The 115652-nt window shown below is 37.1% G+C and overlaps 6 protein-coding genes and 1 long non-coding RNA gene across 22 annotated transcripts; 4 read left to right on the top strand and 3 right to left on the bottom strand.

Annotated features, from left to right (window-relative positions):
- Nucleotides 1-1766: 1766 nt before the first annotated feature.
- Nucleotides 1767-3952, top strand: LOC138402871 (uncharacterized). Its single transcript, XR_011237206.1, has 3 exons — nt 1767-1953; nt 2232-2363; nt 2622-3952. It is a non-coding gene; the product is annotated as an uncharacterized lncRNA (long non-coding RNA).
- A 1191-nt stretch (nt 3953-5143) lies between these two features.
- On the top strand, nt 5144-24781 carry Gdh (glutamate dehydrogenase, mitochondrial). Its single transcript, XM_034972820.2, has 9 exons — nt 5144-5725; nt 12062-12262; nt 15295-15434; nt 15639-15732; nt 16068-16225; nt 20733-20894; nt 23280-23484; nt 23975-24129; nt 24446-24781. Exons 1-9 carry the CDS (start codon nt 5293-5295, stop codon nt 24560-24562), a joined length of 1665 nt encoding a protein of 554 aa, XP_034828711.1. The 5' UTR covers nt 5144-5292; the 3' UTR covers nt 24563-24781.
- Nucleotides 24782-25845: 1064 nt separating this feature from the next.
- On the top strand, nt 25846-28861 carry p24-1 (transmembrane emp24 domain-containing protein). Its single transcript, XM_034972824.2, has 4 exons — nt 25846-26100; nt 26335-26452; nt 28081-28208; nt 28582-28861. Exons 1-4 carry the CDS (start codon nt 25945-25947, stop codon nt 28810-28812), a joined length of 633 nt encoding a protein of 210 aa, XP_034828715.1. The 5' UTR covers nt 25846-25944; the 3' UTR covers nt 28813-28861.
- Nucleotides 28399-30637, bottom strand: Yip1d1 (Yip1 domain-containing 1). The gene is made up of 2 exons (XM_034972823.2): nt 30347-30637; nt 28399-30256 (listed from the first exon to the last, which is right to left on the bottom strand). The coding sequence occupies exons 1-2, from the start codon at nt 30441-30443 to the stop codon at nt 29574-29576; spliced, it is 780 nt and encodes a 259-aa protein (XP_034828714.1). The 5' UTR covers nt 30444-30637; the 3' UTR covers nt 28399-29573.
- A 900-nt stretch (nt 30638-31537) lies between these two features.
- On the bottom strand, nt 31538-49600 carry LOC117986015 (histone-lysine N-methyltransferase SETD1B-like). Of its 3 annotated transcripts, none has more exons than XM_034972819.2 (11): nt 48861-49600; nt 48169-48261; nt 45389-45504; nt 43981-44068; nt 43107-43186; nt 40872-41012; nt 40089-40190; nt 38468-38624; nt 37569-37627; nt 36749-37048; nt 31538-36090 (listed from the first exon to the last, which is right to left on the bottom strand). In XM_034972819.2, the coding sequence occupies exons 1-11, from the start codon at nt 48959-48961 to the stop codon at nt 34853-34855; spliced, it is 2475 nt and encodes an 824-aa protein (XP_034828710.1). In that variant the 5' UTR covers nt 48962-49600; the 3' UTR covers nt 31538-34852. The 3 variants fall into 3 exon arrangements, with proteins under 3 accessions (XP_034828710.1, XP_069357282.1, XP_069357283.1); XM_069501181.1 differs by having other exon boundaries at nt 40872-41015; nt 48861-49599; XM_069501182.1 differs by lacking the exon at nt 48169-48261 and having other exon boundaries at nt 40872-41015; nt 48861-49598.
- A 952-nt stretch (nt 49601-50552) lies between these two features.
- Nucleotides 50553-52577, top strand: LOC117985921 (nucleoporin NDC1-like). Its single transcript, XM_034972716.2, has one exon. The coding sequence runs from the start codon at nt 50824-50826 to the stop codon at nt 52519-52521; it is 1698 nt and encodes a 565-aa protein (XP_034828607.1). The 5' UTR covers nt 50553-50823; the 3' UTR covers nt 52522-52577.
- A 1487-nt stretch (nt 52578-54064) lies between these two features.
- On the bottom strand, nt 54065-115287 carry unc80 (unc80, NALCN channel complex subunit). 14 transcript variants are annotated; one of them, XM_034972976.2, is made up of 68 exons: nt 115097-115287; nt 114793-114946; nt 114456-114482; nt 113958-113978; nt 113573-113718; nt 112599-112764; nt 111897-112113; nt 111187-111374; nt 110576-110736; nt 110400-110502; nt 110034-110137; nt 109593-109953; nt 109359-109498; nt 107402-107431; nt 106252-106396; nt 105147-105344; nt 104254-104442; nt 103630-103763; nt 102906-103144; nt 102440-102633; nt 101485-101639; nt 100569-100698; nt 100248-100440; nt 99535-99712; nt 98821-98915; nt 97953-98143; nt 91207-91324; nt 91055-91122; nt 90131-90266; nt 88917-89091; nt 88759-88797; nt 88648-88683; nt 87249-87405; nt 86777-86933; nt 86610-86702; nt 85801-85949; nt 85384-85503; nt 85161-85273; nt 84648-84807; nt 84087-84316; nt 83247-83472; nt 82482-82668; nt 82055-82224; nt 81295-81543; nt 80141-80270; nt 79265-79405; nt 78505-78698; nt 69161-69306; nt 68883-69077; nt 68182-68377; nt 67358-67576; nt 66695-66840; nt 65912-66098; nt 65195-65356; nt 64558-64761; nt 64151-64267; nt 63534-63668; nt 62824-62947; nt 61788-61997; nt 61065-61249; nt 60093-60258; nt 59313-59489; nt 59109-59228; nt 58895-59011; nt 57999-58174; nt 57003-57166; nt 56189-56286; nt 54065-55011 (listed from the first exon to the last, which is right to left on the bottom strand). In XM_034972976.2, exons 2-68 carry the CDS (start codon nt 114928-114930, stop codon nt 54893-54895), a joined length of 10254 nt encoding a protein of 3417 aa, XP_034828867.1. In that variant the 5' UTR covers nt 114931-114946; nt 115097-115287; the 3' UTR covers nt 54065-54892. The 14 variants fall into 14 exon arrangements, with proteins under 14 accessions (XP_034828867.1, XP_069357294.1, XP_069357303.1 ...); XM_069501193.1 differs by having other exon boundaries at nt 109578-109953; XM_069501202.1 differs by having other exon boundaries at nt 56178-56286; nt 109578-109953.
- Between the last annotated feature and the right edge of the window lie 365 nt (nt 115288-115652).

Here is a 115652-nt window from a genome sequence, read left to right on the forward strand (position 1 = left end):
TTAGCCATTAAAATGAACATTGCAGTATTGTTTATCTCATTGTATGTTCTCAGAGCTTTTTGATAAGAATCAAAAACTTCTGCTGATGCTGTGCTATCCGGTTCCTTTGGTTTGTTTAGATTGCCATTTATCGCATCTAAGCATCCGCCAGTACCTCTTAGCATTAACAGTACCTTGCAGCGCCATGTTGTCCAATTTTCCTTTCCTTCTAAACGACCAATATCAATTTTGAAGCTCGTGGATGAATTCCATGAAGACGACATTTTGATAAATCTTGTTAGAATTTTTAAAGAAAATAGAAATTATAGCTTATCTCTGCTCTAAAATAATTCTTGAATTTATTTTCGATCTGCTACCATATTAGAGTCCGTTTTAGGATCGATAAAATTCAATTAAATAAATAATATACTTTGAGAAAACATATTTTTATTATAGGACATGTTAGAGTGACATTTCAAATTTTTAAAAAGAATTAGAATAAAATAGACAGCCAGTGTGACACATAAATTAATACAAAACCTTCTTTAACACTCATTGTTGCAACAAGAATCGCACAAATTCAGCCAATCAGAACAATTGAGATTGTAATAATGATTGATGCAGGTTTTAGACAATTGCCCCGCTGCTCTTTGATACATACCACAGATGACAGACCACTATATACTAGTCTACTAGTCTCTAGAGCACAGATGTCAGATCTGCAACTAGCGTGGGCCCCTCAGTCCCTCTCGCTCAAGCAGTGGCCCTACCGCAGTTGTTTGACAGCTACAATGTCACGATCGCAATCATCTCTGATTGGTTTATGCTCGCTCACTATTGGCCACAATGCATTGTTGCAACAAGAATCGCACAAATTCAGCCAATCAGAACAATTGAGATTGTAATAATGATTGATGCAGGTTTTAGACAATCGCCCTACAGATTTTCATACAATTTTGAAATGTCATTCCTTCTATAGGTACTTCACGTTTGCCAAATACTCACGTACAAAATATACATTATGGCAAACAAAAAAAAGTGGCCACGGTGATAAGGACAAAACATAATCATTTTATCACGTTCTAATAAGAGCTTAAATGTATTTAGCTATCTCGCTCTAATAGTAAGTGTCACAATAGGGCTACTTCCAAAGAAGTTGGAAGTACTACTACGTAGTACATAGAGATATTATACATAGAGGTAACCATAACGTGTTGCCGCTCTTGTACATCTATGTGTCAAAGAGGTATTGTTATCTCCGTCTTTTTCAGGGAACCTCCATTCGTGTAAAAGCGATAGCTCATATAAGTCTGGCAACGTCGCTCTATCGGTGAAAAAAGTGACCAGTATAGTTGACAGATGCCCCCTTAAGCAGACAAAACATTGGGGTGTGATGCAACATTTTTACCAAATATTTAAAAATCAGATAAATCAGGCTCAAAATTACATTAAAAAGTGGAAACAAAATGTGTGAAGCTGTATTTTGTGCATCCAGATCTACGAAAGTAGTCGTAAAAGTTCCAGAATTGTATTTTCACGGGTTAGTCTTTAATAATTATTTCATCGCTACCAACCGCGATTTTTACTCCGAAAATCGCTGAAAATTAAAGATTTGCATATTATAAGTGTAATCATCTCGTGACAAAATCACGTTTCATAGCGTAATTTAATATTTATTTAATGCATTCTTTTAGGCCTCATTTGTAGTGATGTGTGTACATACTTTATCGATAAAATCAAATTTATCGTTTTAATAATATTTGCATATTTTTGTAGATTTCCAAAATGTCCTGAAATTAGAAATGCCACACATTTCTAAATAATCAGGGCCATAAAATGAAAAAACTGGGAGCCAAAGAAATATTCTCTCCTATGTTCAAAACATTTCGAAAATCCTGTTAACTATATTTTTGGTTTAAAATAAAGAAATAAGAATTAGATCCAGTACATTTGAAGGATATCCTAAATAGTTAGGTACGTACTATCAACCAGTATGGACTAAGTACTTTCAAATTGTATGTAGGTAGCCGGTAGGTGTCTACTACTAGATAAGTAGCACATTGCAATTTTCTTGATTTGACCATAGTTAAACAAAAAGAGACCAACTATTAATTTTCTGTTTTGAGGAAGTAAATTATTTCTTATGTTTTACAGTTTTTTTTTAAAATTTTAGTTTAAAATGCAAAAATCCCTATGACGACCATAAGAATTTTTGCATTTTTAAAAGCATGACAAATAAAATTTAATTTCAGGTTATAAAGAAACTAAAACCACGTCAAGAGCTGGCTAATAGTGAAACCAAAACGAGTCGAACTTTATTTACCTTAGAAGCCTTGGGTCTGCTGATTGTAAATAGATACTAGGCTACCCAGGCTGGCTGCCAGGTAGGTATAAACTTTGTAACAACTAATCACTAATCCAACTCCTCAATGTCATGTTGCAAGAGTAGGTAAGTAGTTAGGTAAAAACTGAGGATAATTTTTTATTCAATTATAAACTTAGAAGTTCTTACTTTTGAATCGTGAAATGCATCTATTTTTGGTCAGTAATAAGGAAAATAGAACTTACCAGGGCCACTGTAATTCATCGTGAGTCTTATAGCTTTTTAATTTTATTAAGTACCTACTTGTTTTTTTTAACAGATTGTAAAGAGAGTCGCAGGGAGTCGGATGGTGTTGGGGCAAGACCGTGGCGTGTGGAAATCCTATCCTAGAGAGTATCGAGCAGCTATAATATGCCAGCTGATCTCAACTTAGATCTGATTTGTTTCACGTATAAAGACGATCCTAAAACAAGTCACATTTCTTATCTACCTACATTTGAAGCGGTGGGAAGTAGAATCAACAAACTGTTTGCCTATCTTCTTTTTACTCAATAAATTGATTTGAATTAATTAAAATGTGTTTCCACTAAGTACTAGCTGATGCCCGCGACTTCGTCCGCGAGGATTAGTACCTTTCCTTTGTTACTTCTCCGTCCTTTCAAATATATCTATGCCAAAAATCAAGTCGATTGGTTGTTTAGTTAGGGCGTGAAGGAAGGACAAACACACTTTCGCATTTATAAATAAAAAATATTCGAAGAGATTTACTGTTTTTTAATGAAAGTGTTCCGTCATCTGAACATAGAGAATTAATTTAGCTGTAATATCGATATCCTTATAAAATTCGTCGTCCCAACCGTAGATGGGTGCACACAGTGACAAGATGACGCACGCACACATAAATGAATTGACACGCATTTGGAGCTTAGTATCCATCTAGGTAATCATTCATCTAAGACGTAGTACCTGCCTACTTCGATTTTTTTTAATTTTTTTTCTAGAGATACCACAGAGATACATACATAGTCGGGCCATAGAGCATGTACAAAGATATATGTAGGCGTGTTGATGTCAAAAGAGTTCCGTAAAACGGGGTGAATAGGTACGAAATCTAACTTCGCATTGAAATTTACGGATGTTTTGGTACAAATTATGATGCTTTAACTGTTTGTAAGCATCTCCGGTTGTAAGAATTCTAAGGAAACATCCAAAAAATATAAAATAATGATAAATTACTGGTATATTTTAATCAAAATATATGCTGTCCCTATTTATACTTGATCCGGGGTGTAACGGAATGGCAAAGGGGTGAATAGGGAAAAAAGGTTAGGGTTGTCAAACACAAGTTAGTCTATCCTCTAATATTACAAAACTAGCTTATGCTCGCGACTTCGTCCGACACAAATTTCAAACCCCTATTTCAACCCCTTAGGGGTTGAGTTTTCAAAAATCCTTTCTTAGCGGATGCCTATGTCTTAATACTTATCTTCATACCAAATTTCAGCCCGATCTGTCCAGTAGTTTGAGCTGTACGTTGATAGATCAGTCAGTCAGTCACCTTTTCCTTTTATATATTTAGATTAGGAAAGTGAAGACTTGTTTGTTTGTAATCGATAAACTCTGAAATTACTGGACTGATTTTGAGAATTCTTTCACCATATTCTATAGCTATTTTATTCAGAAGAAACATAGTAGTATTGTTATTATACATGGCATAGTAGGTATCAAATCTTTAAAAAAAAGCAACCGCCGAGTTTCTTGCTGGTTGCTGCCATTCCGAATCAGTGGTTTGACGATTCAAAAATAAATAAATAAAAATATTTTTTATTTAATTAAACTGTTACAAGTAGTGTAGTTACCTATACTTGTAAAAGTTTAATTGAATTAAAAATATTTTTATTTATTTATTTATTTATCAATATTAAACAGTAAAATGTCATTTAACTAAATTTTACTAGTCGACTACACAAGAAGGAAGAATTTTTTTGAACAATTTAATTAAATATTTAAAGTGACAGCCCTGTCCCTATATAAACCTTACTGTTCCTATTTAACCTTGATTCGTTCCAATTCAGTAAGTATAGCGTTCCTATCCACCCCTTTCCCGTACCTATAATCCCCATGGCAAAGCCAAAACCACTTGGTTTCCAATTTTTTCTTTTTTACAGAAAAATATGTAACATTTAGACAAATCTGCTTTTGTGACGCCTCTTAGATAAATGTTTAATGATTTCTAATAGTTTTTGTACTGTTTTATTCTCGTACTGCGTCAAAGTAAACAAAGTTTTGAGACCTACGGCTTAGCGTGTTTTGAACAACGTTTTTGCAATGCCGCTTTCGTTATTTTAATGTCAATTTGTCTCTGGTTCAGTGCTGCCAAATAAAAGATCAAATATTCTACTATAGGGAAAAACAATGCTACCAAAATTCTAAGCTGTTTTGGGTATTATTTTTACGTTCAAATCTCATTCCCAGTTTTGTCCCTATTCACACCCCGGTTCCTATTCACCCCGTTTTACGGTTCTCACTGTCATGGATTTCATGAAATGTATACTATCTCTATGATGAAATGTTTTATGGTATGAATATTGTACGAATCTGTTTGTTGGAGAACAAAGGTAATCATTCATGCAAGAGAACAAAGGCTTAGAAAAGTCCTTGACGGCTTGACGGCAACGTTAGTTAGGATCACAGAGTACATTGGTTAGGATTTTCACCACGCGCCAAGATAGCCTTGTCGCACTGTAGGTATATTGTCTGTATGATAGCGATCCCTATTAATCTGTGGAGTTGGCAGCACTGCGCACCTTAGAGTATTTACGTGCTGCGCGCACAGTCCAGCTCCTGCAGTCGCTGCTCTGCTCGTCACTTTTTATCGGGGCGGGTCGTCTCTGCAGTTAACTTTTTAATCGTTAGTTCGTGTATTTTACTTTTAAAGTGTAGGACGACCCGATACCTTACCCGAATTGTACTTAAATAAATCAGTCACAATGTTACACCTAAAGAATATCGCCAAAGCTGTTGTGCCGCCTCTCAAAAACAGCCTCCAAAATGAAGGAGTGAATAATATGTTAAGAGCTATCCCTGTTGCAGTAAATGTATGTTGCCGTTCATATGCAAGCCATGAAATTCCAGACAGGCTTAAGGATATACCCACAAGTGCGAATCCAAGATTCTTTGATATGGTGGAATACTTTTTCCACCGCGCGTGTCAAGTGATTGAAGACAAATTAGTCGAGGATATGAAATCTAGAGTTTCCATCGAAGAGAGGAAGAAAAGGGTCGCCGGTATCCTCAAACTAATGCAGCCATGTGACCACATCATTGAAATACAATTTCCACTGCGACGCGATTCTGGTGATTATGAAATGATTCTTGGGTATCGAGCTCAGCATTCTTCTCACAGAACCCCAACCAAAGGAGGTAAGTACCTTCAATGTACACTTTTTGCTTACATCACCTATGCAGATCCATCTGTCGCAGTTATTGTCACTAAAGATTTTTATTTATAGCTCGTCCGACACGTGATGCCGACCGTAATGTTACGTAGGTATAATCAAAATCTGCGTGAACATAACCTCTTTCCAATCCAATATTTCAAGATACTTAGGTACCTTCCCACCCCAGCTCAGACTACAGAGTTTAATTCAATTCTATGTAAAAATCAGTAGTCTGTTATCATTGTTATGTAGGAGAGTTCTCTTCATTTGCCAGTCACTTTTCATTTTCAAAATCTATTAAAAATATGCTCCTGAAAAAAGCATATTACACAATTGAAGATTATCTAAATGATAAAAGAGCGTGGATTTGACCTGCAGCTCGTTCCAGCAACGCACAAGACTGCAAATTCTATTTTATACATGGCATAATCTTGTACCTATATCAAATATTTGAAAAGAGCAACCGCCGAGTTTCTTGCTGGTTCTTTTTGGCAAGAAAGGCATTCCAAACCAGTGGTAGATGCATCCGACTATTCGTAAGCACTTGTAAAAGTTTATACGAATAAAAAAGATTTTCATTTCATTTTTCATTTTTTTCATTAAGGAATCATGATGGTTCCACTTAAAGGCAGTAAATGAGTACTTAATAGGTACTCTTACAAAACAGTTTTCGTCAAAAATTGTAATGTTTATAAGGATATTATCATACTTGTTTGAACTATTATGGAATTTACATTATTCCATAGCATTTTTTTTAAATACTGCATACCTATATTTAATTTTAAAAGGGGAAAATCACCGACTGACATACCAAGTGTGGAGCTTCCAATGGGTTTAGAAATTGATTGAAAAGTAGCATTCAATTTCAGTGCTCCAATCCAGCACTGGATACTTTCTGGAATTAGAGGTAGATACCTATATTATACTCAAATATTGTTCAGATGGGTCTATATTTATTAAAATTGCATCCATGCCACCTATTGTGGAGCAGAAAATGTGTCTGCTAAAAAAGGTGCTGTCTGTCATATTATGCAGGAAACAAAAAGGTCATTAAATTACTAAAAAATTAAATCTCTTGTTGTGCTTCACTTCATACTACTAAATAGATAGATTAATAAGCTAATGCACAAGTACAAGGTTTTATTAAGTAAAAAAAATGTACCAATCACATCCAAATTTTCTCATTAGATTATACCTTGTCTTTAACACCTCGTATTACTTTGTTGCTAGAGTAGTCTTTATCAGTCTTTAAGCTGTAACTTGAAGGCTACAGCTCTAACGACCGCATGTGGCATCATAGCAAGAGAGGTTGCACACCTTGCCACCTCAAGGGCAACATGGCCACAACTTCCTGTGAGGAGTCAAATTTTTAAAAATCGCATGGGAAGTCCTTTATTTTCTGGGATAAAAAGTAGCTTTCCAGGTCTTTAATTATATCCATGCAATAAATCACATTGATCCGTTTGTGTTACTCCGTTGCGGCGTCATTGAAGGACAAACCATCAAACACATTTTGCATTTATAATATTAGTATTGATTATTTTAGCCCCAAAATCTCATTGTCTTAGCCCCATATACTAATAATAAGAGGGGTTATTATTAGTATGATTGAACCATTAAAATTCTAAGTCTGAGAATACTGTAGTACAAATTTTTATAGTTGAAGATATCATTGAAGTTAAATGTGTCACTCCATGCAAAATAAAACATTGTTATAATTTAAATGGAACAATTGCTGACATCCGTTACTGTAATTATGTAAACTCACACACACTAAACAAATTGAATTTTACGTTTCCTTGTTCAGAATAATATAACCTGTCCAGTAGCATAGTTAATTATTTAAAAAAAAAATCGTTTTAACACAAAGATAACACAAAAGATGCAAAATGAATTTTGCCTAACCTGGGTGGCCAAAATTCACTGTACATCTTTTGAGTTGCTTTTGTGTGAAAACAAATTTTGTCAAAGAAAACTTGGAAATCATTTTCCAAAATCTCTCATGATATTATTATCTAAATTCAAAACCTCGTCCAAATCATATGAGGGACTTCCGATAAACCACATAAGTAATATATATTAAGCAAGTACATACTTAATATATATTAGCTGTAATAACTTTGCATGTACACGCTTTGGTTAAGACTGTTAGTGTATATTGTTTGTAATGTAATAATAAATAAATAATAAATAAATAAATACTAGCTTTTTCTCTCGCGTTATATTTTGGAGCCTAGGAATAGCACTGGAGGATAGGGAGCTATCTATCGCTGAAAGAATTTTTAGAATCAGAACATTGGTTTTGGAGATTGCCCTCTACATCCAAACTTTACCTCTATAGATTAATATGTAATAAAAATATGCTTCAAGTAAGATTATATAGCTAAAGTTAGCCTGTATAAACAATTAAGAATAACTTAATAAAAACTAAACAAAAAAAATAAAAAACATGTCAGCAAAATGTTTGATTGTGTGGAAAAGTTTTTCCTTTCAAGTATAATCTTATTTAATTGCAACATCTATCTGCCATTCGCGGATAAGTTCTGACAAAATATTATCGTAAGTAATATTATATACAAATCATATTAAACCCTAAGATTTGATAAGTTATGTTTTGCTTTAACATATCAATCAAGGTTGGTAGGTATTTTAGGTATGTACCAAAAGTTTGTAACAAGAATAACTAAGGTGCTGATTGGCTCAAATTAAAGAGATAAAAACAGAATTCCACGACGTATTCACGGCGGCAACAGGGAGGCGCGGCTGTGACGCGTTTTCAGCATCAACGTGTTATGTAACGAAAAATACCTAAGTAATTTGAAATATCAATATTTGCTAACTCGCTTAGTGCCGTAGATCACGAAATGGGACAGTAGATAATTTATTTGTACTCTATAAGTCACGCATCGCCGATATGGGATAATCCTCTGGGGGGAGAGTACCAACGCACAGGATATCTTCATCCTGCAGAAAAAATGTATCCGTATCCTAGTCAACATAAAACCACGCGAAAGCTGTAGACCGCACTTCCTAAACAAAAAAATTCTAACCGTACCCTCAATATATATAATGGAGACGGCTATGTTTGTCAGAAAGCATAACAGTTTATACAAAACTACCGAAAACACAAAGAAACACGGAAGAAGCACACGTTTGCAAAATAAACTAGTATACCCCACCTATAAATTACAAATCTCTAGTCGCGGCCCGTTATACAGAACAACTCACATATATAACAAAATTCCTAAATATATTACAGACGAAAATAACGATAGGACCTTTAAGCGTAAACTCAAACAATGGCTCATACAGAATAGTTTCTATGAGATAGACGAATTACTGCAAAACTAATCATACCTACCTATTTAATACATGACCTCAATTGCACGACCGACACTATATTTGCATATCCTATTTGTATGTTTAGACTTTAGACCAAAGAATTTTTAAATACCTACTAATACTTATGTAAGTTATAAGAATTATTACTTCTAAATCCATGCTTCAGACTATGTTGTACTTACTATAACCTGTTAATTTAAGTTTAATATGACATTCTTACTGATAATCGAAACTATTTTATATTAACATACTTGTACCTACTTAATATTACTAAATTATTAACAAAGAAGAAACTAATTGACATTATAACAAACTTAATTAATTAGTGCGATCAATAAATAAAAATAATTTCGATTCAAATGAATGCCCTATATAATTACATGATAAAATCTATTATAAAATAATGTAACACGTAGTTTGCATGTAATTGTATAATAATTATATATTTAGCATGTATGTATTGTTAATGTACCTAACTTTGCAATGCCCTAACGGGGCTTCATGTAACCATGAAAGCAAATGAATAAATAAATCATAAATCAAATCATTTATAGGTAATCGGTATGCTTAAATAAAGACCAAAAAAATTTAGTAGGTATGCTGAACTAATCGAAATAAATATTTTTAACTAGATGGACCTACAACAAATTAAATAGGACTAGGAAAGGTCGTGAGTAGCGTCCACGTCACTTCTCCAAAAAACCAAAAGGCCGATAAGAAAGCGAGTTAATAAAAATGAGTTAAAAAAATATTACGACTGCAGATGGACTGCAGACAAGATAAATTACTTATTTGTATACTAAGTTGAAATGTTGTACAAACTGAAATCCTTACGTGACCAACGTTATAGAACTTATAACAAGGAAGTTAAGTAGGTACCTATAGGTATATCTGCCTCCTTTTGTGTTCAAGTTGACTGCCCCCAAAATAATTAAAATGATGAAGGCTGTTGCTCTACTACTTATTGTTGCGCAGAGTTACAGATTATAGCGTAATACTAACCATCAAAACAGCTTTTGGCAGCAATTTCAGCAATTGGCATGAAATAGAACATTAGTTTCAATTATCCTAATTGATGTTATATTAAATATTTGCTTAAGTTTTCTTTTTAAATCGCGTGAGAACTTTATTTTTTCGGGGTAAAAAGGATCCAGAATGCTAAAGCTAAATCTGTTCGAAATTTGTCAAGATCGAAACAGCATCTCATGAAATATTAAAAACAGACAGACAGTCAGACACTTTCGCATTTATAATATCAGTATGGATTATATGGCACCTTATTTAGCGTTATAATTGTGATCACTGATCAGTAGTGATAGGTTCTGGCTTTGATTGCTGGATTTTCTGGTAAGGTAATATGGAATTTTTTAATTTATATGTTGGCTCTGGTATGTTCTGCTGGAAAGTTTCGGCCGTGGCTAGTTATCCTACCGGCAAGTAGCGTTTCCAGGCGTCCGGATAAAGCTGGACACAGTCAGACTTTTTGGTTACATGTGCGGCCAAATTAGACGGTGTCCGGCCTCTGGCTTTTTAGGCCACCTGTTGTTAATTTAACAATTTTTTACATTTTGCAATACTGTTAAGTATAGTAAAGAATGATTATTATTATTATTCGGCATTTTGCACGATAAATCAAAAACTATTATGCATAAAAATCTGTTTTATAATGGACAGGTAACCCTTTCATATGATACCCGACTTGGTATAGTTATCTTACTTTGAAAATTGAAAATACTAATTACCTATTTGTTCATAAACACATTTTAATATTTTTTGTGATATAACCACAAATTCACGGTTTTCGGATTTTTCCCTTTAGTTGTGCTATAAAACCTACCTATGCCCAATTTCATGATTCTAAGTCAACGGGAAGTACCCTATAGGTTTTACAACGAAGACAGATCCTATACCTAACAGTTTCTTTTTTCCTTTTGAGGTACGGAACCATAAAAATCCTTTAAATGGCCAAAATTCTATTATATTGCTAGTATTCTACATTTTGCTGTTAATATTACAAACAAAATTCGCAAAGTCGAATCATTATATTATCGGTCATTCATCTATAGAAGAAGGTGGGGTGAGTGAATAAAGTGATAAAAAATAATATCCAATGGATCACGCTATTGATTGCGTGGTTTTGTTTTTTCGCCTAGTGCCAGGTCCGTATAAAATGACTCCTCATGCGCCATTTTAACTCTATGAGGACTAAAATCGTACTTTTGACATGAAATTTGACACAAAATGTTAAAATGGCGCGTGAGGAGTTAAATTTTACGCGTTATACGTACATGTTTTTACACTGATATTAAGTAGTATTATTTCAAAAAATTTAACCGGTTTGTAGCTTGTAGCTAACTAACCATGATTTTATTCCCGTTCATTTGAGATTGATTCTTATTCTAATAAGAAGATTAGGTCTTTATTCCCTCCCTCCTATACTCCCTCGCCGACATCAGTACAGTACGCAGCAGAAAGTACATAATTAAGAAACATCGGCCTTTAGAACGCCATTTCGGCTTAGTATAGCGTTGTCTCTGTCACTCATACCTATATGACGTTTTGTTGGTCTTAATGACAGGGACAACACTCTACAAATCTGCTATCTCCTTCTAAATGTCGAAGTACATTATTTTCTGCCGCGTACTATATTAAATTTATGTTTAAATTCAAAACTGTTGTTCATAGTTGTCAAATTAGGTACACAGTTTTGTCAGAGAACTGTTATCATTATTTATGGGTGATACAAATGGGTGATTTATCTATCTAACGTGACCCGTAAATACGGATACAGATGTCCCACCGCACGACTGATTCGTCAGTCAACCTTTTGCATCTCACGCTGTAAGAAACCATACACTGTATACAACCATATACACAGTAGGTAGAGGTGCCCAAGCACTGAGACTCCAATGTCAAAAGCTCTTTTTACCTGACACCAATTATTGTAACACTTGAATGTATTTTATTTTGTCTACAGGTATACGATTCTCATCTGACGTAACAAGAGATGAAGTTAAGGCCCTGTCAGCGCTGATGACCTTTAAGTGTGCGTGCGTTGACGTACCCTTCGGCGGCGCCAAGGCCGGTATCAAGATTAACCCCAAGGAGTACTCCGAGCATGAGTTGGAGAAGATCACTCGGCGATTCACGCTTGAGCTCGCCAAGAAGGGCTTTATCGGTAAGAAACAGTTCCTTCAAGGCCTGTACAAAACGAATTGCAGATACAGAGCGTAACGGCGCGGGCGTAAAAGATCGTAACACTGACTTTTTTCGAATTTGTATGAAGCTCGTAACCTGCCTCGAACGCCGAGCCGTGCCTCGAACGTGGCACGGCTCGGGCCCGGCACGGTCTAGCATAAATCATCCCTAACTCCGCTCCTCGGAACAAGTCGTGCTCTTATGATTATTTTATTTGTTTACTTCGATGGCGTCACTAGTCATGACCAGCTTCATTCGCATATCATTCTGTAATACACCTTTATGCCTAGGTTACAAGCAAATATTTACAAAACTATGTAAATATGTAATTTTGCAAGTAGGACAAGATAAACGCAACAATTTGTTGCTATAATAAAACGAATCATAATAATTTATCGAAAAACGACGTAGAAACCAACGTATTCCAACATGGTCTTAAATCTTAATTGATATCCATGTCGAGAGACAATACGACATTCGTCGTTTATGAGTTCTTTGCTTTGTTCGATACAAATACGTATCAAATCTATTTTTATAGGTATGAGCGCTAACCATAATTTTCATAAGAGCTATTCACGAGTACAGACTGAACGCCTAAAGGTCATGCCATGGTCGCCTAATGTCAATAACCGCTCGCCCACGCCGGATTGAATGAAATTGCTCTTGCATGCTGTAAATTGCCTATCAACAAGTTCTCTGATTTTTTTACACCTAGTCGTGATAACTATCGGGAGATCTACATAATATCCATATTAATTATATTAAGGTTCCTCATAAGGTTCCTAAATAGACCTTCCTAAACAAGCCAGTACTACTGTTCTTAACATCTGATGTAGGTATGTATTCAGTTCAAGGTCAGTACCTTAAATTAGTAAGTAGGTACAAACAGGATCTGCAAAAAAATACTTGTAATTACTTAAGTAATCAGTGTATGAATAGTTTCATAGCCAGAGTAGATATGACAGCGTATCGAGATTATCAATCAACTGAGGTAATAAGGTTTTCATATTAAACTGGATAGGAAATGGATTTTCAAATAACAACGCGATAGAATATAAAGCTGCAGATTGACTTGTACCGTTTGTTTGTAATGTACCGTTCGAGGTGATCTTGTTACAATCCAGCGACACAGACTAACTCAAACCAAAGGTACTTGTAATGTAACGTTAGTTTGTAATGTATCATTCGCGGCGCGTGCTCCGCTCGACTGTTGGTTTTTTCGCGAATTCACTTTGAGTGTTACACTGCAAGTCAGTGCAAGTCGCGAGAGCAAATTGCAAGCGCAAGCCTTAATATTTTTGTTAAAGAATCTTAGCCAAGTTCACTAGGATGACTAATATTTCCCTTTAGTGCAATGGGTGGGGTTTGAACCGGCGACCTTTCAGGTTTCAGTCCGCTCCTTTAACCGTTGAGCTATTGAGGCTGTATGGCTGAGGCTAAATGGAGCACACTTGAGCCAAGAGCTCGACTGATACATTAAAAACACACGTTACAAGTCAGTCTGTGTCGCCTGTATTGTAACAAGATCGCCTCGAACGCTACATTACAAACAAACGGCACAAGTCAATCTCCAGCTTTCGGCTTGAGTCACAAAATCTCGATACATTACACCAAAATGTTATAAGTCAATCTCCAGCTTAAGAAGCAATCAAAAACAACGACTAGTCGAGAACATAGACTTATTGTCGAGAATAAGCACAACTTTATTGATAATAATCGAATTCACACTCATGAGTCATGACTTCTCTATGTTCCTAAAATAACTCAATATTGTTTGGATTGTATTTGTATGTTAGTTTGTTGACAAAATAAGACCATTGTTTTAGAAAACGTTTCATTATATTATTTTACTAAGACATATTTATCTTTAGAGAAATTATCTTCAGAAGAATATATTGCAATCTCTCAACTACGTTATCTTAAGTTATTATTAAGTGTATTTTTTGCAATAATTAATATTGTAGACGATCTGTAGACAAAACAAGATTATAGTGTCTACATCTGGCTATGGTCTGCGTGATCATGTAGTTAAGTATGCCGTTCAATATTCTGTTCGACTATTTTGGCAGAGTGACAAGGAAAGACTGACTTATTATTACCAACGTCGAACAACGCACTATTAATTGCTATGACTGGAGTTAGGAAATTCATTTTTTTTTTACATCAGTAGTACTATAGAACTATAAAAAAGGAATTGCTAGGATAGCGGTGTAGGATTTTTACCTATTTTATTATTATATTATAGTCAAGTGCACTAAGAAGTTACAGCGTTTAATTTAGCCACAGAATAGACAATGGTACTGATTCTAAGCACAGCAACTAAATTTTAGAGTATTTACATATTTTTCTTAGCAATGTTATAAGAAAAAGACACAAACTCAATTTAATTTAGAACTGTTATACCTCATGACTTTAGTGATTATATACTCTTTGGTGCCAGTCGTCAGCTATTGTGTAAAGTAGAGTGCACTGTAATTTAGTCTTTAAATTTAAAATTCATTTTCCATCCTTATTTATTAATATTAAAAGAAAAAAATATGCAGTTACATACTCTAAATTTAGTTTATAGAAAAATATCAGAATCGATACCAATGTGTTGTAAATAATCTCTAAACTAAATTGATAACTCTAAAAATGTATTGACTACTATCCCTTTCATAATGCTCCTTGCGGAAAATGATAGCACTAGGGTGAGATCTGTTAATTTAGTTTAGATATTGCGTACAACAGAATTAACCACAGTGTAACAAACTTTAAAAACACCCTAACTCAATTGAAAGCCAAACAAATTCTTAAGTGGTAATGGGTGGGGCACATATTTCGAAGAAAAATCGATATAATATTATATAAGGTGCTGAAATAGCGACCTCGCACCGGAAAGCAATTTTAGGAGTAGAGGTATATCGGTTAATGAAGACCGTATGTTAAACTCTTACCTCTTATATTAATTGGGCTCAAATTCAAAAGTTTTTGGGTTGTATGTTTGTTAGGTAAATAGCGTCACATTTTCAGGGCCCGGTGTGGACGTACCCGCCCCTGACATGGGCACGGGCGAGCGTGAGATGTCGTGGATCGCCGATACCTACGCCAAGACCATCGGTTTCCAGGACATCAACGCCCACGCCTGTGTCACGGGCAAACCAATCAACCAGGTATGTAAAGAAATAGAAGATTTTTTATCCAAATAAACTTTTACAAGCGCTATTGAAATGTGAGGTTAATGCTCCATTGGTTCTGAATGGCCTTCTTACCGGGAAAAACCAGCAAGAAACTCAGCTGTTGCTTTTTTTCAAATATGTATTCAATTTACAAAAATAATATAAAGTAATAATTTACAAAAGACTGTTTTTCTATAGGGTGGTATCCACGGCAGAGTGTCGGCCACTGGCAGAGGTGTATTCCACGGTCTAGAGAACTTTATCAATGAAGCTAACTACATGAGCATGATTGGTAAGTGATATTCCAATATGAATAATAATTGATTGTCAATAAACCGATCAATGTCATAAAAAAGCAAGATTTGCATGAATATAAAATAATGACGAGATAAACGGCGTTTATTATTGAAATAATCTATTCGTATAAGTTAGTAAGAATCGTTAGTTAAAAGAATTTCAGTTCCAATTCAACGCTTTAGTTTCAAGCTATAAAAAAATTAGTTTATAAATCAGAAGTGGGATATTTTTATTAAGTACTTGATTCAAAAAATAAGCTTTATCCATACAACTCTTTCAGTCCAGTCTTGGCCACGTAGGTGGGTATTAACAGGTTGCTTCGTATGACAGGTACGACCCCCGGCTGGGGCGGCAAAACGTTCATCGTACAGGGCTTCGGCAACGTGGGGCTGCACACGTGCCGCTACCTAGTGCGTGCTGGCGCCACGTGCATTGGAGTCATCGAGCACGACGGCTCCATCCAGAACCCCGACGGCATTGACCCTAAGGTAAGTTCATGATTTAAATAAAAATAGCGAGCGAACGAGCCCATGAACATTTGCAGTACCAGAGGAACCGCTAATGCGTTGCCGACTTTTAAATAATTTGACGAATGGTGCAGCAACGGTGGTCTCTAGGCTAACGGACCCAATGGCCACAGGTATTACACCATTCAGGAGAATAGGAAAGCGGGAACTGGCTCTTCAGCTCGCAGCCGGAACACTTGGGATGCTTTGCGACTGGTTACGACCGCTAGCCAGGCAGATTGGGGATAGAATCCTACCATGAAGCAGACATGACATAACTTTTAAATTATGCCGTGCGGTATTAAACACAGCGACCTATAAATGAGACTGGGAGTATCAGAGCCTCGTTACAAACGATACGATTTTTGTGGTGAAACAGAAACTGCAGGTGCAGATGTTTATGTAATCGGGGCATAACGCCGCGCCACATAATTATTCTTATGACATACAAATTGAACGTAATGTCTGGTCTTTAGACTATAATACAATATAAAATAAATTTCCGAAGCACTAGAAACCTGTCAATGTAGGTCACTCTAATGCAATAGACCCTGGCACAGGCTGAACCGAAGCTATAATCTGTTCAAAGTTACGCCATAGTCAATACCCTTACTTCGAATCGCAAAGAATAAATTTAATTTCTATGCCTTCATTCCTCTAGAGCTCCCTTTGTCTAGACTCCATTGGATGGCTTCATTATTTGATATCGCTTGTTTGTAATGCCTTCCACAGTCCACTGTTTTCATTTTTAGGGTTCCGTAGTAAAACAAGGAATCCTTATAGTTTCGTCATGTTTTTCTGACTGTCTGTGTGTCACATCCATTTTAAAAATAAACTATTAGAGACTAGAGTTGTACAGTTGAAATTTTGTATAAAAACCTGTAACCGCTACACCGACGTATATTTTAATTTTGAAAAAAAAATCCGGATATCTTTAAAACAAGAGTGAATAAGCACCTTCTAGGCAAACGCGTCCCATCTTAGGCCATATCAACACTTCCTATCAGGTGTGATCGTGGTCAAGCGTGCGCCTATAACGAATAAAAAAAATCCGAACAGGCCTCTTAACATGCAAGCGACAGTCGAAAAAAAATTGTTTAGTTACTAACCTATAGTAGATAAAGATAACGCTGTTGGTATAGTATCGAATTTACAGCTATAGTGAGTGAAATAATTCACAACAAGAATGGCTTTGTTTCTTATAATTATATAAATAATTATCTTTAGACGAAAACTCACATTATGCGTCTTCGGACACTCGCTTGTTATTAATCATAATGTTTTTTTTACATATTTAATTTACAAGAAAATATTAAAAGACCTAACACAGAGTGAGAAATGCTGGTTTAAATAAAAAACAGGTCAAGTGCTAGTCGGACTCGCACAGGAAGGGTTCCACCCTATTGTACAAGAAATCCGCCAACTTGATGTGATTTAGTAAACTAATTATTTCGGAAGGCTTTTTAAGGCTTCCTTTTTTCCTTTTGAGGTACAGAACCCTAATAAAATATCATCGTTTTAATCTGGGTATCTTTATTTATATCTTTGCCACACATAAATAACCCTTCCATTATTGTTCTAAAAAGTCACCTATTTAATAAAAAAAATGTTTAAACTCGCGCTCTAGCTAATCTGTAAACGTCACCAATATTGCTGATAATGATAACAATTATTGATGGGATTCACAAGTGGTACTTCAGAAGCCTCTTAACCGCTTATAGTAATAACATACATACAGTTTATCTTTTTCGCTGTTTAATTGATTTCACATAATAATATAATGTTGTAGTAATAATTTAGTTATTGATATTTGGTGAGGCGAAAATTGATTTTTCTCTAAGTTGAAGACATTGTTTCTAATTCCTCTATAATAATAAATAAAATAGCCTTTTATTTCCCAACTTAACCTAACTGATACAGTAGTCCTTAAACATAGATAATTTGTACATTATAACTAAGGTAGATATATTTATAAGTAGGCTTGAGAATTATTGTTTACGAAATAATGTGTCTTAATTCGATGTGCCTGGTGACATAAGCCTCCTCCAACTTTCGCCATTGGACTCTGTCTGCTGCAATCTTTGTCCAAAAGGAACCCAATGTCGGACGGATGTTGTCTTCCCATCTTCTGGTTGGTCGTCTCTGTCTCCTGGTACCATCCCTTGGATACCATAGAGTGACTTGTTTGCTCCATTTGTTTAAATTACAACGTAGCATATGACCTGTCCAGCTCCATTTTTAATGGTCAATACGAGAAAGTATGTCCACAACTTTAGTTTTCTTTCTTATCTCTGAACTCTTGATTCTTTCTCTAAGTTTTATTCCCAACATACTCCTCTCCATTACATGTTGACATCTTGCAAGTTTCTCGCTTTGTTTTTCCGTTAGGGACCGTTCATCTATATATCTAATAGTTAAAATTTTAGTTGCATTGATTGCTCCCAATAAAACTCCAAGTCTTTATCCATGCAAAAAATCACGTCAATCCGTTGCACCGTTGCGACGTGATTGAAGGACAAACCAATAAACCAACAAACAAACACACTTTCGCATTTATAATAAGGGTAGATATAGATTATAATCTGTCATACGCCCCCCCTTTATACAGATAAAGTTAATAGTAATACGGTTTTATAATAGTTACGTAGTTTCCAAGCGATGATAAAGAATTTGGCATCGAGATAGTGTTTAATTTCTTGTCACAAGATAAGATAAGTTTGTTTCAGTAGGTATGTACTATAAAATGTAGTATCTTGACTAGAGATAGATCTAGTCACTACCTATCGTTTCCGAGTTGAGTTTGATGACTACCATGCACTCATACTTAAAAGCTACAATTGTTACCATGACGTAGAAACATTGTGATTTATACTGATCGCACATTACATTCTGGCCAAGCCGCACGCGGCGAATTACACGTACTAAAATTTTGCCAAAGTAAAAAACGATGAATTTAACAGAGGTTCGAGTTAAACTTTCAACTTTATTTGCGTACGGGGAAACTTCGTAAGACATTTCATACTAAGCACCACGGAAGTAATTAACATATAAATTTGTTCTGTGCTAAACACAAATTTTTAGCAGGATTCTGTAATTTGAGCGCACTTCTGCATCGTGACCTGTTTATCTAAATTATGATTTAACATTGGCACAACATTGTAAGGAAATTCTGTTATTTATTTTTATTTAAAAGGACAAATTCAACAGGGTTCAAATACTTAAACTTAAAAAAATTATTTGATGATGTTGACCGAAAGAAAATTGTATTATTTAGAAGAGGATTAATAAAAAACCGGCCAAGTGCGAGTCAGGCTCGCGCAATGAGGGTTCCGTACTACAGTCGTATTTTTTCGACATTTTGCAGGATAATTCAAAAACTATGATACATAAAAATCTGTTTTAGAATGCACAGGTGAAGACCTTTCATATGATTCCCCCACTTGACATAGTTATCTTACTTAGAAAATTGAAAATACTAATTATTAGTTCATGACCACAATTTAATTATTTTTTGTGATCTAACCCTAAATTCACGGTTTTCAGATTTTTCCCCAAATGTCAGCTATAAGATCTACCTACCTGCCAAATTTCATGATTCTAGGTCAACGGCAAGTACTCTGTAGGTTTCTTGACAGACAGACAGACGGACAGACCGACAGACAGACAGACAACAAAGTGATCCTATAAGGGTTCCGTTTTTCCTTTTGAGGTACGGAACCCTAAAAATGGTGACGTTCAAATTCTTGAATTAAAATAGGTGTACTATGTTTTGTATTAAATAAAATTGTTGGTAAACAGGAAAATAACAGGAATAATGTGGTTTTAGTCTACCATTGATTTTCCTTCCTCGCTAGTGAAGTTAATTTTGGGCAACAAAAGGCGTCAAATAGAACTATACCATAGTTACTATCGCTAAAGAAATAGCCAGCTGGTCGATTACGGCAAAGCTGCATTAATCTCATTCTACAGTCTCATTGTGATTGACTGAATATATGGTATTTATGCTGCAACAATGCATTCTAGCCAATACCGCGAAAGTGTCGGCCAATCAGAAGTGATCGTCACACTGTAGCTGTCATTTTACCGTAATCGAGCCCCAATCGTAAAATCGCAATCAGCTTTATCTTTTGCGATGTGACGTCATTTTACCGTAATCACCCAGCTGTATACTTACAGTTTTTCATAATATCTCCATTTTGATTTGGTTGTGAATTCCAACGTTTTTCAGGAAATATTTCCAAGTAGGTTCCGGTAATGGGTTGATCATCATCATCATCAAGGTTATTTCGAGTTAAGCGTATAGTTGTTCTGTTTCATGAAGACCGCTCAGCCTTGGTTGTAGTAGTGAGTGTATCGATATAAGCGTTAACGCATTTGGCCGTAACGTAATCCGCATCGCGGTCGAGATCGTATACCAATGTGTACGTGTGCACTCACACAAATCGTGAAATAGAACAACTGTGAATGTTAAGGTTAATTTGGTCCACAGGCTCTGGAGGACTACAGGATCGAGAACGGCACGATCGTGGGCTTCCCCGGCGCCAAGGCGTACGAGGGCGACGGCTTGCTGTACGAGAAGTGTGACATCCTCGTGCCCGCCGCCATCGAGCAGGTCATCCACAAGGAGAACGCGCACAAGATACAGGCTAAGGTATTCTTTTTCTCATACAGTGGCTAAGCCCAAATGGAAGGTTATGTGTTTGACCTGTATGTTTGTGTGATGTAGCTATGTTCTATGACATAATTCCTTTTTCCATTACTACTCAACGCCTCAACCGATTTTGATAAACAATAGATTCGTTTTGATAGCTGATTTTATGCGCTTTAACGTGCGGGCTGAAAAGATGCAGTGCAAACCGCAGTCGAGGAGGAAAAAGGAGGGGGTTCTAAATTCTACTGTTTTTTTGAATACTTCGTCAATTATGAACCGATTTTGATGATTCTTTTTTGTTTTGTGGAACATACTTCAAAGGTGGTCCCATTTCAATTTGGTAAAGATCTGATGAACATTTTCGGAGATAGGGAACGGAACTTCTCATTGGATAAGAGTAAATTGCTCGCGATCAGCCTAGTAAACAGTAGGTTTCTAACCAGGCATATTTTTAACCTACTTCAAAAAACGGAGGAGGTTCTCAATTCAACTGTATGTTTTTTTGTATATTTGTTACGCGATTTCTCCGCCAAATATGAACCGATTTTTATGTTTATTTTTTTGTTTGGTAGGTCATACTTTATTTGGTTCCATTTTAGTTTGGTGAAAATCTGATGAATATCTTCGGAGCCCAAAGCTACCATGATGCAAACAAACGTTCCTCCTAGTGTCGGGGACAATATACAGAGAAACTTTCAGCTTTTATAAAATAAAGAAGGTCTGGCACTCGCTGGCTCTCTCTGTATAGGGATCTAGGATATATCTTAGAAACAAAAACCTTTACTAAAACTTTGACAACAAACTACAAAGGACTGAATATTAGTACAAACATCGTGATTCCATCACGAGGTCTTCAGACAACTCTAATTACGAGAAAGCTATTCTTGAAATCTGCTCAGCGCTACCATTCGGAATAGGCGTGTTGCTGGCCTTTGTCCAAAAATAAAAATCCTATTTTAAATGGGCCGTTCACCTGATTTTTGGGATCACTTGTGATTAGGTAATATACGCAATGCGGTACTTTGACGCTTCGAATGAGTGTTTTATTTGTTTTTTGAGTTTGCATCAAAAATATTAAACATGTAAATATTTGACAGTAAATAAGTGAAGAATCTCCTCGCGTTGCAGAAAATCGGATAAATTCTTTGATAGATTTCAAAATAGATGTGAATGGTCAAACAAGTTCCTCTTCAACAAATTTTATAATTATGACAATGCATTAACAAAGAACAAGTTTTCAACGTGTTTTATGTAAATATTTCGTCACTGCAAACTCATACCTCTAATTTGGCGTTTTTCCACTCACCGGCCCGGCACCGGCACCAAAGCCCGTGCCGGTGCCGGGGAAGCATAAATGTGTGAAAATGTATGGCTCGTTTTTTCACTTACTGGCGCCGGTGACGGCCCGGCGTTGACTCCCGGTGTTAGACTAGCCACGGCCGAACCCTCGCACTAGACCTGTTCTAAGCCAATTAGAAATTACAAATTCTTAAATTGACCCAGCCGAAAATTGTATCTGACACTTACATAACAACATTGATTAGCTAATAGTAGGTACCTTCCAGGTACAGAAGGATCCTTTTTCGTATGTCACCGGGAGCATCTCGGTGAAGTCAGACATGTCAATAGGTTGTTGACATCCATCAGTATTTCTTCCTACCTTAAAGGATCACTCCGCAAAGTCCTCCTATCTCTCTCTCTCTCTCTCTCTCTAAAGTGAGCTCGTTCTGCTTTACACTATAATATAACACACACAGGTGGTTTTGAAGTAGCTTTCAAGGTCGCGTTAGTTAAACAGTTTTGTTTTCACAATCTGATATGTCTTCAACTGTACCAATATTAGTCTTTCACATCACTTATCAAGTTAGGGGCAAGAATGCTCTATTTGGTAGTCAAATAATTACGTTTCACCTGGACGCTTCAAGTGTATAGATTTATGTGAGCTCTGTAATGGCAACTTAAATTGCGGTGCCTTGCATTGTTGTTGTGTTATATGTTGTCATATCATTAATAACAGGCAGATTTTTCTATTTTTCGTATATACTATTATTGTTTTCGTTTTTCCTTGCACTGTAATATGTAATGGAACGTGAAATATACATTTTCTATAGTGTCCATAGACTGATAATTAACTCAGAACAGTTTTTAAAAACCTGTCAAATACCCTAATCATAATGTACCTACATAACTTTGAGATGGTGATGTAGCACACCGGAAAGGCAAAAAGTACAACACAAATGAACTAATGCTCTACTCATATGAGCTGTTGTCATATGAGCGAGTGAGATATATAGACAAGACAGAGATTAACTTCTGTCAGGTGTTTCACGCGTCACAATACTTCACGATCTTTCTCATTTAAATATATTTTTATGTCCGTTTCAGATAATCGCGGAGGCGGCCAACGGGCCCACGACGCCGGCGGCCGACAAGATCCTCATCGACCGCAACATCCTCGTGATCCCGGACCTGTACATCAACGCGGGCGGTGTCACCGTCTCCTTCTTCGAGTGGCTCAAGAACCTCAACCACGTCTCGTACGGCCGGCTCACGTTCAAATACGAGCGGCAATCTAACTACCACTTATTGGGTACATAATATTTTTAGACTAAATCTAATCTACACTTATTGTACACTTGATAAGTCGTATAAAACCGAATGTGCACAAATGAAATACAAACCTTATTGCTTAATGTTACATTTTGAACACAAGAACAACAGAGTCTCGCGCTATATCACTCATAATTCGCGCGTACACAACAACCAATAGCGGACGGATGCGCGCTATTATTAGCTGAGATATTTTCGCGCCATTCAGAAATGAGATTTCTGCGCAAGTTCATCGGCGTAACTTATAAAAGTGTAGTATGTACTGTATAAACAGCCATAGGGTAGGTATCCGTACCCATACTATATACATTATACATGTGTGACATACAGAAGCTAGTGTTATATAAAGAAGCTGCAATAACTTTGTCATAAATACCAGAATTTTTGTGATGATTCTACAGTATTTTTAATAAATTTAAAAATAATTCTACGTACAGTAACAAAAAAATATAAATACGTATTTTTTCCAGAATCTGTACAAGAGTCCCTGGAGAGACGGTTCGGGCGCGTCGGCGGACGTATCCCCGTCACTCCGTCAGAATCCTTCCAGAAGCGCATCTCCGGTGCCTCCGAGAAGGACATCGTGCACTCCGGCCTCGACTACACCATGGAGCGCTCGGCCAGGGTCAGTTCAACTCTCATGTATTACATCAAATTCTGCCAATTCTAACGCTGACAAAAATCGGTCTAAGGGCCGACACAGACGGAATGCGGTCTACTTGATTTCTTTACCTTAACAGCTTTATAAACTATGACATTCTGTTCAAATTGGTAAACAAAACAAAATACTGTTTTTCCTGGTTTAGAAGCTGCCAAATTAGAAATTAGCTGTTTTTTGTCTTTCCTCAAATGTAGCAAAATATCACTTGTGCGAGGATATGGGAATTCAGTATATACTTTTGCCGCAAGGTTTGAATAATAACCAGCGTTTCTTTTTACAGGCCATCATGAAGACTGCCATGAAATTCGATTTGGGTCTTGACTTGCGAACAGCCGCGTACGCCAACTCCATAGAAAAGATCGTCACGACGTACGCAGACGCTGGCCTCGCCTTCTAAATTACTCACTTTACGAATTTAAGTATTGTCTGCATTTTCGAGACTCCATATAGTCCCTTTGCACTTAAGTATAACTTTTAAGATATAATCACAGTATTTTATTTCTTTGTTAAATCATGGCTTTTTACTTTTAAAGTTAAGCGAAAATTGTTACATCTTTTAAGTGGTCAATTGTATTGTATCGTCTTTAATTTTCGAAATAAAATGTTTTACTGTTTCCTTGTAGCATAATTTATTACAATTTTTTTCTATTTACGCTCAAAATTATTCAAAATCCAAACACCCCATTCCATTTATAGTCTGTCCGGGCGGATTCAAAACGGCCGAACGGATTTCAACTGGTAATGCTGATAACCATACACTGTCAAGTATGCATGACATCATGCACAACTTGGTTGATATATTATTATGTAGTTATAGAGATGTGGGTAATTATTTTTCATCCAACGTATATATTATTATGTAGTTATAGAGATGTGGGTAATTATTTTTCATCCAACGTTGCCGCCTATCTCTTCGTGTCAATGGGGAGGGGAAGCGCTGACGTCACGAACACAGTCAACCAACACCGGACGTGAAAACGCGGTGTTGCCAACATTTACTTATGAATGGCTTCGACTATAGTAGCCTAGTATACTGCACTCAGTGATATGATTTATAATATGTCTATGACTGCAAGTTGCGACCCACCGTAACTTCAAAAACAAAAATAAAACAGATCAATAATTAGTTATTTCTTTAAGATACTTGAGTCCACATAACCTCACTACACGTTTAACTCAGGCTATTAGACTATTAAGCCTCATCTGGTGACTGGTGGCAGGTTAATTTTTTTACGCAACGTATCAGCTTGGCTGTCTAGCGCTGGCGGCGCGCAGCCAGTATTCTTGGCACTATTCCACGCGGGCATAATAACTAATAAGTATAGTAATTAGATAAGGCTACCGTTAAGCTTTATTGTTCACATTCAAAATTAAAAACTTCACGTTGTTTGTCAAGATCTCACGTACAAATACATTTTGAAAACAAAAAAGGGCCATGGTGATAAGGATTAAAATAATCATTTTGTCACGTTCTAATAAGAGCTTTTATGCATTTAGCTATCTCGCTTTAACAGCAAGTCACATTAGGGCTACTTCTACTGGTATTTATTCTGAGGTTTCATCATAGATATTTTGTATATTGTCTCTTATAAGGTTTTATCCTTTTTTGTAAGCCTATGAGGCTCAAAAGGGCTAGAACCCAGAGCCGTAAGCCTATGGTTTCGTCCATAGAGTAAAGTAAAGGTTTTTATCAGTGATGTGTTCATGTGTTGGTCTGGTTATTTTAATTACAATTATATTTGTCTAAAATTCCTGTTTTATTAAATTTTAAAAACCAAAATGTATATTGCACCACTTGTTACTATAGTACTAGTCACTCTAATTAGTGGTATATTTTCCAAAAGTGTAGAACTTACTTTCGAATTGCCAGATAGTGCCGTCGAATGTTTTTATCAGGAAATTGAGCAAAATACATCTGCCTCCTTGGAATATCAGGTAAAATACGCTGGGTATTTTACCTATTATGACTTCACTGTAGATAGGATAGAACCCATTTGATTTAGGCTACTTGTAATCAGTAGGTAAATTCTAATGTTTCAGAACAAGTCATAAGTTTGTTTTCACACAGCCTATGCTATTCAGTAGGTACCATGTTGTGTAATCACTTAATATTATTTAAATAGCCAATAATATAATACTTAAATTAAAATTGTAATCACTAATTTGTAGGTTATAACTGGAGGCCAGTATGATGTGGATGTAAAAGTTGAAGGCCCCAACAAACAAATAATATATCAGCAACAGAAAATGCAATATGATTCTCATCAATTTACAGCACAACATACAGGTATTTTTAAAGTTTTAAAGTATAACCACAGAACACTAACAGTTAAAATTTATAATCAATCCTGTCTATAATCAGTTGATAGATTACATTTTATTAGCATTATCAACATTTTTGTTAATTATCAAAAATTGTATGTGTATACATTTTAAGAACTCACTCACCACATGTGAACTCTCATGTCAAAAGTATGATTTTGTTCCTGAATATACCCACAATAGTAGGTTGAACTCGTTGCGATTCCGTCACCTGTGGACATGGTGCCTAAGTAACTTATCAACAGATTACAGATATTGATTATTAATTTTGGAAGTATTTAATATTAGCAGTTGCCAGTGACTGTGTAAAATTTCTGGTCTCTCTCATAAGAAATTTTCCTGCTGTAAAAAGCCTCACTAAACCTACTCACTCAGTCTCACCTTAAGGTGGGGAACCCAAAACCTATATACCTAAATGCAGATTTTTATATCAATACTTATAATAAAACTGTAACAGGTCAAATTCTGTACATTGAAGATATTTTGAAATTTTTTTTTCGAGGGCACTCTATAATCAATACTGAACCCAAAACTGTAATTTTTTTCATTTTTGTCTGTCTGTCTGTATCACGGCCGCGCATCACGCTGAAACTACTGAATGGATTCCAATGAAACTGGGTACGACTTGAGGTCATACTATGAGGAAGAATATAGGATACATTTTATCCCGAAATTCAGCATGGTTCCCGTAGGAGAGGGGATGAAAGTTAAAATGTATACTGAGTTGTAATTCATTAACGCGTTGTCCAATTTCATTCATTATTTTTTTGTTAGAAAGGGGATATTTTAAAGATTGTTCCGTAAATATTTCAAGGTCATCGGTTTTTAACCGACTGTCAAAAAGGAGGTGGTTCTTTTTTCTACATCGATTTTTTCGAGGTTTCTGGACCGATTTGCAATTTTTTTTTTAAATCAACAAAAAAAGGTTTTCGTGGTGGTCACATGAAAAATTCTGGATTCAACTCCTTAATCCTGATGCTGCTGGGTTACTGCCCGCCTGAGTTATCAAGATTCAGGAAGTGTTCATAGTGAATTCATATTGTAGGTACCAAGCAACGACTTTAATCTCAGACTTCAAGTCCCAACTCCTCAACCCTGATGATGTAGGGTACAGCACTCCTAAACTATAATTTTTCAGGAACTGCGGAAGATGCAAAATTATTTGAGGTACCAAGCATAGGCTACATCATTGAACTTCGGATCCTAACTCCTCAATACTGATGCTGCAAAGTACTAAAGTCCTAAATCGTGGGGATTTTAGAATTTCTGATAGTGAATTGATATTTTAGGTATCAAGCAACGGCTTCACGATGACACTCCCAGTCCGAAATACTCGACCCGAGCGAAGCCGGGGCGGGTCAGCTATCTTATATATATCTTTCATATATTTTCTAACTTCAAAAACATGGATTTACATATAACCTTCCAACCTCCATTTCACCCCTTTAGCCCACCCCCTTAAAATAACCTACTTTCCCAAGTTAACAATAACAATAATTAAAACTTTCCCTTACAAACTTTCATCCCCTATTTCACCACCCTTAAGGGGGATATAGCTTATGCAGGTTTTTTAATTTAAAATATCTTTTTCAGGAGTGTATAAAGTGTGCTTCAGCAATGAATTCAGCACATTTTCACACAAACTTGTATATATGGAGCTAAATGTGGGGCCGGAGCAGCCACTTCCGGGTATTGGTGAACATGCCACTGTACTAACACAGGTATTGACCAAGTTATCTTTGCTGTATCAAGCGGACATGAAGTTTCCAGATCAGATAATATAGATAGTTCATTTATAATGCATTCATGAAAATGCTCTTGAATATTTCTGGAAGTCTGATTGGTTATTTATTAATTACCTGTGAGGATCACATTTTTTCCCTTTGTATAATTTAAATGAAAGACTATGGATGGTATTAAACCCTTTTATTGAAATGTGCTTATTCTTCAGTGACTTCACTTTGTCAGCTTTGTTAAAAAGAAAAGGATGCAGATACTCTTTTAGTTTAGAGAAAGACAACGGAATCGGTGCCATTATGCTATGAAAAATTGGAGAATCTAAATCTAAATTGTGTATGTATTATTATTTTTCAGCTCGAGACTTCAGCAGATGAAATCCATTCAGCCCTAAATAGGATTATTGATCATCAAACTCATCACAGATTGAGAGAGGCTCAAGGGCGCAAAGCGGCTGAATATCTCAACGAGAGAGTGTTCTGGTGGTCCATGTGTGAAACTGTAGCTATTGTTTGTGTTGCATTTGCACAAGTTATGGTCTTAAAGAACTTCTTTAGTGACAGACCAACATTATATAATAAAATGTAATAGTGAATGTGAAATAGTATAATTATTAATATATTCCATGGGCTAAATAGTGTATTGGTTTTATTTGTCTACCTTATTTGAATTTATTTTCTAGTTTATTTGAAAGCGACTAGAATGGTCATCAGTCAGTCAGTCAGCAGTCAGTCAGTCAGCAGTCATCAGTTTGTATTATAATAGATGTCTAAAGCTACAGCTACAGGTAATAATCAAATTATATGTCACTAATCCCAGCCTGCGTTGCAATGTGACTCGTATGTCGCCTATTGCATGTTAATGATACTATCAGAAACGACTCCTATGTCACCTATTGCATGTTGATGATACTATCTGAAACCATCACGCAAGAGCCAACAAGTAAAGTGTACAAACTTTCAACTCAGATAAACATTATTTGCAAACACAGTAAAAAACAAACACACACAAATAGTAAGTCCATTTGTGGCCATCAAATAGAACTGCTATTATTTTGTTGCTGAGTATCAGCTAAGTATAATATTCTCTGTATGTAAATGTGTAAGTACAATGAAAAAGATTGAAAGATTGCAAGTAATTTAATTTGAACCAGTTCATTTGAACTTAAATTTGGCATATATTATATTTTGTATCCACATCAACAATAAAAACATATAATTAAAACACATTTTATTTACTATTGTTACCTGGTTAAATCCTCCATTTGGTTACAACATAGGTTACATGATATAAAATATTTAGTAGGTATAAAAATATATCTCTATCTAAATTAGTTTAATGTTAGTGTGTTAGAACAATACAAGAAGTGCAAATACACCATTAACTAAAGCACATGGGTATGCAATAAGAGGTCTTTGTTCAAAATCTCCTGACATAGTGACAAAAAGGCGACTTGCTGACAGAGCAGACCAAATCACTGCTGCAGCTGACAGACTAAGACCTATAGTACCTTCAAGAGATAAAAAGATACCCAGGCAAGCCAACACAACCATTGGCAGCATGCAATACCCCAATACACTGGCCACACTCAATAAAGTAAAAACTCCTTCTGTATGACTCATTAAAGATAGTAAACAGTACATTAAAATAACAGACATTACAGATAATCCATAAACATATCCAAAATGAGCTTTATTCCCAGAAAGAAACAGACAGACTGCCAGCGCTAAACAAAATGCGATAGGACCAGCAATATCTGTATCTCTTAGTAGGAAATTAGCATCATCAGCTTTAGATTGACCATGAAATGGATTGAGCACAGCTAAAGTTTTCTCTAATATTCTATCTGGGTAAATTTCTAATTCATCTAGTAATGGTGGTTCATCAAATTCTGATGCTTCAGTAGGTTGATCGCCTGGTAGTGGTGCTGGCGTGTATAAACTTGGATTGTAGTATTGGTTATTGTTGACAGGAATGCTTTGTCCTTGGTCAAAGGAAAAGTTTTGTTGGTCTGCTGTGAAGTTCTGAAAGTCTAAACAAATATTTTTGGTTACTATAATAATTTAACACTATCAACAATACAATACAATAACACTATCACTGAAGAGTCACAGCTGTTTACCTAGTGTTTGAGAGTCGCCGAATGTATTTGAATTATTAAAATGTGCACTGTTTTGAGTTTGCCAAGAATAATCATTTGAATTCGGAAAACCAGCCATTATTATTATGGTTCATTAACCAGTGAGAGAAAATGAAAAAAAAACTTTCCTGAATGTACACGTTAGAAAAAACAATCAAGAAAATCTCACTATAATAGTGCTCACTTTTTACATACACAATAAATTTTTAGAAATTTTTATTCAATTTTTATTTTCACTCTGTGGCACACCTTTGTGAATTGTGAAGCAAATTGAAACACATTTTTTTTTAATTTATTTTACGGCCCTGGATAGTACTTTGTAATATATGAAACTATATAGGTACTAGTCTAAACGTCAACCACCGACCAAGAAAAAGTCAACAGTCAACACGCCGTCAACCTTGGATGTACTATCTCTATGCCGTCAACCATAGACAGAGTAAAAAATCTAGACAAAGGAACGTTTGCTTTCTCATTCACACTCAAAAGAGAGCACAGATAAAGTTACTAATGTGATAAACAGAGACGCAGCTAACCTATTTTTTGTCCCCTATCGTGTAGGTAACTGATTTTTTTCAAGGAATACAACTTTAGTTGCAAAACAAACTTTGAGAATTCGTGGCATCATTGTATTTCTCATTAGTTATTTACTTGTTTTCACATAAAAAACGTTTAATACAAATATTGTAGAGCGGTTTATACAAATAATTGACTACTAAACAATGGTATGTAGTGTTATTCATCGTTACGTGGTGCTATCGCTATCTCACACGCGGTTACAACTTATACAGTACTTTAGTCTAGCTTTTTAGACAGTCTACAATCCCTTTCAGTTGATACCCCCTATCTTACTTCGAAAATACTAATTTTTAGTTCATGAAAATTTAATTTTTTTTTGTGTAATATACCTAACCACAAATTCACGGTTTTTAGATTTTTCCCCTAATGTCTGCTATAAGACCTATCTACCTGCCAAATTTCATGATTCTAGGTCAACGGGAAGTACACTAGGTTTCTTGACAGAGCGGCAGACAGACAACAAAGTGATCCTATAAGGGTTCCGTTTTTCCTTTTGATGTACGAAACCCTAAAAAGCGGGTGGTAGTCTGTGCTGCATGGCTGCAACGCATGCCGCGCGTTAGCTAGTACCTACTAAATAAAAAACTTTCAAAATAAGTAGGTATGGCATTTCTTTTAATAAATATTCATCATATAACCATGGAATGACAAAATGTTATATTAATATATTATTATAAAAGTACAAGTACCTGCTATATTATTTGATTGATAATAATATGTTATAGTTCAAAGCCGAAATACCAGCATATCGCGATTGGCCTAAGCAATTATAATCCTCAGGAATGCTAAGAGCGCTTAGTTAGTCCAAACTCCAAAGCCAAACTCGGCTTCTACTTGGTGAGTTTTCGGTCTATTCGCGGTATACAGAAGAATTACTCGTCTTACTATTCGCAGAGTGCCTGAATTCTTAGGCTAAGATCTATAGCTTACTTTGACTTTGCTCAGACTCACCCTGAGAGTTAAGAACGAGCCTAAAGACGTTAGACTTTTAACTGTCTAACGTCTTAAGGCGAAAACAAACTATCGGACATGTCTGTAAACCGCGGCTGACAGCCGCGACAGAGGTGTGCAGTCGTTTACTCAGACTATTCAAAAAAGACCGTTTGGGACGCGGCTTGCCTAAATTCTATCGGACGTTCGAGCGCTCAAGGACCGGCAAAGTTACGCCCGATTGTTTGCAGTTATGTGTACGTACATTTTATTATCACGGCGGTTAAGTCGCGGCGGTCAGCCGCGTCCGATAAATTTGTTAGGTATCATGTGTAACTTCAACCAACTCAATTTTCATTTAAAATACGAACTTTCCAGGTATAGTCTTAATCTAGGTATGTTTATTCTTTCAAAGAACATACGCGTGTTTAGATCATAACCGCCGCTTCAGCAAAGTAAGAGTAAACGGGACATTTAAGGCTATAAAATGAACACGCTAAATTATGATATTTTATCATCAGTAAACATTGTTACAAATTGTTTTATTCTTAGTCACACAAAATATTCAAATACATAATCCAGAATTGAGTTTTGGCTTTGGACTAAGCGTTCTTTGCATTTCTGAGGATTGTCTCGGCTGATCGCGATGTGCCGGCATTTCGGCTTTGGACTATTTACAGGAAAAATATTATAGATATGCACTGTAGTAAGCAGATAAATTACATAGTGGATTACACATTCTCATACTAGATATATTATAATATAAATATTAATTAACCATATACATAAAAGGTAGCGCGTTCCAAAACATTTGTAGCTAGAGACACAGCATTATATCATAAGGAGTTGGTGGCGTTTTCAGTATATTATAATTAGTCAGTTATTGGTGTAATTCAATTTGGTACCTGTACACAATATCTATATACATAATCGCCAGAACTAATAATAATGATATCAATGCGGTGAAGGACATCATTACTTTAAGACCTGTTAATTTAAATATTATATACGACGAATCATATACCTATAAGACTGAGCCTGCGCTGCGGAGCAGTTCTGTAAATAAAATATTTATAAAAACATAAGTACCTACGTAAATAAAAATCTTAACATATTCAACTGAACTTTAAAATACTTTATACAAAATTATAAGTAAAAACAAAAGATTCAGGTACCACTTTATAAGTCACCTTATAAATATTTCATGAAACATTCGCATCGAGATACATAATCATTAACTAATAAATTAACATCATTTGTATTATATTAACAAAATACACTACTATAAACATAATACTAATATTACACATTATTATTTAAAATATATTAGAATATCAATATACTACATTTAAAATGCTCCTTTTAAAGTAAGTCGTTAAAATGCCCACTACACTTTCTAAATTTACTTCATGAACCAAATCATTACAATGCAAGCTAACAAAATAACTATTTCACACCACTTGCTTTAGAATGCCTTATTACAGACCTGTCAGCTAAGGGTAAATAAAGTACCTACGTCATAACATTCCTATGAGTAAGTCAGGTTTTATTGTTGTACTAAAATCCATTACACCTTAAGGGATGTAATGTACTGAAATCCATTACGTCCTAAGGGATGTAATGTAATTTGAATTTAGAACACCGTGCACCCGAAGCAAATTCTGTTCCTTACAAGTAGTTTTTCGTTCAAGCTGCTACTGCTGTCTCGCTTCGACGTATGATCGCGTCCAGGGCTCACTACCCATGGCTTCATAGATAATTGAAAACTAGGGAGTTTTCAATAATCTATGAGGCTATGGTGAGTGAGACCAAAACTATCTCCGAAACGTTGTATTGTGGTATTATTTATTTAATTTGAAATAAAAATGTCGAGTAATGAAGATAGCAGCAGTCATTTAACTCAGGAAACTATTAATGCTCAAAGTGTAATAAACGATTTGCTCACAGAAACTTGTAAAGACAGATAGGTAAGTAGTAGGTACCTATTTAAGCATACGAAGATTTTGATTTTATTTTCTTGCGAGGTGTGAAAAGTAGAGTATTGAACTTGGGGGTAATACTGTCTTAGTTTTGGGCGCCCCTAAGCCCCGTGCTTCACGCAGGATTCTAGATACAACGCCCTCGCTACGCTCAGGAGTTACTCTGAAATCCCTCATTACGCTTGGAATTTATCCCGGCGCCCGTGACGTAAGAGTATGTTGAGTACCCCCCATATTGAGTAGTCTATTATTACACACTTAGAGCCATTTGCAGACCCGTTAAATGGACTTTATTGTAGCATGGACACCTCAGCTTAGCTAGCCAGCTTTATTCACATTAGCTATTATTGTGAATCACTTGAATTCCTAAATGGTTGCTCGCTAATAAATTATTATTTATAATTAGACGTTTACAGCATGACTGTGTCGTGAAGAATTGAATCATATTGGAATGTTTAAACTCAACTTGTACTTCAAGTTGCAATTTTATGAATGTGAATTTAGATATTAAAATGGAGTTATTTGAAGTGATTTTATCTCATGCATAAACATCCAGTTTCAAGAGTATAATAGCTATTGTAAAAAATATCTTACCTACAATGTGTATTTTATGTACTATATACACTTTGTACATGCGGTAGGTGTATAAATTACATGTATAAATAACTCGTTTATAAAAATATGAACACGTCAATAAATGGAGATTACAAACACTTTAAATTCCGTCCGTTTAAAAAATAAAACGTTACCGACACGGGAATAAAAAACTTAATCGAGTAAAACAATATTCACAATCATAATATATATCACAGATACCTAAGGAAGATATTACATTAAATTTATCTTTGAGGTACTACACATAGCGTTATTGTAAAAATGTAAATAAATAAAAAGCACAAAATCTCAGTGATTCCTATTTCCTAGGTATGTCGTCGAAACACTGACAATATTCACGACGTCATCGGAGGACCAAAATAAATAAATAGTCTTACATCAAAAATTAAACCTGGAAATAATCACTCACAGTGCAATCCGCACCATTTTTAATACTGTTTTTTGTATCCTTTGCTACGTTGATTTTTTCATAACCCGCGGAGGAGTCCGAACGATCAACACCGCCTTCACTCTCCCCAGAATTTACTTTCTCGTAGGGCGGCTCTCGCTTCGACAATTCGAAATATTTAACACTTTCATAGTTCGGATCCTTTTTAGACCGCACCGAGTCGTACTTAGAGTCCTTCGACCGCACAGATTCGTACTTCGGGTCTTTACATCTTAACGATTCGTAGTTGGGATCGTGAGCGTTCACGCTCTCGTAATTAGGATCTTTGGGGCGAACCGACTCGTAGTTCGGATCGGATTCGCTGCCCGTGGTATAGAGCGGATCGTTGGACATGGATTCGTAGTTCGGTTCCATTAGCGATTCGTCATTATTGTTCGTCGGCCAGTTGTACTTCCCTGGCCTCTTGTTCACAGTGGAGTACGTGGGTTGGACTCTGTAGTTGGGCGCGATCGTGGCATAGGGCGGGGTGGAAGGTTGGTTTCGCAGCACTTCATAGTTGGGATCGGAGTCGGAAGCGTTAGCATCACCTTTGGAAATGTGTTCGTAGCCGGGGTCGCTGCTGATGATGCTATCGGGGCCGCTATCTGAATGATTCAACTTCAGTAAATTATTGTTTGTGTAGTTCGAAGGCTGGTTTTTGCTTATATCTTTGACAGTCTCGTAGCCGGGGTCCTGATTGGAGGTCTTTCGTTCCTTGCGGGCGATGGTCTCGTAGCCGTGATTGGCAAAAAGCTTTCGGTCGATCGTTTCGTACCCTGGATCGTCGCTACGGTACTTCAAGCTTTTGGGATCGACGTCAGTAGACTTCCTCAGCGATTCTTCTTTGGCCTTCGCCTTCTTGATGACTTTGGCGTACATTTCTTCGACGTTGCGCGACGGGCTCTCCGTGGCTCGCTGGTCGGAGATGAGGCTGGTGTTGGGTTCAGTGGAGTAGTCGCTGCTGGCCGGGCCGTCGATGGAGTTGTACAGGTTGTCGGCGGGCGGGTCCTTGCTGTCGATGTCGAAGTGGAGTTCGCGCGCGACCAGCGGCCGCGCAAGGTCGCCGGAACTAAAACGATGCTTCTCCACGGGGTAGTTACAGCCGTAGAAGTCCGACGAGCTGACGCAGCTGTTGTTCCGCTGGTGCTTCTCGTTAAGACTGCGCCGCAGCTTGTCGTGGTTAAAGTGGAGATCACCTGGCAAGGAGAGAAGTTGAGATCTTGGAACTAATGGCGGGAATTGCTGCAGATAAAATTGCTGACAAAAGGCATTACGTACGTAGCGTTGTGTGCAAGATCTCCTCTGCCGACTGTCTTCATTGCTGGGGGTCGTGACCCTTTTGCAATATAATAATAATAAATTGCGATAGTAGTGTGGTGGTTATAAATATTTGGTACTTTAAAACGCCTCGATAAAAGATGGCGGCCTTAAAACATCTGTTCTGATTGACGCCCTTGATACTTATTGGCGATACTTTGCTTACTCGTACAATGATATGAAAATCTAAGACTCGCTGAATAATGCGGAAATATAAAAGTTTATCATCGTCACTACTGCGTACGGGTCTTCTCTCAGAATGAGAAGGGTTTGGGACATAGTCAAACACGCTGGCCAAGTACGTATTGCTTAACACACCTTTGAGAACATTATAGAGAACTCTCAGCCATACAGGTTTCCTCACGATGTTTTCCTTTATCGTTAAAACAAGTGATATATAATCGCAACGCTTGTAACTCCGAAAAGATAGAGGTGCGTGGCCAGGATCGAACACCCACTAGGAGGTCTAAGAGGCCCCCCGACCAGGCGGCCGAGCGACGTTTTAACCGCTACATAAAATTGAAAACTAAATATTACCGGTGCTGGATATCCTCTGGTGTCGTTGTGCGAGCGGGTCGGCGGAGCGCGGAGCAGGCGGGTGTGCTGGATGCGGGGGGTGAGAATGGTGTGGTGGGTGAGCTGGGAGTGGTGGGTGAGATGGGAGTGGTGGGTGTGCTGGGAGTGGTGGGTGAGCTGGGAGTGGTGGGTGAGCTGGGTGTGGTGGGTGTGCTGGGTGAGTGGTATGCGGCGGCGGCGGCAGCGGTGAGTTGGCCTGTCGCTTCTCTGGCTTGGGCGAGCCAAGCGCACCCGTTGAGTTCGAACACGACGACATCGATGCTGAAACCAAATTACATTACATATTATACAGATGTTATAATATTATTATTGCATACGTTTTAAGTTATACTTACGCGCATCTCTATACAAACTTATATTGCTGATATTTTTTTTTGTATTGTTCAGATTTAAAACTGGCAGATATCTATGAACAACAATACTGAAGAAAGGTAAATCTAGTTTAAAAACGGCAGCATGTACAACTTATCGCGCTAAGCGGAGCTTCAAAATTTAACCACGTAGCGCCGACAGTTCGCCCTGCTATGCCAATTATTTTTTTAATTTATAGACTAGTGCTTGGCTGCAAGATGGAGTGCGCTTGAACTCTTTGATTTTTCTAATAAAATCGGAAATACCCATGCAAAAAATCACGTCGATTGCGTTGCTCCATTATAACGTGATCGAAGGTCAAACCAACAAACCAGCAAACCAACAAACAAACACACCTTCACATTTATAATATGGGTAGTGATTTGCCTGACAGGAAAGAACATGGTAAATTAAGTATAATGAACATTACCTTGACGTGAATGTGTGGCATTTGAGGTTGACGCCCCGATTTCAGGTGGAGCACTTCTCCTATAATTACAAATAAAGAAAATGAAAACAATCAAAGTGATACAAAAAATACACATCAAGTACGGTTTTAACGAAGTTTGGCAGCATGCCTTCTGGAGGTACGACAATTTCTCTAATCTGGAGTAAACACGACTGCTTCAAAACCGCTCTTCAGTTTGGCAACCATTGTTAACGGAAGTGTTGTTTGAAAGTTACTTCTAAAGTAAAGATCTGATATTTTACGCTCAAGTCAGATCTAAAGATTTACTTTTTTTTATCACATTTTGTATTACATTATAATTTTTTTGCACAATGTCAATTATTACCAGTGTTTCCATATGTAAATCGAGAATTACCGTGTTCAAGGGTTAAAATTACGGTGTTTCTAGATTAAATTACGGTGGATTAGCTAAAAGAATACCGTGTAAATTACCGTGTCATTTTGAAAAGAAAAAACGTCACGAATTTGCTTTTTAATCAATTATTAATATTATTCTGAATCTGACTCTCCTAGAATAGCAATATCTTTTTCATATACGGATTTATTCATATTAATATTTTGTTAAATCTCATTAGTTTTACATTTCATTCCTTCCTAATTGCTTGAATAAGGACGAAAATAGATTGCTGAGATTCGATGCTTAAACCGAGAGCAAGAGAAATGTTGCCATTACGAAATATGCTAACGTGACTGAGATTCGTACTCGTATTACGCAGTATACTATGAATTTTTAACGTGATTTTTGTATTACGGTGACACGGTCAAGGTAATGGCCATATTACCTTGACGGTAGATTAGGGCTGAATTACGGTGCATCTACGGTAATTACCGTGTACATGGAAACACTGATTATTACTCACCTAGCATGGTGCGTGGCATCCGGTTGCAAAACGGGCGCAGCCGCAAGTGCGGCCTCGCTCGTGGGCGGATTGCGGCGACGTGGCTCGGGCGCGATTTGCGCGTATGTGTCCGAACCTTCGCCCACGCTCGCGCCCTCTATCGCCTCGTACATTTCATCTGTGTGCCGAATGGTTAACATTAAGCCTTGTTCACACAAACGCTTTTCTAACGCGCGAAAAAAAAGCGTTTATTATATATGAGGTCAGTGTTGAATTTCCAATTATTCAGCACATATTTTTTTTACAAAACATTCATTGGTACAACAACATTGCTAGGATCCACGTAACAATCAATTTCTACAGTTAGCTACATAATGACTTATAAATATACTTATTTATATATCGTTAAATATACACTCTCTACATCTCTTTAGGGAAGGCCTATATCCAACAGTGGACGTCCACAGGCTGATGATGATGATATATATATATATATATATATATATATATATATATATATATATATATATATATATATATATATATCTATATATATATATATATATATATATATATTGTATTTACCTTATACCGATTCTTATATTTGTGACACGCATACGTGTGTATTGTATCAATAAAATGTTACAATTTAGTACAGATTTATATAGGGTAAGTAGTTTATTGTATACTTATCAGTCAATCAATAAAACCAGAGTCAAGACAAAATTACATTTCAAAATAAATAACACGTTTATTGCAATGATAAGCATAATAGCATATCCTTTTTCCGGCAAGTTCGATAATATGTAAACACAAAACGGTACATGTATGTTTTGTATGTACCTACCAAAAATGGTTTTGCTATGAGTTATGAGTTATGACTGATTGCATTTCTTTTGATTTTGATATGAGCCAGAGGTCGTTAAGTTAATGAAAATTCCTCTATAATGGATGGAATAGAAACGATTTACAATAATATTATGCCACATATAAAAGTAGTTGCAGTCCACACATTGCTGGAACGAGCTGTAAGTCAAATCCACACTCTTTTAACATTTACATAATCTTGCATTGTGTAATATGCTTTTTACATATTGTGTGCAAACTGTTGGTTAGAAATGTTGATTAGAAGGTTGTAATAGTTAGATAATGGTTGTTTTGGGATCGATGTAGGGGCGGAGGAGCCGATCTAGGTAGGGGTTAGGTTCGGTTAACCTTGCCTAAGTTATTTATTATTATATTAACAGTTTTACTAGTCGGTGATACATATTAGATCTAGTTATGGAGTCTCGTGCCATTCTTTGAATTCATAACACTTGCGTAAGGGCAAATCTAAAATTTATTGCAGGATTTTGTTAGAAAAAATTACACTCATTCCCACAAACGATTTTCGGATTTTGTTGAGGCGGGGCGCAAGAGTCGCAAGCCTATTCCGATTTCAAGTTTGGCTATCATGTAGATCACCAATTTTCTTGTAACTAAGAATATTTCACAAGAATACAGTTTAACCTATAGAATTGCAACAGAAGAGTTATAGTTAAGAGTTTTTCTAATGAACTTGGACCGAAAAAGGCGGATAGAAGCTAATGAAATAAGACTAAAGAAGTAGGTAGTAGATAGATAAGGAATAGGTAGAACTAACCGGAGTCATCAGAGACGGTAGCATAGTGTGGTTGCAAAGGCTTAACGTTTTGTGCGCGTATGTTGCTTAGCGGTTCTCGGACTGATATGCTGGTGTAACCCTCTGAAAAAAAAACATGAATAAGAGCATATGCAGACGACGGACTACTTTCCGCGGATGACAAAAATTTATCTTCTTTATCGCAACACTCTTGGAAGAGCGGCCGTAGTCATCATGAAGTGACGTCTTTGAGGGCAGATGTTATACGCCTCACGAGCATTCGCCATGTACACTCGTGCAAATCTTGGTACATCCACAGCAGACTTAATTTGGGCGCATGGTGACCTTCCTCGCCCTCTAGTGCCCTCTACTTTGCCCTGAACGTCAAGGCGCTCAATGGAGAATGGATGGAAAAATTGATCACCTAACTCAACAAGTTCAAACGGGATTTTCCGGGATAAAAAGTAGCTTATCGACCGTGAACTGGCAACCTGAACTAACGCAATTTTATTAACATTACAGGATGAAGGAAATATCCTTCAGCTAAATGGTGATTGTATACAAGTGCCAGTGTAGGTGAAATCCCGGTAGTATCTGTTTTTCAAAGTTTTGTTCCAAACTACCCGTCATGAAATGTGGCACAGCAAAGTATGAAATAGTATAAAGTAAAATCGTCACCAAATTTGAGATAGGACATGCCAGTTCACAGTCGTTACTTTCGTCTCCGGAATGCAATAGTTATCTTTGTGAAACAGATGATATCCGCGACTTCATCCACGTGGTTGGCATTCAAAAGATACTTACTGGCAGAGTCGGTTGAGTCGCCGCTGAAGTGCGTGTCGGGCGGCAGAGGCGCGCGCGGCGACGGCGGCGTGATATATGGCAGCTCCTGGCTCGACGGCAGCTGCCCGCTGATCGCCACCGACGCAGAGATCAGCACCGCCTCTGCTGAACGTTCTTCACCGTCATACTCTCCTCAGACCTCGTTGACACGGCATTAACACCACACGTTTTTTTTTTGTTTTTTTTTTGCAAGATAAGTCTAACCGAACACGTAGTGGCGCATACAATAGAACCTTGTACACGTTTACAACTATGTACAAGTACTGACAGTAAATATTGCACATCGAACTTTAGAAAGAGATTTCTGCTTCACTCATAATTATGTGACGTTAAGTCGCTTTGACGTACAGACGACGACAGAGACAAAGCTCTGCGAAATCGTTATCCTTTCTAAAGTTCGAAGTGCAATAGGTATTTTTAGCCGGATACTGTACGGTGTACCTCTGTTTGTAGTACAAACGTGTGAATCGTTCTATACGCAATGTATGCGTCACTACCATTTGGTAAGCACCACACATTTTTTTGCAGGATAAACGCAAAAACGTGCGGTACAAATGCCGTGTGAAAGGGGTCCTTCTGAACATAAAAAGCAAGTCGCAAAATTTTTGGTTTAGGTACCCTTTTGAGTGGGTACCTTGTCGAATAAATAGGAATTTAAAATCTTTATGAGGCTTTTTAGACAATTTTTGGAAAAAAGCTACCATTCAAAAAATAATGACTGCCAATTTTTTTTAACTAGCATGGCTATACGGCCAAACTTAGGCCCGGTAGGAGGAGTCCTCTCCTCTCCGCTTAGGTGGAGGTTTTTGGCCCGGTGCCTCCATTTTTGCAAAAATCTCCACTTTTTTAAAAATCGGATTAGTTTACTGTACACATCTCCTCTCCGCTCCGCTTAGGTGGATACCGGGTCTTATGCGTATTCTGAGTCGTAATTAATGGTCTAAATAAGTTTGTTACCTTTATTAATTTTAAAATCAATTATTTTGTAAATGCATACATTGGGATTAGGATTACAACAATAGCAATTGAATAATTCCAATTTACATTATCAACATCGCAACACCACTTGAAATTGAAGTGTTAGTGATAACGTTTATCTAAGCCAATATTTATATTATTGGAATAAAGTATCAATAAATGACGATTGTCGAACTCTGTGCTATGACAACAAAGCTAGCTTTGAAGATTTTGGCTCACCTAGTTAGGCCATTTTACTTTTTTTTTTTCAAAAATAAAGTAAAATGGTATCAGTACCCTTATTACAAATGCGAAAGTGTGTTTGTTTGTTGTTTTGTTGATTTATTGGTTTGTCCTTCAATCACGTCGCAACGGTGCAACGGATTGACGTCGCGGGCATCAGCTAGTATTATATAAAATGTACTAAAAAGTTTATATCTCGGAAACGTGACATTCTGGAAGATTTTGTCTTATATAATACTTGTTTGCAAAATGCCAGCTATTTATTAATGCAGATATTACGCGTGTCCGCTATTTAAAAAAAAATGGCGGCATTTAGGTAGGCCAACTAAAATATTCAAACCCCTTTAGACAATTAGTAATTCCAAGTTCAATTATACGGTAATTTTACGTAAATAAAAATTCAAAACTGTATGAAGTCACGGTTTTTTTCAAGATTACAGAAAAGAGAAAGTAGAATTTCCAAAAAAGGAAGTTTTCAAAATTGGCCCATCTTAGAAAACTTAAGATGGTTTATCTTATCGATTCTAACCTTACACATAGATACGTTAATTAAGGTAGAAAAGAATGCCTGCGACTTCGTCCGCGCGAATTTTAGGTTTTTAAAATTCCGTGAAAACTCTTGTTTTACCTAATAAAATCCGCAGTAAAGAGAAGTCTGTGTGACTCTAGATCTTTAACTATGTCCTTGCAAAAAATTACGGGAATCCGTTGACCTGACAAAGGCGTGAATAATGGCATGCCATCCCGCAGGAATCGTTTGTTTTCCCGGAATAAGAAGTAAATATCACTCTTCTCTTTCTTCTTAAATATAACCATGCAAGAAATCACGTTAATCCATTGATTCGTTACGACGTAATTTAAGAACAAACAAACACACTTTCGTTTCGCATTTATAAAATGGGTAGTAATGGATCTGTTAACAGCAAATATTATCACGACGATAAAAATCTTACACAAATTAACAATTAAATGATAATTATCTCATTATTATGATACCTGCTGCCGAAGAAGCTGTTTCCCGTTCTTCGATTTGAATATCATTATCGGAGCTTTGATCGGGTGTTATTTCCACCGTTCTGAAACAAGTGTCCTTCATTACATAATGAATATACCAAAATCTATACCTGTAACCTTTATTCTCATTGTTGTCAAGTTTTTAGGTCTTAACTTAAAACGATTGCGACAAACATTAAAATCTTATTTTTAGGGTTCCGTATCTCTAAAGGAAAAAAGGAACCCTTATAGGATCACTTCGTTGTCTGTCTGTCTGACTATCTGTCTATCGTGTCTGTCAAGAAATCTACAGGGTACTTCCTTATGACCTAGAATCATGAAAGGCAGGTAGGTAGGTCTTACAGCACACGTAAGGGGAAAAATCCGAAAACCGTGAATTTTTGTTCCATCATTTAAAAAATTTTAAATGTGTTGTGAACTAATAAATTAGTATTTTCAACTTTCAAATTAAGATTACTATACCAAATGGGGTATCATATGAAAGGGCTTTACCTGTACATTCTAAAACAGATTTTATATATTTTTATGCTTAGGTATTAGTTTTTGATTTATCGTGCAAAATGTCCAAAAAATACGACTGTAGTACGAAACCCTCGGTGCGCGAGTCTGACTCGCACTTGGCCGGTTTTTTAACAAACGTTTAGCTTGATAGTAAACACGAACAGTAGAATGAAGACTGTCTATATTTTACTAGCTTTAGAAAAACTAAAGATTCACGTGATTTAACGTGATAGGTAAAAGCGTATGGGAAAATTTCTCCTCAGGATTGCGAACGAATGCGTTTTTAATAGGGTATTTAAATGCTACTGTAATTGTTTATTGGCTACTAAAATGCATTCCATTAAAAGCAACTTACATGTTATGACTTTCATTCTGTAGCTTAGCGTACGCGTGTTCGTAAGGGTGATCTCTGCTAGTGGACGCTGTGACTACGGCCTTACTTCCTGAAAGATAACATTATAATCTTCCTGGAACATTTCATTGAGGAGAACATTATTATTATCGAGTTAGATGTTCAGGAGGTCCAGGGTTGATCCGGGACACGCACCTCTAATTAATCCATCGTCGGCCCACTAGTGAGCATGGGTCTCTACTCAGAATGAAAAGGATTTAGGCCATAGTCTACCACGCTAGCCAAGTGTAGATTGGCAGACTTCATACACTTTTGCGAAGATGATGGAGAACTCTCAGGCATGCAGGTTTCCTCACGATGTTTTTCTTCACTGTTAAAGCTAGTGATATTTACCTAATTTTTTGAAATGCGCATAACTTGAAAATTGGAGGTGCGTGCACAGAATCAAACCCGGACCCCCCGAATAGGAGGTCGACGTCTTAACCACTAGGCTATAGCTGCTTACGATAACGTAGTAGTTACTGTTAAAAATAAACTAATCAATGAAGATGTGGGTACGCGCAAAACATTTCCTAGTAGCGGCCCTTTAATGTATAATTTATGTAATGTCTAAAGATAAAGGCATCGTGATCATCGATTAGATTTAAATCAATCAAAATCCATTCAGTAGCAAGACAATGCTATTATTTAATTGCATCTAAGTTTTCTTTTCCGCTCGCGAGAGATAAATGGATAGTGGTTTTTGTATCTCTCTTATTAAATAGCTGCATTAGTCTGATCAATTCAGATGATTCATTGCTATGTTGTTTCGATGTTGCGTTTTTGCTATTCTAGGAAAAGAATAGTTTCTCACAGTAAAAACACAGTTGTAACTTAGGTATATTCATTGTGACACGCAATTTTATACGAGTTTCTCTAGATATGTATAGTACGCGACAGCCCGAGCTGACATTCGGGGTATGAGACGGGGGGACGCCCCGTACACCCGCTATCACCCGTGATATCCCGCACCGGGTTAGCGCGAGGGCTGTACGGGTGTGCGGGGAGTCCCCACCCCGACTGCCATCTCGACCTGTCGCGTGCCAGACCTTCCTTATTTTATAAAAGCTGAAAGTTTCTCTGTGTAATAAAGATGTAAAAGATCTTACGTCAAAGTAGGTATAATGTCTAATTTATTTATATTTTCTTCGGAGTAGGAGAGGGGTTGCCACCATACTAAGTGTCTGGCAATTCAAGACGTGATTTCTAATACTATTCTGAATAAAACATTAAAAAATTTGACTTCATTCTTTGATGTAAGATTTTTTAACACTCTCAGCTCTAGTAGGCTCTGGACATATCAAAAGTGGCACATGCTGTCCTACGTGAAATAATTAAATTCATTTCAATTCAAAAAGATATATTTATTCACCTTCGTCTAAATTAGTAACTGTAGCATATATTTCCGATGCCGTGTCGCCGCTGTCGTGCCTTCCGACGGGATGCGGAATTTCCGGCAGACTCCGTTGACTGTTTTGCGTCGACGCCCTATATAAAATTTATTTTTTGATTAAGAGTTGTCAAGGAAATGTTGAATTTTTTATCAATATATCGCAAAGAAAAATAATAAATATACTTTATTAAATGTGACTAATCCTGTATCCTCTAAAATAAAATAAGAGCCCTTTTTAACGGACTTAAAAAAAGGAGGAGGTTCTCAACTTGTCGGAATCTTTTATATTAAGTTATCTTTTTCGTTATGCTCCCTGCCGAAAAGGATAACACTAGATTTAGAACTGTCAATTTAGTTTAAAGTGCAACAGAATTATCCATACTGAATAGGTATTACGACTGTTTAAAAAACCTAAAGAAAACGAAATTCCATATTTTCCATTAATTTTATCTTAAGTGATTTTTCATTAGATGTATTTAATCCACTATCCAACAAAATAAACATTCGCTAGTATCGACGCGGACGTGTCAAAAAGTGCAGTTTACACTTATGGCGAAACATTTTCTGTCCATATCCATAGCATAGTAAACGACAGATTTACACACAGTTGACAACTTGAATGTGTAACACAGAGCCTCAGAATAACGAACCAAATTTATCTATCCATACTAATATTAAAAAGAGGTAATGTCGTTAAGTTTGTTTGTAGGGGGTAATCTCTGGAACTACAGAACCGATTTTGAAAATTCTTTCACCAATAGAAAGCTACATTATTCTTGAGTGACATAGGCTATATTATATACACGCGGGCGAAGCCGCGGGGATCAGCTAGTCAATAATAAATAAACTGTAAAACATGATCCATTTGAAACAAGGTAGATTTTAAGTTTGAGAGTTTACGAAATAATTATCAATTTGTAATAGGTATTTTAACAACTATAACAGCTATTTACACTTAACATTCCAATTTAAAAAAATGTATATATTACATGCAATAGTAATTAGCAGCAGACATTATAAAATAAAATAAGCTGTATTTAGCTCATAGCTTGTTAGTAAATAAATAATAATATAACGAATAGAAGGTGTTACATAATGGCTTACTAAATTAATGTATTTAACACTTGTTACCAATTATATTGCTATGCTTGTCTGCTGTGTCAGGTATAAGTATGTTTACTATCTTAAGATACATAAATTATTCGTAATATGATACCCATTTTATTTCGTAAATAGACTCAAACTAAAACCTAGTTTAGTTTAAATACATTAAACAGTCTGTCACAGCAGCAGTATTAACACCAAAAGTATTGAAAAACTTTTACTAAACATTCCATTGAATTACTTTGAAGATAGAAAAGTAGGCATTAAACTAGCAAATATGCATGCAAACTTTTCATAAGGTATAAAATGTTACAAGAAGTTAAAATGTTTTTAATAATCACAGCCCATATTATAAAATGTGTAAGCGTGTTTCTTGAGCAATTGACAGACGTGATTTTTTGCAGGGATAAATTACTTTTTATCCCAGAATCTTAAAGAATTCCCACACGATTTTTGAAAACCTTAATCCACATGGACAAAGTCACGGGCATCATCAAATAGCAACTTTGACAATCTAAATAGCTTGTTTTGTGCTATGCACACTTCTACGCCGGGCAGGCAAGTTCAATAAGTTGCCGTATGCAGAGGCAATTAATTCATCTATACTATATAATATTATAAAGAGGTAATGTCGTTAAGTTTGTTTTTAGAGGGTAATCTCTGGAACTACGGAACCGATTTTGAAAATTCTTTCACCAATAGAAAGCTACATTATTCCTGAGTGACATAGGCTATATTATATACACGCGGGCGAAGCCGTGGGGATCAGCTAGTATTTTATATTATCAGATACTTAATGCCAAAGGCACATCCACAGATGCCTAGCAGGCATGCTAATAGTATCTAATGTTGCTGGACCTATGAACTGAAAAGCCTCTGGCATGTGTTGATCTTGGATAAATACTATTAAATTAACACATAACATAAATAGATTTAAGTAAAGTTGGTTTACCTACTGCAAGAACTCATTAATTGCAAAATCATCAAGTACAGTTTCCAACTATGAACTCAAGAGCAGTTGACGAGTCATGATTATGACATCAGACAATACCTGCACTATTCCAGGGTTGTTGCGGATGCCAATATTTTGACATCCGCAGATGCGTATGCGGATTATTAGAAGTTCACATCTGCAGATGCGGATGCAAATGCGATGCCGTAACACCTCTGTTAGGTATAATTGTACACTTTTCGATTGCTTAGTTAGCGCGAACGAAGATATCAACTAGCAAACATGTGCGAGACACGAGCCACTAGGGCCCGCTTACTTTATTTACAGGTTGTTAGGTACTTGTTGTAAATATGAATCCGCATCTGTAAAAGATCCGCTTTAATTAATGCACATGCAGATCTCTGAATTAATGCAGATGTTCTGCATTTGCGGATGGGGATATCCGTAACACCCCTGCATTATACAATAGTTAGATGCCTTTACGAGTTCATATTCATTGTTCTATAATGTCAAACTCAGAATTGTTGTGAGTAAGCTGTTTATAATGTTTAGCAATTAATGAGTTCTTGCAGTTCGTCAATATTATATTATTATTAGTGATACACATAAATATATTATGAAGTTAATAAATTTATGAGATTAGATTTAACATCTATGTTAGCCCCATTAATTTAATGTCTAGGGCATGCTTTAATGAACAAACCGCTTGACTGAGGCAGGAGTGGTGGGGGCCGGGGAAGGTACCTCCTCATCCAATCGGATTTTGACCACACCGGCCGTCCCAACCAACTCACTTCTGTTAAATACAAAATCTCTTGAAACAGGATATTCTATAGAACATATTTAAATTTTATATTTCTAAGCAACTTATATGCTACCTATTGTAAATTGATGGAACTATTTTATTTTATTTATTTTATTTTTATTTATTTTATATCTAATTAGAACGGCAGAAGCCTTCCTGAAAGTTCCAACTACAACTGTAGAAAGTTTCAACTCGATCAGACGAACAATGAAAGAAAACATAGGTAACAAAGAGACCCAGTAACCCACAGCATTTGATTTGTTGTGTTAACAATTATTCATTTTCTACATCACAGTTGAATTTAAACAATCTGGATTATCTAAAAATATCATTTAACCTATTATTTATCCAAGTAAGTGTTTGAGTATGACACCAAAGTAATGACTTGAAATTTCTAATGGGTATAATATGCATTGTAAAATTATTTTCTTGCTTTATGAATTAATATGAATTTAATATTTATTTGAATACGTGCAAGTGCAGTTTGATATCAGTATGAAATGAAATGAGTACCTAATATTAATTATGATTTATGGAAACTATTATAACTGAAATAAGAATGAAACTGGTAATTGGTTAAGAATACTTACTTCTGGTTGGAGTTCTTGCAGCCACATACACATGCAGATATAATAGTAACGAGAGTGGCTAGCACTCCTACACTTAGAGCTATCTCTATTAAAGTATACATAACAACAGTTGTTTTAATCGATGCTTAAACACCCGAAAGTCCCGAAATTGTGAGTACTTTCCATTACAAACGTTTTTCAGGTGACTTCTTTAGAAAATACCACTCCAAATTCATGATTTTCTTCCATTTGAGAAAAAGTATTAAATGTAGGGCACTTGTTTACGCGACTATCGCTTTGCTGGGATGGGTCGAAACTCGAAACTTTCTGGCACTGGGTCGTAATGGTCGTATTAATTCACTTGACAGAAAAATCTGTAACATCGCTACGATACCTACGAAGAATTTATTGTTAGCTATTTCATTTATTATGTGATTTTTGTTAACGCAACAGCACCTCTATCACGCTCTAGCACCTCCTCTAAAAACCACGAACCACTTATAATACAAAAAATCCTTTTAAGTTTCGACGAAATAAACACAAAAATCCGGATTACTGGTCTGTGACAAAAATCACAGACTAATAACATACCTTCAAAAGTCACAGACAAAACCAAAAATAAGTACATGTTCTGAGGCGTAGACTGAGTAAAAATCTAGACCAAAGGAACGTTTGCTTTCTCATTCACACTAAAAAGAGAGCACAGATAGAGTTACTAATGTGATAAACAGAGACGCAGCTAACCTATTTTTTGTCCCTTATCATGTAACCGATTTTTTTCAAGGAATACAACTTTAATTGCAAAACAAACTTTGAGAATTCGTGGCATCATTGTATTTTTCATAGGTTATTTACTTGTTTTCACATAAAAAATGTTTAATACAAATATTTTTGAGCGGTTTATACAAATATTGACTACTAAACAATGGCAATTGTCGTGTTATTCATTGTTACGTCGTGCTATCGCTATCTCACACGCGGTTACACAGCTGTTACTTTAGTCTAGCTTTTTTAATCAGTCTACGTTCTGAGGTACAACCCGTAGCCTAGAATAAGAGGGGGATTCCAACATCAATGACCCGTAGATTTAGTAGTACTTCCTTTATTTACCTTTATTACTCTATCTACGTTGTATTCCTATGTCAATGGCGTCGATGGGTACAACACAATGTCGAACAGACAAAACAAAGTTGCCAACACAGCAATTTGGGTTTATCCATTTATAGGTTTGAGTTGGTTTGAGTTTGTATAGCTGTGCTAGCTAACTAACTACAGTGCAACCGCTTAGAGTTGAAATTAAATATTTTGGAACTAGGTACATAAAATTTTTTATATAGAACAACCCCAAAACCAATGTCAGTGCTGTCAAAGTTAAAAAAAATATATTTGGTTGATTTAGATGGGGATTAGCAATTCACTAGTTTATTTGTACGTAAAATACCAAATAACAGTCACATAATACCAACTAGACGATTCTGAAAAGTGCTCGTGAATTAAATTGTACAAAGTTTTAATAAATACATGGGTCAGTGTTACCATAAGAGTGAAAGTGGCGCTCTCATTTAATTTCTGCTCTTTTCGGTCGATCTATACTCGTGATTCTTGTTTGGATTAACTGGAGGCTGCTGAAGCATTTGATTGCTGTCTGTGCATTTGACATTGACATTTAATTGAAGAAAGGTAGGTAGGTACCTACCTAATATCTTTATCTGTGAAGTGCACGATAAAAGGGTGAAGTGCTCGTGAAGTGTAGTGTAAAGTGGTGTAAAGGAAATTTTAAAATTTTAAATTCAACGACAACGATACCTATTTGATTTCGCCGAGATAAATACAAACAATATTTATTTTTGCTTTATATCAGTGCTGCTAATATATAATTCCTGCTCAGATAACTGATACATGTGATTTGCGATTTACTAGGTGCAGTATGGTGTTTTCGATTGCGGTATTTTAAAATTATACGAATATATAACCTAAAACCAGAATGGAAACTAAAAGCGAAATATTTGCCCAACGTTTGATAAAAGCAGTAATATGGAATATTTTTCTGCAAACTATTATCGCTATACTTCTGGTATTTTTTATTCAAGTCGATTTAGTTCATCCGGTAACGTGGGTATCTTCTACATTGGATGATATATTCAGCTGGAAGATGAGTCTTAACATCGTACTTCTGGGATTAGTGTCCTTTTTTCAAGCTTACATTTACGGAAGTCAGTACTCGATGCCCGTGCCAAAATACTTCACCAGAATATCAATGTTTTTGAACATGTTCTCCATACAAAACATAATATTTAGTATACTGTATGCTCTAAATGGATACTTTACAATGAGCTTGTATTCATCGTTGGCGAAAAGTAACTTTAATGTTTTCAAGAAGAAATGTGAAAACTATGACGGACAATGCTTGCTGGAACAAAGTTTATTTTTGCAAATTGGTGGTATGTGGATGGGCTTATATTATTTTACTAGGTCTCATTTATTGGGTGCAACTGTTTTAACATTCCCTCATATTTATCAAGAGAAATTTCAACAGATCAAACTAGTCATCAGCAATATTTTATCTATGGGGTTCCAGCATTCAATGACACCAGTTGCTTACTATTGTGTTTTTTACTGCATATGGGGCAGCAAGCCCAGAAGTGTTATATCCGATGTTTACAGTTTGTACTTGGAAGATCCACCATTAGACAATATTATTAATTTAATAAGCTCTGGAATATGGATTGGACTTTGGTTTTACACAAGCCTGTTTTTTATATCTATTTATACTATGAAAACAGTTTTTAACATAGTACTTACAGAACCAATGAAGTTTCCGATCGAGTCTAATACACACATGACATTGAATACGGCTCTCTCTCAAAGATTGCAGTTCACTAGTTACTTGGGAGCACTGGACTTGAAGAATATGTCTAAAACAGATCCTGTAAGGAGAAGTCAAATTTTTACACTTTCCCAGCCAGGTGGACATCCAAAGAATTGGAACAGTTTGTTAGAGAAATGCTTGTATATTATAACTGAATTTAATAAGGAGTTGGACAGTATTAATGGAGACTCTAATGCAGTCGAAGGAAACTCAAAAGGTAGAAATGTGTTTAATAGAGTACTACCACCAGCTAGTCCACCACTGCAATATACTGGCACACTACGGAATATGGCTCAGTCTCCCAAACTGTTAGAATTGAAACACCATAATAAGCATTCTGTTGATGATACATTTGCTGCTGCTGTGAAAGAAGAGTTTAATGGTTTTCTTCAGAAGTTATGCCAGAAACCAGGAATTAGTTACTTCTTTGGAGAGCTTGTTGATACTAAGCTGAAATTCATTCTTATCCAAGCGCAGCCAGTCCTGTGGACATGTGAAGGTCTGGCCTGCATTGTATCATCATCATTAAAAGAAGATAAATATGGTGTGGTACAGCATGACTTGCCCACTGTATTATCAGCATTTGTAACTCTTAAGCAAAACCTAGATAAACTAACTAAACCTGGCCTTGTGCCCAGAAAGCATATTCTTAATGATGTACTTGCAATAAAAATAAGATCTGCTCTTTTGTCTTCGGTTAAAAGAAGTTTATATAAAATTGTGCTTACATTTTCAAAATACATTCATGAGATACCACTAGATCCCGATGTTCAAACTGCTATTCAATCATTTATATTATGTAAAGAACCATGAATGTGATATTTTGTACCTACCTACTTAGTTTAATAAATAACTTTTGTATTAACTATTCCATGTTTTTATTATTGAATCATTTAAATACTTAGTTTTATAAGAAAAAAATTATAACTTCTACAATTAATTAGTACTTTGTATATTAGTAGATTGACTTCAATACCGCTGGTTCAATCGTGCTGAATAATTCGACCATACCGTTCAGTGCGACTGTCAAGAACCTCTGCTTGTTTATTGACTCCTCATTCTCCTGGATCCCGCAAACTAATTATGTAAGCAGACGCCTCTTCGCTGCTGTCGGCTCTCTTAAAAGATGGAAGAATCTCCTCCCAATCAAAACAAAAATATCTTTGGCTGAAACTCTGCTCTTACCCATATTGGACTATGCCGACAGCAGCTACACAGATCTGAATGAGGAGCTACTAAACAAGTTGGAGCGGTTGCAAAACCTTTGCATTCGATTTATTTATGGACTAAGGAAATTTGACCACATCACCGAATACCGTACGCGTCTTAAGTGGTTGATAATTAGACGGCGTCGGGATTTCCACGCACTCACCTTACTCTTCTCTATCCTCTATGCTCCCCACACTCCTTCGTACCTTAAAGATCGCTTCATTTTTCTTGGAGCTGCCGATCGCGACAGGAAGTTGCGCTCATCCACAGATAACAAACTCCAAACCCCACGTAACTGCACAAAATTCTACGGGAAATCTTTTACAGTATATTATGTTGTACAACTGTGGAATGCTCTGCCCAAAAATATCCGGGATTCGAAATCCTTGCCCATATTCAAAAATCGTCTTAAAGAACTATACTTATCGATGCCATAATAGTTAATTTATTCGATCATAGGTATAATATGTAGGTCTATTATAATAATATATGTAGGTATGTAGGTATATATATATATATATATATATATATATATATATATATTTCTATTATGGATTTTGTATATATATTAATATTTATAATAGTTATGTATATGTATGATAGTTATGTATGTATTACTGAAATAGTTTATTATATTATATAATATTATACTACTTCATTTTTCTGTATTGCGTGTAAGTACTATCCAACACACCTAGTTTCTCCTTTCACCAAAGGTTGCCTGGAAGAGATTGCTGTGAGCAATAAGGCCGCCTTTGCATACAATAATTTTGTTAGTTTAAGTTTCTGTAAAAGTTATGTAATATTTTTTGTGTGCAATAAAGTATTTCTATCTATCTATCTATCTACTTACCTCCTGAGACCTAAGTTGAATTGTCAGTCAAAGTGTAGCAACTTTTTTATAATTAAGTGAATTAAGTAAAGTGAAGTTGTAAGAATCATAATAATATGTAAATTAACGACTCATGATTGGAGGAGCTATGCTATACCTATGTAAAATTTTGGATTGTCAATTCATTTCAATTTTAAAAACGAGTTTAAAACCCAGTTTTAAATCAATGGATTTCGAGGGATTCTAGTGTCTATAGTTTCATCAAATTTTACTGATCAGTGGACAGTCAATAACTCAGAAAGAAAACACAACCCATCAACATAAACTTCTACGAAAACTTTATTAAATAAAACAAAATTTACACAATATAATATACTATTATCTTGTACCATTTATAATAATCACAGCTACAAACACTTCAATTGCATTTCTATAACCACGAGAAATTTATAGATTTCTAAAAAAATCTTCAAATTCAAATAGGTTCATATTGGGGCCAATTCTCTTGTACACAATTTCTAAACCTAAACTAAATTAACAGGTCTAAATTTAGTCTATCCTTTTCTGCAAGCAACATTATGAAAGGGATAGCTATAGACTTAGACGTATCATTTTAGTTTAGAGATTAGCCACAATGTGGCTAATTCCGTTGTACACAATCTCTATATATTTAATTGGTTTATTTCGTGATTTCATGTAGTGTCCTATATTATGAACTATGAAGAATAGCTTACAAATTGTCAAAAAAATGTAGGAATACATTCCTTAAATGGATAATGTGGCTAATTCCATTGTACACAATCTCTAAACTAAACTAAAATGTCACGCCTAAATCTATTGCTATCCCTTTCATAATGTTGCTTGTGGAAAAGGATGGCACTAGATTTAGACCTGTTAATTTAGTTTAGTTTAGAGATTGTGTACAAGAGAATCGGCCCCATTATACAAATAAATATTTCTTGGAAATAATTTGCCCTTACAGATTAGACTAAAAATTACCTGTTTATGAATTGAGTTGAACATGAATTTGGCTGATTCTATTAAGAAACCAATCTATCAATCCAGAAAAAACTAAGAACTCTTAAGACTGACAAACAATAGGTACTGAAGGTACAATCGCTATGGAGAAGGTAAAATATTGTTTTATAGTAGAGTATCTTCATCCCGAAGTTCACTGCTCAATAGAAGGGAGCGTTGGCTGGCAGCACCAAGTAAAGCAGTTCTTTCTGCCGAGGATGTTGCTGATTCACAGCTCAGAGATGCTGCAAAAGGATTGGAATTAAATGAATTAAGATAATATTATCAATGTATACTTAGTTTCAATTTAAAAGATAGGAGTATTATTATTTGATTAATAAATGTCCATTTCATTTTATTATGAACAATTTATTATTGGACATATCCATATATATATAAATGGAAACGCTGACTGACTAACTGACTGATCTATGAACATACAGCTTCAAATTACAAGATGGATTGGACTGAAATTTGGCATGCAGATCGCTATTATGACAGACATCCGATAATTTTTTGAAAATTCAATCCCCAAAGGGATAACACGAGTTTGAAAGTGTAGTCCACACGGACGAAGTCGCAGGCATTAGCTAGTTTTCTATACATATAAAAATATCACATAATAAGAACAAGCCAAACACAGACAATAAAAGCAAAGCATTTAGCAATGTAGGGATATCGAAACTAAAGAGCTAAATTATTTGACCAAAAGCAGCTTCTACAAGGTAGGAGATAAAAGTGTTATTCTGAGGCAGAAAATTGTTGAGGTTTCTAAAAAATAGTTTATCATTCGTGACTAATTGTGTTGTAAAGCAACTCACAAAATGCATTGCACACAACACAACAAGCACAATGCATTGTAGCCAATAGTGAGCGAGCATTAACCAGTCGGAGATGATTGCGATCGTGACATTGTAGCTGTCAAACAACCGCGGTAGGGCCACTGGCTGCTCGATTGCGGGAGAATGACTACTCACTACTGGCTGCAATCTATTGTTGCAACAAGAATACCATAAATTCAGCCAATCGCAACGATTGCGATTGTAATGATGATTGATGCATTCCCGCAATCGAGCAGCGGCTTATTGAGTAATAGTGTTCTGTGTCTATAGAGCAAAAGCGTCCGTGCCACGTTTTCGTAACTCTTCTACGTTAGGAGTAATAGTGTTCTGTGATTTAGTGCTCATAAATTTTCTCGGCGTGGCGTATTTTGGGCAGTATCGAGTGTTGTATCTACTAAAATACTCTCCACTCGATAAACTACAAAAATCCGAACTAGCCTTAATAAACCGTGTCAGTTCTATAAGATGAATAAAAGCACAGCAGTGAAAATAGAATAGAAAGACAGAGACAGCTAGAGCAGGTTAGTGAGAGCGGGAGTGGGAGGGGGGTACTGCGAGGCGGTACATACGAGCGGTTTACCGTCGGGGCTGGCGTGCGGCGTGGCGGACTCGCTGCGCACCGCGCGCACCGAGCCGCACGGGGACTCCGACATGGACGCTTGCAGGCTGTAACTCTCCCTTGTAACATTAACCAAACTTAATTTACAGAACGCTTTACGAACGTTGAAATAGATGACAATTGATTATCAATACTAGCTGATGCCCGCGACTTCGTCCGCGTGGATTTAGGTTTTTAAAATCCCGTGGGAACTCTTTGATTTTCCGGGATAAAAAGTAGCCTATCCCACTCTCCAGGTCTTTAACTATACCCATGCAAAAAATCACGTCAATCCGTCGCTCCGTTACGACGTGACTGAAGGACAAACCAACAAACAAACACATTTATAATACGGGTAGTGATCAAATAAGCCTAAAGTCAAATCATTTATTAAAATTAGATGACGTACCTACTATTGTACGCTTTTTGATTGTTGAATTGACTCGTTTTGGCCATAGTCCACCACGCTGGCCAAGTGCGGATTGGCACACTTTACACACCCTTGAGAACATTATAGAGAACTCTCAGACATGCAGGTTTCCTCACGATGTTTTCCTTCACCGTTAAAGCGAGTGATATTTAATTAATTAAAACGCACATATTCCGAAAAGTTAGAGGTGCGTGCCCGGGATCGAACCCCCGACCTCCCGAATAGGAGGCGGACGTCGTAACCACTAGGCTATCACGGCTTCAATGTGGAATGATGTAATAAGATAGTTAATTACGTGAACTTAAAACTAAAGCTACAAGGGTTCAAAACGCGTCCAGGTATGAGAATTTAAATGTCTCAAGTTACCTGTATCCGGAAGTGGAGGAGGTCTGCGAGATCTCGCTGTCGTAGGACGTGTCGGTGACTGTGGCGGTGGGCTGCAGCAGCGCCGGCCACGCGCGCCGCAGCGGCGTGCTCTCCGGCCCGGGGGACGAACACTCGTCCGATTCTAAACGGACGTGTGTTGATGCCTAGAAAGTGGAGTAGTATAAAACTTTCTTGCATCAAAACACAGTACGTACTTAAAAATAAATACAAGAAGGAAAACAATAGGGTATTTTACTTTTTTTTAAGTGTTAATTTGATTCTAAACTGATAAAAAAACCAAAAATTTACAAAAGCTATATATATAAAAGCAAAAGGTGACACTGACTGACTGATCTATCAACGCACAGCTCAAACTACTGGACGGATCGGGCTGAAATTTGGTATGCAGATAGCTGTTATGACGTAGGCATCCGCTAAGAAAGGATTTTTGAAATGAAATAGGAGTTTGAAATTTGTGTAGTCCACGCGGACGAAGTGGTGAGCATAAGCTAGTAATTATATAAAAATGCTTTTAAATTTTGCATTTCGCCGCGAAAACGCTACCCGCCATCTTTTCAGGTTCATGACGTCATACGGATTGGTAAGCAACGGTGTTTTCTTAGTGAAATACATTAAAACTTCAATCATGTGACGTCACAATCGGAATTAACATGGCGGCTACGGTATCATGCGTTTTGGATATTTGTAGAAAAGATTTAAAAAAAGAGTTTTTAAAATGAATTATAAAATTCATCATATACTTTTATAAACTGAAATAAACATTTTTCGATTGCTTATTTTAGTTTTTTTCTCATTTGGTGTAAAATACCATATTATTATGAAACGTTCAATACCACAGGCTTGTCGGAACTTGAAGGTCTTCTTGGAAGGGCCGTGCGTGGCCCGCCTCCTCGCATGACTCGCCCTTCGACACTGCCGACACTGAGGACAGAGGCGTGAGTGCCGCCTCCCTATTGCTCCTGTAACTTTCAATACCTCAGGCTTGGCGTGGCGACTGCGTCGGAACTTGAAGGTCTTCTTGGAAGGGCCGTGCGAGCGCTGCAGCCTCGGCCGCTCGTCGCCCGCATCGTGGCCCGCCTCCTCGCACGACTCGCCCGTCGACACCGCCGACACTGGCGAGAGAGGCGTTAGTGCTGCCTCGCCTATTGCTCCTGTAGAAAGGATTAATCGTTTGAAATAAAACTTCTATATCCGCGTAGGAATGACTATAATATATCCCATGGAGATAAAATTTTATAGAAATTATCTGAATTGACAGAAGTAATGGTGACGGATATGACGTCATATAAGTCGGTAGCTTTAGCCACCAGATTTAATGGCGCCATCGCGCCGCCGCCGCTTTCAACAATAATTCTCTTTGAGTTTTTTTCTGTTGACTAGATGATACCCGCGACTTAACCCGCGTGCTTTTTAACTACCTATATACTGCATAATAAAATGGATAATTTTAAATTTATGGAAAATGGATTATGTCCGCAAACATTTTTTTACCTAAATTTTTCAGCGTAGTTTTATAAAAATATCGGTAGATCCATATGTTTTCCGGGTTTTTTTCTTATATGTCTATCTGTCATCGGCTTTCTAGGAATAATCAGATGTTGGGTGTGTTTTTTATGAATTTAGGGGGTATTCCAGTAAATATCCTATCCTTTTCTGTTGTATATTATTGAGTATGTTCATCTTTCGTCCAATTCTAGTATGTGCCACATTTAAGGCGTTTAGTGTGTGGGTTTACAAGCAATTCCTGTGCCAATGCGGTAGGGTGTTTTTTCCAGTCTAAGCTTGTACTTTTTGGAATACTTGTGCACTTTGGATAGAAATGGCCTAGATTATTTTTTGCATAGTAGACAATTTGTCCACTAAGCATTTACCTGTAGTCAATTTAAACTCGACCGATGACACGAAGCGCAGTTTTGTTTGAATATTTCCGTATGGCGGTGTACTAAGTACCGGTTTTTGATCGCCACCAAAATTGTTGTTTATTGTTCCTGCGAAAATAAATTACAACTATGAGTATATAATCTTATTTGAAGAGTATTTCAACAAAGGAAGGTGAGGAGTCATTTTGTACGGTACTTTACTTACCTATATTTGCATTGGTGTTGTGGACATTGTTGTTACTATTGTCACTAAAACGGCCGTTGTTGTTGTTCGAGGGAAGGTCGAATACGGGTTGACTGGTTGTCGAACTGCTAGATAGTGATTCTGTAAGGCAAAGATTAGTTTAGGAGTGAAAATTGTAACATCCCTTTTTAGCGTCAGGAATTAAAAAGGGAGAGGTAGTGTTACCTCGCTGGGCTGAGAGCGGAGCGGTGGGGTGGTCGGGCGTCCTGGGCGCGGGCCCGCGGCCCACTAACATCGAGATGAGCGAGGGCCGATGTTGCTGCGCCTTGTCGCCCAGCCCCGCGCGCGGCACCGCCTCCGACGCGCGCTTTCCTCCGCTTTGACCGATGTTCTCTAATTGTTCTGCGAGTTAAGATAAGACTTTGAAGAACGCGACTGCGACACGCAAAAGTCGGGAGGCGACACTTCCAAACGACTTGGCATGGAAAGCATATTCGCGACGCGCGACATAAGCTGAGGTCTAGTGTTGCTCAGGCTTTATTTTATTTTTGTTATTTTGTACATATTTCTTGTCACAATACAATCAAATCCATACTAATATTATAAATGCGAAAGTGTGTCTGTCTGTCTGTCTGTCTGCTAGCTTTTCACGGCCTAACCGTTCAACCGATTTTGATGAAATTTGGTACAGAGTTAGCTTACGTCCCGGGGAAGGACATAGGCTACTTTTAATCCCGGAAAATTAAAGAGTTCCTACGGGAAAAACCTAAATCCAATCTCTAATAGAAATTTCTTCCAGCTTCCCGCGTAAGTTAGTGAGGTGAAATTATAGTTGTATTAGTGTGGTGAAATTATTGTTGGTCGGATATACCATTGATTTTGAGCTATGCGAGTTCACTCGCTCTCTATTATCACGTTCCTCCCTCGGCTATTATCACCATATTAATTTCGATTGGTCATTCGTGATCATTAAAAAAAGGTAAGCTAAAAGGAATTTAAACTAACCGAACTTATAATTGTCATGCGTGTCCCTCATAATCCGCAGCTCGCGTGCCAACTCCGCCAGCAGCGAGCCGCGCGCGCGCGCCGCGGGCAACTTGAGTCCGCGGATACGCTCGCGTACTACAAACTGCATGTGACGCTCGTGATCGCCGATCGGCGGCTGAGATAGCTACACATGTAAATAAATAAATAAAATAAAAATCTTTTTTATTCAAATAAACTTTTACAAGTACTTTCGAATAGTCGGATGCATCTACCACTGGTTCGGAATGCCTTTCCTAACATCCCTTTCCTAATTTCCTTTCATGTGAAAACATAAGTAAAAGTATTGTGGTGTTACTTATTGAAATTATTAATCTATTTAATCTGAAACAAAAATGTCGAGTGATGAAGACAGCAGCAGTAATTTAACTCAGCAGGGCGATTGTCTAAAACCCGCATCAATCATTATTACAATCTCAATTGTTCTGATTGGCTGAATTTGTGCGATTCTTGTTGCAACAATGCATTGTGGCCAATAGTGAGCGAGCATTAACCAATCAGAGATGATTGCGATCGTGACATTGTAGCTGTCAAACAACCGCGGTAGAGCCACAGGAATCTATTAATGCTCAAAATGTAATAAACGATTTGCTGCCAGAAATTTCTAAAGACAGATAAGTAGGTACCTATTTTAAGCATACGAAGATTTTATTGTCTTGCGAGGTCTGAAAAGTGTGTATTGAACTTGGGGGTAGTACTTACTGTCTTAGTCTTGGGCGCCCCTAAGTCACACGCTTCACTCAGGATTCTAATAGATGCAATACCCTCGCTACTACTCTATAATCCCTCGTTACGCTTGGGATTTATTCCGGCGCCCATGACGTAAGACGGGCGCCATGATTATTCATCATGGGCGGGCACCCATGTTGAATAATCTATTATTTTTATTTAATACATAGTAATATTAGTCTATTCAGGTAGGAAACCACGTACCTTATGCACGATAAAGGGCTGCAGAAGGACGTAAAGCGGCGTGCGATATGTGACAATGTATTCGAGAAAGTCCCACAGATGGTGAGCGGCCTCGTTCCGGCGCCCCAGCTCGCGAATCGCTCGCGCTATGCGGCCCCACTCGCTGCACAGTTCGCTCGTGAAACACGCGCATAGCACCTTTAGAGCTGTACAATTTATAAGATATTATAAACATAATGAAAAAATCTAGATTATTTTTATATTTTATAGGGACTCAGTCCAATCATCATCACATAACGAATTGGCACCGATTAAACTAACCTATCGCAGTGATAGTGGCTAAGACGTCCGCCTCCTATTCAGGAGATCAGGGGTTCGATCCCGGGCACGCACCTTTAACTTTTCGGAGTTATAGTTATATGTGTTTTATTGCTTTAACGCTGACGAAAAACATCGTGAGGAAGATTGCATGCCTGAGAATTCTCCATAATGTTCTCAAAGATGTATCAAGTCTGCCCATCCGCAGTCGGTCAGCGTGGTGGACTATGTCCTAATTATTCTCATTCTGAGAGGAGGCCCGTGGTCAGCAGTGAGCCAGCGATGGGTTGTTATTGTATACGTAGTTATCTAAGTACTTAGTATATTGTATTGCATGTAGGTAGTTTAGAAATTCAAGTAATAAAGCAGTCACTATCGAGCAGCTGGTCGTTTTACTACAGTTGTTGATGATGATGAAACTTATACCTAAAAAGGCGATCCTGTAGAGTATGTTGGAGAGGCGGGTGGTGTTGCGCGTGTCGCGGCTGCCGGTAAAGGTAAGCGAGTTGGCGCGCGCGTCGGCGCCCAGCTTGGCGTTGACGGCCACGGCCTGGCCCGGCGGCGCGGGCGGGCACAGCGCGCTCACCGCCACCGACACCAGGTACGATACGTCCGACTGCCGCAGCGGGGGCACGTCTGCACATCCAAACGGTGCCCATTTATTATATTACACTAGCTGCCCCGGCGAACTTCGTACCGCCTAACAGTCGATGCTTTTTCAGGCAATTTTTTTAAATTTTTCTCTCCGTAAGAACCATCCTCGTACTTCAAGGAATATTATAAAAAAAGAATTAGCGAAATCGGTTCAGCTGTTCTCGGGATTTGCGATCAGCAACACATTTAGCGATTCATTTTTATATATTATAGAGATTACTAAAAAACGAGATAAAAAAAAGTATACCGAGAGACCTGAAAAACAACTCGCTCGCCGGCGAGGTATCTGCTGCAAAATATTAGATACAGAGATACACAGATACAGCCCCCGCGCTAACCCTGTGCGGGCGAGCGCGGGTCACGTGCGAGTGTGCGGAGCGTCCCCCCGCCCATACCCCGATTGCTATCTCAACTTGTAGCGTACTATACATGCAAGCGAATAGTGCGTACATATAGTAGATAATCTATGGTGCGTACATATTGAGGTCTGACTCGCTATTTAGTTCTTTGTGTCAACTGTCATGTCAAAAGTACGGTTCACCTTTAAATTAAGGACAAAATCTTACTTTTGACATATAAGTTGACACCTGGAGCTAAAATGGCGACCTCGCACCGAAAGGCGCAGCATTGGAAGACCCCATACTATGTGGACGGATGACATCAGACGAGTCGCAGGGAGGCGCTGGATTCAGACGGCGCAAGACCGTGGCGTGTGGAAGTCCCTACAAGAAACCTATGTCCAGCTAAGGACGTCTATCGGTTGATGATGATGATGATACTTGAGTTAAATTCAAAAAATATTATGTACCCTTTCTTCCAGCACCGACACGTAGACTCAGAGGCATGATCAAATTCATAAGCATGTTCTCCGTTTTTTCAGCCGTTGGAAAAATCGCACTACCGCCGCACATTTGCTCTAACGTATAGCTGTCCTGCGATCAAAAAATTGAAAGTAGGACACAATCAAAGTTTAAATATGTAATCAGCATTTGAGTCCCGCAAATTGCTATTACGCTGGAACCATATCTCATTACCATCAAAATGACGTCATTTTGACGTCAGTCGAAATAAAAATATATCATTAGCTCGAAACTTCAGTGTAGTGCTGACGTCACTAAAATGGCGGCCATGCGCATTAGCAATTATACCTATTATTACTAAGCAGGCAAGAAATTAGTACAATGGATAAATATTGAGAACTCACCCGCCATATTTGCTCTATGTGTTAACTATCATATCAAAAGTACGGTTCATCCTTAAATTAAGGACTAACACTGGTATTCATAGTCAAGATAGGGGCTCCTTTAGAGGACGATTCAAACATGTGTCACATTCAACCTTTATGCAATGCATTAATGTTGTGTATGACACAATCTAATCGTCCTCTAAAGAGGCCCCTATCTTGACTATGAATTCCGGTTTAAACCGTACTTTAGACATGACAGCTGACACAGAGCAAATATAACAGGTGAGTTCATAAAATGTACACACTTGACACTATAAGGCAATTATACATACCCCAGTATGGCCAACTTGTAATGCGATCAAACGTACAACGGTGCTACCAAAATGTGGAGGAGGTGGTTGTGACATCAAAGCAGCTGTTGCTGACGATAAATTCTCGCCGCTATTATTATCCGATACTATCAAGGCCTAGAAGAATAACAATTTTTATATATATTTTACTTAATTATATCTACAGGGTGTAATTAGAACGCTACCGAAAACCTAGCCCTATTATTATACTACCTAAACACAATCCAATACCAATAACCTTATACCTACTTGTAATTTTAGTGATTTAGTATTTATAAAAACGCAATGTATAGAAAGCAAAACTCGGCGTCAATACCCCGCGTACGACCCGGAATTGACCCCGCGGCACCTATCTACGCAATATTAGATATTCGATGATCTCTAACGTCAGTCAGATGTTATATTGGCATAGAACTGCGAAATTTTTAAAGCACAGAATTTTTTATTTTATTTTCGCGTTTTCTTATGTTATGTAATCAGTTATTATCATCAGTACTATCACCTGTCTTCGTTTTTGCTAGCGTTCTAATAGCAACCTGTATATTTTTTTGGTAAGGAATAAGTAAGTATATACTGAATAGGTAATGGCTGGCTCTTACTTGAACAGTGTTAAGTAAGGTCTTTACTTGCTGCCAGTGCACTATATAAGGACAGCGCAACATCGTTTCATAAATTCCCTTCAATAAAATTGCCGCAGAGTCCCAATCTGTGTTTCTCTGAAAAATTATTTATTGAAACCTTAACAGAAAATTACACACTAGTTCTAGAAAAAAAAAGCTCAGGAACGCTTAACTCATCAAGTGCGATTAACAATGTTGTAGAATTAAATCCGACCGTACTTCACGATGTAGAAGATATAGTACGCGACAGGTTGAGATGCCAATCGGGGAGGGAACGCCCCGCGCTAACCCGGTGCAGGCGAGTGCGGGTGATGTGCGGGTGTACGGGGCGTCCCCCCGCCTCATACGATTATACTTTAGTGCATATAATTTGGTATAGAACTTACCCTTATACTTGGTTTTTTGGCAATCTTCATGAATACCTTATCGAGTCTGCGTAAAATCATGATTAGCGCGGGTTTTAACGCATCATCGGCCCAGTCTGCGGCTGGCAGTACTTGCATCATATACTGCTGTAAACCTCTGCAACCCATAGACTCCGGGTCGTATGGTGACACTTTTAGTAATGAATGGGCTATTTCAGCTAATCTCTGGAAAACGAACATTCAGTTCCACAAATGTTTATTGTTAAGCAAAATAATATTTTTTTTCATAATAATTTTAGTCCAAACTCCAAACATATAGTTTTATTTTGAACACTAGCCAGAAAACTGAATTATATTAAAACAATTAGCACACAACAAAATCCATTATATTTTATACTTGCATCAGACTTTTTGTAAACCCTGGAAGTCGTTACGTTTATGTTTGACAATTTCTTAACAGAAATACTGCCCTAGCACTAAGGTGGTCTGGAAGAGATCTCTTTTTAGTGATAAAAATCACCTTGTACCATTATTTTTATGTGTTGTGCAAGAAATAATAAACATAATGAATTAATACGATGCCAAACAAAACGTATATTATGAGATGTCTTAACGAGAAATATTAAAAACTTGACAAGTGAATTTTAAAATTTCTTACCGCATGGGACTTGGAATCGAGTAACTCAACAGGTTTTCCTTCAGTACCACCACTGCCCTTAGAACCATTCAAGTCCATCAAACGTGAGGTCGCACGGTCGATAAAGTCGCCCACCAAAGACAGCAATACGTCGCGAGGACGACGATATTCAGCACGTACAAGCTGTGTAATAAATTGGTCCGTAGTTTCAAATGGAAAGAAGTGACTTAACATAAAGGCTGCTATAGGTTAAAGCCGTGTTAACAAGAGCTGGCACGTACAACACATACTCATATTGCACTTGTGAGTTGTGTAGTGTCTATGAATAAGCGCAAGTGTCATGAAAAGCACGCAGTCTCTCGCACGCGGCCAGCTTATGAGCGTGACAGAAAGTTATTGTTTTATTTTTATTATTACTATGAAATACAGCATATTTTGTTAAATGTTTTCTGAAAAAATTGGTTGTAGTAAAAGATTATAAGGATAATCTCGTGAAATAATGTGTAATGTTTTTTGCTATTTTATGCATCATGATGAAAATAATAATTATTGTTTTGAAGGATTTCAAATTACCTACATTTACAGAAATACATTATTATTTTTTATAGCGTAGAAACGCTATTTCACTAACTTTCTCCACTTTCCATGACCTTAACTATATCCACGTAAAAATTACGGTAGTCAACAAACAACATACACTCTGCATTTATAATATGGGGTGATAGCCAATAAGGTTACCTCAGAATCCTCAGTGCCGGTGTAATCAGTAACGGGAGGCATGCGGGAGTGGTCGCTGACATATCGCGAATGAGATTCGTCATCCAGTATATCGAGAGCCATGAAAGCGGTCGCCGGAGGCCTGGGGCAGCCTCGCTGGGAGGAGCCTTTGTGTTCCGGCGACGTTCGGTACGGACCGTTGTATGATCTACACGAAATTTTTGCTAACATTCAAGTGACTCTGCTAATCAATGTAAGAACCCTTTCACACTAGTGTTTCTCCAGCGTAGGAGTTTGTCAAACGTATGACGCCGCGACTCACGACGTTAGTGTGCTGTGTAAACGCTGATTGCCAAGTTAGCGAAGACGATGCGTGATCTCCTTATCGTTTTGGAATTGTCATTAATAAAATGGTTTCCGACAAGGAAAATCTATGTAAGAAAATTATTACAAAAATCAATAAAAAAAAATTTAAATGCTACAGGAGGACCCATTATGGAATTTGCGACCATGTGAAGGTGTTAAACCGGCGCGTCACGGCCGGCGGCGGCGGCGTCGGCGTTGCGTGTGCATTGTTTCAACGAACGCCTACGCTAGAGAAATGCTAGTGTGAAGTGACTCTAACTTGATCATTTACATACATATTTAAAAAACATAACCATTAACTTGTAAAACCTTGATCTTAAAATAAAATTTATTACTTGATGTAACCACGAAAAATAAGTATGTCCTATTTTCTTTACACTGATTGTCAAAGAAAGTTTGTGCCCCTGTTTTTGAGCCCGATAAGCGAAAAAAACTTACTTAGATAGTCCTTCGCAGTTATTGACAAGAGTTTTGATGGCTATGGCAAGTTGCTGAATAATTTCTTTCTCAGTTTTGCCTTCTCGGTTGTAAGTTGGAAGTTGTATTTGCTTTACATAGCACGGCAGTATTGCTTCCAGTATAATCTTAAAAAATATAGGAATTGACTTACTTTTGAGGTAACATCAGATGTTATTTAAAGGAAATATATTATCTCATCTCAAAAATTAAATGTAAAGGCATTGGCCATTAAAGGGTCATTTTACACGGGGTGAAGCAAACAAAAAAAAAAGATGGGTCGTATGAAGAAAATTCACGTCGTATCGCGAAAGATAGTAAGGCGTTTTTTGTACACTGGCTTATGCTCGCGACTTCGTCCGCGTGGACTACACAAATTTCAAACCCCTATTTCACCCCCTTAGGAGTGGAATTTTCAAAAATCCTTTCTTAGCGGATGCCTACGACATAATAGCTATCTGCATGCCAAATTTCAGCCCGATTCGTCTAGTAGTTTGAGCTGTGCGTTGATAGATCAGACAGTCAGTCAGTCAGTCAGTCAGTCAGTCACCTTTTACTTTTATATATTTAGATTTGTCTTTATTACCTGCGGATAATCACAGATAAGAAAGCAGTACTATGGCGGTATGACAATTGAAAACTTACAAGCATTTGGTATCCACGCATACTTTCCGCAGAATACGATACAACCATAACGCAAAGGCTGATGCAGTCCAATACATTGACCATTTCGTCTTCGTCTCTATAGCAGAAGTCTATAGGTTTGAGCGGCTTTTCTTCTTTGATTAGTTCTGCGATGTGGAGGGGGTCTGGTGATGGAGTTTCGAGGCTCAATAGGAGGTTGAATAGACAGCTGGATTGCACCTAGAATAATTATTTGATTTATCTGTAAATAATCTATCCACACGTATCTTTACTAACTCAATCGATGTTTTATGAAGCCTCCTTAGTGAGGCTTCATAAAATATCACAAACTTAGAATTTATTTTTACCGATTTCTTTATAAATCAAGTAATAATAATTGAATGTGATTCTAGCCAATTACAAAATATACTTCGCAATCGGGAAGAGTAATTTTTGGAAAATTACAAAAGAAAGCAGTTGTCCCACCGCCGCGAATGAAGCGACTAGCTATTGACTATTTTCGCGCTCAACAAACGTAAGTCAGTCAGTACAGTTGATCGCTGACCTGGCACACTACCGGCAAGAACTCTCTCTCCACTAGTTTGTCACAGCGACAAGAGCTATCAAAGAAAAACTCGCTCAGCGACGCTCTCTTGGCGGTCAAAACACTCGCTCAGTTTGCGCAGGTATTAATTACTATATCACACTTGCACACTCGCTTATAGCCCAACAACAACACTATCCCAACTATACATTCGTTGCTCACCAACTCCTTTCTAGTTTTTAGCTTATTTTTGGCTTATCATCGGCGGTCGGACAACTAGGCAGTAGGAAGTCGTACTTACTTTACTTGCATCACCAAAAGCTGCTTCTTCATCGGTATCCAGTATAGCAGATACGGAACCAAACATTTGTAGAATGAATGGCTTTCTATTCAGCAAATAGAACTGCTTCACGGCATATTCTATTGTTGTAGTCACGAGTTTATTTGTTTGGAAGTTTGAGTAAATTTGTAGCAGCGTTGGCATTATGAGGAGATAGCTGCAAAGTTTAAAATAAAAGGAAGTCCAGTTGAACGTTTCATCAAGTGCATTATATGAGTATTGTACATATTTCGATATAATAATTATAATTGATCGGTATATTTTTGTAACTTTTACACGGTTTACCACTGAAGCGATTGTGACAATAGGCGTAGAGATAGCTTGCATACAGATATGGACCACTTTCTATATAAATGCCACGAAAAATGGGAACTTTAGCGTTTAAACTACCGTGAGTGATTTCCATTCTAAATAATATCTGTCCCGGCTGTACTCACGTGTTTAGTCGACGTTAGCCCGACTAGTTTCGAACCCATACGGGGTTATGTCAAAACCGCGGCACGTGCGCGAACGGACTCCCTTGAAAAAGGACCCGTATGGGTTCGAAACTAGTCGGGCTAACGTCGACTAAACACGTGAGTACAGCCGTGACAGATATTATTTAAAAATGGGAACATTTGAAAACGATCAATAATGTTTTTAATAAGTAAAAAGTGAGGTACCCATTAGTAGAAAATATATTTTTGAAGTTAAAAGCGGCGTTCACGTAGGTTGCTATAACATATCGGAGTATCAGCGAATCTTCGCTGTGAAGCATCAAGGCTCCATTGAGTACGTTCAAGAAGAGATGTATGTCTCTCGACGATGTAAAGTTTCCTGCCATCGCTTCAAACATGCGGGCTATTAGACGCACCCACCTAAAATCAATTTTATTTAGGTATAACCCAATTTTAAAGCGAAATTTTTAAAGCCAAAAGTTTAATAGATAACCATTACGTACATAAACTTATGCAGCACATCTAACCCAAGCAGTGTTGAGCCCAAAGGTCCTCGGCTATACAAAGCTAGATCAGCTTCCAGTGCTTTCCTTGGAAACGATGGCAATTTCATCAGCTCGTCGTGAAGGAAAACTACTCTTTGGACTACCTGGAAATATATTATAAACTGTATGACTATGGCCTACAATATAAATTGTGTGAACAACTTTCGACCGAAGTTACCGATATTATTTGTATCGGAAAAACGAGAGCCGGATGGGGCCCTTCCATACCTTAGCGGTGCGTTTTAGGTATAATTGCTATACTCGTAGATAATACCCTGGGTGCCTTCACAGGATACTCTGAAGACAAAAGGTATGTGGGGACGCCCCGCACACCCGCACAGTCCCCGCGCTAACCCAGTGCGGGATAGCACAGGTGTGCAGGGCGGGGCGCCCTCCCGCCTCATACCCCGATTGCCATTTCGACCAGTCGCGAACTATAGATGCAGGTCTTTAGTATAGACTATAGGCCAATTCATCATCATCATCATGATCAACCCATCACTGGCTCACTACAGAGCGCGGGTCTCCTCTCAGAGTGAGAAGGGTTTTTGGCCATAGTCTACCACGCTGGCCATGTGCGGTTTGGTAGACTTCACACACCTTTGAGAACATTATGGAGAACTCTCAGACATGCAGGTTTCCTCACGATGTTTTCCTTCACCGTTAAAGCAAATGATATTTAATTAATTAAAACGCACATAACTCCGAAAAGTTAGAGGTGCGTGCCCGGCATCGAACCCCCGACCTCCGATTAGAAGGCTGACGTCCTAACCACTAGGCTATCACAGCTTATATAGTAGTGGTGTCAAATACTGTTAAATGTTCATAATATGCTAAAAACAATTGTTAAAAAAATATATCGATAAATAAATACGTTATAAATATAACGGTTGAAAAAAAATGAAATTCCCTTCATACTTAAACAGGCTTAGGACTGTCTAGCTACCCATCTGTGCCTAGGCATATTTAGAAGTTCATTGATTTTATCTTACATTACTTACGTTTTTTTTTTTTTAACTTGTTTTTATTTTTTTTAGGTTTTTTTAATTTAATAGATTTTATTAACATTTAGAATTTTTTTCTACTTTTTTTTGGATTTTTTTTAGCATTTACTTAATAGATTTTATTTACATTTAGAAACATGATTTGGGCCACCTTTGATGTACTGAGGCGAGTCCTTCTATCATTAATGATATAGCCCGCCTTCGAAAATGCCCTCTCACACGGCACCGAACTAACCATTATGTTACACTTGGTTTTGAAAATTGTGTAAGCACTGGATATATTAATTGGTGGGTTTTCCACCACGTCAAAGGGCAAACTTTTCTATTTACTACAGTCTCCTTCAAAAACATGTCTAGCTCCTCTTGAGCTTTGGTTTCGGCCGTCTTTGGAGCAATTGATGATAATATTATTACTGAATCAATTTGTTTCCATATTCTGTTATTATCGACACCACCATCATTTACTCCATTCACCACCCCGGGATGTAAACCGTTGGGTCATGAAAAGATAGCAGACAGACAGACACACTTTCGCATTTATAATATTATATGTATAATAATATAATATTAGTATAGACTAGATGATGCGGGCGACTTCATCCGCGTGGATTTAGGTTTATAAAAATCCCGTGGGAACTCTTATGATTTTCCGGGACAAAAAGTAGCCTGTGTCTTTCCCTGGAATGCAAGCTATCTTATGAACGACAAGAATCTTGTCGTTCTGTGTTGTTTATCTCTGTCAGAAATTTCGTCAAAATCGGTTGAACGGATGAGCTGTGAAAGACTAGCAGACAGACAGACAGACACACTTTCGCATTTATAATACTAAATATGGACAAGTATGGATTACCTACTTAAATAAGTATATAAAATCAATTTAAGTTATCTAGGTAGGTACCTACCTAACTTACTAGGTACCTACATAAATTCTCACTTGAATTTTGAATTTTAATTCGAACCTCGATAAATTATATATAAAAGTTAAAACCTGCCATATAATATCATGTTATACCTGCTAAAGAAGTAGGTACCTACTTAAACACGAAAAACGAATGCCAACTAATACTCAATACCTACCAACTTTATTTCATAACGAGAGAAGGAATGCCAAAAATCCTTTTTTTTAATAAAGTCATCATCATCAAATTACCGAAATAAAATAAACTAGTAAAAAGTCTACCAACGCGCACTATCGTTAATAATCAAAACATCAACAAATAACAACAAAGTTATTTAACTTATGTATTATTTGTGTATCAAATCAAAACATCAACAAAATTAACAACAAAATTATTTAACTTATTTGATAACACTTTGTATGTATTCGATGGGACCAACAAATCATTTGCTAACTGATATGCTAAATTTATTATCATATCGATGAGGTGGTATTGAACATTAGTTAACTTGCTATTTTTAACCATATTCAATACATCGGTATTTTTAACCGACTACTTGTTGCGGACTCGCGGATATCGCGTGACGTAATCGGTTTCGGTCGCCTTCGGTATGTCTCGGCGCGCGCGCGTTTTGCAACTGTTCATTCCCCACCCCACTGCACCGCGCGCCCGCTTCGAATTTTAATTTCCTGGAATCTTCGCGCTACCTACCTACCTACTGCAGCTACTTAGAACGTAGGTATGGGACACTTGGACGATTTCGTCCAAGATGGGACATAATTAGGTATAATATGTGTTAAATATCATAAATAAATGCAGGTACCTATTATAAAATAATGTATACAGTTGTAGGTAGGTTCTAAATACAGTTGTTGTTACAGGTTGACAGTGTGATTTTATCTGTATTTTGTGAATATAGGAATGAATTAGTGTGAATGTAGGTACGGGAACGAAGGTTTACTACATTCACACCGTACATTTCAGTAATAGTTAGTCTTACGACACACCGATTTATTCCTATACCAACATCCAAAGTGGTAACAGTGATTAATAAAACTATGAGAAATTCATCGTTATTCTTTCTGAAGATAGAATCCTACCTCAATATTCAAGAATCTCCTCGGCAATCTATTATCAGAAGTGGGATGAAGCAATCTAAATGCTCACAATAATTCGGCAAACAAAGACGAAGACACGAAGAAACGACGAGTGACTCATCCTATAGTGAACCGCTGCTGCTACATCAGAATAATTATTATTGAGCGACGTTGTATCTGCGACCGGACGCGTTGAAACTTGTACTGAAGGAAGGCGAAATAATGGAACGATCAAGAAGTTCTGCGACCTGACGAGTTGAAATTTGTACTGAAGGCGAAAGAAGAGATAAATAGTACGGTCAAGAGGTTCTGCGACTGGACGAGATATACCCTAACTACCTTCGGTAAAGGCGAGTGATGGCGCGGCGGGCGCTGAACCGGAACCGGCACCGCCACCGCCGCGCCGCGCGTCGCGACCGTTCTGCGCCGCCGCAACCGCGCTGCGCCGCCGCGATTGTGCGGGCACCAGGCTGCCTTCCTGGAGCGACTATAGATGCGGCACCATACGGCCGCCGCCGTTTGAGCTGGCGAGGGTCCGAGCATCAAGTAGGTACAGGTATCGCACGAAGATACATCAGGTCGGTAATAAAACATTTTTTTTGGGTAAATTATAGGGACTGCGCAATTATTGCAATCTTTTATAAAGCCTGGTTAAATCATTAATGTAAATGTAGGTAAATAATTAATAATTATGCAATTGACTTGGTATATCAAAGAAAAACGACAGCCCATGAAGCTCATTATTATTGCATACTGGTAGGAAACTTGTAGTTATAATACAAAAGAAAAAGAGGGTATCAGGATTCAGGATACATATTACATACGTAATTACCAAGAATGGCAGGTAGGCACCTACTTTAACGTTAAAAGTCCGATATCAATATTTTCGTAATCGAAAACTTTTAATTGATTTTGTTTCATCTTATTTCGCAATGATATTAGCTATTATGAGTAGGTAGGTACAAGCTAAGAAAGGAAAGTCGGTTCGCCATATTGTGTCGTTGTAGCAAACAATATGATCATATTAGGAAGGGTTAAAAAAAAAAGTACTTAGTTACCAACATATAAATATTTACACGAGAATTATAATTGATCTCAAATGAAAATGAACACGAATTTGGCTTAATTTTCGGGATTGCAATTTGTTTGCTATCTACTTACTCATGCAAACATACATACAGATGCAAAGTCAAGGTCAAAGTGTTTGTGTTTACTTAGTGTAATTAATTTAGGCGTGAAGACTAATAGGTACTCGTGCTTTAAGTTTTTATATAACCTTAAATAATGTCAGTTCTTATACAATATTAAATGATAATTTAATAAGAACGAAGAAAAAAAAAATGTTTTGTTTGCAAAATAGGTACCTAGGTACTTATTCCTTGCTAATCACGAAACTATGTTGTTAATCGATGCTTTGGGTGCATTTCACCCACTTATTATTTACTTACGCCATTCGTCCGTAGTTTTTTGGTCTATAGTCACCATTTAACCCAATGTTGGTATGTAATTTAACCTGTAATATAACCATAAACCAAAACAGAAATAAAATAATCTTTATTATTTTTAGTAAGAATTTGTTGTAAGTAGTGAATTTTCTGCTAGTGACATTGTCGATGAGTTACTTTTAGACACGAATTTTGTAAGAATAAAATCTATAAAAGAATGGCTTGAAGAAAAGAAATGAATAGTTATAGTTTAGCGCGAATGCGTAGGGATTCCTCTGATTTAAAAAGGAATCTTATGCATTACAACAATTAACCATAAATAGATAATTATTGAGGGATTAATTGACCCTGCTCAGTAGTGGGCTGGTAATGGGGTGATCATGATGGTGATGATGAGTTAATTGATGAAGAAGTTTAAATAAATAAATAAAAATGCGAATAACCTCGGAATATTACAAACAAGCTGTAGTCAATTATCGGGTTTAGTATTTAATTAATCTGGGCAGCGCCTCTTTGCACATTACTAATCGTCTAAGTCGTCAAGAAAAAAAAAGTTTGCCCTCTATAGGAGGCGTGGCTGACGTGGTCATTCCGATTTAAACTACATACTTACTTACTCGTACCTTCTCTTTATGCATTGATTGGGTTGAAGCAAATATTACCGCATACTTAATTGACTATCCGCATGTGCACGTATCCTATATTTCAATTCCATAATGGTAACATTTTACAGAACTACCTGATTTAATTATTACATCAACTCTGATAAGTCATTTAATAGTTTGTCATGCAATTAAATGCCTGTAATACCTACTCTTCAATATTGATGTAGGTAGTTTTAATAGCGGAAATGTTAGATCATACCTATGTCAGATAAAGGCTTATAGGTTATTAGTGAAGTGATTTACTTAATTAAAATGAAATGTAAATAGCCAAGAGTATTGTATATAGAAGGGTGTACTATCAGAACAGTAGTAGTAAAGTATTGAAGTAGAAAAAAAAACGCGGTTTGTGAACATTGAATATGGCTGGAATTAAAGATTATGATGAGGGTCAAACTCGAACAAACTTTTATATTAGGTATACTTACGAGTAATTATTAAAAGAAACCAGTTGCAATTAAATATCAAGATTAGTGTCGTTTCTTGGATACCGACACTAACTTTTGGGTTTGAAATTTCCACTAAATGGGGGCAGGTTACTTGAAACAATTTATTTAGAACTTTTCTGCAATAGCTAGGCTATTGTCTGGTGCTCGGTTACGGTAAAATGACAGCTATTGGTGACTATCACAATCACCTCTGATCGACTGATACTCGCACACTATTGGCTACAATGCATTGTTGCAACAAGAATGACATAAATTCAGCCAATCACAACAATTGCGATTGTAATAGTGATTGATACAGGTTTTCGGACGATTCTACAAACAACAAGAGGGTGGCATTATTTAAATATTAAAAGAAAAGAAAAAAAAATCCAACGCTGATTTTTGTACAATATTATCCGGGGGTTTTCATAATGGATTTTCCAAAATTAGTCTCCTAATTCATATTTGAGACAAATTCCATAATTTAAAATAGAATAGTCATTACAAATGAAAAATGGCTTGAAAACTCTTGATGTGGTCTGGTTGCTTGATTAAAAGTCGATTTAGAATTATTAACGAACTCATCTTTTGATCAATAAAAATAATGTCTGATTTCAACGTCTACTGCTGATCCCAACATTTGACACATCTGTTCTGTGCCCGAAGGCTCTCAATACATGAAATAGTCAATATAAATAGAATTTAGTTCAAAAAAAAAAAAAAAAAAACGGTTATACCGAAATGAGATCTCTATAAAAGTTTAAAGACTGAAAGAGAAACTTTTGCCGAATAACACAACGGATTCTCTTAGAGAAACTAGCATTTTAGATAAATTATTAGTACGATATATCTAGTATTTATGGCTCTAATATTGCTAAGGCCCAATTTCACCAAGGGTGGCTTTGTCCGAGAATAACTATGTCAAGAATAAAATTAACCGCTACATTTGCTGTTGGATGACTTATAGTGCGTTTCACCAATGTCCTACCTATCTTAAATTAGTCATTCTATGAAATAGAGTTTTGTTAGCTGTCCATAGCATGATTGAAATGATACGAAATGAAATGATTTATTTTGCCAAAATATGTGAGTAGCAAAGTAAATGATGGTACATTTTGCCATTTATGTATGGCGTGCAAAATATGTGGTTAGACTTAGTGCTTACCTAAAAAAAAAAAAAAAAAAAAAATGGAATGACCAGAACGATTGAATAAGTCAAATAATTAGTAAATATCAAAAACTGAGATTATACATTATACATCAGTTTGAAGTATGAATAGGTATTTGTCAATGTCGATTGACATTGATCGTCTTATAACTTGTCTTACGTTACCATGGTGACGTTATATGTCATTTTGATTTTATCCAATAAATAAGCCCGATATCCCTTAAAATTCGCCGGTTTTTGACATTTTCATTATTCTTAGGTATTTAGTGAGATGAAAAAGTGGTTGTTGGAGAGTAACTTACGACTTTATCCTGGGTATAAATAAAATTGATTTCATGATGAGGAAACGGGCTACTTCTGAGCAGAGTAGAATATTCAAACAATTGGCATGTTGATCATGGATCACAATCTTGAGTAATCACAGTGATTCTTAGATGATGAGACAGGCTCGATGAAAGATTGAACTGATTTTTAAGCTTATTCACACTATGATTATTTTGATGTAAGTAAGATTATGATACTAGGTATATTATGATGTTTAGATATTTTTGTGTAATAGTATTTGATGTTATATATGATTAAACGATTACTTTGATTTCAATACTACAAATATGATCCTATATTATTATTATGATGTTTTACTATTTTGTGTAATAGTACTTGACGAATGATCAAGGAATTACTTTGATTTTAGTAATACGATTATGATACTATAAAATTATGAAGTTTAGATATTGTTGTGTAATAGTATTTGATTAGTGGATAAACAATTACTTTGATTTTAGTAATACGATTATGATACTATAAAATTATGAAGTTTAGATATTGTTGTGTAATAGTATTTGATGAGTGGATAAACAATTACTTTGATTTTAGTAATACGATTATGATACTATAAAATTTTGATGTTTAGATATTGTTGTGTAATAGTATTTGATGAGTGGATAAACAATTACTTTGATTTCAGTACTACGATTATGATACTTTGTTATGATGTTTTGATATTTAAATGTAGTGATATTTGAAGATATATGATTGAATGATTACCTACTTTGATTTCAGTTGTACAATTATGATACTTATTATGATGTTTTGATATTTTTGTGTCTTGTTTTTAATGAATGGTATTTGATCTGATACTCATGATAAAACGTGTGATGCTATTATTGTTTTTGATGGGTTAACAATCGTTACATCTGGGAGTCGTACACGGTCGTGAAGTCTTGTAGCACGATGAGCTCTTGACTTGACGGCGAGGGGTCCGGTGCAGATGGGTAGTGGAGTCGCGTTACATCTGGAAGTCGTACACGGCCGTAAAGTCTGGTAGCACGATGAGCTCTTGACTGGACGGTGAGGGGTCCGGTGCAGATGGGTAGTGAAGTCGTTACATCTGGAAGTCGTACACGGCCGTGAAGTCTGGTAGCACGATGAGCTCTTGACTGGACGGTGAGGGGTCCGGTGCAGATGGGTAGTAGAGTCGTTACATCTGGAAGTCGTACACGGCCGTGAAGTCTGGTAGCACGATGAGTTCTTGACTTGACGGTGAGGGGTCCGGTGCAGATGCGATTAATTGGATTGGAAAGCGAGGGTGGCCCAAATTGGGTGAAGTCCTCGATGCAATCCAGATTATTTTTCAGAAGCTGTACACGAATTTACTTTAATTTAATTTATTTATTTTTGAGGAAACAAACAGTTCTAGTTAAATGGATAGTTAGTACATAAGATTATAAAACACTTAAACCTAAATATTCCAATGAAAAATTAATACTTATTACAAAATTATGTCTACTGCTAGGATGTATTTGGATTATAATTTCATGAAATGAGGAGTAAAAGCAATTAATATAAATAGTATTTAATTACATAATTATGATTTACTTAAAAATTATAATGTACATATTGCTGGAATTTTGTGATATTGTTAGGTATAGGTAATACTATGAAAATAGGTAAAAACTGTTATGTATAATAAGTTTGAGGACAAACTTAATGTAGTTAGAATGGCCGAATGTTAAATATCATAAATAAATGCAGGTACCTATTATAAAATAATGTATACAGTTGTAGGTAGGTTCTAAATACAGTTGTTGTTACAGGTTGACAGTGTGATTTTATCTGTATTTTGTGAATATAGGAATGAATTAGTGTGAATGTAGGTACGGGAACGAAGGTTTACTACATTCACACCGTACATTTCAGTAATAGTTAGTCTTACGACACACCGATTTATTCCTATACCAACATCCAAAGTGGTAACAGTGATTAATAAAACTGTGAGAAATTCATCGTTATTCTTTCTGAAGATAGAATCCTACCTCAATATTCAAGAATCTCCTCGGCAATCTATTATATGTATTTTTTGATTTATTAATATTTTTTTATTTAAAATTGTTATCTTTTAGTATCGAATGTAATCAACAAACTTTAATATGTGTTAAATTAACAGGTTAATGAATAAATGAATCACCTCTATTATATAGGCCAATTACGATGGCGAAAATACCTTTGCCTTTACACGCCCGAATAAATAGAATCCTATTTTGTTCGGAGTGCCGGAACTTATTCATGCAAATAGTAAAGTCTAGTAAAGTGAACTTACCATATCCACGTTTTTAAGAATGGCCCAAGTAAGCGATACTTTCCCGATCTCCACGAATTTTTGCAACAGTTCTTGCTGTTGTAACTTTTCAAAAGCCTCCTCTGGTTCCATATGCACGAGTCTCAATTGAGGGTACTGAGAGCGTTTGAAGAAATAATGGTCGCGGACGTAACTTTGAGCGTTGTGAATTTGACCTAAAATTATAAGGAGGTATATTTGCTACGTCTTAAAGGATAAGTATTAGTTTGTTTTGCTTAATATAAATAAATGTGTGGACACATTATACTTACGCTACGAATGTAACGAAATATACCTATTCTTAACGCTGTTATTTGATCATTTTTATTGTAAGTTTATATGAATATTGTAGGACACTCGATTTAAATTATCTAAACTGTAAAAATATGTTAAGTATCAAATTCTGACGAAGCAGATTTTTTATGGTAGATGATTAAAAATTAGTGATGTATAAGCAAAGGCGTGCACAGTGTTCGAAGCCAGGGTAGGCATTAGTTAGGTAGGCTGTTTACATGCAGGTCACAATGAAAAATATGCATTGAGTTATTACAACTGGGGTAAGCAGTGCATTTATGCCTTTATGACCTGCACGCCACTGTGTATAAGCTGTACTTTTGATTACACAATAGAAGAAAATTCTCATTTAAATTGATAACCTAACCCACAATAAATAAGACTTATGGAATACACACACATTTATGGAATAAACACTATCTATTAATCAAACCATGATAAAACTCACGTGTCTTAAAATCCACTAGGAAATGCTCATCATGCAATTTTTCGGGAATGCCGAAGTAATCTAGAGATTCTCTCAAGATTTGACAAAACTGAGTGTCTTCTTGAACAGGGAATTGTGACGGTATACTGCCTTCATTATCCGCTAAAATTATAATTATTCATTATTATAATTGAAGTTAATATAAAAGAAGGATTTTAAGCATAAATCAAATGGTGGGATTAGGTACACTTGGTCGTTAGCCCGAAGTAGGATATCCTACAAGTTTTTTGCTTTTCCTTTTTCTAGTTATAGAACTGTCGGAAAACAGAAAATCGACTTGGTTACATAGAGACGATGACCTCCCTGGCCCAGTGGTGAGCACTATGGTCTTACAAGTGGGTTCAAGTGGGTGGCAAGTTGGGAATTTATAATTTCTACATTGTCTCTGGTCTGGTCTGGTGGGAGGCTACGGCCTTGGCTAGTTACCAGCCTACCGGCAAAGCCGTAGCTCCTAGCGATTAAGCGTTCCAGTACGATTTTATTTTAATTTAATTCAGAACCAAGTTAACCCTTGACTGCAACCTCACTGGTGGTAAGATTGCAGTCGAGAAACTCTACGAAGCCGTGTAGAAACCGATAAGGGGTATGGGTGTAATAAAATGTGCCACAGCCCTTCCAATTTAGCCCACTACCATCTTAGACTGCATCATCACTTACCACTAGGTGAGATCGCAGTCAATGGCTAACTTGTAATGGAAAAAAAAGTAAAGTGAAACAATTCAAGTGCTATCCAAATTCGAGTAAACAATGAAATGTAATTTCGAAAGGTCGAAATAAAATAGGCTATATATCGGTATTCACAATGCTAGGAGAAAATATCGCAAAAACCAGACTTACATGGCCCATGTACTATGATCTTTTTAGCGGCGGGAACATTTGCAGTAAGAAGAATCGAAGCGTCGCATTGTTCCTTGCGCAATATTTGTTTTAAATCTTTAAACATTATACCATGGACGCTATGCACCACCTAGAAAAAATCATACAGTGAAAATATATATAAAAAAAATCATACAGTAGGATACAACAAAGTGGTGGAAAGTGGGTTTACAAGCATAGAATCTGAAGAAGTATTCATGACATTACTGTGACGTAGTGGGGCGTGGCGCGATAGATAGATTTCCCTCTTACAATTCTATTAGTTCTTATGAATGGGGTGCCTGGAAGAGATCACTTTAACAATAAGGTCACTCTTTGTTTTTAAGTTTCTGGTATTTTCTTCTTTACAAGATGATGCTCGCGACTTCGTCCGCGTAAGTTCCGGTTTTATAAAAATCCCGTAGGAACTTTGATTCTCTAGGATATCGTCTCCGGGATGTAAGCTATCTCTGTACTAAACAGGCGATGACTGCAACTTCTTTGGCGTGGATTTAGGTTTTATGAAAATCCCGTTAAAACTGTTTGATTTTTTTGGGATAAAAAGTAGCCTATGTCTTTCTCAGGGATGCAGGCTAAATCTGTATCAATCGTAAAAATTGGTAAAAAACCGGCCAAGTGCGAGTCAGACTCGCCCACTGAGGGTTCCGTCCTACAATCGTATTTTATCGTCATTTTGTACGATAAATCAAAAACTATTATGTATAAAAATAAATAAAAATCTGTTTTAGAATGTACAGGTAAAGCCCTTACATATGATATCCCACTTGATATAGCAATCTTACTTTGAATGCCGAAAATAGCAATATTTGTTCGAAACACATTTTAATTTTTTTCTTGTGATGTGACCACAAATTCACGGTTTACAGATTTTTCCCCGAATGTCTGATATAAGCCCTACCTACCTGCCAAATTTCATGATTCTAGTTAAACGGGAAGTACCCTGTAGGTTTCTTGACAGACAGACAGACAGACAACAAAGTGATCCTATAAGGGTTCCGTTTTTCCTTTTGAGGTACGGAACCCTAAAAACTAGCAGACACACACACAGATAGACACACTTTCACATTCATAATATTAGAATGGAAGTGTGGATTTGGTTGACAATAAATACGTACCATCCAGAGAATAGATAATGCTGCACCGATAAGTCTCTGTCCATCTTCATGAGGCGTTCGTACGTAGAACATGACATATCCAATGATGTAGTTGTACAAAGCGAACGCGGCCTGTTGCGGTAATCGTGGTATGAATCGTATCAGATGGCGTAGAAGTTTGAACATGTCGTCTTGATGGTCTCGCGTTAGTCTTTCTAGTACGTGACGTAAGAAGAGCGCCGAATCTTCCACTAGACATCCCCATATAACCTAAGGATATTTTGATGTAAGAATATAATGTTTTATTAGTACACTAGATGATGCCCGCGACTGATCAATTTTTTATCAATTCTGTCAGAACTCTTCAATTTTCCGAAATAAAAAGTAGCCCTTGCCCTTCTCTAGGATGCAAGCTGTCTCTGTATGAAATAGCTGATGGCCACGACTTCGTCCACGTGGATTTAGGTATTTTACGAATCCCGTGGGAACTCTTTACTTTTCTGGGACAAAAGTATCTCTGTACCAATTTCGTCAAAATTGGTTAAATGGATGGGCCGTGAAAAGCTACCAGGCAGACACAAATTTGCATTCATAATATTAAGTATGGATAAGGGTTACAATTGTTTGAAACAAATAGTTACTGGCTGACTGAGCTCAACGAGGAAAACGATGTAGAGAGAGAGAGAGAGAGAGGGAGAGAGATAGAGAGAGAGAGAGAGAGAGGGAGAGAGAGAGAGAGAGAGGGGGGGGGAAGAGATAGAGAGAGATGTATTTTTAGTACCTGATAAGCCACTTCATAAACAGAACATCCTTCGCGGGAAACAGCGGCATCATCCAGAAGAGATATAATTTCTGCCACCGCAGAGCACAATACCGACGGAAATAGTGCAGATGCTACTTGCGTGTGGTGCGAGCCGCGCACTCCTTCCACGATTTCCTCGTCTGGTGGAGCTAAATAATCAAGAAAAGCTTTGATATTGTCCGTAAATGTCTTATAAAAAATTGTCGGAATTAAAAGTACTGATATGCTTTTCAGAATGATCACTGCGGAAGAGGATAGTACTATTTTAAGAACTATTGGTTTAGATTAGATGAGATATTTCATAAATGATAATTCAAATGTAATAAAGGATCTTGAAATAGTCTCTAATACTGCAACAGAGACCTGGAAAATTGTGCCAAAAACGGTGGTAAACATAAATGCTTACGTTCAATATGATCGTCGGCAGCATGGTCTAAGGCCGGCTCCCGCGCCGCTTGCCGCGTTATGGGAATGGTTGTGATGAGAAAGCTCTCTCGTTCTGCTTTTTTCTTATCATCGCGCTGCTGTAATGCCTTCTTGATTGCTTCCGTTTGTTGCTTTTTGCGGGTTTTAGTTGCAGTTACCAATGATCGCTGTGAATTAGGACCTTGTTTAAGATATATAAAACAATTCATAATAATGAATTATGAAGCGCAAATCTCGAGAACAGGTGAACCGATTTCGCCAATTATTTTTTTATAATATTCCTTGAAGTACGAGGATGGTTTTAAAGAGAGAAAAATTTAAAAAATTGCCTGAAAAAATCTAAGAACAACACTTATCTATATTCCCATACAAAAGATTGGTAATAATACTTAAAAGTCAATTTGAACTTTAATACCATACCATACGAACAAGGTGGAATACGAAAAAAATATGAATTTGGCTCGCCCCGCGCACCCCGCTTTATAATATCATATAAAAAAAAATCCTATTGCGTAATTTCAACTTTCCTGACAAGCGCTGCAAGTAGGTACTATCAGAGTGAACTAGAGTGAGGGAACTCTCGGATTGATCCTGCATCGACGATATGTCAAATATTAGAGAACATATTATGTTGACCTAAAATTAAAGAAATATAGGGCTTCTTTAGGGCTACCTTGCCAGTGACGTCAAGCCTTGACGTTTTGTTATTAAGTATCTAACTGTCGCGAACTGTGGTACTACTTACATGACGCTCTTGGTTGATAGTCATTTCCATATCCTTATCTTTGACTTGTGGACTCCATGGCGGATCTACAACCGCTAACGATTCGATGCCTATCTTTGGTGACGGGAGAGTGAATTCGATGCCCGGAGGAGGCACTTTGAATGTCATTGAAGCGCCCTCTTCCATACGAGGCCATACTTGATAACGTAGTTTCCACATCACTTGGAATCTCAGAATAGCGTTAATTCTGAAATAGTTCAATTAAATAATGTTTAATCGTAAAGAGATTAGGTTTAGGAACTTACAAGCTGTAACCTTGTTTGTGTTCCTTTAATTACTAACAAAAGACAAAGATTTACTCTTTTCTTTTTACCCGTTATAAAATACGAATATAAAATTAAGAATGTGTACTAATTAATCATTTAAATGATATTCAGGCGGTAAACGTTACAATGCTTTTAGATACTATCTAATATACCCAGTAATGAACTTCAAAATGTGCATAAAAAATATAAAATGATTTTCGACCAGGCTTTAGTTGGCTCAAACTGTTATTTAATTTTTTTTATACAAACTAGGTTATGCTCGCGACTTCGTCCGCCTGGACTACAAAAACTTCAAACCCCCATTTCACCCCCTTAGGGGTAGAATTTTCAAAAACCCTTTCTTTGCGGATGCCTATACATCATAATAGCTATCTGCATGCCAAATTTCAGCCCGATCCGTCCACTAGTTTGAGCTGTGCGTTGATAGATCAGTCAGTCAGTCAGTCAGTCAGTCAGTCACCTTTTCCTTTTATATATTTAGATGATAATGGGACCTATGTAGTTTTTGTCAATGGTGACCATTTGATAAAAGTACCTGTAGGCAGGATCGGGATGTTTCAAATGGCGATGCATTAGATGTGCGGCGGCGGCTGGAGCCTTCACAGCTGCGAGTATAAAAAGTGCGGCCGCACACGCGCTTAGCTCGCGGTCCGCTTCTAACAACAGGTGCCATGCCGCGCCCGCTGCGTCCGCGAATACCTCTTCGGGCAGTGTGGTCGCACCTTTAACTAGCGCGGCCAATGGCGCGTGGTATGCATCGCGAACCTGTGTTTTAACCATTGACTTATATATTACTTCGTATGGACAGGGCCATTGAACAAACAAAACGGCACCGACTCAGTGGTGCTTTAACACCAATGCAACCTCAGTGACGGACGTTTGGATTTCAAACGGGTCGTTCATTAGTATCTAAGAGGTGGCGCTGATTTATTTGGTTTCAAAACCGTGAAAAACTTTGTTCGCTTGGTTTTAACCAACTTTAAATAACACAAACGAAACGAGAGACGAAAGAAAGGGTCGCCATTTTATGAAGCATGCTAAAAGGAAACGTTTTATGCAAAGGTGTGCAAACACCACTTATCAATGAATGACTTACATGCGTTTTTATGTACTTCAATATAGGCGGTGGTTCAAGAGGAGGGTATGGTATTGTACCGGGCTTGTTGACGGGCGGGGCTTCGTGAGTGGGTAGAGACGTTTCCACTCCAGACGTGCGGTAGGCCAAACCGGCACTCTCTAGCACTGATCGATCGAATCTAGGAGTAAGAACAACATACTTACTTTATTTTTTATCACTTACCCATATTATAAATTCGAAAGTTTGTTGGTTTATTCCTTCAATCACGCAACGGAGCAATGGATCGACGTGATTTTTTTGCATGGGTATACTTTGGTAAATCCGGAGTGACATAGGCTACTTTTTATCTCGGAAAATCAAAGAGTTCCCGCGAGATTTTCAAAAATCATAATCCACGCGAACATCAGATAGTCTTTCAATATTCGTGATAATTTTAGCACGTCATATATTAATGACCTGATAAGTCTGTTGAACATCTCCGCTTAAGTGGATACGGGCCTAAGTCTTTTGGGTTAAAGTTCTTTAGCCTACCTATCACTTATATGTTCAGAAGGTTTTCGTGCGCGGCGACCCCTTCTCGCTCCACCTGGCCCTTCTTCATTATTTGTTGTGTTTATTTCTGGACCAAATTTCTCTCCATATATCTGAAAATATAAATATTTGAAACTCGGGACACATATTATGTAATTTTTTCTATATTTTTTGTCAGAATAATAAAATATAACATTTTTTACAGTATTATTAGTATATTTACCTTTTGAACAGACTTTGTGAGTCGAACAGTAGCTCGCATATTGCGGCGGAAACAATATGGATGACAAAAGTTTTGATGACAGCATACATAGTTGAAAGAATTTAAGAACTTCACTATCACCTGCAAATCAGTTAAATTTTAAGTATAAGATGGCTTACGATTATTATAAATGCGAAAGTGTGTGTGTCTGTCCGTCTGCTAGCCTTTCACGGCCCATCCGTTCAACAGATTTTGACGAAATTTAGTACAGAGATAGCTTGCATCTCGAGTTAGGATATAGGCTACTTTTTATCCCGGAAAATCAAAGTTCCCACGGGATTCTTAAAAAACCTAAATCCAAGCGGATGAAGTCGCCCGCGTCATCTAGTTCTACATAAATATTATACGAAGTCATATAGTATTTTAAATCTATCTAACCTTAAGCCAAGGGAAACCTTTATTTAAGTCCGGTAGATCTGTCGAATTACTGTCGGGGCTGTCGGGCGGATGGTCATGGTCATCGGATAAAACACCCGGGCTTTCCTCACCACCACTATCGACCTCATTCGGCATTATCACTGTACCACCTGAAAATAATAGCTCGAAAGACAGAGATTTCGATTGACTGCCTCAAAATAAGTATACCTACAGTAAAAGTTGCTACAATTGAACATCTATGAACCTAATATAAGTCCCGTAATTGCTAATGCGCGTGACCGCCATTTAAGTGACGTTAGCACTAGACTGAAGTTTCGAGCTGATTTTTGATCATTTCGATGCTAATGAGACATGGCTTCAGCGCAATAGCAATTTGCGGGACTTATACAAAGGAACATCTAGAATTCCATGTAAGTTATATGTAACCGATTTTTAATAAATATTCATTCATATACATAATATATCTATAAGATCTAGTCAAACACAAGCTTTAATTCCTTCTTACCCATTTGTTTAACCGTTTTTGACAAAACTTGGTACAGAGATAGCTTGCATCGCAGGGAAGTACATAGGCTGTTTGTCCCAGAAAACTAGAGTTCCCTGGAGATTCTCAAAAAACCTAAATTCATGTGGACGAAGTCGCAAGTATCATCTATCTTGTATATGGAGATAGCTTACATCCTGGAGACAGACATATACTACGTTTTATCCTGGAAAATCAAAGAGTTTCCACGTGATTTTTGAAAAACTAAATCCACGCGGATGAAGTCATGGATATCCCTTAGTTAGTGACTAATTTACGTTCGTACCTGTTCCGGGATAAACTTCAGATGTATCACTCCTATCAGATAATGATGAAACTTTTCTTCTACTTTGGATTGAATCAGACCTTCGATTTATGACTGAAAAATTATAACATTACTTCAAAGCGTCATTAAATTCTCAATTTAGGAAATGTAATAATAATTTCACATACACTCATCAAGTTCTCGTGGGTCCTTTTGCCTCAACTTAATAGAACGCCGCTTGAACGACCCGTAAGCCGCATGCTGTTGGGTGTTTCGACGGGCTATGCCTTTCCCACGAGAGCCTAGTCTTGACTTCTTGTCTTCAGGCGGGACTGCTTCTGGCAACTATATCATAAAAAATTACAAAAACCATTTATGCGATTATTGTGCTGAGAATTAGATTCAGAAAATTCCAAATAAAGTATAGAAAATGGCCTTCTCCCCTTCTCTAATACACTATTTCTAATACCGAAATAGCGTGTCACCCATTTTAAGCTACTCACAAAAACAGATATAATTCCAAATGCATATTCTCTAGGATCTAAAGTATCATTAAATACGTCTATTTTTACAACAACGCACATTGATGTTACCTGTACGGTACGGTATGAGGGTACCTATTCTATGAAATTATTCTAAATTGTGCGATTAGATTCTTACGGTAACATTGCTCCCGCCAGATACATTTTCTGGCTCGTGTAGCACAAAGGATATCTTTCGTTCAGTTTCTGCCCCAGCAATAGATTGTAGACTCTGTGCTGAAGCCTGAGAGTGTCCCATACTGGATAGTGCCATACTCCATCGCCGATTTGCTTCCCTGCACCACAGACCAAACAATCCAGATACACTCAGTGAAAATATAAATCGTGATTTCTTGTAAATGATTTTTAGCAATAGAAGTACATTACTATTTTAAACTATAAAGAGCACTTTCTCTGAATCATTTAATTTACTCTCGAATAATTGGCATGCCAATGTAGCAAAGCGAAATACGATGTCACTATTGCTAAACTATAGTAATATTTTGTATTTAACTAATTTCAAATGTAAAATGTAAATTGTACTTTCAAAAATAATTTTATATTTTACCTACTTTAATTCATTTGCAATTTATTTTGTATGCAATACCATGCACTTTAATATTTTGAAGTAGTTGCCATTTTAGTCGGTAAAATTTATTAATTATTTTTGTTAATGGATCAACGTATAAAGGCAGACATGATGGATTTACTTTTTACTGTAATATAGTTCAAATACAAATCCACCGTAATATTTACATTTATTTATACCCTGTTCATCGAAACGAGCTAATAAGAAAGTAAAACTGTACGTCATTGTTCGCAGATAACGCACATAGGGTGACCAAAATGTCAGTCAATATCTGACTCTCGTGCGGTGCGGTCGTGTGTCTTTTGGCGCTCCTAATTTTATTCTAGTTTTTGATTTTACGTTGACCTGACGTGCTAATTTGACTGTATTCTGTTTACTTCATAACCAGCCGTGTTTCGCGTATTGATTCTTGTTATATTGTTGACCTGGCTTGCTCACTGGATTGTTTCCTGTTTCCTAACTTATGATGTATTATTTATTATTACTTACAATATATAATTAAAAAATAAAATATCTCCATATTTATTTTATCTCGATACCGTACGGACGAAGGTACGGGCAAAAGCTAACAATCCTTTATCCTTGAGGTTTTCTGTAGTGAGCAATATAAACGCAGTAAAGCACCATCACATTTTTAAGGTATGCTTACACCAACTGATCAATCACGATAGTGCGTCCTTTTCACTTCTATAAAACTGTGCAAGAGAGAGCACCCTATGTTAGCTCGACCCCCTGAACAAGGTATAGTAGACACATGATTAAATGGCCGTCTGCTTTTACTACTGGATCCCGTGCCGAGATATTGTGATAAACCTACGCTATTATTTGAAACTATGAGTGACTTTACAATTACAATCTGACTTTTAAACCGTGTTCAAAACAATTGTATTTACAAACTATGTGCATGCACATATTGTGCAATTAAACATGCATTATTTAAATCACATACTCGACTGGCATTAATGTGTGTTGACTGCTAAGAGCCCTGTTAAAATGAAAAGTTTGATCATAATTATGCACTCCTTAATCATTACTAATGTACGAAACATAATGAACTCACTTAGTATTACACAATAAACGTCTCCGCTTTTGCATCCACCTTCGCAAAAAATAATAACAAAAGAAATCAATGACACAACGAATAGATATATATATATAGTTATATTGCAACTACTTACCAAAAATAAAGGTAATGGATTACTCAAGCAAAAATCGTACCTGTATACTCTGTCCCAAGGACCTCTTTCCTTTAACGAAGATCGACATGATTTAGGCAAGTTTTGGTAAGTCTCTCGAAGAAATGCCGTGATTTCAAAGAGAAGCACGCAAGCGACTATTCGAAGTGCCCGAGGACATTCCGCTCCGATAGTTTTTCCAGGAAGACGAATACTAGCTGTGGTTACAAGAACAAGTTATCTTAATTATCACTTTGCAACCCAAAGTCTCCGTACAACATGAGTTTTATTTTACAACCTGCGCAGACGAGGGATTATTGTCCGCGAAGGACAAAATGGATCACTTTTTAAATTAAATTTAAATTATTATTGACATCGACATGCATTTTTTTATACTTGAATAAAATCATGTTGTTACCATTACTTCCTAGATAGATAAATTTATATATAAATGAGTTAAGTAGATATTATTGATTGTAAATTTTCATATTTTACTATGCTATGATAATGTACTATAATCATGTGCACACTGAGTTATTGGTTGAATGTGTTAGATCAAAATAGATTTAAGACCGAATTGTACCACATTCTAGCAAATAAAAACAATTTCTGTTTTACTAAGAGCTGCATCAACACAGCACAATGGATAGCAAAACACTGTAGTAAAAGCTGAGGGGCTTTTGCCAGAATGAACTAGAGTGAGAAAACTCTCGGTTTTGATCCTGGATCGATATCTGTCAAATATCTAGGGGTGACGCGAAATCAAAGACACCTAGTCGTTTCATAGCCTACCGAGCGTCAAATGTTGGTAACATTTGACATCTGCCAGTGTAGGTGAAGCTAAGACGTTTTGTTACAAGTGTACTAACTGTCATGAACTGTGCTTTTTCCACAGCGAACCAGTCCTTCGTCTGCGTAGGCCCTTAAAGATATAATATGTCGCGTATGAAAAAATGAATGCGTGAAATGCTGAGAAGAATTCTCCAAAACCACAGAGAACTCAACGTCAAGAATACACGTATACAAGGTTTTGCATAAAAACAAAATCGTAAAATGTTGGCTGGGGACAGGGGAGAATGCTTTGTTGTGATTGGTGGACTCAAAAGTCACGTAATCAAGACACCGTGCGGAATGAGGGTATCGAACGGGCGTGGGCCAACCTTTATGCTAAGCAACTGCCTAAGCTTGGCGATCGGGGGTGTTCGGCTATTAGGCGTCTATAGGTGGTAGTCCTTGTCCAAAACATAAGTAATTTACCTTCATCTAAGAAGTCCTCTTCTTCATCTTGCTGCAACAGTTCTCTTTGTCCATCGGGATCGTTCACAAGGTTGACAACAGTATCAATGTGTTTTTTGTCCTCATTCAACATATCTTCAAGTCTGTTCCCTATTGCCTGAAGTAAAAAATACATTATTGTTATTTGCTAGTCAGGCATTCACCGATCAAAGTTACGCTTGAGTACAGACGATATTCATTCGTTCCCAACTGCTGCGCGATTGCGGTGGAATGACAGCTACAATGTCACGATCGCAATTACCTCTGATTGGTTGACGCTCGCTCACTATTGGCTACCATGCATTGTTGCAACAAAAATAGCATAAATTTAGCCAATCAAAACAATTGAGATTGTAATAATGACTGATGCAGGTTGTACGAAATCGCCCTACAGATATTATAAAAGCGAAAGAGTGTTTGTTCATTGACGGACAGAACGGATTGACGTGATTTTTTTGCACGGATATAGTTAAAACCCTGGAAAGTAATAGGCTACTTTTATCCCGGAATATCATAGAATTTCCATGGGAATTTTAAAAGCTAAATCCACGCGGACGAAGTTCAGGGTCATCTAGTTAATGAATCATTCAAGAGTAGTATCAACAATATGACTGATTCTGTAGTACACAATCTCCAACATAAAACTAAGATGACAGGCCTAATTTATGTACCTGCCTTGTTGTACCTAACTTTTAAGATTTCTTTTTTGTAACCTGTCATTTGTGTTTTGTGGTGCAGTAAAGAATATACATACATACATACATAGATAGATATTAGGTATGTGTTGCCATCCCTTTCATAATGTTCCCTGCTGAAAAGTATAGCACTCGATTTAGACCTGCAATTTAGTTTAGAGATTGCAAACAGCAGAATTAGCCACATTGCTATTTAATCTTCAATACTCACTTCTGCCCATTGGTAAAACAGTTTTCCAGCTAAACGTTGTCGTCTTAATTGTAGGGGACCGGATGACACTGTATCAAATGATATATAAATTATTATTATTTATGTAATTTAAATAGACTTTGTTAACGAAAGTTAATTTTAGTGTAACTTACAGGGGTTTTTGGCCATGTTGGATTTCAGCCAATAAGGCCATTGTCCTTTATTGCAGTTGTGAACTAAATATGCACACTCCAGAAGTATAGCAGCTCGACCAACCACTACTGTATGAGGCTGTAACAATTATTAAAAACTTATCTCCTCTGTCACCTATGGTTGCCACTTGCTAGGCTGACTTACGACGCTATTATTTTTACCAATATTGCGTGCGTATTGTTTGCTTTCCCTACATGTTTAGTAGTAGGACGGCGGGCGGTGCATATTGCACGCTGCACGTATAGTAAGTATAGTATCGTGCAAGTAATTTTATGATGGGTTGACGATACGGAAAGCCTGGTAAGTGGCTGGATGAGAAAAACCGGGTGTGATGATACTCATTATGGAAGGCCTAGTGTTATTAATTAAATAATAATTATTCATCGTTGTTCAGAATTAAAATCAATTACTACTAAACGAAACAAGTGTCAATTGTGACACATGACAAGACATGACACTTGTCAAAACAACATTCAATGTCAATCAATGAAAAAAATCAATTCTCATCTTTATCGTGTCTTTATCTAACAAAGAAAGTTTTCCTAAAAAGAGATGCGCATCTATTAACCGTTTAAACAAACAACTAAACATCAATCCCAGCAAGAAAGGAAGAAAGAAGCCAAAACCAGTGAGTTAAACAAAATTTTCTACGAGAACTTAGCCATTTTGGTCTTCGAACCGCACGTTATAATAATCTTTGTTGAACCCAACATTGCATACAGGCAAGACGAAATACGAGCTAAGAACTAAGAATCGAGGTACTTAAGTCCTAACAATTATGTCCTAAATCGGTCTAGATTCCCTTATTTGTCCCATCTTATTCGCATAGCATACAAAGGCGAGCAATTGTTTAGATGTAATAACGCGGCACATGGCCGGCCCGCCATTGGACATTCGATTATTATATTATTTTCATTGTATTTCTGTTGTAATTCAATAGATTTTCCAACTTAATTTGATCAATTTACATCTAATTACATGATTAATTTATAGTTTTGAACAAGACACTTTTGATTACAGTTAATTATTATAGAATATTTTCATTTATTAATACAATTCCTTGTTTAATTTGTTAATTTCTATACACAATTAAAATGTCAAAATTACACGAATTAGTGAAGAAAAGAGGTTCATATAAGGGTCGATTAACTAAATTTGAGAATTATGTAAGTAGCTTAAAGAGTGTATCTGACTGCAGTCAAGTTGATAAGTTAGAGTTGAAGCTTCGCATGAATAAAATAGAAACTATATACAATGATTTTGATGAGGTCCAAACGAATATTGAGTGCTTGTCATTGTCTGAGGAGGAACATCAGAACCAGTCTCTTCAGAGATCTGAATTCGAGACTCAGTACTTCTCAGCAATGGCAAGGGCTCAACAGCTGTGCGACTCATTCAAAAGAAAAGAAAGGTCATTCAATCATGGTGATAATGTCTCTGTTTGTTCTGATTCTTCCACTAGTGATCAGGAGAGTGTTGTGAAAGTGAAGCAGACAAAGAGTGTTATTAGGGGAGTGAAATTACCTACAATAAACATACCCAAATACAGTGGCGATTATGGGAACTGGCTTGAGTTCCGTGACACTTTTATATCACTTATCCATGATAACCCGAGCATTAGTAATATTCAAAAGTTTCACTACCTACGTGCATCTTTAGAGGGCAGTGCAGCTCAGATCATTTGCTCATTAGAGTTTTCTGCATCTAACTATTGTTTAGCGTGGAATGCACTGTGCGAGCGATTTGACAACACACGTCTTTTAGTACAAAACCACATTAAGGCTATTTTCGAACATGAACCTATTAAAAGGGAATCAGCTACCTCTCTACGTGTGCTCATTGATATGTACAATAAAAACTTACGTGCATTACAAATTCTCGGTGAAACAACCGGATCGTGGGATACTCTAATAATTTTCATTATTTGTCAAAAGTTAGACAGCCGTACTTTGCGAGATTGGGAGGAACATAAGGCCACCCTCAAACTAGTAAATTTAGAATCTTTTTCCAAATTCTTAAAAAATAAGGCTGACTTATTAGAAACTATTGAGAACAATAACAACAAGCCGGAAACCACATCTAGGTCTCATATTACTAAAAATGTCAAAAGTTTAGTTTCAGTTGCGAATGCTACACCTAAAATTTTTAAATGTCCGTTGGACCAAGGAGAGCATCCACTTTACAAATGTGATTCATTCATACGCATGAAGGTACCAGAACGCGAACAGTTTGTAAAAACAAACAAGTTATGCCGAAATTGTTTTAGGTTAGGACACACCGAGCGTTTATGCAGGCTAGGCCCATGCCGTCAGTGTACCCTTAAACATAATTCGCTGCTGCATCCTAATTCTGCCCCTGACTCTTCTACTCCACCTGCAGCTGCGACAAGTCTCTCTTCATCCTGTTGCCTACCCGGTGAAGTACTTTTAGCTACTGCGATCATTCAGATTCTAGATGCCAACAATGTATATCATGATGTAAGGGCAGTTTTAGATTCAGGCAGTCAAGCCTCCTTTATTTCTGAACATCTTCTGAATAAACTAAATTTGAATTTTGATAACATTGAATTTAAAGTTTCCGGAATCAATAATTTAGTTTCTACCATAAACAAACGTTGTCAAGCAATAATACAGTCCAGACTCAATTCATATCAGACAAAGGTTTCTTTTCTAGTGTTACCAGAAATAACTTCATCTCTAAAAAAATCATTAAAACCTAATTTATACAACATTCCCCCCGAAATAAAATTGGCAGATCCAGAATTCTACAATCCGTCTAGCATTGACTTACTGTTAGGCGCAGACATTTTCTGGGACTTGCTCGGCACAAACAAAATCTATTTAGGCAAGAATTCTCCAGTGCTTCAAGATACTAAGTTCGGCTACATAATATCCGGGCCCACTGGAACGACAAATATACAACCATTTTCATGCAATTTTTCCCAATTTGATTCAATACAAGAGCAACTCGCTAAATTTTGGACTATCGAAGAGCTTGAAAGTTCTGACAAAGATGCATCTTTGAACGACAATGATCTTTGTGAGAACCATTTCAAACAACACATGTCCCGAGATGCAGATGGAAGATTTTCTGTAGGCATTCCGATGAAGGGCGATGAGTCTACTCTAGGAGACTCATTCCAAAGCGCTAAACTACGGTTTCTTTCATTAGAAAGGAGACTACAAAGACAATCTACATTTAAGGCAATGTACATCGATTTTATGAACGAATACAAAAATTTAGGTCACATGTCTGAAAGTGACATAAACAATTTACACACAAATTCATACTTTATGCCACATCATGGCGTTTTACGCGAGCAAAGCACTACAACAAAATTACGAGTGGTCTTCAATGCGAGCGCTCCCTCATCTAGTGGAGTGTCATCGAACGATTTACAACTGATTGGCCCCACAATTCAGAGCGATTTATTCTCAATTTTACTTCGGTTTAGACAACATAGATGTGTACTGGCAGGCGACATCGAGAAAATGTACCGCCAGGTATTAATCAATTCAAATCAGCGTCATCTACAGCAAATTGTCTGGCGAGACGACCCATCGATGCCACTAAAAACTTATAACTTAAATACGGTTACATACGGAATGGCTTCTGCACCATTTTTGGCAGTCCGTTGCCTTAAACAGCTCGCTGACGAATGTGAAAACGCAGATGTACGTCGAATTATTCGCGAAGATTTCTACGTAGACGATCTCATCACAGGATGCGATTCCGTTGAAGGCCTACTACAAATCCGCCAGCTCATCACTCAAGTACTCGCCTCCGGTTGCTTCAATTTAAGAAAATTCAAGTCAAATGTTTTAACTTGCAGTGATGATAGTTCTGCGATCAATAACATCGGTACCGTCGATTTCAGCGAGCACGAGCCGTCAAAAACACTTGGATTAATTTGGTCTCCGTCCACAGACGAATTACTATTCAACATAAAAAATGATATACCATCTAACGCCGACGTTACTAAAAGAGTTCTTCTTTCAACAATTGCGCAAATCTTTGATCCATTAGGGCTACTAAGCATTTTCACTATAAACGGAAAAAATATTTTGCAACGCTTATGGCTTCACAAATTAAATTGGGATGATCCCATTCCTGAAGATGTTTTAAATTCTTGGTCTAAATTCTATAAAGGTCTAAATCAACTAAACGATTTAAAAATACCACGACACGTAGTGTGCCACAACCCTCAGGACATTCAATTTCACATTTTCTGTGACGCGTCTAAGGACGCATACGGCGCTTGCGTTTATGTTCGATCAGTTAGCACAACGGGCGTTGTCGACGTGCATTTATTATGTTCAAAAACTCGCGTTTCACCTATAAAGCCGACATCTATACCGCGTCTCGAACTCTGTGGTGCTTCAGTGGCCGCAAAATTACTCGAAAAAGTGTTAGCAACAACTCGTTTAACCTACAGCAATTGTTTTTTATGGACGGACTCATCAGTCGTTCTTAGTTGGTTAAAAACTCAACCCAATAAATTAAAACAGTTCATTCGAAATCGAGTCTCAGATATATTAGACAGGACTAAAAATTATCCGTGGCGTCACGTGCCTACTTCATCCAATCCAGCGGATCTTTTAAGCCGAGGAGTTGGCAGTAATCAGCCAAGCAAATTGAATTTTTGGCTAAATGGACCTAATTTTTTACTCGATAGTGAGAACAACTGGCCGAACAAACCCTTTCAATATATAGAGTCAAACTTACCTGAAGTGGTTTCAGCGGTAGCATTGTCCGCTGAGCCAAGCGGACGACTTCCTTTTTCTCGTTTCTCCAATTTGCTTAAACTCAAAAATACATGTGCCTACGTTTTGCGCTTTATAAATAATTGTCGTAAATGTAAAGGCGACCGACTATTGGGTCCTCTCACTTTAAGAGAAAAACAGCAAGCGTTTAACACTTTAGTAAAATTATCACAATTCGAATGTTTCCCGGAATATCACACGATAGCATCAGGCAAACCACTATCGTCAAAGAACAAATTGCTGTCGTTAAGCCCGTTCGTTGATGACAGCGGTTTGCTTAGAGTAGGTGGTCGGATAAAAAACGGCAATTTCTCATTTGACAAAAAACATCCAATTTTAATCACATCTACACACCCACTCACTAAATTAATATTTCAAAGCGAACATTTACGTTTAATGCACGCGGGTCCACAACTTTTACTTGCTTCCATTCGAGAACAAATGTGGCCACTTGGAGGTCGAAATCTAGCAAAAAGTACAGTACACAAGTGCCATCGTTGCTTTCGAATGAAGGCACAACCAACCACACCTGTTATGGGTAATTTGCCTAGGCAACGCCTACAGCCAGGTTACCCATTCCAGACGTCTGGAATGGACTATGCCGGTCCTATACTCGCACTAAATAGAAAGGGACGGGGTTGTAGAACCATTAAAGTCTATATAGCAATCTTTGTCTGCTTCGCCACTAAAGCATGTCACCTAGAGCTAGTGACAGACCTCTCAAAGGACTCGTTTTTATCTGCGTTACGTCGTTTCATTGCGAGACGTTCTAGACCACTAACATTATTTTCAGATAATGGAACTCAATTCGTAGGTGCTCGTAACGACCTTTATAAGTTCCTCAAAGCTAATTCTGACTCAATGGTGAACTCTATGTCTGATGAAGGCATTGAGTTCAAGTTCATACCAGCGTACGCGCCCCATATGGGCGGCTTATGGGAATCGGGTGTGCGATCTTTCAAATCCCATTTAAATCGTGTCCTAGGAAACGCTCACTTAGACTTTGAAGATTTATATACCGTTCTTGTTCAAATAGAAGCAATCCTAAATTCACGCCCCCTAACTCCCTTATCACACGACCCACAAGACTTGACTCCTCTGACTCCTGGTCATTTTTTGGTTGGACGACCTCTAACAGCTCTACCAACGCCTGAATTACTGCACATCAAGGAAAATCGACTCACTCGATTTGAAAGATTGGAGCAAATGCGACAACACTTCTGGTCAAGATGGCACAAAGAGTACATCGCGGAATTGCAGCAACGCACCAAATGGCAAACCAGCAAGGGCCTCGTTCTGCAAGAAGGAACACTCGCGCTAATTAAAGACGACACATTACCGCCAATGAAGTGGAGTCTCGGCCGTGTAATCAAGGTCCATCCGGGAACCGATGGAGTCTCTCGAGTTGCAGATTTACAAACTTCGAAAGGAGTAGTGCGTCGTGCATTCAACCGCATCTGTCCTCTTCCGGGGGAGGATGTTCAGAATTAAAATCAATTACTACTAAACGAAACAAGTGTCAATTGTGACACATGACAAGACATGACACTTGTCAAAACAACATTCAATGTCAATCAATGAAAAAAATCAATTCTCATCTTTATCGTGTCTTTATCTAACAAAGAAAGTTTTCCTAAAAAGAGATGCGCATCTATTAACCGTTTAAACAAACAACTAAACATCAATCCCAGCAAGAAAGGAAGAAAGAAGCCAAAACCAGTGAGTTAAACAAAATTTTCTACGAGAACTTAGCCAATCGTTATAACAATTTTTTGAGCATCTTTTTTTGGATTTTTAAAAATTATAACCGTCTTTTATTTTTATACTAATTTTAGAAGTCAAGAACGCGGGAAAAGGTCTCTCCCTTTTTTCTTCGATATATAAAAAGCTAATAGCTATCACAGAGCATACGTTCGTGTTGTTTAGTTTCAAATTACACTTACGAGATCCAAGAGAGCAGCCATGAATAGCGCATCAGGCGTGCCGCCCGGTTGCGTGGCGTCCAGTATGAAGCTGAAGCGCGCGAGGCCGGCGTACAGCGGCGCGGCCGCCACCAGTCTACGTCGCTTCAGCACTACCACCTCTGAGTCCCCGCCGCCTGACCCACCCTCGGCTGAGCCGCGGCGGGACATGACTAACCAACATTTTAAACTTTAATATACTTGTAAGCTTATGACTAACACGTAAAAGTTAAAGGAAAATAAAACTATGTCTGCAACACCCAGAGGTGGTCAATAACTGTAAAGTATATCTAAGAAGTAAGAAGCTGCTCTGAGAAAAACCTGTGTAATGTTAGGGCGGGTTCACTTAATCACGTGATCCGAGAAATATATCTACAGCGGCGCGTCCTTTATCTTGTGAGAGATACAGAAAGCGAATAGTTAAGAGTTTACGCGATAGCAAGAGAGAGCGAGAGTTAATACTTTACGCGATTAGAAATTGGCGTTTATTCAGTTTTAGGCCCCTATACGAGTTGAATTGTACTTTATTGCGTCGTAACAAGAGCCGCTATTTATCTAAACGTCATTTCGGAATGTAGCGGAAGGCACTATTATGTATCCTGTGGTAAAGCTTTAAAAATAAATTATGTCTGTGTCCAGAGATGTTCTGACAAAGAAAGTAAAATTTTCACGTATAAAATCTAAGTATAGTCTGTACAAAATGGCTCCTCACGCGCGATTTTAAATCTATTGCACAACTGTCATGTCAAATGCAAAATAAGGACTAAAATAGCAATTTTAACATGAAATTTGACACAAAAAGTTAAACTGGCGCGTGAGGAGTTAAATTTTACGCGTTATAGGTACTTACATCCCCCCGTAGTTTCCTCGATACTGCCGTCTCGTTTTTTCCCTATTTTCCTAAGGCCGAATCTGTTTAATCTGTCTTCCACTCTCTTTCTTGCTCTGAAACGAATCATACCAATCTTATAAACTGGTCATGCATATATTTTAAAACATTAGCAACCCTGAAAAGTGGAACAAATATTGTTTACATTTACGAGAGCGAGAGAGATAGAACATCCCAGTACAGTGGACCAAAAACGCGTAGATAAAAAAAAAGCATTTTGATTAGAACCTTAATTACTTCTGAGCATTGGTTGGAGTTTTTAAATTAGCATTTTTTAACTATCCATACTTTCCATAAATGCGAATGTCTGTCTATCTCCTAGCTTTTCACAGTACATCCATTTAACCGATTTTGACGAAATTCGGTACTGAGATAGATTGCGTCGCGGGGAAGGTCAAATGCTACTTTATGTCCCGGAAAATCGAAGAGTTCTTCAGGATTCTTAAAAATTTAAATCGCGGGAATCATTTATTTGGTACAGACGACAGCTAGCTGGTACAGCGATAGCTTAAATCCGTCTTTATAGACGGGCATAGATTACTTTTTATCCTGGAAAATCCATGGGATTTTTGAAAAACTAAATCCACGCCGTTGAATTAGCAGCATCATCTAATTTTGAATAATAGCCAGCTTCTCACATGGGACAAAGGTAAGAGGAAGAAGAATTGTCCATACCTGTTGAGGGTATATCCAACTCGTCGTTTGACGTGCACGGGTCGCGAGACGTGGATGGGCTGCGCGTGGTAGGGGCGCGCCAGAGACGCCATGCTGCCCGATATTGGCAGCGACTCGCCCGAGCCCGCGCCGTTGCGCACCAGCGCCTGAGGCGCAGGCTTCTGACGGAACCAGTTCACTGAAAATTATACAGGTGATGTTCTTACGGTTCCGTACTCTCAAAAGAAAGAGATCCCTTATATTACTTTATTGCATGTCTTTCTGCCAAGAACATGAAGGAACGTGTGGAGGTATCAAGTTGAAATTAATATGAAATACTCAAGTATACAATCCCTTGGAGCTGTGAAAAAATAAAACTTCTTAGTCAGCGCAATCCAAAAATAATGCAAAAATACGTTTATGCCGCATATTTTGATACTAGCAAGGGAACTTCCCGTTATCTAGAATCAATCGGTGCACTAGTCCGGGTCGTGAGTTTTTTTAAATCCTACGACTGCCATGCTTTGTAATGACCACTGAAAATTATGTCTAACTTGTTTTAAGAAGAAACTAGTGTATGACACGATTTCAAAATGAGTTTTGTAAGAGCAGGTTTTTTTTTGTTCTGAGCCAGTTCAGCCAAATCCATCCAGTAGTTTTTGCGTGAAAGAGCAACAAACATACATCATATGTACACACAAACTTTCGCCTTTATAGTATTGGTGTGACCTTACCTATACCACTTATGTGAAATTTCGAAGGTATGGACTTGGCATGCGTAATATTAATGTGGGGTGTCATATCAGCGGACGAAGCGGAAGGGATTGTCCTCTCAGATTGTCGCGGCGTGAGTTGGTATCTTCGTGTGCGTACTGATAGAGGCGACTGGCTAGCTGACTCATCACCTGCTTCCGTTTCTAGGAGACTCTATAAACACAAATACACATTGATTGACTGGGTTGTTCCCGTTAAGGAACACTTCTGTTGAGTCACACTGTGACAACGGGGAAAAAGTTCCACTTAGCAACATTATCTCAGGATATTGGACAACTTACAGGGGCACCAGTCGAAGAGGTGCTTCTCTTTTTGAACGTGAACTTTTTATGACTGCGATCATCGGCCGCGCAGCCGGAATCTGCGCCTGTATCTGAACCGCGTTCGTCATCTGCCGTTCTCGGGATATGCCTGATGGAGAAAAGTTTATTAATTAACACATTAATTTAGTGTAGGCTTTAAGCCAAATAATAAATAAGATACGGAATGCCTTTCCGCCTTCAGTTTGCCCCTCCACTTTTAATAAAAGATATATTCTAGGCAAGCGTGTTCTACCTTAGATTGCGTTATCACTTGCCAGCATGCTATACTCTGTTATTTAATTCGGTGGAATTCTGACGTTGTCATTTTTATACATTAGGGGAGTTATATGTATGAAAATTAGGGTGACCACCACCTGAAGTTCGATTTTACCCCAAATTACCTAAAATCCCTAAAAAGCCCTAAGGCATAAGTTCGCACTAAAATTGGGTGCAATTTTTAAAAGTAGAAAGTGGAAACTGGCACCTGGCACAATAGGTTAGGTTGATTTGAGGGTAGGTATAATCTTATACGTTGAACATTTCTAAGTTAATTTTTAGTTCCTTTCAATTTTAATCATTTTGATGTGTCTAAAAGTTCATACTTAGTTATGATTGAGGATTTTTCAAAAATCTTTCGAAAAAACTTTGTTCTTTACGAACACAACGAAAAATCGGCCAAATCAATTTGTTCTCAAGTGACGATCTTCCATACATGCGGGAATTGATTTATATATTTACTTATTTATTTTGTGGGAAATGTTTTATCTCTGGTAACACAGAATTCCACCGAATTCAAAATCAGAGTATAGTCTATAAATTGAAAAAAAAATCGGCCAGGAGCGGCCATTGCTAGTATAAAAGAAATAAATTTGAATTTGAAATATTTGGAACAAACCTGATAACTCTAGTAGTCTGCATGTGCGACTCTTTCGGTTGTGTGCCCGGCCGCTCGGCAGTGTCCATGAGGCCACTGAACGCCACCACGCGAAACTCCCCGCCGTGAGCTTCGCGAACGTAACTCAGCAGTAGACGCACTTCTGCGTACAAAGCCTGGAAACCATAATATTATATTGTATACAATAAAACGGGTATATACCTAATTAATCGTGATATATACCCGATTTATACAATACAAACCACGAAATAAGCTTAAAATCATAATATTATTTTCAAAATCATTTTTTTTATGTAGGACAAAAAAAATTAAAAAGGACTAAACCTTTTGAGTTAGTGCAAAGTGATAAGTGAAAGTCTACCCAGTGTAACGGCGATTACGCACTGCACTTCCGTCATCCGAGTTCTATCTGTCTGCGCACACTAAACGACGGGTTGAGTCAATCGGTGTATGAGACGGGAGGGACGTCGGCACACCCGCAACTCACCCGCGCTCGCTCGCACCAGGTTAGCGCGGGGGCTTGCGCGGGTAGGCAAGGCGTCCCCTCCCCGACTACCATTTCAAACTGTTGCGTACTATAGATGCTTGACTTGTGGTGGGTCAAATTAGGTCTTTAACTTCCCTCCACGAGAGCATTTAGATGCTGCCAGTGCCGATTAATTATTATTGTCACTGAAACTTCACATTATGTCGGAATAATAAGATCGTGATTCTAAGTTTCTCGTTTATCCTCAACCAGTTGTGAAGATCAGTAATAAAACTTATATAGCTTATCCAATAAGCAAAGCCGTAAATCAAAGTTGTACAGTTTTTGATTGTAAATTTTTAAGATAATGATGTAATGGTGATAAATAATTACATAAACTTAAAACTAAAGCTCGGTACGAGAGTTCCAAACGTGCCAAAGAAAGTTGAATTCAACAGTTTTCAAAAACCCAAACTGGCAAAGACTCACGGAATTATCCAGCAGCTTTAATTCTCGGTGCATGAGAGCAAATCTAGTAACAAGCTCTCTGAATGTAGATTCCACTATGAAATTTTCTAGGGCTCTATTTGCATTAGGTCCTTGGCCCGCTCCAAAGTTCGTAGCGTATCCCGCCTGTAAGTGGCTTATATCCGGAGATTTTGAGAAATTCCTCTTCTGTTGATCTAAAAAGATCATTTGCCATAGTTAAGCGTAAAAATCAAATAAGTACATGTTATTGTATTTAGCTTTGAACACATTTTTCACATCTTAGGTTAAACAATTAAGCTTACTCGTGAAATCAAAAGACCACTTTCTGACAAACTATGTGGGCAAATTTTCAAAGATCTGTAAATCTAAGATGTTGTTGAACGCATACTAGCGGGTAGCGGGTAGTAGCTAGTTACATATAAAATTGAATGAATATCTAGAGCTCAAAATGTAAATAAAAACTTACTCATTGGTGAAACCATAGAGGCCGGCTCAGCACAATAACCCAGCGTGGCATGAAGGTTGTCCAATACCTCCCTTATGGGAGCGAATTTAGTCATTTCTTTGAGACGCAAAGTGAATTTAGTGACGGACGCGGAACGAAGCAGACGGAGTGAATTTTTTGCTTGGACGCGGAGACATTCGGCCTGAGGTCCTCTTAACGCTGATGTACAACCATGGGAACAGCCCAATTGACGAAGTAATCTAAACATAACACTAATTTAAGGGCTACATCACTGTTTTGAATTTAGAAACCCAAAGTAGAGTTTTGGAAAGTGTTGTAAATATTAAGAAAGCTAAGATCTTAATTAGCCAGTTAAATTTTTAAACGTCATCATGATTACCAACCCATCACTGGCTCACTACTGAGCACAAAGAATAAGGAGATTTTAGCCATAGTCCACCACTCTAGCCAAGTGCGGAGTGCCAGACTCCACACCCTTGAGAACATTATATATAGGAACTCTCAGGCATGCAGGTTTTCTCATGATGTTTCCTTCACCGTTAAAACAAGTGATATTCTAATTAGGATACCTAAATTCAGAATAGTGTCTAGTGAAAACAAAGGATTCACAAGAGAGTTTTAATAAAACTAAATTAACACGGGCGAAGTTGCAGTAGACAATTATAAGATTAAATAAAAGCCAAAATTGTTGTAAACAATTTTTCAATATCTGAAGTGTTCTTACCTGAGAATAATATACATGAGCATATAATACGGGCAATCAAAATTCTCTTCCTCCTTAGATTTTTCCTTAGTGTCAACACATTCAACGTTAGTCGAATCTTGGCTATGGGCGCACGGTATGCCCGAATCTCTTTCCTAGAACAAAATATAATAGCTTATTGGTATTTTATGCTTCCCGAATCAGATATAAACTGACTTTTAGCAGATAAACTTGACCTAAAAAATCTTGTAAAGTCCGCCACACAGTACGAAACACACCTTATTTCATATCAGGTATACGGAAAAGCTATGTATAGTACGCGCCATTTAAACTCTATGGGTCAACTGTCATGTCAAAAGTACGGTTCACCTTTACAATAAGGACTAAAATAGTACTTTTGACATGACAATGGATACAATGTTCACTAACATATTCATGTAACAAATTCATATAACATGTTCAATATTCGTATTTTATTATAATAACCATAAGAATAATATAGTATTCTATTTTATTCTTAGAATAGAAAACATTTATTTTACAAACAGTGAAAAATAATAAAATAAGCAAAATAATAAGTGCGCCTGCGAGTGTAGCGACTAGCGACACTATGTTAGTGAACAGACTTTATAGCAAGTAACTTACCTTGCTGTCCTTGTCTTTCTGGAAATCTGCTAAGGGATCGATTGTTTCTGGTTGAGCATCCTGGTCAGAATCAGATTGCCAGTTTTGGTGCACTCCAACTTCCATGAGCGTATCCACTAAGTTTAGCATCACTTCCATCACTCTTACTGTTATATAGAAACTATCCATGATCGAAACTGAATAAACTGCCTGCAATATAGTTTCTATAGTAATTTTTGACCAAGTAATCTATACTTACTTCTAATATTTTGAATGTGAAAGTGTTTTTGTTTGTGTGATTGTCCTGCCTTCACTCCCTAACTAAGCAACCAAATGACTTGATTTTTGGCATAGAGATAGTTGAAAGGACGGAGAGTACCATATGCTACTTTTTATCCCGCAAATTTTTCCCGCCTTTTTGTCTCTCACAGGACTCAATGGACGAAGACTAAGGCAAATATAAGGAGATTATTGCTAAAGCTGTGGCCTGTGATAGCCTAGTGCTTAAGACGTCGGCCGCCTGTTCGGGGGTTCTGGAGTTCGTTCTCTCAACGCATCTCTAACTTTTTTAAGTTATGTGCATTTTAAACAATTAAATATCACTTTCTTGAACAGTGAAGGAAAACATCGTGAGAAAACTTGGATGCTTGAGAGTTCTTCATAATGTTTTCATAGGTGTGTAAAGTTTACCAATCCGCACTTGCCTAGCGTGGTGGACTATGGCCAAACCCCTTCTAATTCTTAGAGGAGACCCGTGTTTAGTAGTGGGCAGGCGATTAGTTGATGATGAAGTTCATGAAATAATAAATATTCTGATTTTGTATTTGAATTTGAGGGCAGTACTTTTAAGATGATTTCTGATGATGATGATTTGACAAAAAGAATAAAATATGATGGAGAGATTGTATAGCTACCTTAAGCACGACTTGAAAGTCAATATCTCCTTCCTTAGTGATATAGTAAAGTGAACCGGGCGCTTCGTGTATTTCTTCCACAATGTATGTAATGTTGGAATCTGTCTGTGACCTCGTCAGGCTCGGCTTGCGTTCCGGCGTCGGGATGTGTTGCGACCCTTGCATGCTCACTGAGTCCATTTGAGATTCCAGAGAACCCTGCAAATTAATGAGGAAGTCGTTAAATTGCCAACTAGCTAATTCGCCCGTCCGCCGAAATTTGATATGCCTATAATCAATATAGTATATACATGATAACATATAGCCTTTTTGTGCCTACTTTTTAAGATTTCATTTTTGTAACCTGTCATTTGTGTTTTGTGGTGGAATAAAGAATATACATACATACACACACATTTACTATAACTACGGAATATTTTACAGGTATTTTACAGGTTCCACAAAGATCATTCCGTTAAGAGGTTAAAATAAATAGTAACTCTTGTTACTACGCAACAAAGTGCAATTCAGCCCTCACAGCAATGCGGTCTAAAATTTAATATACGCCTCTCTTCCTATTGCGTACATTTACATGTCGTTGGTTTGTCAAGGGAACGATGTTCGTATACGAAGTTCTATAGTTCTATTCAGTAGAAACAAATGTACGAAAGTGATTAGTGAAGCTAAAAAACCGGCCAAGGGCGAGTCAGGCTCGTACACTGAGGGTTCCGTACTACAGTCATATTTTTTCGACATTTTGCACGATAATTCAAAAACTATGATGCATAAAAATAATTTAAAATCTGTTTTAGAATGCACAAGTAAAGCCCTTTCATATGATACCCCACTTGATATAGTTATCTTACTATCTACGAATATTGCAAATAATAATTATTAGTTCATGACAATTTTTTTTTTGTGTGATCTAACCCTAAATTCACGGTTTTCAGATTTTCCCCCTAAAGCCAGCTATAAGACCCACCTACCTGCCAAATTTCATGATTCTAGGTCAACGGGAAGTACCCTGTAGGTTCCTTGACAGACAGACAGACAGCAAAGTATAAGGGTTCCGTTTATCCTTTTGAGGTACGGAACCCTAGAAAAAATAGGTATGATTATTTCTCACTTGTCTGGTTTTGGAAAGATAATCAGGCGAAGGCGTAGGTGTGTGTTCTGTTACAGTAATAATGGGGTTTTTCTTTTTCTGAACGTTTGTTGGCTTTGCGTTCGGGATCCCGTGCGCTCGCTCCGTTTTGATTTCGCCAATATACCTGCAATAATGTTTTATACTAGTTTGGAAATATTAGGAATAACGTGTATATATTAAAAAATCTCTAAAAAGGGTATTTTATTTTATCTGTTTATGTGTAAATGGTGTACACATATAAATACATTATATTATTTATCTAGGTGTACCTAATAAAAGTTTGAATATAATTATTGTAATTTCAGCTTATTTATTATTTACGCAAGTGAACCGAAATAGTAGTATTTTGTATATAGTTATTTCGTGGTTTAGGTTATTCTACAAAACCATTTATTCATTTTTTATTCATTTTCTCCTTTACTTACTTTTGTTTTTGCAAATTTCGTCTAATGTCATGCAATTTGACGCCTCTTCCTTAATTACTTGAAGGGATAACATGCTTATAAATGGCAATATAATACTGCAATATTTATAATGATTTTAAACTAAGCCTAATCTTTTTCTAAAAGCTTAGTATGAATAAATTGAGTATGTAGTAGTTTAAGGTATAAAGCACGCATTTAAACAGTTTATTTTATGACTGACTTTAAGGACTAATACTTGACAAGCTAAGCCTTGTTTATTCTGCCGTTATTGCTACTTTTAAGTTGCTAAATTACAAAACTACGATCTAGGCATGAACAAATCAAAATGGTGGTTCTTCGGTTGTACAACATTTCTAATCTAAAATGACAGGTCTAAATCCCTTTCGCAATTTTTCCAGTGGAAATGGATAATAATACGCAGCAGAAAATAATGTACATCGACCTTTAGAAAGAGATAGCGGTTTTGTAGATCATTGTCTCTGTCGTTGAGACCGACCAAACGTCACATGGGTATGAGTGACAGAGACAACGCTCTACAAAGCCGAAACCTCATTCTTAAAAGTATGTACATTATTTTCTGTCACATACTGTAACTTTTAGACCTATTAAGTTAGAGATTGTGTATAACTGAATTAACTCTAATATGTTTTTACATTTGCAATCTAAATAAAGCTTCTACGTTCGTTTAACTTTTGCCGACTTACCCATTGTATGCTAACTCGTCTATGAGACAGCTAGCGACCGTAACGTTCGTCCATGAACAGTGTACAGGATTAAGCATAAACAACACGGGAGAGAGAGAGAGAAAAATTCATTTTAAATGGAATTAATATAAAAATTTTGTAAATAATGTATGTGTAGACTATTGCATGCTGTTTTGCGATTAAGAGAGTTTAAAATAAAAAAGAGTTACGAATTTACAAAAGGAGTAAAATTTTTAATGGAATGAAACTTAAAATTTAATTGCATTCTATTATTATGAATAGTAGCCGTATTATTTCTAAGCCTGAAATGGATATAAGGTGTCCATGGGCCAGCCAAATTATTTTTGTAACATAATGCAGCACTATAATTTATAATGAATGCTTTTCCATCTTATGCATTTCTAGAATGTAATAAACAAGAGCATATAATATTAGTAGTATGGATGAGATTGAACACGGCCGCAAAACCTGCAAGGAGGCGCAAAAACCACCAGGTAAGTATTTTTCAGTACTGAGTATGCGAGTGGCGTCAGCAGCATCGGGCGAGCCGTAAAAATTCGTGAGTGGAGATCGAACAACCTATACCAAGCGCCCGACACGACGGAATTTTGCTGCTGGCATTTTCAGTATTGAAAAATGCGTTGCGTGGATGTTTGTTTCATTGTGTTATACTCGTAGTAACAGCACAGCTTAAAGAGATCATCATGATCAACCCATCGCTGGCTCACTACAGAGCACGGGTCTCCTCTCAGAGTGAGAAGGGTTTTGGCCATAGTCTACCACGCTGGCCATGTGCGGATTGGTAGACTTCACACACCTTTGAGAACATTATGGAGAACTCTCAGGCATGCAGGATTCCTCACGATGTTTTCCTTCACCGTTAAAGCAAGTGATATTTAATTAATTAAAACGCACATAACTCCGAAAAGTTAGAGGTGTGTGCCCGGGATCGAACCCTCGACCTCCGATTAAAAGGCGGTCGCCCTAACCACTAGGCTATCACAGCTTTAAAGAGATCACTACCCATATTATAAATAGGAAAGTGTGTTTGTTTGTTGGTTTATTGGTTTGTTGATTTGCCCTTCAATCACGTCGCAAAGCAGCAACGGATCCCGGAGAATGACATAGGCTTACTTATGCCGAAAAATCAAAGAGTTCCCATAGGATTTTTAAAAACCTAAATCCACGCGAACGAAGTCGCAGGCATCAGTTGGTATCTCATAAGTCAGTCGATGGAGATGTCTAGACAGAGCAATACTGCGGGGCTACAGGAGATACAAGGGGTAGAGAATATACCGACCGGCAGAAGTCAGTAGATCAAACTTTAATTATTTTGCTTACCTATGACGAAGAGGATCAGTCTTTCAGGCATGTTGGGCGTAAATCAATATCAATATATTTTAGTAACTTCAGCCGGACAAATTGATATATAACTTAAACTGTTATGTGAAAAAGGAGATCGCCCGTAAACGGGCCCTCTTTTGTGGCGTCGTGTCAAAACATATATTTTTTTTTAAATGTGTTATTTTTTTACGATTATGTTTTATAACGACTTTTTTTACTCTATTATTGAAAATATCCACAATTACAGTTAACATGCATCTATTTTGAAGAAGTATTAATTAAATATAACCGCAATATCAGCAATATAAAAAATAAGATTTCTTCATAACCAGGGTGAATAAATAGAAATCGTATGCAGAATATAAAGAGTTAATTATTTGTCTACAAAATAAAATTAAATCCATGGTGACATAACAATTATATTAGGGGGGGCCCAAAGCTCCTAAGAAAATGGGCAATCTCTTTTAATACAAAATTAAGCTTTCTAATAATAATATTATGTATATTGGAAAAGATAAATCTAATTATTAAAAATTAAAATTGCGATATTAACTAAAACTACGATTAAATATTATGGAAAATTCGCATTATAATTAATATTATATTGACTTACCTAAGGCTCGGCATGCTTTTCCCCTTTATGAGGTTGCATTGAAATAAATCCCCAGAAAGTCTGGGAGCCAGCGGCGGAAAGTTGCTTGCGAGAGCCGAGTTGGGCCGATCGTCGGCGTTGTCGAGACTTCGGTGATATTCCTACAATGTTATTTTTTAATTAGGATTATATTTTCAAAGTAATATTTGCTACAAAAATTGCTAAGAAAAAAATATCTACAGATATCATTCTTACTGCAGTATGAAAACTGAATTTATGGTCTTCATGGCCAATTTTTTCCAACGCTTTTTCTGATTTTGATAAAAGCTTTAACTCTACGAACGCTTTCAGGTCGGCCATTTTCATTTTCCGTTTTACTTTTTCGCTCCCCCTTCTGGACATAATGTTATCTTCGTCGATCTTGGGAGCGAACGGAATTTCAGTTACAGGCGAAATATCCTTCGACTCAGGAACCTCCATGAAGTTTTTTAACGAATCTCTATCCTTTATTTCTGGACTTTGGTATATCGAAACTTCTATTTTAGGTATCGGCAAGGAATTACTTCTTTTTCGTGGTTGTATTTGCTTGGAAATGTCGTCGCAAATATCACGTAACCTAAAATCCATGCAACAAAATGACAAATACATTTTATATTTATCGACATTTATTTTTGACGAGGACCCATTTTTACTTACCTATTGTATAAATAATGTAAAGCCCAATATACACCTTCTTCCTGCCATTGCGATGCGAAAAGACATCGCAAAGTTGCAACGTCCAGGAAAGTTGCAGCGGACACCTAAAACGATATCCAATGAATACATCTCCACCCATACTACAAATGCAAAAATGTGTTTGTTTGTTGGATCTTCAATCATGTGAAAATCGGAGTTCTCACGGAATTTTCAAAAACCTAAATCGAATCGATCGAAGACGAGCTAGTTTGAAATATTTTACTAGCTTTTGCCCGCGACTTGTCCGCGTGGATGAGGTTTTTGAATCCTAAGTTGTACCGGGAACGCTTTGAAATTACAATTTATGGATTGTTCATTTCTACTTACATGTTGAATTTGTTTGATGCTGGTAGATTTTTCTGCAGAAGTGGGTGTACCTTTTAAACCGGGTCCACCGCCGCTATCAGATAGTGATTCTTTATCTGATGAACTGAAAACATTTAGCTACTAATAAGTTATTTAGATAATAATAAGTAGTCGAACATTATAGTATGACAGCTTACCTCATTTTAGTGATCTGTGGTAGAGGTTTTATGCCCGGTAGAGTCGGTTTGGTGGGATCTGATTTTTTCACTTGAAATATGCTAGGATCGGCCGCATACACCGTATACGCGCCTCTGTTTACGCCACTATAGTTTTGTTCGGAAGGTAGACGGTAAATAAACTGAAAAGAATAATGGAATATTGATCTATTTACTATAAGAAACGGGATTACCTACTTTAGGGCTAGGGTTGAACCATTGTGAAACCAAGTTTTTGATAAATAAATGTTTCATATTTCAATTTGTAATTTCCAACCAAAAGAATTATGACAGGTTATAATCGGCTTATTCCGCTATATCCTAACACGATAACATCAGCGAAGTTTGGACTCATCTGAAACTGCTAAGACCTGGAATGTTTAGACGGCGCCTCAGACTGAGTGACTCGGACTGATGATTTGAATTGGAGGGTTTACCCCATGTTCCTACTCAGTGCTGAAGCTCTCTTCGGGGATGGTCCCCGGGAAGATGGTCTCTTTGGATGAGGACAGACATGGCTCGTCCTCGGTGCTGGCCTGTTTGGACGGTACATCAGATGGTGAGCCAGATATGGTTTGAATTGGAAGGTTTACCACATGCTCCTCCTCAGTGCTGGAGCTTTCTTCAGGGATGGTCTCCGGGAAGATAGTTTCTTTGGGCGACGACAGCCACGGCTCGTCCTCGGTGCTGGCCTGTTTGGACGGCACTTCGGACTGTGAGCCCGATATAATTTGACTTGGAGGGCTGCTATTTACTGCGCTTTCTTCTTTTGAAAATTTACCTAAGGATATTTTTTAAATTTTATTGAGTGTCTTCGACTTTTTAGGGGCGCTGTATTGTTAAGGGCCAACGCATACAGACAGAGTGGAGTTGAAGTGAGTGTACTTTTACATACAGTTGAAAAAACAAAAGAAGAATGCACACCAGCTTGGGCGCACTTGGGCTTTCCGCACGGGGTTGTGCTTAAGTAAATAAAGCTTAGTTTGGTTTGATGTCAAGAAAGATGTCGCGCCTCAGCTCTGTCGTGAGCGTTGCACCTAAAATCGCACACGGAAATTATTGAGCCCAAATATATTGAGGTTAACAAAATATTTTGTGCAAAACAAGTAGTCCAATCTGTCATATGAATGTACATTGTACAAAAACAGATATCAGCTGGGCTTGTGTATATTTTAATCCTTAGTCTATGACCTGCGCAAACTGCTGTCTTGCAACTTTCGATTGGACTACTTGATTTGTGATCACTGTATTTGAAACAATTAAATATTTTGTAGTTAATTTTTTGAATTATAAAAAAACTTACGGCCCATAAAAACGTCTCCATGGTGAGGTCTCCTTGCATAGTTTCCACCAAGTGGCTTGGGCTTAGGCTTCACTAAAGTAGTGAAGCACGCCGCATCAGGATGCCTAAACTCCCACAAAGCCTGCCAGAGCTTTAAACCATTCTCTAGTCTATAGTTGCTGGTGAAATCGGATTCTTTCAAGTGATGGGATATAGGAGCAAAGAGGAACACAAAAAGCTGCAATGAACAAATCAACTAAGTAAATATACAGTTTAAAGGAGGGCTACTTTTGATGACCGGCCGAAATATATATTTAAAGAAAAATTGTTTTGAAAGTTTAAGGCTAAATTAAAAAGCACTATCTCAAACAGACTAAGTTTGTAACTTACATTGACATTATGTATTAAATCACCATGCTTAAATTATATTATTCTACAATAAATATGTATGTTTAGATTAGGTTTCTCTTATAGGCAAACTTTTGTCCTTTTTGCGCAATAAACTATTTAAATCTAATTATAAACATTTTATAAAAAATTGTGACAATTTTTTTTAATAGCTTCACTAGTAATCTGTACGTTGATTGGCCTGATTGAACATGACTTTGTTCCAATCTTATTCAGTGAAAATGCATCCCATTGTATATTTTAGAAATACAAAAGTTTGGTTTCTTACATAAATAGGCAAACTAAGAAAACTTTATAATAGTAAGAAACACTTACAGTTATAGCTGGTACAGAAAATAAATAGTGATAAGGATTGGAGTAATATTTTCCATTCTCATAGTCATTATCGGCACACTCATCCGATGCATCAAGTAATATCCAATGTAAAGTGTAAAGAAGTTTGGTTTCCACATTGCCCAGGGTTTGCATGTTGTCTTTTACTCTGAAAATTAATAAATATAATCATCATAAACCAATCACCAAGCATCACAACCAATCACCAATCACTGAGCATGTGTCTCTTCCCAGAATGAGAATGGTTTAAGCCATAGTCCACCATGGTAGACTAGTGCAGATTGCCAGACTTCACACACCCTTAACCCGGCGAGATTTTAATTTTATTTATTAAAACACAATCCCTTTACTTATATTTAAATGAAAAACTCAGTCATATTTATATATTTCAATCGTTTTCATTACCAAAGTTAACGCACTCATTTTTAGTTACAAATCAAAACAGTCTTCCATAAGAGGCATCAATCCTTTTTCACTATACAAATCACTTGCCCCACGTACGTATACTAGTGTCTATCTCGAACGCCGACTGATGCAACACTTTGATCACGCCACTGTGCCCTTCCGCATTACCTCAGCTCCAGCTACTCAAAGCAGCTACCACATAACTTATAATAATAAAAATTACCCCAGTAAAAAGAATTGGTGGGGTATGCTACACCCCACCACACTCCCGCCGGGTTAAGAACTTTATGGGAAACTCAGGCATGCAGGTTTTATTCTGAAGAGAGCTCCAGCAAGTAGCAACCTACCAACCTACATTCAGTAGGATTAATAAAATATAATAATCACCTTTGGTACTATTATATTTTAGCTTTTGAACTTTATCTTGACTCTAGGCATTGACAGGTCAAGAATTACACTATAAAGCATAAAGAAACTGTTAGCTTGTTAAATATAGTTGAATGGCCCTGGTAAACCAGGAACATAGGTAAATGAAGACATGAAATATCTACCTGTTGTGCAGAAGGCCCGCTAAGGCATGCATCACATGTGGCAAAGCTGCTTGTATGAGCCGCCATCGTGGGATTGCTTCTATAGCGTCCGTAAGATTGGTCGCTAGTCCAAAACGCAGATTTTGCACCAAAACTTTCTCAAAAGACTGAAAAGTAATTCGGAAAAATTATACTAGGTAGGAGGTAACTACATATATAGAATTTGTATAAATACACATCACAGTTGGGTGGTTATTCTAAGCACCACAGTAGCCTATTAACATCAAATTACTGGTCAAAAGCCGTCTCTCTCAAGTCTCATACGAGAGAAGGAAAGGACTATCATTAACTATAAAGAAATATTTTATTTTCACGAATATTATGTAGGTAAGACGTAGGTACTCACTTTACAAGCTTCTTTTAATTCCTATAGTGGAATGCGTGAAAAAGATATTTCTTCTATAATTTAACGACATTTTATAAGTACCTACCAGTTTATATTACAAAAGTAATAAAAAAGAATAAAATCTAAAATCTTTTCTAAACTAAGTAAAATTCATGATTAAAATCCAATTTGTATTTTGTAAACAAGACAAGTAGAAGTAAACAATAACAAAATAACCGTCACTGTCAATGTCAGAAAAGTCGTTGTCAATTTGACAGCCTGTTTTACTTTTAAAGTCTTCCCAGCTCTGGATGTCATCTTTAAAAAAAAATTAAAATAGAGTTGCCATAACAATTTCAAATCTACTAAACTGGAAGAAAATCTGATTAAATGATACAGATATAATATTGTAGGTAGGTAACATCAAAGTTACAAATAGTTTCATGCACATTTTTAATTTAAGTCAATAAAAAGGGCAACAAGTCAAAAAGGGGTTATATTATTATTTTACAAACTTACGTGGTGTCCAGGAGCTCGCTGACAGAACTGCACACAACAAATATACAGCTGTATGTACAAACAAAACATCGACACAACATACAATAGACACTAGATATGACAAAACAAAACATAGATGTACCTACATTTAGATTATTAAGCCTTTCAGTCTTTAAAACATTAATTTATTTAGGTAGGTAGTTATTGTAGGTTGCTGGTGAGCTTAGAAAAATTTGAACAGCCTCATGATTATTATTTTTCAAACATTATTTTTAATAAGTACCTATATGGAGATATCGGGAACATTTTGCTTGGTTATTAAATAGGTAGGTACACAGGTAAATATATTCCGACTAACCATGCATGCCGAATCATGAACTTTTCCGAATCTTGGTCGCATAAAAGGTGTAGTTTGTCTCCATAGAAATATTTGTACGGCGATTGGCACGATATCTTCATTACTCGTATCATCTTCAGATAAATCTTTGAGTTTCATTTTCAACTAAATGTAGCTAAAAAAGCAATAGATAGATAGGTAGGTTGGTATGTATAATTATTTATTAGATTATTATGTATAAAACCTTAGATTAACGAGAATCGAACTACGAGGTACTTAATTGTAAAGAATAAAAACATTAAACTAGATCCATGCACTTACTTACCAACTTAGAAAATAAATACGTAGATATCTATTAAGTGAGATGAGCTAAGAAGGACCCCATTAGGTGAGCATTGTCGCACTTGCAATATTAGGTCACTTTGGAAGGTTGACGAGCAATGTTTACATAAGCAGGGGTGGAAACGGTTAGGTACGTGATAATGACACGGGAAGGACTGATGTTACGAACCCGAGGGAGGCTCGGTTGAGAGTGAGCCTTTGCGCATTCGCCTAAGAGACGAGCTTAGGGTTTACACTTGAATGCTTAAATAAATTGTAAAGTTGTTTCAATTTCAATTACTTAGGTTGTTCCCGGCTACGTCCACTTATTCTGATTCCATTTGATAGGCTACAGCACTGACTCATTACTTACCTAAGTACGTTAAGACGTATTTTACCTAATATACCTAAGAGCTTTCATTTTTAGCATGCCATATTCATTTCTCTACTCGCTAGGTACAAGTACTAGGTAGGTTTACGTATTAAGGCGATAGAACAGTAGTAACAGATCTTAGTATTTAGGAGTTAGGACTAAGATTTTAACTCAGTGACATGATTTA

Source organism: Maniola hyperantus, chromosome 10 (genome assembly GCF_902806685.2).
Source record: "Maniola hyperantus chromosome 10, iAphHyp1.2, whole genome shotgun sequence".
Taxonomy (NCBI): Eukaryota; Metazoa; Arthropoda; class Insecta; order Lepidoptera; family Nymphalidae; genus Maniola; species Maniola hyperantus.

Coding starts and splice junctions, on each gene's coding strand:
- LOC117985921 (XM_034972716.2), top strand. CDS start 50,824: ATGGAAACTAAAAGCGAAATATTTGCCCAACGTTTGATAAAAGCAGTA.
- Yip1d1 (XM_034972823.2), bottom strand. CDS start 30,443: ATGGCTGGTTTTCCGAATTCAAATGATTATTCTTGGCAAACTCAAAAC. Junction 30,257..30,346: donor CGGCGACTCTCAAACACTAG/GTAAACAGCTGT, acceptor ATATTTGTTTAG/ACTTTCAGAACTTCACAGCA.
- LOC117986015 (XM_069501181.1), bottom strand. CDS start 48,961: ATGTATACTTTAATAGAGATAGCTCTAAGTGTAGGAGTGCTAGCCACT. Junction 37,628..38,467: donor GATGCCACGCACCATGCTAG/GTGAGTAATAAT, acceptor TTGTAATTATAG/GAGAAGTGCTCCACCTGAAA. Junction 37,049..37,568: donor TGCCACACATTCACGTCAAG/GTAATGTTCATT, acceptor ATTTGGTTTCAG/CATCGATGTCGTCGTGTTCG.
- unc80 (XM_069501193.1), bottom strand. CDS start 114,930: ATGAAACTCAAAGATTTATCTGAAGATGATACGAGTAATGAAGATATC. Junction 103,145..103,629: donor CTCATGTATATTATTCTCAG/GTAAGAACACTT, acceptor TGTTATGTTTAG/ATTACTTCGTCAATTGGGCT. Junction 102,634..102,905: donor CTCTATGGTTTCACCAATGA/GTAAGTTTTTAT, acceptor TGATCTTTTTAG/ATCAACAGAAGAGGAATTTC.
- p24-1 (XM_034972824.2), top strand. CDS start 25,945: ATGTATATTGCACCACTTGTTACTATAGTACTAGTCACTCTAATTAGT. Junction 26,453..28,080: donor ATTTACAGCACAACATACAG/GTATTTTTAAAG, acceptor TATCTTTTTCAG/GAGTGTATAAAGTGTGCTTC. Junction 28,209..28,581: donor ATGCCACTGTACTAACACAG/GTATTGACCAAG, acceptor ATTATTTTTCAG/CTCGAGACTTCAGCAGATGA.
- Gdh (XM_034972820.2), top strand. CDS start 5,293: ATGTTACACCTAAAGAATATCGCCAAAGCTGTTGTGCCGCCTCTCAAA. Junction 15,733..16,067: donor TAACTACATGAGCATGATTG/GTAAGTGATATT, acceptor TTCGTATGACAG/GTACGACCCCCGGCTGGGGC. Junction 23,485..23,974: donor ATCTAACTACCACTTATTGG/GTACATAATATT, acceptor TATTTTTTCCAG/AATCTGTACAAGAGTCCCTG.